The sequence below is a fragment of the Pogona vitticeps genome, chromosome 1, assembly GCF_051106095.1.
Source record: "Pogona vitticeps strain Pit_001003342236 chromosome 1, PviZW2.1, whole genome shotgun sequence".
Classification (NCBI taxonomy): domain Eukaryota; kingdom Metazoa; phylum Chordata; class Lepidosauria; order Squamata; family Agamidae; genus Pogona; species Pogona vitticeps.
The window spans coordinates 12,650,467-12,794,645 of record NC_135783.1 but is presented as its reverse complement, the minus strand read 5'-3'; the positions used below and the strand labels follow the sequence as shown (position 1 = coordinate 12,794,645).

Sequence of the window (144,179 nt, the reverse complement as noted above, 5' to 3'; positions counted from 1 at the left end):
GCAAGAGCTTTTGCACATCTTTGCACATCTCAGAACTTCTTTTGCCAAATATTTAGAGAGGTGGTTTTGTGCAAATTCCCCCATATCTTACACAAAATACAAGGATAGCCTGCTCAATTCAGTATATGTATAAATGCAAACAGAGAATCTGTTGCGGGGGCACAGAGAGGCCTGGGTACCTGTCTGCCTGGGAGGATGCTCATGCAAGCAGCCTTCTGATGGACAGGTAACTCGACTTCTCTATATCAAGGTAGCCACTTCCATGTTTACAAAATGCCTATTGTTCATTTAACAAACATGAGCGTTCCAGTTCATTTCATTTAGTTCTGTTCTATGTTTTTGCTGACTCTAAAAATGCTGGGGGGGGTCTTCTTTGTGTGTGTGTCTGTGTGTAGAAACAAAAAAAATCTTCCAGCAGTTCCACAGGATGTCTCCTTGTGTCAACACACCCTTTTCTGTTGGAAATGAGAAAATCTGATAGTATTGGTCTGACTCTGTATTCATAATACAGATGTATTATGATGTGCTTATGCTTAAGAAGGCCTATTTTTAGAGAGCCAAAAAAACCACCAAGGACTCACAGGAGAGAATATCAGCAGAGTGAAGAAACCCTGAGATTTACAGAAATGCAAAATAAACGTACTGAAAAATATGCAGCAGGAGGTATCCAATAAAGGACAGAGGAGCAAATAATTCTCTCCGTCAGGGGTGGAGAACCCCAAAAACCAGAAAGGGGTGGAATGAATTGTTCTAGAAAAAGGTTTGGTTGGCCAGTCAGAAACTTGAAGAAGAGCCCTGTACATTGTATTATATTTATCATTTATTACATTTACAGTAATGTGACATGATAGCATTTAGCTGTGGGTTCCATTTGCCTTGCTGCAGATTTGGCTACGAATATCCTCTTACTTCCTTGCCTTTTTTTGCTAAACACGATATACACGCAGAGCCCCTGGTTCATTTTATGCTCTCTGAGCCTTTTTCTTCGCTGGAAATTTGCTGAAGCTGAAAGTTTAGCCCGTTCTGTAAGGCTGAGCAGGTTCCGTCGCTGCATTTGCTTTGCTGCGGTTGGTGAAAAAGGAATCAATAACATGCCGCAGCCAGAAGCACTTACTTCCACTCAGGAATTTTCAGTGCAAAACTCTGCGGATTCATTATCCTGACAATCACATTCTAAAAGCCCAGATTTTTTGGGGGGGGGGCTGCTTTCCAAGCATTTAAGGCTTTGGCGTCTTGGGGGGTGTGTCTTGCGTTTTTATCTCTGCAGACATTGGTGTAGATTCTCTTTGACCTGGCTAATAGGCATTGACAGACCTGTTCTTGGTGAATCCATCTAATCTAGGGGCGAGGAGTGGTTGGCGCTCCAGATATACGTATTGGATTAGAGCGTCCATAATCTCTGACCACAGGCTATGCTGGCTGGGGCTTTTAAGATGTGGAGACCAAAATACCAGTCAAGTCTCAATTTTAAAACCCTCTAAACCAATGAGCTTCACCATAACTTATGTCAGTTTGGTTTTGGGGAGAATTCAAAGTGCTAGGTAAAGGTAAAGGTTCCCCTTGACATTTAGTCCAGTCGTGTCCGACTCTAGGGCACAGTGCTCATCCCCATTTCCAAGCCGTAGAGCCAGCATTTGTCCAAAGACAGTTTCCGTGGTCACGTGGCCAGCGTGGAGATGGCCACAAACCTCAGTTCAGAGGTTTGTGCCATTTCGTACACACAGTGCTGCGTGTTCCCTTCCTCCTGCATCCCTGGCCAATGACCTACCCAACACCCAACACATGCTTCTCTCCTCCGCCTCCCTTGTTGGTTGACCATCCAGTCCCCAGCAGGAGCACACAGGCCGCTCTGCCTCGCCTCCTTGTCTGAGTGAGCAATCAGCCATGGAGGCGAGGCAGGAAAGCTTGCGCTCCTGTCACAGACTGGTCAAACAGCCAAAAAGAAGGAAGAGAGGAGCGGGCGACAGCTAGTGAGTGGGTGATCCAGCCAAAGAGGCGGCGAAGGGAAAGTGTCGCACTTGTGGTGCCGTGCACACGAACCAGCATGAACCATTGAACCTGCCCATCTCTAATCTCTATACTTCCTGCTTTTAGCATTTAAATATTGTCTCATAATGATGTCAACCGCTTTGGGTCCTTTTTAAAGAGAAAGACAGAGTAAAAATATTTAAAATAAATTAAATAAAGTTTTGAAATATTTTGTATGAAGAATTTCTTTCTTAACCTTGCCACAAATGTACTGCCTCTTCCTTCATTTGTGGAATCCATATTCTAATATGGGAGTGATGGATTTTTCTCTTTACTTTCCCTACATAATATAAAATTTTATAAAACTCTTATCGTATTTCTCTTCACTCATTTCCCCCCTAAACGTAAATCAAATCATTTGACTTTTCCTCTTACATAATATTTTCTAATGCTTAGAATCTAACTTCCTGATTCTCATTTCTGGTTTCTGTGTAACGTTCATTGCTGAGGTTGAAATATCGTCCGAAAGGTATTTCACAACACACATAAGTTCCAACCTGGAACAACTCAGGCTATCAGCTTTTAAAATAGTTTATGTAGGCAATTACATGAAACAATGGAAATTATAGCAAGAATTAGACCGGCTTTCAGAAATAACTCAGCACAGACAAGCTGAGATGGGAAATTTTTTGACACTGCTATTTGGCAGAATTTTAAAAGATCTCTTCATTCAGTGGCTAAGAATACAAGTCATTTCCTCAGAAGCCAGAGAAAATTACTCCAGGTGTTAAAAGAAGAATGCCAGGCTTTGGTCTATTACTTAGATTATTACCTTGGGCAAGGTATTTTCACACCCAGCAATTTCAAAGATGTCTGGGCAGCTACAAAAAGAAGATAAGTCTTCATAAATCTGATTGACACCCCCAAACCATGTGTCAGAGTTGAGTGCTACAATGGATTTCATACTAGAAATCAGAACGTGGTACCCTCAAATCAGAGGTAACCTCTTCTCCTTCTGCAATAATAATAATATTTTTTTAAAAAAATCAAAGAAGCTTTCATGTCACTGAGAATAGGTAGCATTGAAAGTGCTATTTGCTGGTAAAACTGCTCTTTGAGAAGGTATAGCCCATGAGTCAGTAACATACAGAGGCAAAAAGTTGATTTTCAACTGGCGGGGTACATCAGTGAGTTAGGTATGGAGTTCAATTCTCAATCGTGCATCGCAGAAGAGACAAACAATGTGATCTTGGGCAAGTTACACAGTTTGCCTGCCCCCCCCCCAGAAGTAAGGAATGGTCAACCACTTGTAGATGCCCTCTACAAAGAAAACCTTGGAAAGGGTCAGAATAAGTCAGAACTGACAGCACAGTAGTAGGCATCCTTCAGTCTCAAGAGACTATGGTAACATGCTCTGAATAGAGGACTTGGAACAGCATATAGTGTGGCTGAGAAGGCCAATTCGAGAGTGATAATCCCTTCCACAATGAAGAAAAGTCCAATCTGTCCCCTGTGCAGCTCCCTGATTTTGGGACTGCCTCTTTGCCTCGGCCTGCTGGGCAAGGGTCTCTTCAAATTGGGAGAGGCCATGATGCACCACCTGCCTTCAGGCTGAACGCTCAGATGTCAGGATTTCCCACCTGTTGAGGCCCATTCCTAAAGCCTTCAGATCCCACTTGCAAATATCCTTGTATCGCAGCTGTGGTCTCCCTCTGGGGCAATTTCCCTGCACTAATTCTCCATACAGGAGATCTTTTGGAATCTGACCATCAACCATTCTCACAACATGCCCGAGCCAACATAGATGTTGCTGTTTCAGTAATGTATACATGCTAAAACTTCCAGCTCATTCAGTGGCTAAGAATACAAGTCATTTTCTCAGAAGCCATTGGTGGGGCAATGTGTAGCCTCCATAATTAAACTGTAAACCACCCAGAGCATGCTTGAAGCACTACAGGGCATTATATAAGCAGCACACTTTGTTTTTTGATTGCTTTGCTTTGCTTTCCATTTCCGTTCTGGCTTGCAAGCAACCATTTAGCTGTGTAGTTTCCTTTTTTAGTGACCTGCTTATTAACATTTTTATTGTACACTGGTAGTGCTGCCTTTTCTTCATAATAACTTCATGATGAAGAACACTGCACTAGATGGTCCTTTAGTTTTATTTCAACAGTCCTCTTCCAACATCTTCTATTTTGCAAAACATGAACAAAAAGCAGAAATAAACATTTTATAAAGGTAATCATTTAATTTAGCATTGTTTGCAACAGTTAAACCTTTATATTTTATGTATGGTTGCAACATTTTAAAATTATCATTCTACCCCTTTGATCGTTCATAAACAGGAATGTTCTTATTAATCTGGAACACATTCATACAAAAATGATCTACCTTAATTACTTACAGATAAAAGCCTCTGAAAATGAAAAGGCTGAAGTCTGATGCTTAGGAGCCGATGTGCATTTTACAAACTTCAACCAGGATGCTGCAGAAGTATTCTGTAAGAAGAGTTCCCCAAGAAAAATCTCATGAAAATTTAATCTATTTTTAAAAATTAAAAAAAAAGTAGAGACCAACTATATAAATATAAGAAACAATAAATATTCATAGGGCATGAAATTTTGATGACATGGCACCATAATAGCTTGAGAGGCAGACTGAACAAAGGTATAAATACATTTTAAGAAATGGAATAATTTGATTGCTGCAAATATAACTCGTGTTCATAAATATGTTTAAGTTTCTCTTCCTATTCCCCAACAATACGAACTCCCAGCTAGAAGAAAACGTTGAGAATGGCAAACTAAACCCTCAGCCTCCACGGTTGAGTGAAAGCCAATTAAAATTCAGCCGTGAAAATAAAATCCCATATCACAACATACGGGGAATATTAGCAAGCCAACACTTATGTACTGTATGAATTAACTTTTGGAGAAGGTGGCCTCTGAGGAGAGATTTCACAGAAGGCTTTCTCTACCGTTCCTGTTAACATTTTTTATTCTCTCCAGGAATTAATCAGTGTCAAAGTACTGGTATGGAAAAATGTTACGGTTAGTTGACCTTTGACCTTGCTGCCAATGGGGAGTTATTTTTCAAACCATATAGAAAAAAAGGGGGGGTTGGTTCGCAGTAAAATCAGACCTGGGGTGAATTCTGGGGGAAAGGGTGCTTGGAGGACCTCAAAACATGAGAACTGTAAAATTGCCTCCACATCCTATAGAGCAGGGGTTTCAAATATGCGGCCCGGGGGCCATTTGTGGAGGGTGCAAGAGGCGCTGTCTTGGGGGAGAGCCCATGAGCAAGGCGCGCTGCCAGCCCTTTTCCCCTCTGCTCAGTGGCGCCCAAGCCGCCACTGAGCAGAGCTCACTGCCAGCCCGTTCTCGAAGAGTGCCTCCAAGCCGTCAACAGCAGCTGCCACTGCCGCCGCCTCTTCCAGGGAAGCGGCTCTCTGGCGCTCTTTCTCTCTTTCCTTATTCATCTCTAGGAAGTGGGTTTCAGATGTACTTCGGCCCCTGTTGATGGTTGTGGGGCAGCCCCTAGTCCAACTGCATCAGCCTGGCTAGCCCCCTCTCCTTGACATGGCAGCTCCGGGTGGCGGCTGGGGAGAGTGCTGGGGAATGTTGTAGAGTCAATCCAATAAACTCTGTACGTTCTGTATGTGTGTATTAATCAGCAGCTTGTACTTTGTAGTTAGATTTTGGGTGGTATAAGAGTTATACATGGATTTTGAACTACAAGGGGGTCCAGTGAGCCTAAGTCACTAAGTGTTGTTAGAGGGAGAAGCGTGGATCCCAAGCACTAACAGCCTGGTGCTCTTAGGCCCCTTTCCAAAGCAAACACAAAACTAAAGTGGGCAGAAGGTCCTGCTATTGGTTGATTCCAGAAATCTTAGAAGATATACAGTGAACATGTTTTTGGAGGAAGTGTTTACCTCAAATACTAAAAGATCTTAATTTGTCACAACACATGATTTTCTTTATTTCAAAACTGAAGCTTTGTTGTTGAATTTCAAGGAAGGCACAGTGACAGGAGGAATCAAAGGAACGGTCGCCCACAAGGTAGCATCCTGGTACCATTGCTTTTTAACATTTACACCAATGTTCAACCAGCATTCCCATACTCCAAGAGATTCATCAATGCTGATGATCTTGCCTTAACAACCCAGGTGAAAAGCACTGAGGGCATCAAGCATCAGCTAACCTGTACATCCGAACATCATTTCTTATACTGTACTGTGTAAACAAGCAGCTGAAACCAAGCCTTTAAAAAAAAAATAACAGGTCTCTGCATACCACTTAAAGAACAGAGAAGCAGAGAGGAAGTTCTGAAGGCAAGACTTTGGAACATTACCCTACCCCAAAGTATTTGGGTGTAACTCTGGATCTAACACTGACCTACAAAATCCAGCTAATATGAAAAAAGAAACAAATGATGGCAGCCCAATGAGGAAGAGGCAAAGCTTGGAATACAAAGTTCTGCGACAAATTTGTGGATTTCTTATCAAAAAAAGAATCAAATGAAATGCTTACTCACCTGCAGCAACCAAATTCAATAGGTAAAGATTTTGCCCGTATGGAAAGGCTCCTGTTGTATGTTCTTGCCTTCTACTGTAGCTGCTACAGTTAGGAACCCATTGCAGAAAACAAGTTGCAATCCTATACAGCTTGCCCAAGGCCACCCAGGCTGGCTGTAGTCATAGGAGACACAGCGGAGAATCAAATTCCCAACTAAACCACTGAGCTATCCAGCAGTTACAGCAATAACCAATGAAAAGTTTTCTGCACAAATCTCAAGTTCTAAATATTAAACCAGAAGAAGCTAGACTAAACCTATGGGGAACAAAAAATAGCACACCTTGGTGAATGGATGGATGGATGGATGGATGGATGGATGGATGGATGGATGGATGGATGGATGGATGGATGGATGGATGGATGGATGGATGGATGGATGGATGGATGCCGAAGAGACTCTCCCATCAATGCAAGAGACTAGCTTGTCACTTAATGGACTTCAAAATGAAGTAGGGGGATCAAAGAATAACCAAGTAAAATAGAGCTACTTGGAAAACAGGACAAATTTTCTGTGACTGTGGAGAAATTCAGTCCATGCAACACTTATGGGTATGCAATTTATGCCCCACCACGTGTACCAAAGGAAATCTAGCAAATGGCCAAGATAGCACTCTTGAAGTAGCCTGCTTCTGGTCAAAAGCAGTCTAATCATATTAACATTTTAATGTGTTTTCAATGTTACTTATATTTTTAATGTGTGACACTCTGATACAAATAGAGATTTCCCCATATTCCATACCTACATTTCCATTTTAAATTTTAAAAACTCTGAAAAACCTAGTATTGGTACAAAACCTTAAAGGAAACAAACAAACAAAAATCTGACAATGTCAAACATTTGCTTCCTTTCCCCAAAGATCGCAGTCACTCAGATCTTCCTCAGCTCCTGGCAAATACAAGCTGTTCCCTCATTAATATGGCAAACAGATGGTAACAGGTCAGTAACAGATAATAAAGCCCTCCTCCTCTTTGCCATCTTTAACTTTCTTTCCGCCCTTTTGGGGCCTCATCAGAAGCCATGATGAAAGGATTTCACCAGTTAAGATATTTCTTCAGTTAATATTCTCTAGTTAACAAAACTCAAGTCACATTTCCTGCTGCCTCCTGTCACCGAGCAGTTCTCCTACATTTTAACTTTGGCTGACACACTGGGCTGTTTATTAGAATGAACCCATCATCATAAATGCACTCTGCACACTGAAACAACACACCCTGAATGCACCACCTCTTCCAGAAAAGGCTTCAGTTCAAGATGGTGAACAAATAAAACCAAATTGACACAGCGGGGTATTTTTCCCTCCGTTTCCTTTCTGTAACTTGCAGTAATCTTATTTGCAAAGCAGCTTAAGCAGAGGCAATGAGGGAAAGAGGCAACAGTCAAACATGAATGCTGTGGAGAAGTGAGGGAATCAATTAAAGTGTATTTGAATTTCATGTGTGGCTTTTTTTTCTATGTGTGTTTATAGAAAGCCAACCTTTTTACAATTAGTCTTGATTGCTATCTAATCATGAATGCAAATCATTCCTAGTTTTTTGTCTGGCATTTATTTGGAACTTTTATATAAAGGTTAAATGAGAAATAATTTGTAGAGTTAAAGGCACAGCAGCTGCTGTTTAGCTTCAGAACTTCAGGAACACAGAAAGAGATATTATCCCAACATGTTTCCATAGAAGTCCTCGGAGCTTCTGTTTCAAGGACAGAACATATCTAACATATATGAAGGGATGCTTCTGATTCACATGTGAGGCAATGATGTGTTTTTTCCCTCAATTTATACGTCATGTCTGGTTCTCTGCTTGTCTCACAGGGCAATTTATGTGTGGAATATTGGTTCTTCTATAAAGACCTGGTTTTGTACTGTTGAGCCTGGTAGTTATCATGTCATCTGAGGGAAATTCATGACCAAATTCTTGAGTGAGCTGTTGACCCATCCTGACCCAGATGCTAGTCCTGCCACCATCCACACAACCTTGTCTTGCACAGCGCAATGCATCTCTCTCTGTGTGTTCACATGCTGTTCTGCTCCATTTAGTCCCTGCTGAAAGCATTGTTTATTGTTAATATTGCTTTGTAGGGAGGGATGGGGTTTAGTGCTATAGTGCCTCCCGTGGATGTTAATGTGGGCTTTCAAAAAGCACTGAAACCAGTTGTAAATTTTGATTCGGACTGTTAAGTCTGTGTGAAGCTCTGTTAGGAGATCTCTTAGCCGAGTAAACAACCAGACAGTGCGCTTGTGTGAGCTTTTGTTCTATTTTCCAGAGCAATAAACCTACAAAGGTTACTAGGTTTATTTTGAAAGATATCTGAGAGAAAAGCTATCCTAAACTAGGTAGAAGCACATGTCTCAAGACCTGAACACATGGCTCAGAGAGGAGGGATTTCTCAAAAGAGAGATGTTAGCAACTTGAGGGTTAGAAAGAACTGACAGAAGGAGACAGGAAGTAGCCAATCTTGAACTCTTTAGGACAGTGAAAGATAGCTAAAGGAAGCAGTTTTCACAAAAAGAGAACTTGTGTTTTTTTAAGAGGAGGTTGGGCTTTTGCATAGTTCTTTGGCACCAAGAATAGGGACATGGTGGCGCTGCGGGCTAAACTGCAGAAGCCTGTGTGCTTCAGGGTCAGAAGACCAAGCAGTCGTATGATCGAATCCACGTGACGGAGTGAGCTCCCATTGCTTTGTCCCAGCTCCTCGCCAACCTAGCAGTTCGAAAGCATGTAAATGCGAGTAGATAAATAGTTACCACCTTGGTGGGAAGGTAAAATGGCGTTTCGTAGTCACTCTGGCCACGTGACAACAGAAACTGTCTTTGGACAAGCACTGGCTCTATGGCTTGAAAACGGGATGAGCACCACCACCTAGAGTCAGACACGACTGGACTAAAAATGTCAAGGGGAACCTTTACCTTTACCTTTTGGCACCAAGAAATCTCTGTCCGAAAGAGGCCACCAGTTCATTTGTAAACATGTCAGCATCAACCACCCATTTCCTCTCCTAACATGGAGACTGACTGCATATCAGGTCTCCCAGTAATTTTGCTGTTCAGGGAAACAAGAAGCAATTTCTGAATTGAAGACATGTCTCACTCAGCATTCATGCCCATTTGGAACAACTGGTAGGAGTCAACGCTATGCTAAAAAATAATATCCTGTGCGAAATTTGAATGTCCAATGTGAAATTTGCCTCTTTATTTTTAAGAGGATTGGTAAAATTGTGATCGTTGGTACTTTACGTTGTATTTATGATGAGAAGGTGGTTCAGCATTTCTCCCCAATTTATGCCTGCAGAAAGAAAGAGAATCTGTTTACTTTTCACATAAAAGTAGCAATGAAAATGAACACCATAGCTGAGTATTTCTCAGACTGCCTAGCAGCTTAAAGAAAGACATTGATGGCTATCTCATCTTTTCCAAGGCCTGGAAATGTTACTTTTCAGACTATAACACACAAAATGCCCATGCCAGCATTTCCGTGACGACTTTAACATCTGAAAAATAACTTTCCCAGTTTTTTGTCTTTTGATCTAACAATATGGCTCTAATTAAACCATCCTCTTTTTATGAAACCTACCTAATTTATAGCAAACGTAGGGAAGGACCTCTACAAAAAAAGAGAGAACTCTTTGAATGCATGAACAAGCATTCATACTTATAAAAAAATCTTTATCAGGCTATATATTACACTTTTAAAAATTACTGGGGTATAATAACATAATGAAAAAGCCCCAAACCACACTATATAAAATGGAATGGAGAAAATATTATGTTGATATAAGGATGTCAGGTCATGTGAACTCTAGAATAATATCAGAGTAGAATCAAATGCTATAGATTCAAAGAAGCAAAGACAGCTTTCCCCAGATTATTCAGGTGGGTCCCAAGCACTTACAGGCTGGTGCCCTTAGGTTCCTTTCCAAAGCAAACACAAAAGTAAAGTGGGCAGAAGGTCCTACTATTGGTTGATTCCAGAAATCTTAGAAGATATACTGTACAGTGAACATGTTTTTGGAGGAAGTGCTTACCTCAAATACTAAAAGATGTTAATTTGTCACAACACATGATTTTCTTTATGTGTCTTATGTTTTGTGATTAGTTGTTGGAAAATAAACTTGGGCAGAATTTGGAAGTCTGATTGCTAAGGCACACGTCTCTGAGTTAATCCTATTGTGGGAGGAGAAATATACTAATGAGTTAATTGTAGGGAATACCCTTTAATGCCCAATTTGGTCTATAGCAAAATATAAGTCCTTGAGAAAACCTATGAAGAAAACACACAAAGAACACATTCTCCTTGAATCCCCAGATGTTCTTGGATTACAACTTCCAGAAATCCTGGACACCACTGCTAGCGGTGAACACCTCTGGAAGTTTTAGTTCAAGAACATATGGGCACCCAAGGTTAAAAACTATAAGCTCTTAAATTGAATCTGGGAGCTGAGAGTATCCAGAGATGTAGAGAGAAATGGGATCATCAGCGTACAGCCAGCCCTCAGCTCTATCCTTCTGTTTCATTGATTATAGGAGAACCATGGACCATGAAATAATTTTTGTGGTCAGTGGTAAACTGCAAGCAAGGAAACAAGCTGTAAGCAAATACAGGAGAGGGCAAAAGTTGAATTGAATGGGGTTCCACCAATTCACATTAACTCAGGAGTGGGCAGAATAATATTAAACTTTAAAAATCAGTACATTTTAAAGAATGTATAAGATGTTTTATAGATGGCATATGACTCCACCAAATTTTCTAAAATGTACAAAAATACCTCCAGCAAATGTTGTTGTGTATAGTCGTTTAGTCATGTCCAACTCTTCGTGACCCCATGGACCAGAGCACGGCAGGCCCTCCTGTCTTCCACTGCCTCCCAGAGTTGGGTCAAATTCATGTTGGCCGCTTTGATGACACTGTCCAACCATCTCGTCCTCTGTTGTCCCCTTCTCCTCTTGCCCTCACACTTTCCCAACTTCAGGGGCTTTTCCAGGAAGTCTTCTCTTCTCATGAGATGGCCAAAGTCTTGGAGCCTCAGCTTCAGGATCCGTCCTTCCAGTGAGCACTCAGGGTTGATTTCCTGCAAAATGGATTGGTTTATTCTCCTTGCAGTCCAGGGGACTCTCAAGAGTCTCCTCCAGCACCACAATTCAAAAGCATCAATTCTTCGGCGGTCTACCTTCTTTATGGTCCAGCTCTCACTTCCATACATCGCTACAGGAAAAACCATAGCTTTGACTATGCGGACCTTTGTTGGCAAGGTGATGTCTCTGCTTTTTAAGATGCTGTCTAGGTTTGTCATCGCCTTCCTCCCAAGAAGCAGGCGTCTTTTAATTTCATGGCTGCTGTCATCATCCACAGTGATCATGGAGCCCAAGAAAGTAAAATCCGTCACTGCCTCCATATCTTCCCCTTCTATTTGCCAGCAGCTGGAGAAGGCAGGGCAGGGAAGCCAGGGCATTTCCTTTGCCTTTAAGTGGCTGACTGCCAGAGGAGGCAGGACTGGGAACTACCAAACACCTGTTCGTCTGAAGGATGAACCAGCATGAACCAATGAACTGGCAGTTCATGTACATTTCTAATGGTAACAATGCAGGATAGTTAACTTTATCATTTTCTTTGGAAGTTGTTCTAGAATCCCCTAGGTTCAAAACGTTTTTAAATGTGGATTGGCATAACCATTTTTTATTGCTATTGCACCTTTTGAGCCACGTTTTGAAACTGATTTGAACTTCTTTTTTACTTTTTGCAACATCTTTAATAAAACAATAAAAATCCTAGCTGTCTAGTTATTTTGGTACTCAATCCAGGTCTTCCCTCAGTCACCTACTGTATCCCTTTACATTCATGAGTACAGTATTTTTAGTTTCCCTACCTGGCAAGGTTGGTGTACAAGTTAAAAGAGTGCAACTTTGTGAGTTTTGGTATTTTCTAGACTCAAGCACTCAGGAATCAAAGTGTTGGGAAAGGACAGGGCAGGAGGATTTTTCCCAGCCATCCTTGGAAGTCACCCACTTCAAGAAAGTCAAGGTACTGTGGCTCAGTGGTTTGTATGGACCTCTCTGTCCCAGCCATTATCTTGACACAACCATGGTTGACCAAGTTGGTCAAGATACCAACAAAGATGATAAGAAGGGGGTGGGACAGAATATTAAAGGAAGCCTGCAGCTCGGTGAGAAATGAAGGTGTCATGCTTCAAGAGTGTGATTAGCTGCAGCAGTTAGACAAGAATGATGAAAGGAAATTGCTAGAGGCTTCAACAAATAGGCTTCAAAGTTATTACCAAATAAATGAGGTGGAAGGACCATTGCTTGAAGCAAAATGCCAGTGATGGCTGCCAAACTATAACGTAATAAATGTGTTTGTAATAGCCAAGCAGGGCCTGCTGCTCACAGGTTCAAAAGGCAAGTCAAGGCCTATTAATTCAGGGTTTTGCAGGTTCATGCCTTGAGGTTGGCGTACTGATGATGCTAAGTATGCAAGGTGAGCCATGGCTCTTTTAAAAACATGCATGAGTGAAAATGTACCAACCATCCAACAGACACTCAAGATTCAATTTCCAAAAGATCTGTTCTACCAGGAGATTACAACCGACAGACACCCACACATTGCACTCAATAGGGATATACATTTTTTTTACTTCTTGGATTATAAAGAACAACTGCCTGATGTACAAACACCTATATGTGGCTCACGTGGGAGAAGAGGCCTTAGCTTTGAGATTAAGCTAGGCCTAGCTCTACTAAAGCTTCCTGTTCCTGCCTTGGTGTCGGCTGGGAGCTTTCTTTCTGAACAGGCAACTGGGTGGACCTTGGCCTAGCTCAGTCCCAAAGCCTTCCCACTGAGGCATTCCCCCTACACCACAGGAGCCCCATTTCTGTGTGTGTAAGGTGTAAATCAGGTGGAACTCCCAGAATGGAAAATGTTATCATTTGTAATCCAAGAAATCCAAAAATCCCATCCCTACATCATATAACTGCATGTCAATTTTTCAGCTTTCATTACAAGCATGGGAGAGAGAAACCTTATCAACAATGCAGTGTGAAGGGGAGGGGAGAGGAGAGACGAAGGCCACTAATTAAACAGTTGCCAATTAATACATCAGTAACATCAGTATTGCAATTAAAATCAAATTTTGTGGCGCTATGAATAACTATGTTATAGTATAGTTATGTGTGTTATGTGCCTTCTAGTGAGTAATGACTTATAGCAGCCCTAATAGGGCCTTTAAGGTAAGTGAGATATTTAAAGGATGGTTTTACCAGTTCCAGGGTGGTGGCACTGCGGGCTAAACTGCAGAAGCCTGTGCTGCAGGGTCAGAAGACCAAGCAGTCGTAAGATCGAATCCACGCAACGGAGTGAGCGCCCATCGCTTGTCCCAGCTCCCGCCAACCTAGCGGTTCGAAAGCATGCAAATGCAAGTAGATAAATAGGGACCACCCCGGTGGGAAGGTAACAGCGTTCCGTGTCTAAGTCGCACTGGCCATGTGACCACGGAAGATTGTCTTCAGACAAAAACGCTGGCTCTATGGCTTGGAAACGGGGATGAGCACCGCCCCCTAGAGTCGAACACGACTGAACAAAAATTGTCACGGGGAACCTTTACCTTTTACCTTTTACCAGTTCCAAACCCCCAGTGAGTTTCCATAGCTGAGTAGGGATTTCAACCCTGTTCTCCAGAGTCCTAGTCTGTCACTCTATCTGTTACAACATACTGGGAATTATATAATTACAAAACTACATATCCAGTGTTGCAATGCAACTGGAGGGGAGATACATGCCTGTTGACAACTAACACTCCAACTAACATGAAAAGAGAAACAAACGATGGCAGCCCAAATAGGAAGAGGCAAAATTTGGAATACAAGACTCTGTGACAAATTTGTGGATTTTGCAAGGTTCTTATATATAAAAAAGAATCCAATGAAACTCTTACCCATCTGCAGCAACCAAATTCAATAGGTAAAGATTTTGCCCGTATGGAAAGGCTCCTGTTGTATGTTCTTGCCTTCTAGCTCCTACAGTTAGCAACCCATTGCAGAAAACAAGTTGCAGTCCTGTGCAGCTTGCCCAAGGCCACCCAGGCTGGCTGTACTCGTAAGAGACACAGCGGAGAATCAAACTCCCAACCTCTGGCTCTGCAGCCAGAGACATAAACCACTGAGCTATCCAGCAGTTATAAGGATAACAATGACCTGATTCTCTCCAAATAATGAGTAATGCAACTCTGACCTATTCACCAGAGGCACATGTGAGAAGAAGAAATATCTTTCAACAGAAGGCACATATGGAATCACATCACAGAGGAGTAAGAAAAAGGATTTATAGCATAGGATTAAGCTACATAAGGTGACCTGCTTTAGATGTTAAAGGCAAAAAGGGGGGAAATGAAACCCTGGCATAGCACTTCATTCATACATTTATTAGATCTCAACATTCCTTGCCAAAAAATGGGACTTAGGGAGAAAAACATAAAATGAATAAAACTAGTTGAAATTGAAAGCATGAAATAGCCTAATTAAAACATGAGACAACTTACTAAAATTATGATTTATTTTACAAAATATAAAATACTCCACAGGAGAGCACTTGCCTAGATTAAAAACCCATTTTACCTTTGGCAGCTGCACTGCCAAAGACTCACCTCAATGAAAACCTCTTCCTCTAGAGACAGAAGAACAATAAATGTGGGGCTGGTATGGTCTTGCTTGGAAGAGATTTCTCTTGTCTACTATAAGAATAGAAATCCTAACCTCAATAATGTTGAGGAAGAGGTACGACTCGTTTCATTTAAGTATGGGAAACGGTCCGTGTTTTGTTTTGTTGCTTCAGGAGCTGAAATCCTGTTGCTTAGCATAGTCAGTTGCACCAGAGTAGCCCCATTAAATCAACAAGAACTTGGTGAGTCAACTCCTCTGTAAGTTCCTTTGACTCGAATGGGCTGACTCTAGTTGTGACTTAGCTTAGCATAGTAAATCATACCTAGAGTAGGACCATTTGGATCAATGGAACCTAGAGAGGAGGTGACTCACCAAATGCCCACTAATTCAATGGGCCTGCTCTAGTGTGAGTTACTTCTCTAAGCAACCAGATTTCAGCCAGTGTAAGATATTAAATTCACATAGCCAGGGATACTTGACTTGTGCTGTCATGCAAAAATCTGTTATTGTTTTTTTTTTTCAATTCAGTTCAATCTTATGTGTTAGTTTCCAAGACGATGCACATATTTGAAAAAAAAAAGTGATGTTTTCTTTAAATAAGATACCTGATAGTTTATTAGATTTTAAATATCTGGAGCTGTACTTCCAAAAGTAACTTTTTCAGCTCAGCGCTTGCCCCACCTTTTGACAGGAGGCGAATGACTGCAGCTGTCTAATTTCTCCTTGAGCTTTCATTGTGCTGCAGTCGTAAAGCTCCATCTGTACCTCTTAGAGATCTCTGCCCTTTACTTTCCATGCCAGAAAAATGCTAAGCTGTAAACCAAAAAAAGTTAAGGATACCAATCTCTGATTGAGAAGCATTAATAAAAGGTACCTCTTAACACCGCAGTGAGTCTGCCTGAGCCTTTTTACGGTCATGCACGAGGGGTCACTACGTGGAAATGTTTCCAATGACCACGTGTCTAAAACTAGGCATGTGAACAGTGTTTCTCTGCATTGGCCATGTTGAACAACTCTCCAAACCTGATGGTCAAACTAGATTAGATATTAACTACAATACATGTGAGTAGTTTGGGATATGTAAATCAAAAGTAGATAGAGTTACAGCAGCTACTTTTTCCCCTAAACATTTGAATTCCACCCAATGGAGTCAATCGGAAAACAGAGTGTCAAGAGGGCACTAAGAATTAAGGATCCACATGCTCAAGAATTTGTCATCCATGTTGGGATCAAATCCACAAATCCACCCCACTTCTTGTTTTCTCCCCAGTCAATCTTTTCCAACAACCCAATTTAATGTGCAAGGACTAGGAATTTTTATAGGTGTTGATACTACAATTAAAAGAACTGGGAATCGGTTTTTCCACCGAGTGTAATGAGCGTGGTCTGATGGTGACTGACCTTGTGTCAGTCCCCTTGTCATGGTCAGACCATTACCTAATAAAATGTAACCTCACAATGGCGTTCTCCCCTCAGAAGGAGCATGGATGTATTTTGATGGTCCGCCCTCGAAGGTTACTGGATCCAATTGGTTTTCAGGATACCATGAGAGGGATTCCAGCAGAACTGTCTGGTGCTCCTGTCGAAGCTCTGGTCGATGGTTGGTTCTCCGCCGCTACTAGGGCTGTTGACACGATTGCACCCGAACGCCCTCTCAGGAGCAGAGCTCGGCCAGGACCCTGGTATAGTCAGGATCTACAAGCGATGAAGCGAATAAGGAGACGGCTAGAGTGCGCTTGGAGAAAGAAACCGACAGACTATAGTAAGATAGCTGTCAGGATCGCAACTAACCCTTACCTAGCCAAGGTAAAGGCTGCTAGAAGGTCTTACCTCGCTGACCGGATAAGCGAAGCTTCTAACCAGCAGGCGAAACTTTTCCGTATAGTTCGCGATCTATCCAGAATTGGTCAGGGTGAAGGGCCTCCCACTAGCATCTCACCTGACCAATTTGCAGCGTTTTTTAAATCCAAAGTGGAGGCCATCCGCCGTAACCTTTCTCCTTTTTTAAATACAATGGATCGAGCAGAGATGTCCAGCGCTCCGTCCTGCCCGGTTATTCTCGACTCCTTTCAGCCTGTAACACCAGATTTGGTAGGCAAGGCGCTTGATCGCTGTCGGGCCACCACCTCTTCTCTCGACCCTTGCCCGGCCTGGCTAATCAAAGCAGCCAGGCCGGTAACAACTGAATGGGCCACTGCAATAATTAATGGGTCTCTCCAGGAGGGCAAGGTCCCCCTCACCCTCAAGGAGACACTCATTAGGCCCATTAACCAAATTTGGCGACGGACGAAATTGGCAATTATAGGCCCGTCACCAATGTTTCCTTCCTCAGCAAAGTGGTTGAGAGGGTGGTGGCAGATCAGCTTCAGGCGCTCTTGGACGAAACCAATGCTCTGGACCCATTTCAGTCGGGCTTCAGGCTGCGCTATGGTACAGAGACGGCACTGGTCACACTGTTCGATGACCTGTTGAGGGAGGCCGATGGGGGCAACATGTCCTTGTTGGTCCTCCTCGACATCTCAGCTGCCTTTGATACCGTCGACCACGGTATCCTCCTGGGGAGGCTCTCCGAGTTGGGAGTCGGTGGCCTGGCACTTGCCTGGCTCCACTCCTTCCTGGAGGTCCGCCCCCAGAGAGTAAAGCTTGGGGAGAGGGTCTTGACCCCATGGAATCTCAATTGTGGGGTTCCACAGGGGTCGATCATCTCCCCAATGCTGTATAATATCTATATGAGGCCGCTGGGCGGGGTCATCAGGGGGTGTAGGGCATTGTGTCATCAGTACGCTGATGATACACAGCTCTACATCTCCTTTACACCAACTTCAGTGGATGCCGTCCGGTCCCTCCAGCGCTGCCTGGACACTGTACTGGAATGGATGCAGTCAAATGGATTGAGGCTGAACCTGGACAAGACGGAGGTCTTGAGGGTGGGCGGCCCTTCCGTCAGCGGCATAGGTGACTCCCTCTCCTTTGGAGGGACGACCCTTGCTGCAAAGAGTGAGGTCCGCAGCTTGGGAATACATCTGGACCCGGCGCTTACCATGGAAACCCAGGTGGCGTCCGTGGTCCGCTCCGCCTATTTCCATCTATGGCGGATTGCCCAGCTGCGACCATATCTTGATCGGGGGCCCTCACTACTCTAGTCCATGCGCTCGTAATCTCGAGATTAGACCATTGTAATGCACTCTACGTGGGGCTGCCTTTGAGGCTGACGCGGAAACTTCAGATGGTCCAGAATGCAGCAGCCAGGCTCCTTAGTGGGGTGAGAAAACACCAGCATATCTCCCCCACTCTGGCTGCTTTGCACTGGTTGCCCATCCGTTTCCGCATTGACTTCAAAGTGCTAATGATCACTTATAAAGCCCTAAACGGTTTGGGACCTCAATATTTGGCAGACTGTCTTCTCCCACCCAGATCTACCCGAATCACCCGACATAGCCAGCAGGGGCGGCTGAGGGGTCTGACGCCGAGAGAAGCCCGGAAGGAAAAAACAAGAAACCGGGCCTTCTCGGCGGTGGCTCCTTGGCTGTGGAATGCCCTCCCAACAGAAATTCAGCTGGCACCCTCGCTGGGTGTTTTTAAAAGCCAGTTATTCAAGAAGGCCTTCCCTCCAGTCAATTAAGCCTTTCTCTCTTTTTTTTTCTTTGCTATTCCATCTTGGTAATCCTCTCTTTAAATTAATTGTTTTAAATTCAAATTGTAGTTGTAATTTTATGATTTTATATATTTTATACTGTTTTGTTTTATTTTGTAAGCCGCCCCGAGTAGACATGGTCTAGAGGGGCGGGGTAAAAATCAAATAAATAAATAAATAAATAAATAAATAAATAAATAAATAAATAAATAAATAAATAAATAAATAAATAAATAAATAAAATCCTGGCATAACTGGGAATAACAGCCAAGATCAATTCCCATCTGTCTGCTTCTCATCCTAAAGATAAACAGAATGAGAGGGGTCTAAACTAGTGGTTCTTAACCGTTTTTACTTGGATGTTTTTGAACGGCAACTACCAGAAACCCCAGTCAGGACAGCTGGTGGTGAAGGCTTCTGGGAGTTGCAGTCCGAAACTCCTGAGTAACCCAAGGTTAAGAACCAGTGGTCTAAACGACCTTAGAAACACGATGGCTTTCCTTACACTAAGGCAGACTGTATTGTCTACAACAGAATACACAACAGTAGCCCTCTAGACATATTTTTCTTTTTTCTTGTAACTTCTATGACCCCTGATCAATAGGGAGGGTTATGGGAAATGCAGTCTCAAATATTTGGAGAGCCACAATTGCCCATCCTTTCATTACAGCGATGTGTTTTGGAAAATTCAGCAGTGCTTCTGCTGGACAGCTCCCAGTTAGCTCAGTGCTCCCAATCTCTCAATCCAAGTCCTGCATTACCTCACTTGGATAGATAGCCCTCTCTATTTCAGTCTTTAGCAGCAGAGGCTAAAAACAGCAATGCTTTCCTGCTATCCTCCAAACTAGTTCTACTTTGTTAGATCTAAAGCAAGGGTGACTGGTGGGATCTGTCATCTGGGAACAGAAAGCTCCACTCACAGAAGGTTACCGGCAGCCAGTTTCCATGTATTGTTCTCATCATGTTGTTGTTGTTTAGTCGTTTAGTCGTATCCGACTCTTCGTGACCCCATGGACCAGAGCACGCCAGGCCCTCCTGTCTTCCACTGCCTCCCAGAGTTGGGTCAAATTCATGCTGGTCGCTTCGATAACACTGTCCAACCATCTCGTCCTCTGTCGTCCCCTTCTCCTCTTGCCTTCACACTTTCCCAACATCAGGGTCGTTTCCAGGGAGTCTTTTCTTCTCATGAGACAGCCAAAGTATTGGAGCCTCAGCTTCAGGATCTGTCCTTCCAGTGAGCACTCGGGGTTGATTTCCTTTAGAATTGATAGGTTTGTTCTCCTTGCAGTCCAGGGGACTCTCAAGAGCCTCCTCCAGCACCACAATTTAAAAGCATCACTTATTTGGGGTTCAGCCTTCTTCATGGTCCAGCTGTCACTTCCATACATCACTACAAGAAAAACCATAGCTTTGATTATTCGGACTTTTGTTGGCAAGGTGATGTCTTTGCTTTTTAAGATTCTGTCTAGGTTTGTCATTGCTTTCCTCCCAAGAAGCAGGTGTCTTTTAATTTTGTGGCTGCTGTCACCATCTGCAGTGATCATGGAGCCCAAGAAAGTAAACTCTGTCACTACCTCCATATCTTCCCCTTCTGTTTGCCAGGAGGTGATGGGACCAGTGGCCATGATCTTAGTTTTTTGATGTTGAGCTTCAGACCATTTTTGCACTCTCCTCTTTCACCCTCATTACAAGGTTCCTTAATTCCTCCTCACTCTCTGCCATCAGAGTGGTATCATCTGCATATCTGAGGTTGTTGATATTTCTTCCGGCAATCTTAATTCCGGCTTGGGAGTCCTCCTGTCCGGCTTTTCGCATGATGTATTCTGCGTATAAGTTAAATAAGCAGGGGGACAATATACAGTGGTGCCTTGCTTCAAGAGGATAATCCAGTGAAATCGCTATAGAGTGAAATCCTCGTTAAGCGAAATAAAAAATCCCATTGAAACGCATTGAAAACCCATTCAATGTGTTCCAATGGGCTAAAAACTCACCGTCCAGTGAAGATCCTCCATAGGGACGGCCATTTTCGGTGCCTGTAAAGTGAGGAATCCGTCCAAAAACACAGCGAGGAGCCATTTTACACAGCGGGTGGCCATTTTGGAGCTGCCGATCAGCTGTTTTAAAACCGTCGTAATGTGAAGAATCGGTTCCCGAAGCAGGGAACTGATCATCACAAAGTGGATTTTTCCTGTTAAAACATAGTTTTGCTATCGCAAAAGCGATTGCAAAACAGTCATCGTATAGCAGTTTCATCATTTAAAGAGGTAATCGTTAAGCAAGGCACCACTGTACAGCCTTGCCGTACTCCTTTCCCAATTTTGAACCAATCAGTGTTTCCATATCCAGTTCTAATTGTTGCTTCCTGTCCCACATATAGGTTTCTCAGGAGATGGATAAGGTGGTCAGGCACTCCCATTTCTTTAAGGACTTGCCATAGTTTGCTGTGGTCCACACAGCGCATGTTAGTAATTTGGTCTCGAGTTCCTCTGCCCCTTCAAAAACCAGCTTGTACTGCTGAAGCCTCCCCTGTCAGATTTTGAGCATAACCTTGCTAGTGTGTGAGATGAGTGCAATTGTACGGTAGTTGGAGCATTCTTTGGCACTGCCCTTCTTTGGGATTGGGATGTAGACTGATCTTTTCCAGTCCTCTGGCCACTGTTGATTTTTCCAAACGTCCTGGCATATTGAATGTAGCACCTTAGCATCATCTTTTAAGATTATAAATAGTTCAACGCATTTGGCAGAATCCCTCAACCTAGAGTGAAAAGGACAAGGCAGGGTGGTCTAGTTCAGCAGCCCAGTTGCACGCACCAATCTCTCTCTCTCTCTCTCTCTCTCTCTCTCTCTCTCTTTCCTTCTTTCTTTCCATCCTGCCTTGCCTCCAATGAGCTTAAAAATTATGAATGTGGCTCTCTTCCCCACTTCAAGTATGGACTTGAACACAGCTCACACAAGTCCTTGTCTAACCACTATACCACACTATCTCCCTCTTTCTTTCCCCCCTCTACCCATCACATCAAACCATGTTACCAAATTATAGGACATCTTAGGCGATGTGCATCTATCTTTTCCTACATCTTTCTTGGAAATGAGACAGTTCTTTTCTCCTTTTTCCCCCTTTACTTTTTTTGTTCTTTTGGGAAAAAATGTTTTCTTTTTCTTCCTTTCTTTCTTCTTTTTGAGATGGGAGGGGGACACATGTAACCTTTGTGCATCATCTGAAAATTTCACAAAGCACAAAACCTGATGATGACTAAAGCCAATGAATTATTCATCGGGCTTAGTGAGAAAGAGAGAAAAAAAGAGATCAAATTTAATTACATTCCAAGGGGCAACTCCTATAGAATTAAAAACAGTCCAAAAATACTAATCAGTTCTAATGTTATCATTTTAAGCAACAGCATGCTGGGGACGTTTAAATGGCCATATGTACTCATGCCAGAATAGTAAATAAGAGAGAGTTCATGAGCCGAACAAAGGGACATAATTAAAAATATGCAGATGCTTCGGCAGCCTACCCTCTCTGCTCACAAGATGGCTTTGCAGTGAAATCCAATGAAAAGGGTGTTTGTTTTGTGGTCACGGGAGGGAATCCAAATAAAATCATCATCATCATCATAGCTAAAGGTGGCCATACACGGAAAAAGCAGGATGTCATGCCACTGGGATGCATTCTTGAGGGCGAAGGGCAGTCACCCCATCCAGACATTACATAAAACTGCCCAGTTTGGCTTCTGTTGTCTTCTTTTAACAACACAGTTATCTGAAATTATACCCAGTTTGGCTGCCTGTGGTTTTCTACCAACAAAGGAGCTTGAGAGAATTTTGCACAGAATTTGACAGCAGTATTTTCAAAATACAGAATCACTCTTTTCTACTTTGCTGCTTCCCGGCAAAGCCTGTATCTAGTCTGAAACCCAACCCCATAATAATAATATCACCTGATATCGTTATCTGAGATTCTGTGTCACTTTCCTTCTACAGACATGCAAATAATAGGACGTTAACACAGAGGTGAATCATTTCTGACAGTAGCTTCTTTGAGGCCTTGAAAGACCTTTTACACACTGGGGGAGGTCATAGGTTGGTCCCATGTTTGTGTTTACAAAGGTGTGTAAACCTAAAGTAGACATTAAGGAGCAGATTGCTCTATATGAACTTGCTGTTATTTTTTAAATACCGTATTTTAATGATGTAAGCTGCCTTGGGTAATTTTTTAAGGAGGAAAAAAAAGGTAAAAATAAAATAAAACAAAATTAAATAAAGCAACATAAAATAAATATTTTCAGATTGCTCATTCCTTGCACATATTTTCAAGCACAAAAAGGCTTTGTGCAAGCCAAGGATAAAAGATATCGTCCAGAATCCTATTGCTGATTTATGGTAGCGTTATGAGAAATTCCGTAACTCTTGGTGGCAGAGTGCCACTCATTAACAAGGTGCTGGTTGCTTTCCTACATGTGTGCCTGATACTGCAATTACTTGCTTGCCCGGGAATGCAACCAGCACCTTATTAATGAGCAGCTATTTGCCACCAAGGCCTATGGGGTTTTCCTTACCCAGACATAAATCAGCAATACGATTCTGACTACAGAGTTTAAGATTTAGATTACCAATATTACTTGCCATTCACCCAAGAGTAGATGACTCTTCATCCCTAAACAGTTGTGCATATATTGCACATGTATATGCCTTTCCTTAAAAATTAATTCAACACACACGCACACACACACACACACACACACACACACACACACACACACACACAGAGCAGGGTTGACCCTAGACATCTTACCATCTGTGATAAATGACAGGATCCTCTCCCCCACCTCTTTTCATGGACAGAATCCATGCCTTCTGCTGTATTTAGGTGTATGAGTCACTCTCAGACTTGGCTAATGCTGTTGTCATCCAAGGATTTTATCCATCCTATCCTCCATGTTTCCATCATTTCCACAAAAAATAAAATAAAAATGGTCTACCTCTGTTGCCCTATAGCCATAGATTGCCACAGAAGAATGTATGAATGATAGGCAGAGGAACTGAAATTTCACCAGGACTGAAATTTCACCTAGAAAGCCCTCCCCAACCCAATGCTCTTTGGATGCATTTGGACTACAATGCCTATCACTTTGTCCAATACCCATGGTTGCTGCGGGTACTTGGATCTGCACTCCCATGCATCTAGAAGCTGTGGGGTCTAGGTGCTGTGAAATCCATGGGGTGGTGAATCTGCTGTCTCAGTGTTAGTCTGAAAAGGCTACCTGGACTCCTATAGAGTTTGGACTCAGCCCCAGAGGATGTTCACCTCTGCTCTGATATGGGACCCATTCACTTCCAAGACTAAAGGGCCCTGTATTGGGGGAGGCTGGCATAGTCTAACTAACAACATTTCAGTGGAGTGGTTGATGGATGGATGGATGGATGGATGGATGGATGGATGGATGGATGGATGGATGGATGGATGGATGGATAAGCAGGAGCTACTGTCTGTTGCACCTGGGATCAACAGCAAGCAGCAATTAAGGAAGAGGGGCTATTCATGGCCACACTGGTAAAAGGTGGTAGGCATACGTATTCTTGGGGTGTTGACAACAGGAAGGGTGTTGTCCACAGCCCTTCTGCAGTTCTCCAGGTTGGGGAAGAATAAAATACAGCATTTCCCAGAGACTAACAATCTACTTATTCTGTGTATTCGTGAAGGCTTTCACGGCCGGGATCTAATGGTTCTTGTGGGTTTTTCGGGCTCTTTGGCCCTGTTCTGAAGGTTGTTCTTCCTAATGTTTCACCAGTCTGTGGCCGGCATCTTCAGACCAGAGAACAGAGTGCTGTCCTCTGAAGATGCCGGCCACAGAGACTGGCGAAACGTTGGGAAGAACAACCTTCAGAACATGGCCAAAGAGCCCGAAAAACCCACAACAACCAATCTACTTATTCATTTCCTAAACATTTGTTAAAGTTGAAAGGAAAATGGAATTTGGGGCATGTCAGAGGGGAAATAAATTTTAATATCAGAGGAGGTTAAGCTATCAGGGTGAAATTAGTTTTAACTACGTTTAACCACTTCTTTATGCTCCTGATCAGACTGTTAAGCTGTGGGTTTCTTTTCCTGTCCTCTTGCCAAAGGCTTCTGCATGGTTTCAATCTTCATTAGTAAGGGGAAAAAACCACAGAGTAGGACAAATGTTCTGCATGAGTTAATATGGAGTACCAGAGAGAGATTGCTACGTTGATAGATTGCATTAGGCCCATGCCTACTGAATTCGAAGAATTTCTTTGCATCTTTTCAAACTAAAGCTGGCTGGAAAGCTCAGTGGGTTAGATATCTGATTGTGGAGCTGCTAGAGTTTCCCTAAAAACATTGCATTCCATTTAAGGAATAAGATAATTGTCTATCTAGGGAAGCTGGTTGTTTTGCCTAAACATTTTATTTATTTATTTATTTATTTCATTTATACCCCGCCTATCTAGTCAATTGTGACCACTCTAGGCGGCTTACAACATGCAGTTAAAAAATAAACAAATAACAAACCACATCACAAATAATAATTTACATACATTAAAAGATAGAATAATTTTTTTTCCCAACGATGGCGAGAAACGGGATATATTATAACAAAAAGAAGGTATTAGGTAGAAAGGGGGAAGGCCTGCCTAAACATCCATGTTTTCAGTTGTTTCTTGAAAATACCCAGCGAGGGAGCTGCGTGAATGTCAGGAGGTAAGTTGTTCCAGAGGCGAGGAGCCATCGCCGAGAAGGCCCGGTTTCTTGTCTTTTCCTTCCGGGCCTCCCTCGGCGTCAGGCTCCTCAGCCTCACCTCCTGACTCGCTCGGGTGTCACGGGTAGAACTGGGTGGGAGTAAGCGTTCCGCCAAGTATCGAGGCCCTAAACCGTTTAGGGCTTTAAACATAAGCGTCAGAACTTTGAAGTCAACGCGGAACCAAATGGGCAGCCAAACAAGAGGGAGTCGCCCAAGCCGCCAACAGTGGGGGCACCCACCCTCAAGACCTCCGTCTTGTCCGGGTTCAGCCTCAGCCCGTTCTCTTGCATCCATTCCAGTACGGTCCCCAGGCAGCGCTGGAGGGACAGGACGGCATCACCTGCAGTTGGAGTAAAGGAGATGTAGAGCTGGGTGTCAACCGCATACTGATGACACGACGCTCCACATCCCCTGATGACCCCACCCAGCGGCCTCATGAAGATATTAAACAGCATTGGGGAGATAATCGACCCCTGTGGAACCCCACAATTGAGGCTCCACGGGGCCGAGACACTCTCCCCAAGCTGTACTCTCTGGGGACGGTCCTCCAAGAAGGAACGGAGCCAGGCAAGTGCCAGGCCACCAATTCCCAGCTCGGAGAGCCTCCCCACGAGGATACCGTGGTCGACGGTATCGAAGGCCTACATGCTAAGGACTACTGTAGAAGAAACATTTATTTTATTTATTTATTAAATTTATATCCTGCCCTTCTAGACAATGTCCCCCAATGTTCTGTACCAATATTGGTACAGAACAAATTTGAAGTTGTTGCTTTGAATTGCAGAGTTAGGCATCCTTCAGTCTCGGGAGACTACGGTATCGTGCTCTGTATCGAGGACCTGGAACAGCGTCTAGTGTGGCCAATTTGAGAGTGACAATCCCTTCACACTGAAGACAAGTACAATCTGTACCCCATCTAGCTCCCTGATTTTGCTGCTTTCAGGACTGCCTTTTTGCCTCAGCCTGCTGCACAAGGGTCTCTCCAAATTAGATTAGAAATCCTTCAGTCTCAAGAGACTATGGTAACATGCTCTGAATAGAGGACTTGGAACAGCATCTAGTATGGCTGAGAAGGCCAATTTGAAAGTGACAATCCCTTCCACACTGAAGACATATACAGTCTGTCCCCTGTCCAACTCCCTGATTTTGCTGGTTTCATGACTGCTTCTTTGCCTCGGTCTCTTCAAATTGGGAGAGGCCATGATGCACCACCTGCCTCCAGGCTGAATGTTCAGATGTCAGTGTTTCCCATCTGTTGAGGTCCACTTCCAAGGCCTTCAAATCCCGCTTGCAGATATCCTTATATCGCAGCTGTGGTCTCCCTCTGGGGCAATTTCCCTGCACTAATTCTCCATACAGGAGATCTTTAGGAATCTGACCATCAGCCGTTCTCACAACATGCCCAAACCAACATAGATGTTGCTGTTTCAGTAATGTATACATACTAAAAATTCCAGCTCGATCTAGGACTACTCTATTTGGAACTTTGTCCTGCCAGGTGATACCAAAAAATCCGTCGGAGACAACGCATTTCTAAACTAAATGGAGACACCTCTGTACTCCAGTAACCCCAAGCTCCTACAACTTGGTAGCTTGCTGTAGCTTGAGCAGGAAGTAAAAGAGCTAAAGGGACAGATGCAAGGAAGAAGAAGCTAGCTGAAGGTTAAGTGTGATCACAGTTGACTTGAGATTCTGCAAAAACTCAATGTAATGCCCAGATTCCAAGCTGTTGCCATGCAGACCTGAAACTAACTTGCAGGAAGAGCAGCAGTAGTAGTATCCAGGTGGCAAGAATTGGTGCAGTGCAGAGCTTATGGTGTTGGTCTTGAGTTTTAGACGCTCACATTCGACTCTCCACTGAAGTATGACATGCATTGGGAGACGCTGAGCCAGTTCTATTCTCTCAGTCGAACCTGCAACACAAGGGTGTGAGGGTGAAGGATAAGGGCAAGCTCCACATGATGCACCATGAGCTCATGAAAGGACAAGCAGGATCGAAATGCCACTAATAAAATGATGAATAAATTAGCCAGCTGGTCTAGCTGGAGTGAGAACATGTCAGCATGGGATCATTGCTTCATCCAATCGGCATTAGATTGTCCAATGTTTCGGTTTCAGGTTTGTTTGACCCAATGGTTAGAAAGGCTTTTGGCAGAATGAGAAAGTGACCTGGTGCTTAGGAAGGGCTTTGAATGTATCTGGAGTCCCTAAACCTGTTACATACAGAATGGTGGCAACTCAGAACTCAACAGAATTGGGATTTGTAGAGTTCTTGGAATACAAATCCTATAATTCCACATTCTGGGAGTCCACTTGATTTACAGACACTTAAATGTAGCTCACCTGGGAGAGGGGGAGCCTAAACTGGAAGGATTTAATGCTTAGCTTCTTGATCCTGCCCTAGTGCTAACTGGGAGCTTCCTTTCTGAACAAGAAACTAAGCAGCTAGGCCCAGTTAATCCTCAATGTCTTTAAGTTTAGTTGTACTATTACTTCTCTTGGTCTGGATACTATACTTCCGTTGATGCAACCTACTATTTCAATAGCTTCTTTCTCTACTACATCACATTGTTGACTCATGTTGACTTATGTGGTCCAACAAATATGAGTGCCAACACAGCTGTCTTCTGTTCTATACTTGAATATCCAAGTGCAGCCTTCCCCAACATGCTGCTGCCTTCCAGATAATGTGGGGTTCAGCTCCCATCAACCCCAACTAACATGACCAAGGGCAAAGGCCCATGGGAGCTGAAGTCCAAAACATCTGGCAGGCACCAGGCACCAAAACTAGGCTACAATGACCTAGTTTTGTTGTTTAGTCATTAAGTTGTGTCCGATTCTTCATGACTCCATGGATCAGAGCACGCCAGGCCCTCCTGTCTTCCACTGCCTCCCAGAGTTGGGTCAAATTCATGTTGGTAGCTTCAATGCCACTGTCCAACCATCTCATCCTCTATCATCCTCTTCTCCTCTTGCCTTCACACTTTCCCAACATCAGGGTCTTTTCCAGGGGGTCTTCTCTTCTCATGAGATGGCCAGAGTATTGGAGCCTCAGCTTCAGGATCTGTCCTTCCAATGAGCACTCAGGCTTGATTTCCATACTTCCTGAATAAAAAATTAAGTTTATTCTGACCCAAATTTGAAAAAGTTCCTTTTGGACTACAACTCCCACAATCCCTCAGATCACATGACCACTGGCCATGTTGGCTGAAGGATTCTGGGAACTGTAGTCACCCCCCAAAACCTGTTGACTTTGCGTGGACGATGATTGGATATAATCAATGGCCACCTTACCAAATGTATTTATTGCCACCTTGTGAGGTAATATGACAGTTATCTTTAAATATCTAAAGGGCTGCCATGTGGAAGATGGAGACTGTTTTATGTGGCTCTAAAGCAGTGGTTTACAACCTTCAGTAATTCAGGGGTCTTGGACTGCAACTCCCAGAAGCCTTCATCACCAGCTGTGCTGGCCAGGGTTTCTGGGTGTTGCAGTCCAAGAACACCAAGGTTGGAGCCCCTGCTCTGAAGAATAAAACTCAAAGTAATAGATTCAAATTTTAAGAAAAGAGATTCCATCTAACCGTTAAGAAAGAATTTTCAGTGTATTTGCGAAGGCTTTCATGGCCGGGATCTAATGGTTGTTGTGGGTTTTTCGGGCTCTTTGGCCATGTTCTGAAGGTTGTTCTTCCTAACGTTTCACCAGTCTCTGTTGCTGGCATCTTCAGAGGACAGAGTGCCTGTGAAGAACAACCTTCAGAACACGGCCAAAGAGCCCGAAAAACCCACAACAACCAAAGAATTTTATGATGGTATGAATTTTTGACAGTGAAATGGATTTCCTTGGAAGGGGGTGGACTCTCCTTCATCAGAGGTAGATTCCTTCACTGGCACGAGGTTCAAACAGAGGGCTCTTGGAATTATTTAACTCTCTACTGCTCCCTGATTCTGCTATGGAGCCACATGCCAGAGAGATACAGAAGGGTGATGTCTGCAGGAAGAGGAAGAATGAAAAGTCAAACCTGTGAATGTAAGCCTATTGATAAGGATGAAACAGAGCAAGACCGGACACTCCAGCGACCGCTGGCCTGTGCCCTCTACTGCTTCCTTTCGACACAAGGCTACTTATGCAAACGTACTTGCACACGTTTCCATTTCCAACAAAAAAGAACCCCTTGATTTTGCTGCTCACAGATTCCAGTTCCTAACGAACAGTCAGCATTTTCCTCTAACAGTGCCTATTTCCCCATTCTCTTTTAATGTTTCCTAATGGAACCGTTGACATTGCTTACATCATCCTTTTTAGCCATTCCTTTTAACCTGATTCTTCCAAGAAAGGGCAAATGCATGCTCTCAACCATGTTCATTCTTTACTGACTTATAAACGCATCCTGAATGCCTCATTTTATCAATGTCTTGGATTTTATCTATAATAATTTTTATGCAGACTTACAGAGTCCCCATAGGTGCTTAAAATCTGGTTTAAGGGTGGACAGCTTGTGTTGGTGAACATGTACGTTCTTCTTCCTTTAAATGGATCGCAATATAAAAACACACAAAAAAAACTTAGGATACATATTTCTTTTTGCACAGGCGTCAGGAAAGCATCTAGAATCATTCATACACATAGAAAACTATTGCTCACTGAATGCACTTAGTTAGAAGTTCCTTTCTCATTTCAAGGATAATCAATGAGATGCATTCTGTTTCAAGATGCTGTCATACAGCCGATGAAGGCAAGCTAGAGGGTGGGGGGAAAAGGTTTTCCTTAGCAATAGCATGTCAACTAGCTCCCTCTGTCGGTCTGCTAATGTATTTCCAGAATTTTCATTCATGATTTACAAGCATTTCTCTCTAAATTTATTTGAATTGCATTGATCTGTATCGCTCTAACTACAATCTTGAATGGCCTGAGTTGTGTGTTTATTAACTGAAGAGATGGGAAGAAGGTTTCCCTTCTTAATTCCCACGCTAGTAAGTTTAAAAGCAAAGCCAAGATGGTCACCCACTGGTAATAAATTTATCTTCTTGTCTGACAGTTCCTCCTTGCTATAAATTAGGAGCTAGTCAAGACGAAGGAAGGCAGCCGGCTGAATAAAAGCTGCCGAACTCAGAGACCTTGGGCTGGTTCCCACATACCTGTTTCCCACAAGATTGCAGTAAAAGCAAACAGTGGCTCAGATATGTGAAGAAGCCTTCCGAGATGTGATTTTTGTGCCCTATTATAATGCTTCAAGTGCAATGGTTTTCAATGGGCTCAACTGCAACTCATCATATAATCCAGGGCTACTTCTCTCCATAGGTTAGAAATAACACATTAAAAGTAATGGTGTGGCCTGAAATGTTTTACTTTGCAGGGGGGGGGTGAGAGCAGAGCAGCACCCCTATTTCCACATAACATAATCTCAATTACTGTCATCACTTTTTCTGTGCAGCACAATATCATTGTTACTTCGAGGGGAGTGTCAAAAACGGTTGAAGACAGTAAATTTGGCAGGCACACGGATCAAAGTCTTACTTGCTCATGTGATGCATTATAATCCTCTTTCATATTATAAAGATCATTTCTAATGTTGCATCTGTCCATATATATTAACATCTCCAATTTTATGCAAATCAGAGTTCTCCTTTGTTGCTTTTGTTGTTTTGCCTTATATAGCCCTCACAGTGCTAAAATACTCTCTGGTCAGTTTAGAACATAATTTATAGCAGGGAGGAACGGTCATAACTTAGCCCCAGCGAGCTGGGTACTCATTTTACTGACCTCAGAAGGATAGAAGGCTGAGCCGACTATCTGAATCTGTCTGGATCAAAACTCAGGTCACAAGCAAAGGCTCAGTTGCAATACTGCAGTTTAACCACTTTGCTACAGGGCTCTGTTTTGGAGCTACAGTGGTGCCTCGCCTGACGAGGTTAATTCATTCCGTTCAAATCACTGTTAAGCAAAATCCTCGTCAAGTGAAACGAAAAAGCTCATTGAAATGCATTGAAAACCGGTTCAATGTGTTCCAATGGGCTAAATACCTCATCGTAAAGCGAAGATCCTCCATAGGGCGGCCATTTTCCGGTGCCTGCATAGCAGGGAATCCGTCCTAAAGCACAGCGGGGAGCCATTTTTCACAGCAGGGAGCCATTTTAGAGCCGCTGATCAGCTGTTTTAAAAACGTCGTCTAGCGAAAAATCGGTTCCCGAAGCAGTGAACTGATCATCGTGAAGCAAATTTTCCTATTAGAACATCGTTTTGCAATCGCAAAAGCAATCACAAAAACCTCATCGTCAAGCAGTTTTGTCGTTTAACGAGGTAATCGTTAAGCGAGGCAAAACTGTATGTAAGTAGCCATAAACCTACTTCAGATGGTTTCTCAGACTTCTGGAGAAGGTTTCAAAGGGCTGTGAATAGAAGATAATTTCTCCCCCTTACCAGTTCCACTGGTGGAAGCTGTTCTATCAGCAGAGCAATCATGTACTCAGTGGCAAAACCTGCTCTCCTAGAAGTTCCCCTTTCAATAATTCACATAAATCAACCCGTTTGGTGTGAATTCTTGCAAGACTAGACCTTGAGGACCACCTGTCCCTACTGAACCTCCAAGAGAGGCACTGGAAGCAAGGGAGCAGATTGGAGTGAAGGAGAGACCTCACTGCCAGCCTAGTTCAACTTTTAACTCACTAGAAGATTTAGGACAGTTGTGAGGACAAATGATAGGTCAGGGAGACCACTCTTCAGGAAAGATGTAATAGCCTGAAGATGTCATTGCAGATATTTTTGAACAACCATGACACAGCATTACAAACTTTCTGTACTCACGTTCTAATAATTAAGCCACAGCCTGGAAAATGTTAGTGTTTTGGACTACGACTTTTGGTGGGATTTGGGGAGTTGTCGTCCAAGAAAGCAAGGTTCCCGACTCTAAAACAAGTTATGAATGCTTTGCTCTATTTTACATTCACTTCTCCTACCCTAACAGACCACACAGAGAAAGCCTGTGACATCAACAAATCGCTTTGAATGATTACAGCACCCTGTTGTAAGCAACAACGATTTCTTCCATGCTAATTATGTCCTTAATTTCCCGTCATTTCTCCCAACAAGCTCTCAATTATATTACCACGTCAATAGCTGTTGTCAGGTCATCCCGTTGCTACCCGTCTTCCTCCAGCAAGGAACCAATGCTGTGCTGTATTTCTTCCACTGGGACGCAGTATTTAATACAGGGAAGCCGAGAGGAGTGGAGACCTTTATTGACTCAAAATAAATAGCTAGTGAAGTTTATTCCCTGGCCAAATGCTGAACATCCCTCTATTGCATGAACACGGATTTAACCATTCTGTGCTCTGGCATCTGAAGTGGATTTATCATCAGTCGATAAGGGGCTCTGTTTCCACCATAAACTATAAAAACAAACATTTGCTGTGCCAGGAAATAATTTCTCAACATGTAAAAGGTTGGTGCTTTGAGGAAAAGGGAAGGTGACAGGGGAAAAATAAACTCTTACAAGGGTTGAAATGTCGGCAACACCCGTTTCCTTCTGCTTTCAGGGCCAAAAATCTCAGACAAGGTGGGGAGGTCCTTGTGAGAGTGGGCAGGCCGCGGTGACATCACAGAGGCAGGGCAGGGTTGAGAAAGAAGCCTGGATTGCTTTGGGAGTAGAAGATTGTTGAAAACAGACATGAATAGTATCCATGTACAAAGATCCAAAATCTTAGTAAAACCTGTATTTTACCTGGTAATAGAGAAAAAGGAGTGAAATAACACATTTCTGGTGGCTGGACAAGTGGGCAATGTACATCTGCCACCACTCTTCCCAAGACTTACATCTACATGGTCTTATCTATTGCACACATGACACACAAGAAGTTTTTCCAGGTTCTACACCATAGCTCCGGGTAGGTGGGACTCGTAAGCCTTGGAAGGCAGCCCATCTAGGAAAAGGAAAACTCTGATTTCAAATCTCCACTGCCTTGTGGCTATATCCACTGATGGAAAAGGCTTCAGGAGTAAACCTCGAGGCGAAATCCAGAGCCGGAGTCCCGGAGGCAGTTCGTGTCGTTCTGGCAACTCCTGCAACATCGCTAGAACCAGTTGCATTTATTTATTTATTTATTTGGACTTTGGACTTATACAGTATTTGGGTAACAGCCTGTCCTCCATATTATTTTACCCAGGCTTCATGCTCTGGAAAGGACACTCCAGCTTCGCATACAGCATCAACGTCCTCCATACAGAGCACATCACCAGAGTCTCTCGAGACTGAAGGATGCCTATGATGATGATACCATAGCTGGGGGAAAAAAAGGCAAGACTCATTGGGAAAAGCAAGTACATTACAAAAACTGAAGGCTGTAGGAAAGACAAAACATGGACTGACTTGAAGGAGGACACAACCTCTAGTTTGTCAGGCCTGATCAAAAGTGGACCTTCTAGAGGTCATTTGCTCACCATAAGTCAGAACCAACTGGAGAACACATAACAAAACACTGCTGTTCCAGCAGTGGAGGGCTCATTGTTGGCCAATGGGGAATATTTGTCTGCTGCCGCCAACAGGGCTTGTGTTAACAAGAAGACTCACAAGTTGAGATGCTGGTACTCCAGTCTCTGCCTTTTCTCCTCCTCCGCTGGTTTATTCCCTGCTTGTTCCCCAAGAGTCATCCTCTTACTCAGAGGCTCAAGGAAACTCCTAAGAACTTTGTCCTTAGAATGCAAATGCAAGTGAACTCTAGATTGTCTCTATGAAAATTAAAAGCTTCTGCCTTCCTTCCACTGTAACAACACAGAAGGAAGCAACCCTTTGAATCAACAGGAGGGGAAGGATTTACTCAGATGAAAGCCAAGCAGGCTAACTGGCTTTTCTTTGACCGACTGGTGCAGGGCTTGGGTATGGAAGGATTGACTCTGTACAGGTGTACTGTGAATACGGCATGCTCTGAGTGCTACATTCAGCTCATCATGCACAGGGTTTATGGCTCCCTATTCTTAGCTGCAATGTGGGAAATTTGTGAGATTCCAGATGCTCTGGACTACAATTTCTATCATCCCACCCACTGTGGCCAATGATAAGGGAATGCAGGATTTACAAGCCAGAATGTGCGACAGGTCAAACGTTCCTGTTCCTGCTGTACACACTTACTTGGGAATCTTGCGGAGCACAGTGGGGCTTCCTTGTGAGTAAACATGTATAAAAGGGCTTGGTTAATTTCAATTCACCAGTCTTGTTTCACAGCAGTCTTGCCAAATTTGGTGGCTTTCAGATATGGTGGACTACAATCCACATGGACTTTGTTGACTGGAGATGTACCTTATAAGGTTGCTGGGTAGGGAAACTGCTGATTTAAAGAGGAATTTTATTTATTCGATACAGGTTATGTCCCACACTGCCTCCAAAGTGTTCAGACTTGAGTAGAAAGTGCTCCCACCAAATATGTTTATCCTTTCAACGATCCTACAAATTTATGTAGGGTGAGACATTGGCCCAGACTGCCATCAGTGAACTAGTTGAGTAAAAAATGGGATCCATGTCTTCTTTGCTGTGATTCTCAAGCAAACTTCTGGTCCCAAGAGTGAATCCAACCCTCTGGGTGTCCCAACGTGGCCCTTCCCCCCATGACACCACCATGCAATTATTTCCCAGCTCCTGTATGGGTTTGTGCCATTCCAAAAAATAATAATAATAAAAGGCTTACTTACCAGCACTAAGAGTTTTAAGGTAACACTTTATTTTGGCCCCACTCACTACTGGACTTCCAGTGAAATCCCCCAAGAACATGTTTGAAATTGAACTTGGCCCTTGAAGTGAAGAAGGATCCCCCACTTTTTTGTTACACCATACTGTGGTGGCGGCGGCAGTGGTGTTGCTGTTGTTGGTACATGCTGTCAAGTCATTTCTAACTTATGACAATGCTGATAAGATGTTTGAGAAAGGGGAGATCTTGAAGGAACCCCCCCATGGGTTTCCAAGGCTGAGCAGATAATCGGACCCACATCCAAAACTATCTACTCCACCCCACTGGCCCTCACATGATGATGTTACACAGTCAGAAATGTGGAATATAAAATGCTAAATAAGTGTATTTTACATTTTGCCAAGAGGATACCTGTGCTTTCCCCATTTTCAGCAGTTAAAATCAAATCTATCTATATGAATTTGGGGGGAGGGGAGAGAGAGGTCATAATTTCAATAGCACAATAATACTAATACAGGAAAAGTCTGTCTAGACTCCCACCTTCTCATGGTTTTGACCTGAATAGCGTATCAAATATTTATGCGTGCTCCTGTTAGCATAAAACAGCTCTCAATGCAATTTCTCCCCAGAGTGAAATTGCATTGTAAAAGAAGAAGCTGCACTCTACATTCAGAAACCGGGGAGCCATTTGTGATTCAAATTCATCCTTCAACGCTGATGATCTGGAGGCTGGAAAGAAAGCAGGGCTAAGGGAAGATCAGGGGAAATCAATCGGCGGAGAAAGGATATGAGAAAAATTATTGGAAATGCATTTCCCCCCTCTCCTTTGGAGAAGCTTAGGCCCTTATGGCAGGGAGACTGGAGGTGTGATAAAAAGACTTAACACAGTAAAAACCTGAGTTCTTATCAACACCTGATGCAGAAATTCCCCTCATTGTTCTCATCATCACTCCACCAACCATTCCTGCCATAACCCATTGTCTGTGGAGGGAAGTACCACGTGCACAAACCAGCTGGTGCCAATTAGACCCACCCCCCTTAGAGCTATGCATTTTGGACAGGAAGGCTCCTTTGGAGGAGCTGAAACCCTCACGGGACGGGCACAAGGGCATCGTCTGTCATGCTGCGGCGCAACCCTCTCCCATTTTACCCAGCAACAACAGAAAGAAAGTGATTGGCCGGAAGGAGTCAGGAGAGCCAATCCAGAGGAGCCAGCAGGAGATATATAAAGAAGAGCTGAAGAGGGATGGATGGGGAGAGCGTTAAAATTATATCTGAGGAAAAGAGTTTGAGTTTTAGAGTGGGCTGTGTAAGATAAATACGTTGGATCAGGGACAGCTAGATCTGGCTTAGGAAAGTTGACGCTTACGATTCGTGTAACCTGAAGCTTAAGACTGTGCAGTTTAACCGTTGTAATATTTCAATAAAGATCTTATTTTTATCTTTCAATTTAAAAACCACTTGTGTTCTTATGGTTTGGGCTTAAGGCAAGCCTGGTGAAAGAAAAGGGCAGTAAAAAAAAAAGGGTGATTCCCCATGTTAGGGCTGGTCACACATGCCTTCTGCTCTGCCATCTGAAGTTGATACCTCTTCTCTGCTGAATGACAGAGCCGGTCTTGGCTATCTCAGGCTAGAGGTTTCACGGTCAAAATCCCAGCCCAGCGTTTACATATTTACCCATAATATTAAGGAAAACATGATGTGTTTAATTTGGGTATAAACCAAGCTGTGCCCTCTCTGGGTGTGGATGCAGATGTCAAGTCACACTTTTGTCCCATGGAAATCTGAGGGTAGAGATGGGCATGAACCTCAATTCAGAGTTTGGTGGTGTTCCCTTCCCGCACCTTCCAGGCTGGGTCCCCCTCAAATCACCAGCCCATGCACACTGCTCCTCCTCCTCTGTCTCTGGCAGGAGCTCGGGCTTGTCTGCCCCGCCTCCTTGGCTGATCGCCCATTCAGACAAGGAGGCAGGACAGGCAAACCCGTGCTCCTGCTGGGGACTGGCTGAACAGCCAAAGAGACGGAGGAGAGAAGCGCACTCTGAGTGGTGAGTGGGTCGTTGCCCAGGGAGGCGGGGAAAGAGAATGTGCGATTTTACCTAGAAATGCCTCCTTGCTTGAGACTACGGAATGGAAGCTGCTGTGGTAATGTCTTCCCTAATTCTGCCTGTGATGCTGAAATAAGATAACAACAGATAGAAAGAAAATGTCTTTATTTTGGAGTGATCCGCAATACTTCTTCCTATACATTAGTGTTGTTCATTTGAATTTTGGACTATTTTGAGAGAAAACAAAACATGTTGACAAGTTCATCTGCAAACATCCAAACGACATCACTGAAGGGAGGACTTCCTACAAGGAGCAATAATGTAGATACAGTATTTACAACTCCAGTATCTATAATGCAGGCTCAACAGTTTGGTCTTTTTGATGACGGGACACCACACGCCTTGACCATCTGGCGCCACTTCTATGTTCCTCTTCTTTACACATTTTCAGAGGCAGAAACAGAGAGCAAGCCATTTCCTTCATACTCTTCCCACAGGTTAAGCCAATGTTCAGAAATGGTGGATGTCCTTAACACGTCCGAATAAAGTAAGAAGTCCTGCAGGCAAGTGGGCAGTGGCAACTGACGGACAAAATGGTCCGTTCGTAAATGGCTGCTGGTCAAAAGTGAGCGGATCTCTAGGCGGCAAAGATGAGACAAGGAAGGAATACAGTCTGTCAAAAAAAAAAGATAGATAATTAATAAGGAGCACAATGGCTTTGACGGTTTCCTTGTTTGTTTGTTTGTTTTAAATATTTTCGCCCTGCCTTTCTCCTTCAAAGGACCCAAGGCAGCTTGCAACAGTTAAAAGATAATATTGAAAAAATAAACCAGCGAGTATACAAATATTATAAAAGAATTAAACAAGTATTGTATTAAAAACAGCCAATAAAATCAATACTAAAACATATCTCAAAATAACAGAGCACAACGATCCGTTTTAAAAACCCTCTCAGGCTGCCAGTGACTAAGGAAAAGTTTATGTGATGAGGAGAAAGGTCTTTGCCTGCAGAAGGACAGCAAAAATGGAGCCAGCCTAGCTTCCTGTGGCAGGGAGTTCCAGAGTGCACAAGTAGCAACAGAGAAGGGCCTAACCCCATGCCCCCACCAAGCACACCTGTAAAGGTTGTGGACCTGAGAGAAAGGCATTCGCTGATTATCTTAATTCCTGGGCAGGCTGACAGAGGGAGAAGTGGCTTTTTAGATAGCTTGGACCGAATCCGTTTAGGGCTTTATAGGTTAAAACCAGAACTTCTGCCTGACTAATCCCCATCACAGACCCAACACAGCAACTTCAATAAAAGACAGCAAAGGCTGCTTCACTCTTTCTACCGAAACACTACCAGCCACAGCCTCCAAGGCCTTCAACAGAAATTGTCCTTTAAGAAGTCGAGGATAGCTGGTCAAAAGTTCTCTCACGCCTCAGCTTCCTGCCATTCCCTCCCACCACAGGGAGAATGGCTTTCCAGATTTGTAACTGTTCCAAAGGTACAATTATACACTCACAACTTTTCCTCTGGTGGAAGACAGCATTCATTCTTTGTTTACTGATTCAAATCATTCCTGTGTTCGTCACTAGAAAGATGACGAACATTTAGAAAAGGAAGAGGCAACGTAGGAAGGCTCTTGGGGGTGTGTGCATTTTTCTACTACCAGAAGTTTAAAATAAAACCTGAAAAGTTTGCTAAGGTAAGGCACAAAGGGTGATCCAGTCACCATAGGTCTTCAAGTGGTCATGTGTGAATTCACACCAAGGAGATCCTGGTGCATGACACCGGTATCTTCAGAACTTTCTAGAACTTAAAACAGATCTCTAAATCCACACCCTCTCCATATTATGCGTGTTCTGCCCCACCTTCTATCCTCAGTTTGCCACTGAGAAAAAAAGAGCAACAGAGCGGCAGACTAAGGGAAAGATTGATGGGTTGTGTGAATTCAATAGGACCACTTGAAGAACTAGTTACTGGTAAGCAACGTCTCCTCCTTATTGGTGGCCTCTGTGATTCATACCAATGGGTGATTGACAAGCTTGCTTACTGGCTGGCGCAAAGGGTATGGATGTCTCCAATATGGCTGGGATTGTTTCCATTGACATTGAAAACAGAAACCCACTATTTTTGTTGTTTTTCTTTTCTTATGCAGGTTATCCATGACAATGTCCTTCTTCTTATTGAAAAGGCCCTCACCATCAAAACCTAAGTCTTCTATTCTGGATCTAGACTCCTTTGATAATCTGGCAGATTTCAAATATGCACAATGCCTGATGACTACAGCTGCCGATATGTTCTTAGTTGCGCTCTCACAGTTGCATGTCTTGCAGAACGCATGTGCTGTGAAGTCAACACAAGACGTTTCTCCTGAAATGTGAGGGCTAATCTCCTTTCATTGTCCACTACTGTTGAGAAGTGGTTCCAATTTATGCCATAAGAAATTACTGTATGCACCCACGGCTGCTTTGTAATTTGCTTCAGAGGGCTGCAGTGGACTAAATTAGTCTCCAAATAGTGCTCATTTTATATCCATCTCTATGGTTGGGTATGGCGTTATTATGACCATTTGTTTTTCTTTGGGATGCCTCCATGACAATAGAGTTGGGTTGGGAATACTTTAGGAAGAAAGTGGCCACTTTATCTTGAATTTTATAGAGCCCTTCTAGAGATAAGTGTTAACATGGATGGTTCGTTCCAAAACTGCTTAACAAGGTCCAATACAGAGGGTAACATGGCTATGTGGACTGTGTGTTGTTGTGTTTTTATTTATTTGATCATGTACAGGATGAGGTGGTGGACATGGTATCTTGCAAACTGAGGTTTTCCAATAGAAGTAGTTTATTTCAAGACGGTATCAATAGCTTGAAGGGAATTTCCCCACAGACAGAACTTTGATCTAGACTTCCAAAATTGAACCACTACCTTGGTAATTTTTTATACAGAATTGGTTGTTTTGCATTTGATGTCTCTCCCTTAAGCAATAAAGGCACTTAGAGTGTCCTTCAACGAGGAATGAACTGGAAGGTAAGAACAAGTAAGAACTTGGAAGGAGAGGGAAAAATCAGTCGAAGCTTCAACAAAATGAAAGGCTCTGTATACTCTAAGCCTAAGGTGTTACATCTCAGCAGTGGCTGAAGAGGCACTGCGGATGTAGGGGGAGCATGCACAGTAGGGAGAAGGTGTGGATTAATTGATCGGTTTTAAGCTCTAGAATGTTCCTAAGATGCCAATGCAGGAACAGAAAGAGAGGTTACTTACCTGTAACCATGGTTCTTCGAGTGGTACTCTGTGAATCCACACAAATGAGTTAAACTGCGCCTGCGCAGGACTCTTCAGAATATTCTGGAGCTTAAACAATTGACTAGTAGAACGTTTCCCCTGTGGTGTGCATGCTCTGCTTGCCCATGATACCTCAATTCTGAACGTCCGCCGCTGTCATAGCTCTGATAATTTGAAGGGGATTCCCTGGATGCTTCTGAAGGTGGATCTTGCTCGGAGACCGATGAAACTGAGGAACCTCTAGCAAATGACAGCAGTAATGAAGGCGAGTGAGGATAACTTGATATAGAGGCTGAAGCTTGGGGAATCAGGTGGATGAGCACTTCTAGAACACTGGTTCTTAACCTTTGTTACTCAGATGTTTTTGGACTGCAACTCCCAGAAGCCTTCACTATCAGCTCTGCTAGCTGGGGTTTCTGGGAGTTGCAGTTCAAAAACACCTGAGTAACAAAGGTTAAGAACCACTGTTCTAGAAGACACAGTCTGACAAGATGACTGAGCGTGGGATGCTCTCGGGTGGGATACCGAGGGTGATGGTATCAATGGAGCCTGAGAACTCTTCGCAGGACGGGATGCTTGTTGATCCTGCTACAGTAAATGGCGCTTAGTAGCAGGCTTCAATGTCATAGGGTTGAGCCGGAAATAGGCTCAATGCTGAGGCTGAAGCAGTGAAGGCGATGGAGATGATCCAGAAGGAGAGGCATAGACATATCGCACTCTCTTGGGCCTGACATAATTGCCGGTGTGATATATGGGATCAAAATCATCCCCATGATAGCAACGTCAACCACCATGCTGATCATCCTCTACATAAAGCGGATCTTCATACTCCATGAAAGTATGATGTCGACACAGACATGCAAGAACTATGACCTCCCAATGCTGAGGGAGCTGTCAGCCTGGAGAAATATGCCAATGTTTTGCGTTTACGAGGAGGGGATTGCTGTGGTGACACCTCCGCGTTCAACAGTTGAATCACTGTTGCCCACCCAATTGACATAGGGCCTGAATGGGTCGAGGCCGGGCTGGGGATTGCATCAGCCTCAGAAAGGCCATGACTTGGAGACAGGCTTTGAATCAATACCAAAGCCAGCATCTATGGCGGTGGTACAGAGCCGTCCCCTCCAGAAAGTGAGTCAGGATCAGGAAGCTCCCTGGATGATTCCTCAAGTAGCGGTGATGGCAGAGAAACTCAAACTGGAGGGAGTTCCTAAGGTTGAATAGATTTAGAAGACTGTTTAGCCTACTTATGCTTAACCACCTCCTTCTTTTTCTTGGGTCTTTTAACAGTAATTTCGATATCGATGTTGATATCAATGCCGACGACTTCTTCAACTTGTACGCCTTCAAAGAAGCTCTTGAAGAAGGGGTAGCAGGAGCCAGCGAGGCAGCGGGTTTGGGCTGGGGAGTGGGAGGAGCAGGAGTTACAGTAGGTTCCATGGCTGCCGGGCTCAAGGATGTTAACGATTTCTCCCAAAGATACAAGCAGAGCCGCTGTATGCAGAGCTTAAGGGCGGACTTGGTTAACTTTTTACACTCCAGACAGGAGTGGGTCTGGTGTCTTTCCCCCAAACAAAATAAACAGCAGCCACGACCATCCGTGAAGGGGATCTTATTGGCACATGATGTACAGCGTTTGAAAGGGCCTGACGAGGCTATAAAATTTGGCGGGAACAGGTGCAAGGAGGGAGAGGGGGAAAAGGGAAGAACTCACAGGAAACGTCAATGATTGCAATCTAGGATCAAAAACCGAGAAAGATAAGAGGCCAAAATTATTAAGAGAAAGTATTCGCGAAGACTTTCACGGCTGGGATCTAATGGTTGTTGTGGGCTTTTCGGGCTCTTTGGCCGTGTTCTGAAGGTTCTTCCTAATGTTTCACCAGTCTCTGTGGCCGGCATCTTCAGACGACAGCACTTTATTAAGACAAAGTCTGTAATCCAAATCGCAAATGGTAATCAGTCCAAAGGTCAGAAGAACCAGAAAGAAAAACGGTAGCCAATCCAAAATCCAAGAATCATAAATCGAGACAGTCCAAGTCAAAATACTTCAGAGATCAGAATTAAAAAACAGCTCTAGGCGTCGCGAAAGAGTCCGATTGCAGCGGCAGCAAAAAGGAACTGAAGTATCATGGGCAGGCGGAGCATGCGTACCACAGGGGAAACGTTCTATTAGTCAATTGTTTAAACTCTAGAATATTCCGAAGAGTTCTGCGCAGGTGCAGTTTAACCCATTTGTGTGCATTCACAGAGACCACGAAGAAGATGTGAATCACAGAGACCGCAAAGAAGAATCTGAATCAACACTCTTATTTCAACATTTTCAAGTTCACATTAGTGGCTCACAAGGATTCCAGTAAAGATGGAAAAAAACTGTATCAGACAACTGAAAGTGAAGTCAGTTAATCTTCTGTTAAAAAGTATAATTCAATTCCTTCCCCTCTCCAAGACTTTAAAAAGGCAAAATAATATTTTTTAAAAACTTAGTAGGTGAACTAATAAAGACCATGAAGAGGAATTAATTGCACAAATATTTCAGGCTGAGTTCTCCACACGTTTGCTAGCCTTGTACATATGGGAGAAGAGACATTTTCTGATCAAAGTCTAGCCTAACCTTTCTGCTGTTTTTCATAAAGATGGTATTTCATTCTCCTAAGTCTCTAGTTAGCAACTGATAATTGCATAGTGTATCTGCTCAGGCTGGTGGGTGGTCAGAAGTTTCACTATTGCTAGAGTAATTGGATGACCTTTATCTCCAGAGCAGAATCAAGCAGAGCCATCTGATCATTTATTAAAAGCCAACAGCACATTGATTTTAGAAACTCAAATGGAAAACCTGATGGTGTAAATGCTTCTGAGATCACAGTGCACCAGAGCCTGTTTTGAACTATACCTCCCAGGATTCCTGCAGAGAGCAGTGGGTTGGACTTGATGCCCTTATAGGCCCCTATCAACTCAATTATTCTATGATTCTCTGATGCCCACACTGTTTCAGATTTCTTTTTCCAAAACTGAAGACAACTTTGAACATGATGCTGCTGGACCCACACACAGCAGGCAAGAAAATGTCTGTTGGAGGGTAGATTTAATTATGTTTCTCTGCAATGCTTAAGATTCACAAGAGATTTGCAATTCTCAATGGTATTTGCACGGTATTGCAGCTTATTAAATTGATGTTTAGCTAAAGCTGTTCTATCATCAGTCTTACATTGACATCCTACATTTAAGTTTACCTAGTCTTCTCTGCAGCTTGGGAATGTGACCTACTGGGATCACAACTTCCTGTTCCTCCCGGAATCTCCCTGCGACGAAGTATGTTTTCTGAACTAACCCTTCCATGGAAGTTTTTAAAAACAGAAGTAATAATAATAATAACCTTTATTGTCAATGCACAACATGTGTGCAGTGAAATTGAATGAGCCTCCATTGGTACAACCACACAAAGCACAAAACACAGAATACATATACATTCAGAAACAGAATATATCTCCAACCTTAATCCCCAACCCCAGAAATACCGGGGCTAGGCACATGTTTCCACATACATACATACATACATACATACATACATACATACATACATACATACATACATACATACATACATACATACATACATACATACATACATACATACATACATACATACATACATACATACATACATGTACTTATTGCATGTACATATTGCATGTTATACTGGCACTGTGAGTCTGTTATATTAAGTCTAGTCATAGTGTTATGTGGCATTTAGAAGTCTGACAGTAATGGATAGAAGCTATTTTTCAGCCTATTTGTCTGGCAGGTTATGCTTCTATATCTCTTACCCGATGGTAAGTATGAAGAAAGGCTGTCCCAGGTGAGAGTCATCCCTAAGGATTTTACTCACTCTATTGTCGTCACAAGCTGAGACAACCGTGTAAGTCTTCCACGAATGCCTCTCTCCCACAATCACGTGGGAAAAGTATTCATAATACAAACACAGCTCACTACACCAGAGGAACAGACGCATTTAAACACTGAAAATTTGCCCTCCAGTTCACAGCTGTTTCTGTATTGCAGCCTATTAAAGAATATTTTTAACAGAAAATGACCACAGCAGGATTATAGGGGTGCCTCTCAAACAAGCCCCCCTATAGAGAACTCCGCAAATCCGTAACAGAACAGGAGATACAGTCGTGCCTCGCTTAACGATTGCACTGCATTACAACAAAGTTTTTGCGATCGCAATTGCGAATGGATTATCGTCGTTAAGCAAAGCACCACTGTACTTAGCCAATTAAACAAAAAATGTATCTAGAAAAATTAAACAAGGCATAGCATTTCTCCACCTTTGAAAGATATTTTGATCATGAATACTGGACTTTTGAAGCCATGAGGAAAGGAAGGAAAGAAGCCTTAAGGCAGTAAGGCAGGAACTCTTTTTTTTTTCTAATATCAAAGGCAATTGTTGCAAATAAAAATACTTTTGAAACTGTACAGTCTATTCCCCACTCATCCTCTATGAAAAACCAGTGTGGGGGGGGGGGCTTACTGGTATATCACCTCAAATTAGAGATGGGCCCAAACAACTAGTTCAGCTCGGGTTGTTTCCTGGCCAAAAGCTAATCTTTTTTATTTAGCGCCCAGCCTCATCCAACAGGCGCTCATTCAGAGGCAACGTCCTGAGGAGGCGGGGTGTGGTTCTGCTGCTGAGTGGGCACCCATTGGAGGGAGGGAAGCACCGAACCGCCAATCAGCTGTTCAGCCAGGAAACGAACCATGCTGAATCATTGAACCAAGGTTCGTGCCCACCTCTAATCACCTTCTCTTCCCCTTTCTTTCGTCTAAGATAAATGGGGCCCTGGCTTAGCCAAAATATAGGAGTCATTTTATTTGGGGGGGTCTGCCCCATTCCCTGGTTCTGGGAAGCACAATATTCAAAAGAAAACCTTGAAACACCTCCCAGCCCTAGTGGCTTGCTTTCTCTTTCCTTAACTGGGGATCCCTCCGGTACATGAACCAAGCAGGAAGATGATACACATTTTGAATTATTTCTAAAAAGGAACTAATCTTTTTTTACACCTCAATTTTTTTTGTTCATTTCTTAACTTCCCTGCGCATTTATAACAAGCACATTCAGCCTAATCCTTGTCAATCTGTACAAGGGATTCTTTACCACTGATGCGGCAAAGTAGAGGGAATAAATGAATTAGCTGGTGGTTCACTTACCAAAATTACTAAAGGGCACCCATGAGGAAGTTCCTTTGTGTTTGGAAAGGATCTGTTCTATGTCCCAAGGAAGTCTCTTCCAGTTAGTAAACTCCAGAAGGAAGTTAAGGGCCTCGTTCCTTTCAGAACACACCCTAGGATTGAACAAAATTCAGTTATCGTGCCAGCTGTAGGGTTGGGCATTTGCAAGAGAAGAGAGTTTACCCACCCAGCTGAGTGGCTCCCTGGTAACTCTAGGCCAGTGGTCCTCTGTCATCTAAATCATTGTTCTTAACTTGGGCGATACTGCCCCCCAGGGGGCGATTTCATTTTTCAAGGGGGCGATGGAATGAAAAGGAGCGACACGGAGCGAAGGAACAGAAAGGGGGCGATAGGGGACAATGGAGCAGCCACACCGCCTCCACCATTGAGAAAGTTATCATCAACCCCCCCCCCGCGCTGCCGGATCCAGAGCAACTGGTGCTGGCAGCGGATGTGGTGCGCCGACACCGCGGTGCCAACGCCATTGAGGAAGTTATCATCGCCCCCCCTCCCTGCAGCGGCGCCACACTGCCATTGTGGGGAGGGGGGCAATGATGACTTCCTCAATGGCTCAAGGGGGCATTTCTTACAAAAAGGTTAAGAACCACTGATCTGAATCGCCAGAGCTTGGAAATGTGTGCGTGGGGGGGGGGGTTCAACTACATATCACATAATCTCTGAATTGGCACAGCCACGGCCATGTTGGCTGGAAAATTCTAGGTCTGCAATCCAAACCAAATAAGCTTCCAATCTCTGCTATATATATCCTGCTATGAACAAACACTGGCATAGTCAGTAATTTTATTTATTTAAAATATTTATATGCCACCTTTCTCCTAAAGAATCCAAGGCAGCTTAGTTTTTAAAAGAAAAAACGCTAAAAGCCAAATAATAAGTTATTACCATATTAACAAATGACAAACATATCAAAACCTCATAAAAAGAATAATATTAAAAAACAAAAGCAAAACACAGAATAAAATTCTCGCTTTTAAACAAATCTCCCTTGTTAACCAGTTACAGTGGTGCCTCACTTAACAATTACCTCGTTAAACGACAAATCCGCTTGACAATGAGGTTTTTGCAATCGCTTTTGCTATCATAAAACGATGTTTTAATGGGCAAAATTTGCTTCCCGGAGATCGGTTCCCTGGTTTGGGAATCGTTTCTTCGCATTACGACGATCAAAACAGCTGATCGTCGGCTTTCAAAATGGCCACCCGCTGTGTAAAATGGCTCCCCGCTGTGCTTTAGGACGGATTTTTCGCTACATAGGCATCGGAAAATGGCCACCCTATGGAGGATCGTCGCTGGACGCTGAGGTATTTAGCCCATTGGAACGCATTGAGCGGTTTTCAATGCGTTTCAATAGGCTTTTTTATTTAGCTTCACGAGGATTTCGCTCTACAGCGATTTCGCTGGAACGGATTATCATCATCAACCAAGGCATCACTGTATTTAAAGAAAAGTCTGCTGGAAGAGAAAGGTGCTTGCTTGCAAAAAGATGGCAGAGATGGGACCAGCCTGGTTTTCCGTGGGAGGGAGTGGAAGACTCCACGAGCAGCAATAGAGAAGGTCCCTTCTCCTGCATTTCCACGAAATGTGGCTGTGTGGGTGGTGGGATCGAGAGAAAGGCCTCCCTGGAAGATCTTGGACCCAAGACAGTTAGGGCTTTATGAGTTAGAAACCAGCACTTTTCAGTTGTGCCTGGAAATAGATCAGCAGCCAGCAGAGTAGCTGTACTGGAGGTGTAATATGTTCCCTGTAACCATCCCGTTAGCAATCTGGCTGAGGCATTTTTGACTCACCGGAGTTTCCAAAAGGAAGCCCCAGACCTCTCAAAGAATGTGTGCAATGTAATTAATTTTCATTTGGTTTCACAACAGTTTTAATGCAAGTAGTACAAGTTCTTTTGGCACGTACACAAAGAGATATTAAGTACAGTGGTGCCTCATTTAACGACGATAATCCGTTCCAGGAAAATTGCTGTTAAGCGAAAACATCGTAAAGCGAAATTAAAAACCCAATTGAAACGCACTGAAAACCGTTCAATGCGTTCCAATGGGGTAAAAACTCACAGTTCAGTGAAGATCCTCCATACAGCGGCCATTTTCGCTGCCTGTATAGCAAGGAATGCGTCCCTAAGCACAGCGGGGAGCCATTTTAAGCACCCGGTGGCCATTTTGAAAACCCGACGATCAGCTGTTTTTGTTCGTTGTAAAGAGAAAATTGGTTCCCGAAGCAGGGAACCGATCATCGCTAAGCAAAATTCCCCCATTTAGACCATCATTTTGCGATCACAATTGCGATCACAAAAATATTGTCGTAAAACAGATTCATCGTAATGTAGGGCAATCGTTAATCAAGGCACCATTGTACTGTGTTCCTTCATATACTCAATGTCAACTAGTGCACATGGCAAGCCAGGAGATTGCACAGAACGATGCTGCTCTACTGGCATTCAACAGGCTTCTACCCAAACGCTTTATGCTAAAGACTTGATTGTGTATTGCTTTAATGCCCTACCATTAAGATCTGCTGGGGAGGCCTTCTTCTGTATCCCACCAGCGACACAGTCAAACTATAATAAATTAGACCCTGGAAACGTGGGCAAAGTGTCAAGTTTTGATTTGCCATTGAAAATGTCATCTAGGGTGCCACCTTGGAAAAGGGCCTTTTCCAAAGCAGCACCCTAGATGTGGAATGCCCTTTTCTTGGAGGACAAACAGATGACATTTTCAACAGCAAATCAAAACTTGATGCTTCACCCACATTTCCGGGGTCTAATGATCATAGTTTGATCATGTTCTTGATCTCTATTTGAGGGTGCTCATCATCCACTGTTAATCTGCTCTAATACACTTTAAAACCATTCCAATTGCCTTGGACCTGTTTCTAAATTGTTGGTTTATAATGTTTTAATTTGCTTATCAGTGTTCTGTTGCTTAAACCCTGCCCTAAAATCCCTGGATACAGCATGGAATATTAATATTTGGATAAACAAGTTAAAAAAAATTAACTGCTGGACTCTCGTGCCCAGCAAAAGCCATCACTCAATCGCAACACCTTCTCATTTCCCTGAACGAGATGAGAGTCGTTCTTTACTCTCCCATTTCTCGGAAGTTACTGAAACAGTGATTTTATTTAATCATTAAAAAAACCCCACTGAATCCTACAATCCTGTGATACAAATTACTCTCCTGCCATCCACTCCACTCCCAGCAAAACAAGGTACAACACTTTCTAAACAGTATGTTGAAGCCATACACTCTCACTTTAGAATAACTACAAATTATGGCTGTTAAGATATAATCACAAGGTAACTTAGTTATTACCTTGGTTACTGGAAAAATAACTCATGATTACATCAAGTAACTCATGATGTGTGACAGTTTACCTCCGGGATCTGATCTTAACAGCCTTGAACCATGCTTGGGACCAGTAAATTAAAATTTTCCTCATGCTCACAAACCCCCTCCTAAACTCTCTCCACCTCTCCCACTGCCACCCAGCCCCACAAAAGGGCATTAACACTCAGAAAGCAGGCTGCCAGTTGGGACCCCTCATTTGTTCAAATGCCATAATTAAAGGATTTATTTCATCTGACTTAAGGAAGCCGCTCATTGCTTCCAAGGCAAAATGTGCCAGGGACCGAAGTAGTTAAAAGAACAGTTTTTATGCCGCCTACATCTGGTGACCTTTAATGATATTTGGCTTCAAAATACAAGGCTTTTATTATTATTATTATTTTAACCGGCTTGTGAGCCTCGGCTATTCTGCAACAAGATGTTTTTTGCCCTTTCGAAGAAAAGGTATTCTGTGCGCCTTTCCCTTAAGGAGAGGTGTGTGCTTTCTTTTCCATGCTTAAAGCTTTGGCAGGGTGGCACCTTTGCTCTTTCACTTAACAAAATCAGACCTCCTGCCCTCGGGGACAAGGCAAAACGGCTGGACCTTGACACAAAAACACAATCTTGTAACAGAGGAGCACTAAGCATATCCTGCTGCCACTTTTGTCCCATTTTCCCTGTCTGCCAATAGCTGTTCATGTCTATTCTAAGTTGGCTTCTCTTTCAAAGACATAATACAGTGGTGCCTCTTTAACGATTGCTTCGCTTAACGAGGAAATCGCTTGACGATTAGGTTTTTGCGATCGCAAAACCATGGTTTAAATGGGAAAAATCCACTTCACAATGATCGGTTCCCTGCCTCAGGAACCGAATTTCACATTACGACGATTTAAAAACAGCTGATCGTCGGGTTTCAAAATGGCCGCTGGGTGTACAAAATGGCTCCCCGCTGTTTTTAGGAGCCATTTTTTGCTATATAGGCACCCGAAAATGTCCGCCCCTATGGAGGATCTTCGCTGGACGGTGAGTTTTCAGCCCACTGGAACACAATGAACGGGTTTCAATGCATTTCAATGGGCTTTTTTATCTCACTTTACGATGTTTTCGCTCTACAGCGATTTCGCTGGAACGAATTAACACCGTCAAGCGAGGCACCACTGTATTGTGAAAAGCATGATTAAAGGATTAGACACTATTCCACCCACACACCTTTCCTCTCTCCAACAGAAGCGCTCACCATGTGTCTTAATCACAACCAAGGCTGTGACTACACAGTGAGGGAAAGGCAATTTCACTAGCATTCATTCACTGGCAAGTCGCACCAGGAAATGCACATTTCCCCAGGTCTCTCCACTTTAACTGGACACACACAGGGAGGGAGAGAGAGCGAGAGAGAGGAAGCCTTGTTGACAGCTTGTTTGCAATACCCCAGCAGGTGGTGATATAAAAAAGAAACTGCTAACTGCTATCCAGGATTCCTAATCTTATTAGTTTTGCCATAAGCTGTTAAACATAGGGGTGTTGTCCTTAATTGTTCATGAAAAAAATGTTGAGTAATGCGCTGGTTTCTTGCTCTCTGCCCACAGAAACGGACAGGGGGGGAGCCAAGGGGGAAGACAGCGGCAGAGGTGGTACAACAGAGCAGCTAATCCCTCCCCCAGGCACAAACCAAAAACTTGCCCTCAACGGTTCAATTTTCCTGTTGGTTCGTGGTTTATGGTGAACCACAAACCATCACAAACCATCATTTTTTTCTGGTTCGTGCCCATAGAGATGCATGTGGATGCTTATCTATATGTACATATATGTGTGCTTGCTTACCATGACAGACGGAGAAGATTGACTGGATTGAATCCGGACAGCAAGAGAGAAGGCAGCCACTTTTGATACTCGCTTTCTACATTCATCGCATATTTTAAAAATTCTGCCAGGTGCTGCCTGGATGGGAGTTTGCAACCTTGCTTCAAGAGATACTGAAATAAAGAGAATGCTCTGTGGTGAAGGCAAAGGCCTAAATCGGTTTCTAGAGGGGTGATCCCATACTTCAGAAGAAGGCGAATTAATCCAGATCTATTTAAAAAAAAATAAGCAAATGATTAGCTACTTATGCTTTCATGTCAACATTGATTTCACACTGCAAGCTGGAGTACGAACGTTCCTACTGCACCTCTCAGGGTTAAACGAAAAGGATGCCCCAGCAGAATTCAGAACCATTGCCACATTACGACCCTTCTTTCTTCACTTTGGGAAGCAAGGAAGTGAGAGACTGATAAGACGAGAGGATATCCACAGCCATGGCAGGCAGTAGGTAGGAGACCATGAAAAAAGAGAATCGTGCTAATTAAGAATATACGCAACTCAATTACAAAATCATATCAAGTTCCCAAGAGAGAGAGACTGCTAATAAGGCCTTTTGAAAGCAAGAAAATTAGACTGGCTGTGTGTTTCACAGGCTTCTGCTTCAAGCAGGAGCAGTTCCCCAAGGAGATGCCAACAAAGTTCTTTAGCACCTGGCTTAGGACTTGGCACTGCAGGAGCTGAGGAACTGCTGGATAGTGTTTTAGGAACCTGGCTGCAGAGCAGAGGTTGGGAGTTCGATTCCCCCCTGTACCTCCCTGTAAAGGAGACAGGAATGTTCCACCCAGATTTTCAATGAACCACCCCCATCACCAATGGCCAAACTATGCCCATAATTAGCAACGGAATTCTTTAGGTGCTGAAAATGTGTAATGGACACAGGAGAATCATGTTTCTGGAACAATAACTTCACCTTCTAACGTTGGGCCAGCAAGAAGATACTGTTTGGCCCTGAGACAAATTACAAACAATTCAAGGGGCCGAATGATTATAGGAGAACTTGGTGTGGACCTAATGGAGTCTTTTGCTTTCAGCAAGAGTAGCCACAGAGGCCAAAAGAGCATTTTTTTAAAAAATTGCTATGGATCCTCAAGGATTTCACTCAATTTGCATTCTCGAGACAACCATCCCAATACACATCTCTTAGACTAATGTAATTTAGAATACAGATCCCAAATTTGTACATCTCTAAATTTCAGAGTTCATGGGGGCGCTCACTACCTTGGTGCATGCGCTCGTAATCTCAAGATTAGATCACTGTAACGCGCTCTACATGGGGCTGCCTTTGAGGCTGACACAGAAACTTCAGGTGGTGCAGAATGCGGCGGCCAGGCTCCTTACAGGAGTGAGAAAATATCAACACATCTCTCCAACGCTGGCCGCATTGCATTGGCTGCCCATCTGTTTCCGTGTCAACTTCAAAGTTTTAATGCTTACTTATAAGGCCCTAAACGGTTTAGGACCTCGATATTTGGCGGAACGCCTCCTCCCACCAAGGTCTACCCGGATCACCCGCGCGAGTCAGGAGGTGAGGCTGAGGAGCCTAACGCTGAGAGAGGCCCGGAAGGAGAAGACATGAAACCGGGCCTTCTCGGCGGTGGCTCCTCGCCTCTGGAACAATCTCCCTCCGGCGATTCAAGCGGCCTCCACGCTGGGCACCTTTAAAACCCAATTAAAAACATGGCTGTTTATTCAGGCCTTCCCTCCAGCCAACTCTTGATTTTTTTTTCTTACTTTCCCTTTTTATCTTTACTGCTGTTCTTGTTTGATTATTATGTATTTGTCTATGTTTTATTATTTGATTTTATATTTGGAAGCCGCCTAGAGTGGTCCGGTGGGCCAGATAGGCGGGGTATAAATTAAATAAATAAATAAATAAATAAATAAATAAATAAATAAATAAATAAATAAATAAATAAATAAATAAATAAATAAATAAATAAATAAACTTTTTTAAAAAGTGTTAAAAGGCATATAAAATGTATTATTTAGCAGGGAAAACAAATTGTGGGTTGTTGTTTACTTGAAAAGAAAATCACAGGATGCTAACGGAGCTAATCAAGAGTTTGTCACATGGGAAGATGAATAATGGCGTAGAAGGTTTGCTGGAGACAGCTTACCTACCACTACCAATTGTCCACTGGAATGGTAATTTCCAGCAGGGTGTAGCATTTGCACCTGGAACAAGCCTAACCTTAAAAGAACACTCTCCTTTTACTCAGTACTTTGCAAGTACAGCAACATGGGCTTTGTGATTCCTTAGAACTCACAACAGCTTGTTTAAATAGGACTTCTCTATGATAGCTAGTCAATGGCCTTCACCACTCCTCTGGATTTAGCCAAACCCTGCTGATCCAAGAGACCGGTCCTCGGTGATGATTTTTATAATTATTTTTTATTAAGAAAATATAGTTTCATAGAAACAGTTTGTTTTTGCTCAAGCATTAGCATAAAGGCATTTTCAAAGGATTACCATAGTTAAATGCAACAACTAATTCCCATTAAAATCATAAACACTAAAACTGGGCTAAGGTGGGCGAGCCCCACCTCCTTCTTTCTTACCTACATTCTTTTTTCCTTCAAGCTATGCAACACAAACCGTCAAGAACTTATCTCAGGCAAAAGTTCTCTTTCACAAAATGGTCTCTCTCCAACATAACCCATCTGCCATTTTTCTACATTCCTCGGACCTCCTTCTTCCTGATTGTAAACCAATTAACTCAAAGAGGCATAACTGTCTGATCCACCCCCAATTCTCATGGAGATGCAGGTGGTTTATCTCCATTCCAATTAGAAAAGAATTTGTTGGGTCTTCGGCCTCCTTGTCCTTTCATCCTTATCAGGTTTCATGCTGTACCAGCCTGGCTGTAAATTAAGAAAAACCACCTCTCTGTCTTTCTCACATTCCCATGTCTCCAACTCCTTTCACCTTTTAAAACTTAACGAACTCCATTTTCTTTCCTTCTCATTGACTACCAATCCCACTCTCCTTCAATATCATGACAGGGTGTGTCCATGGTTCGTTCTCAGATCATGCAGGACAACAAGGAAGCTACATAGGGCTGACTAACGTTCTACATTAACTGATGTGTATCATGGAACACCCCTCACAATCTGTTATGACAGATGTGGGTTTTACAACAAGTAGTTTAATAGGGAAAAGAATTCCCTATCAGTAGAAAATATGGAAAGCTCTGGATACAGCGTCATCACCATTCCACACTATTTGTCCATCCACCCTTGTATGTGAACACAGTGCCCTGGGCCCATAGCAGTATACATACCCCTTCGGGATAGCAAGAGACATGGGTGATTGGCAGTCAAAGACTGGACAAGGCTGGGCGTCTGGGCTGTAACCTTCCTTAAGCAAGAGCTCCAAGCAATCTTCATGATCCCCATAGATTGCTGAGTACACAGGGCTCACTTTTCCCTCCGCACTGCCAGAGGACCGGTCTGTAACTGGTATGAGCATTCGCAATATGCTGTGGATAGATGAAGCAGGTAAATACTCGGCGCGTGGAAAAGGGGGCTTCTGCATGCCACCATGAGAGGAGCAGGTCTATTCAACATGATCTTGAACTCTCTTTCAGATCAATTCGATGCACTGTGGGAGATACTAGAGCAAAGTATTCGCGAAGGCTTTCACCGCCAGGATCTAATGGTTGTTGTGGGTTTTTCGGGCTCTTTGGCCGTGTTCTGAAGGTTGTTCTTCCTAACGTTTCGCCAGTCTCTGTGGCTGGCATCTTCAGAGAACATCCTCTGAAGATGCCGGCCACAGAGAATGGCAAAACGTTAGGAAGAATAACCTTCAGAACACAGTCAAAGAGCCCGAAAAACCCACAACAACCATACTAGAGCAAACCTTGCCTCTGCAAAACTCAAAGCTGCAGATTATTTTCCTTTAACATACAGTGGTGCCCCGCATAGCGGCAATAATCCATTCCAGAAAAATCGTCGCTATCCGGATTCGTCGCTATGCGAAAAGAAAAAGCCCATAGGAATGTATTAAACCCCGTTTAATGCGTTCCTATGGGCTTAAAGCTCACCTTTAAGCGAAAATCCTCCATACGGCCACCATTTTCGCTGCCCAGTATGCGAGGAATCGGCGCGAAAACACAGCGGGCGGCCATTTTTTCGGCGGCCATTTGGGAACCACCAATCAGCTGTTTTTAAAACATTGCTATGCGAAAATCGGCAAGTGAAACAGCTTACCGATCATCGCAAAGCGATTTTTTACCATTAGAAACATTGTTATGCGATTGCAAAAAGGATCGCAAAAAATCCGTCGCTATGCGGATTCATCGTTAAACGAGGCGCTCATTAAGTGAGGCACTACTGTATTTGTATTCCGCTTTCCTGGACCTAGCCTTAAGACTGCCACCTACCCATTGTGGTATGGACCAACCTAACAAAGTACAGTACAACTGCGGTATTCATGGGAGATCGGTTTCAAGAAGTATTGAATGCTATACACTGCAGGGTCTCTGCCTCCCCCTTGTGGTCAGTTCTGGTAAATAGACTCTGGAAATATACATAAGATACACCGTATTTTTACGTGTATAAGAAAAGCTTACCACCAAAAGGTTGGCCACCAAGAGATGAATGGATCACACCAATAATGAGCACAATGGAGTATGGAGTAGTCGTGATATACACTGGTGGAGATACTACTTCTTTTAATGATACTAGACATCTTCAAGGTATTCAAAATATATCCTATCCTTCTTCCAGCTGGGAATTCAAGGTTGGCAGTGGGGTAAAAAAAAGAACAGGAGCAGCTTATTGCATAAACCTACTTGTGGTGTCCCATCTGTGCTGCAGCATGGATAGGCAATTGCCACTCCTCTTCATTACAGTACAGGTTTGGGTCTGCTCCGCTGGATAACAGCAGCTCCACACATCCGCCATTGCCTTCCTGTGCAGCGATGAAAAGGGGTGTGGCCCGGTCCTTGGCCTGGCAATTGACATTCGCTCCTGACAGAGAATTGTGACGCCACAGAGATTAGTCACCAAGCCAAAACCAAATCTTCTTGTCCTCCCATCCCCTCGCTAGAATGGGCAAGTGTGCGGTAAGTGGACACCCAGTTCAGTGGAGGAGAGTCCGATCAGGCCAGCCACCTGGGCTGGCAAGCTTCGTATTCATCTCCCCCAGGGGAACAAGTACAAAGCTCCCCTATCTAGTCAATTCTATTCATATCTAATGATACCCCACTGAATTCAGTGGGATCTCCTCTCATTTTCGGGCAGGGGACAGAGCCTCAACAGAGCATTTTGCTGTCAGATCTTTCCTACATTCTGCTAAAGTCCATTCTTGTGAATCTCGGCTTGGTTGAAAGATCACAATGTGGAATGAGGTGGCTCTTGCACATCTTCCAAGGAGCAGGAGATACAGCAGCTGCCTGTCCAGAACAGCTGCCGTGGACTTTTAACTACAGTAGTTACTCTGTCTTGTTTAGCTTTATAACATTTACTTCTCACATTTTAACGCTGTGACTGAACGTTTACGATTACACACCATCCTGGACAGCAAGCAAGCACATAAGAGGGCTGTACAATCATGCTGGGTGGATCTTTCCCTCAGCAACCCATGTTCTGTAGTCATAAGTTGAGAACATATTTGGATAGGATCTTGAGGATGGGGGAATCCTGAGCCGCCAGAAATCATTTGTGAGCATACACCAGTAAGCATCCAACGTGTTCATTGCTGAGGCTGTAAGGCAAAGGTCTTTATGGGAATTTATGAAGGAGTTGACTCATTAAATTCCCATTGATTCAGCAAGCCTACTCTAGTGCAACTCAATACAGGAATGAACAGAATTTTGGCCACTATGTCATACTTTAGTTTTTTTAAAAAATGCATCTGAAGAAATAGGCTGAAGTCTATGAAAACCTATGTCCAATAAAAATGGTTTATCCTTAAGAAGCAAAATGACTCTGTTATTTTAATTTCAAGGAAAACTACACAGCTACTCCCCTAAATACTATCTCAGGAATGAGATTTTTTCCCCCCTGCAGGAAAGAAATACAGAAGTCGGATTTATTCCAACCTACAATAACGCTAATAAGGCATCCCCATCAGTCTTTCTTTCCACAGAAAAGTATGTCAACAGTAACAACAAAACATACCAACAGTCTAGTGAAGGGTGGGCATTTAGTCACCCAGTTTGCTTTTCACACTGAGAACAATTTCAGATTTATCAGTGGACATGATGAACAGTCTTTCAGACAGACTTTTCATTTAGAAATAACAGTTACACTTCAGGATTTCGCTCTTATTCAACGATGGCCAGTACTGTTTGCTAAAGGTGAGGGCAACGAGACCAGAGGCCTGTTAAGCATGAGTAAAGTTTTTTTTCTTGCAAACTATTTACATTCCTGCTTCTATTTCTGAGTTGCAGGTTGCATGTGTTGTATGATGAGCGAGGATGAAAATACTTGCAAAGCAGAACTCTACCATTTCTCACAAGGCTCAAAGAACACTATGACTACGGACATGATGGAAGAAACAATTAAACAATCAGAAGGTAAAGAAATCATGTAGAATAAAGTCACACAGGGAGATGGCTAAGTAGTGGTGAAAGTCCCTTCGGAAACTACTTCCCCCCGTCAAAAAAAACCCAACCCTCAGGGCTGGCTGCGCTGGCTAAGGGATGCTTGGGAGTTGTAGTCTAGAAAGCTAGACGAAGGCACACCTCCCAGAACGGCACATGCACGGAGGAGGTTGCTCAGGATCTCAGCGCACAGATGGGAAACAATAGACAGAGGCTTCACAAATTTGGGAGGCTAAGCCATTTACCAGCACCTTGAGCTGGGCTTGGAAACCAGCAGGGAACCATGCAATCCCCAGCATTTGTGTTCACTGGGCTGCATCTAGAAAAATGGCTCAGCTGAATTCTGAACAAGGCAAAGCTTCTCAGTCATTTTCAAGGGCAGCCCGACACATTAAGCACTGTAGCAATCTAACCTAGAGGTCAACAGAGCACGGAGCACTGTGGCTCGGATCGAAGGTTATGCAACCTCCTCCTGCACCCTGTGTGTTTCGCTTGTACTTTTGACTGTGTTTTTTTAAGGAGGTGATTAAAGCCTCCACAAAAGCGGCACATCTTCTGCCTTTTAAACAGGCCACCCCCAGACCCACATCTGCTCAGAGAAGAGAGGTGAGGTCTCTTTTCAACCCTCTTTGTTTTAGCAATACAGTCAAGTGATAACCACTTTAAGCATTTTGAAGGCTTCTTTAAGAAAGCAGTGCTTTTCTTTTTCTTTATTTGTATCAGAGCATTTAAAATTACAGTCGTGCCCCGCTTAACTATTACCCCGCATTACAACGAATCCGCTTCACGACGATGTATTTGCAATCGCAACTGCAATCGCAAAACGATGCTTTAAATTGGGTTTTTTCGCTTTGTGAAGATTGGTTCCCTGCTTCGGGAACCGATTCTTCACATTACAACATCAAAACAGCTGATTATCGAGTTTTCAAAATGGCTGCCGGGTGCTCAAAATGGCTCCCCGCTGTACTTAGGGACGGATTCCTCGCTATACAGACTTCACTGAGTCTAGAATGTAGCAGCCAGACTTATTGCAGGGACGGGTAGATTTGATAATATATTCCCAGTTCTGGATTGCTTGCAGTGGATACCTGTTTGCTTCCAGGCTCAATTCAAGGTGCTGTTTCTGACCTATAAAACCCTTAATAGCTTGGGACCTTGATATATAAGGGAACAACTCTCCCTGAAGCAAACCACCTGTCCTCTTTGCTCCTCACAGGATTTGTCATTGAAAGCGCCAACAGCCAGCGAGGCCAGAAAACCCACAACTAGAAATAGAGCATTTTCTGCCCTACCAATCCTCTTATTATGGAACAAGCTGCTAGTGGCAGTTCACCAAGCACTCTCCGTCCTGACCTTCAGCAAGATGCTTAAAAAATATAAACTTTTCAGGACAGCCTTGAATGGCCTTACACTTGAAAACCCATGAACACTACTACAGCATTTGCCATGTTATTCTAGGTTTCAGGAGTTGCGATGTTAAACTGGGGTTTCAATTTAACTGTCTTCATTTTAGCTTTTGTATCGTTTTTACTTTCTCTGTCTAATGGTTGCTTATTATTATGTCTAGTTATGTTTGTTGTTGTCTACAATTTGATATCCTGGGTGATTGTACACTGCCCAGAGAGTACCTGTTCACTATGGATTGGTACAAAAATAGAATAAATAAATATTCCACCCTCTGCACCCCCATTTAAAGAAAATGTTGTACTGTAGTAGTACCAATCTCCTTCAAAGAGAATCCCAAAACAGATAGATGTGTTGCTCTGAGTCTATCTGTTTACACAGAAAAGAATATATTGTTATTGGGGGAAATCCATCTCTCCCCCCTCCCTCTCCCACCCTCGAGATTGCAGCTACAGTGGTGCCTCGCAAGACGATTTAAATCGTCATCTTGTGAAAAAAATTGTCTTGCGAGGTTCCCTATATGGGAACCTCGCAAGACAAAATTTATTCATCTTGTGAGGCATCAGTCTCGGGGAAAATGTCTTGCGAAGCACAGCCATAGAAAAAACTGTCTTGCAAAGCGCCATAGGGATCGTGAAAACCAATCGTTTTGCTGGTTTTTCGCCCTGCGAGGCAATTGTCTTGTGAGGCACTACTGTAAGTTCAGAAAGCACTTGCAGGCCTGGTGATAGATAACATTATCTCCCAAATTAATTGAGAAGTCCCAGCATTGTGACCCTGTGAACCCATACGCTGCTACAAAATTATCCTCAGTCAGGTGCTCCATCAGGATGCTTTCAAAGGGAAGCAAATGCACCAAGAAAACATTAGGTCTGCTGTCCTTTACCAAAGAAATTCGCCTAGAATCTGCCATTTCACAGAAACCGTTAAGAGTTACCGTATGATATAAGTATCCTTGAACACTCCAGTCTTCCGTACTGTGCAGCAACAAACAAAGGCGTGATCCCAAAGTCATCCACGGATTCTTTGTCAGCTCCTTGGTCAAGGAGTAATCTCAGTATCTCAGGATATCTCTGTTGAGAGAGCAAAAACTCAATAGGAAACAAAGCAAAAGAACTACAATTTAGTCTCTCAAGACCTCCACTTTAGCAGCCAGCTATTCTTTCTGGCTGACAGCATCAGTTCTCCTTCCTACTCTCAGCTCCTTCTAGCAAAAGCCAAAAAGAACTGAAGAGGGAAGGGTTGCGTACGTTTCATTTCCAGCAAAGCAGAGTCTTGTGTGTGTGCTTTTTTGATGTTTGTTTTTCTTTTTTTGACCAAACCAAGGCAGAAGAGCTAAGAAATTTTTTCCTCTTCCCTCATTTCTCTGCAATTCACAGTGAACCCATGCTTTCAGAAGCACCTGAGAGACTGGGAAGGATTAATGGATCCACCCGCTAGTACCTCAAAAGGAGGTGGAGCAACAGGGAGTCACTACCCAACGTTGACTTCCCAACTCCCATAAAAGGCAGTAGTCACTTGAAAGAACTGCTAAATTTTAAAATGGCAGCTGCTTCAGGATGAATAGAAAACAAAGCAAAACCTTCTGGTATCTTTAGGAACTATCAGATTTATTACAGTCTGCGCTTTTACAGATTACAGTCCAGATCTTCAGACACCATCTTCAAAAGATAAAATTCAGGAGTAGCAGTTTTTTAAAAGACAGAGTCTGAGGACCTGAAGACCTGGATCGCAGTCCATGAAAGTGCACATGAGAATAGAACCAAGGGGGGGAAAGAAAAACAAAACAAAGGACAAAATAGTCAAAGACCAAATGATTTCTTTCCATGCAAGGTTTTGTGGATCCAAATCCTCTTCCTTTCCTTTTAAAGGTGCTACAGTATTATGTCTCCTTTTGTTTTGAACACTGCCAAGTTAAAACCACATCCCGTTTCAAAAACTAGTCAAATCTGAGGACATAGATGTTGTAAAGGAAACTTTTTTGGAATACAACTTCTGGAATCCCAAGCCAGCATGGCCATCACTCATACCAGCTAGGAGATATGAGGTCCAAAGCTAATTTCCCTGTGCTCCATCTGCATGAAACTCTATATACTGCTGTATATACTGCTATATACATCGTCTATCCAATTTCTCCAATCAGTCTCTAGCACAACTCGTCTTCTTTCTGCAACCCAAGACAGACACACACCTGCCTCGGGACACACACCGCAAGATATTGGCGAAGCTGTATTCTTAAACATTAAGAACCTGCAGTAGGATCTCTGAGACATAGCTGCCATTTTGAGCAGCAATGCCTGGTTTAAATAACACTGACATCAGCCTAGATCGGCGACTGGTCTGCAAAACACCAGCTCCCACAAAAGGAGGAAAAACACGTAAGATTCCATGAGAAAACATGTCTGCTTCAACTATTATAACCAATGTCAGACTAGGACATTGTCTAGGATCCCAATTCAAGGGGTGGGATCAATTATTTGGACTTGACTTGCTACTTGGAACCCACCCACCGCACCTCTCTTTTTTCTAGGGGAAAAAGCTTGTTTTTAATAGGGACTCAAGACTTAGGACTTGGGACTCAAGACTCAGACTTGGGACTTGATACCAAAGACTTGGACTCAGGCCCAAAGACTTGGCCAACCTTCCTGGTCATTTCCAACCTTGAGTCCTCAGATGGTCTTGGACTACAACTCTCAGAAATCCTGGCCAGCCCAGCAAGTGGCGATGGCTTCTGGGAGTTGTAGTCCAACACCACTGGAGCCCCAAGGTTGGGAACCACTGTTTTAAAAGAAACCTGAGACAAATGGAGTTTAGTTAATTTTATATTCCATAGGCAAGCTTTTGGCAGGTTTCATACTGAACAATTCTTATGCCAGAATTTAAAGGAACATGATTCGAAGAAGAACCAGAACATAATTTAAAGAGATGCAGCAGGCTATAAAGCTAATATGTCCTGATCTTTAAAAAGTACAATGTACAAAGTGTTCCACTAGCACCAAAATGAATCTTCTAATAAAAAGGGCATTTTTTAGCATTTTGGCTGGGTGGATAATCTGGATCATGAGAAGACTGAGAGGATATCTAGTCATATGATGAGGATTTGCTAGCTCCTTCCTCCTTCCTTACTATAGCTGCCTGTATTTGAACCCAAGGGGTGATGCAATGGGGGAGGGATAGAGTGCATCTTGGAGAAATGTGTGTACAGTCATATCCAGAAGTCGTTGTTATGCTTCCATGAAACATCTTGGGGATTTCAGTGGGACTTACATTCCACAAATTCAACAAAGTTCTGTGGCACCTTAAAGACCACCAGATATATTGTAACATAGGCATTTAAAGACCAACATCTGTTTTATGTGTTTGCAATCTGTAAACAAGGATTATGTAACTGTTGTTCAAAAAAGGTCCCCACAAAGATGGGAGAACAGTACAGAACAACAGATCATGGCAACTGAAAAGACTTCAAGCACTGGAAACCCAAAGAGGAGAATAATATAGTTTCCATCAAGCAGTCTAATAGGCTGTTTTCATGTTTTGTTGTTTTTAATGTGTTGAGAACTATTTTAAGCTGTTTTGTCCACTACTTTTCATTTGATATCTGTTTGAATTTTTAATACTATAATAATTTATTGTTGGTTAGCTTTTAATATGATGTAAGCTCCTTGGGTCCCCCCTTTGAGGAAAAAGGCAGAGTACAGATATTTTAAATCAACCAATCAATAACAGATAGTACCTCCTTTACGACTATATTGCCTACAGGTGATTAATTGCACAATCCTAGCCACTGTAGGCTTGAAGGATAAGCCCACCTCAAGACCTCTGTCAGTATCATGATCCAGCAGATATTCCTGAGCTGTGGAGCTAATAAACTCAATTCATACAGGGAATCATAGGCATTAAAACTCTCCAGCTGGTATTTACCTTTTACATTTCAAAACCTCTGCCAACTGTTTGAGGGTTCCAACACCCTGGGCAAAACAATTACTTCAAGTAAATTTATATCCAATAACAGATTTATCTTCCATGTTATGTCTGATCATTTCTTAAACAGATGTAATCCTTTTCCTGCTTAAAATGTCCCCTGTTTAACATCCATGGCAACTCAATCGGAGTGTACATTTACATTTAGACTGACTCTTCAGCAACCGACTGTCGTAAATCAGAAAAAAAAGGAAATTCAAAGATTATACAGAGCTGTCAGTTGTAAAAGAGAGAAAGAGAGAATACTTTGTATGGAAATGAAATTATGGATTTATAGATTACCTGAAAAACTGCCTCATGCAAAGAATTCCATTCAGACCAACAATGTGACCCATTAATATTTGCTCCGTGTTGAAGGAGAAGCTTTACTACATCGATATGTCCATTCTCCACAGCTTCAAATAAACAGTTAAAAATCATCATCATATTCATTTCATTTTAATCGCCAGCATTATCAGAACAGTTTGTCTTCTACTATCAATATCAGAATAAATTCTCCAGTAGTATTTATACTTAACTATACTCAGTGGTTTAGAGATCTGGCTTTGGAGCCAATACTTGGGAGTTCAATTCCCCACTGTGCCTCCTGTGAAGCACAGCTAACCTGTGTCGCCTTGGGCAAAGCTGCACAGTCTCAGGGCGTCCCCAGAACAAAGAAAGGGTAAATCACCTCTGAGTATTCTCTACCTGGAAAACCCTGAAAAAGATCACTATTAGTCAGAATTGACATGAAGGCACATTTTTTATGTTATAGAACTTCAACTCTTGGACACTCCATCACAACTACTAATACCTATATAGTGGTGCCCAGCATGACAATAATCCGTTCCATGAAAATCACTGTTTAGCAAATTCATCGTCATGCGAAAACTATTTCCCCATTGGAATGCATTGAAACCTGTTTAATGTGTTCCAATGGGGAAAATACCTTGTCATTTTGCGAAAATTGCCCATAGGGCAACCATTTTGCGAGCGCCGATCAGCTGTTAAAATGGCTATCCTGCGAAGCATGGGTCCCAAAAACACAGGGAAGCCATTTTGTGGAGCCACTGATTAGCTGTAAAAATCGTCATCTTGCAAATTAACAGTCCGTGAAACACAGACCAAATCATCGTCAAGCGAAAATCGCCCATTGGAATGACTGTTTTGCGAATTGCTATAGAGATCGCAAAAAGTCATCGTTATGCAGATTCATCATTTAGCAGGGTCTTCGTCTAGCGGGGCACCACCGTATTTTAAAGAACATAAAAAACAGAGTAGATACATCAAATATTTCCAATCAGATTATGCAGTTTTAAAGGAGTAGGTACATCAAATATTTCCAACCAGATTATGCAGTTTTAAAGGAGAATAATATAGTTTCCATCAAGCATGTAAGAATGACAAAGGCACAAATACCTTTTCTCCACCAAATGGAGACCTATCCAAGAGTTGTTTAAAAAGAAAGCTGCTTATTAAAAATGGAGCTACACGCTGGATCCATTCACATGTATCAGGGGTATGCAGCATCTTATTATATGCAGGATTATCAGACATCTATCCTGCCCTTCCATCTGCTTCTCTGCTACAGTTCTGCAGTATCTCTGAAATATAGTTTCTTTAAGCTGTGGTTTGTTCATACAACAAGATCAAACTTTGATTTCAGTTTCTCATTTCTTCTAGCAAACGCCATTTCAGACAACCCATCGTTTCCAAAGTTCAGAGATAATGTGGAACGGTGGACAATGAGAAGTGGAAGCAGAATTTTCTTTACTGTTTTCCTCCTTGAGACTATGTGAGAGGATGGGAAGGAAGGCAGTGTAAACAAGTCAACATTTTGCACGAACGGCAGGTTTCCACTGCTTATTTATTTATTGATTGATTGATTTTTATCCCGCCTATCTGGACCAGCAGTCCAGATAGGCAGGATAAAATAAGCCCCTTAAATAAACTGAAATAAGCCCCTTAAATAAACTGAAATAAGCCCCTTATATAAACTCAAGACTACTTTATATTTTATGTTCTTAAAATATACATATGAGTGGTTTTGCTGGAGTGCCTTAAGAGGTCTAGATGAGTCATGCTCCATCTCCTCTATTCAACAGCAGTACAGTGAGAGGTATCTGACCCTGCAAGTTAATCATTCTTCAGGGAAGAACACATGAATTTATTTTATTCATATACTGCTCAATAAGTGAGTTGACACTACTCTGAGCAGTGTACAAACAAGCAATGAAGGTCTTAGGCCAGGTTCTACAAGCACTTCTCTACTGCCCTCAAGTTCTGTATCAGAAACAATCCAATTCCCTCGTTGGTAGTACAGCATCTACAAACTCACGGGCCATGGCATCTGTTTCTTAGGACAAGGATAAAATGTGCACCCAGGGAAGTCACAATATGTTTACAGGTTTTCTTTACTTCAACAGGTGCTTTTCATGCTATCACAAAATTAAAAAGATCTATTGTTTGTTTATCTTTCTTTATATCACTTCACCTTTTTCATCTCTAGCAACAAATGTAATAATTGTAGCACAATTTTCCCTTTGCGCTAAAGCAGCATTAGAAGCATCAGCATTTCACAAGTCCTTTCCTGCCATTCCAAGAAATGATGCTCGGAGAGCAGACCATATGGAAATGCTGTTGCATGCATTCATTATGAAATAATAATTATATATGAAATACTGTACGTTAAACTGGCCATTAATACTCAGTCACTTGCTCTTCTCTTGTCTCCCTTTCTTTTTCCAGATCGATATACAGCTAATTTATAATACAGTATATGTTTTATTTTAATGGTGCTAAATTTCTACAAAGAATTTTAAAAACAGAATAGTACCAGCAATACAGAGCTGTTAGACACTATGCATGTCCACTAGCAGATGAAGTAGGAGGATATGGAAGAAATTCTGAATTACAGCTTGAAAAGGTTAAAACTCCTAGAAAAAGGTAAAGGTAAAGGTTCTCCTTGACATTTAGTCCAGTCGTGCCTCACTCTAGGGGGTAGTTCTCATCCCCGTCTCCAAGCCGTAGAGCCAGTGTTTGTCCGTAGACAGTTTACGTGGTCACGTGGCCAGCGCGACTAGACACGGAACGACGTGGTGGCACCTATTTATCTACTCGCATTTACATGCTTTCGAACTGCTAGGTTGGCAGAAGAAAAATGTACATAGTCCTAAATGTGCCATTCTTTGTGCTCTTGGGATTTCTTGAATACAGTACTAAGCCTGAAAACCAGGAATAAACTGAAAACATATTAGCTGCAGGAAAGATTAAATTGGGATGAAGGTGAAAACACAAGAAGCAAATATCTTTAATGAATCAATCAAGTTATTTAAAATGAGTGTGAAAAGTAGAACCTCCACAACTGGCTAGTTACCAGAATGTAACAAGTCATATGACGATTTTAAAAATAAAATAAAATCAGGCAACAACCCAATTGCTGAATTTTGTTCCATGAAAATTAACTGAACTACAGTATACAGAATTAAACAGATAAATGAAGGTAATGTTTAATGTATACATTTGAATATTGTCTATGTATATTCTCCATGTATTTGTGGAGATAAGAAATATATTCAGTTGAACTTTTTTTAAATTGAAAAGTGCTGTATTAGAAGTGAGAGTTTTCATGATGTTGAAATGGTTTAATGGGACTGGATGCAAAACTTGGGTTACTGTGACTGGCATTCTGCTTTATGTTACATGTCTGTTTATATATACACCTGCATTTATTTCAATTACATTTCTAAAAATTTAAAAAATAACTATTGTGTTGCTAAACAGAAGTTTTCATTAGGCTGAAATCATTACATCTGGATTTGAAGCATTACATTTCTATCCCCTTGTGCCTTTGTTTTAATTGGCGTCTGGCTTGAATATATTTTCAGTGAAACCTTCAAAACAAAAAAATTGGGGGGGGGGGCATTTAAACCCAACAGAACTATCAACCTATTTACTGCACGAAAATGAACAGATCAGGGTGAATACGTTTTGCATATTTTTATAACTTTCAGAGGTCAGTTATTCCCCAAAATGCATATGAGGATTAAATACGGGCCCTTTAAAAGCACAGTCCCTAAGTGTATTTGCTCAGTTTTCAAATAAGAATGAAAGAGGAAAAATTAAACATGTACATCCAGCCTGAGCTTTTCCTTGTTTGATTACTCCCGTCTCACAGCACTACCAAGATTTCTATTCCCCATTACGCCAAGAATTTACCTTGACTGCTCCTAATTCTCTCAGTGGACTTGACTCTTCCACTGATCTATTAACTCCACAATTTCACAACCCAGATTCCCCACACACTAGGCGGTTACAGAGTCAAGAAACAGTTTGAAAACAGGAGATTTAATGAGGTCTGAGACCAAACAACAACAAAGCGCAGAATACCACAGAGATGTCAGAGAGAATTTCCAGAAGAAGCCTGAAGTTATTTTTCTCCTAGTTCAATCGAAAGCCTGTGGCTTTGTGCAGTTCTACACTGCGCCCTTTCCAAAGTTTGGCTCCGAACTGCAGCTTTGCAAAAGAGATTTTTTTCTTTCAGAGAGACATCTGAATGTTAATCTTTTGTGTCCTTGTTAAGGGGTCCCCACTGATGCCCTGGGTGGGTTACCTGCCCTCACCCAGCCAGCCCGGGAGAGTCCAAGAGAGTCCTTCGTCCCCAGGCCCGTGGGTGAGAGGGACAGCAGCTGCTTGTGGAGAAGCCGACAGGAGAGGGGGACCTGCAGAGGGAGGAGGAGGTGGCAGTGACCAAGATAAAGGAGCAGGAGTACTTGGAGGCTTCCTCGAGAGGATTGGAGGGAGTCGTAACCACCTTGGAGGGTTGTTAGTGTCCCCCCCCCATACACACACCTGCATTTGATGCAGAAACTTCAAATGGTGCCAGGCTTCTTAGTGGGATGAGAAAACATCAGCATATCTCTCCCACTCTGGCTGCCTTGCATTGGCTGCCCATTCGTTTCCGCATTGACTTCAAAGTGTTAATGATGGTGTACAAAGCCCGAAACGGTTTGGGATCTCGATACTTGGCAGATAGTCTCCTCCCACTTAGATCTACTCGAATCACTCGTTCCAGCTAGAATGGCTGGCTGAGGAGCCTAACGCTGGGGGAAGCCCGTAAAGAAAGAACAAGAAACCAGGCCTTCTCGGCAGTGGCTCCTCGGCTATGGAACAACCTTCCAACAGAAATCTGTCTGGCAACCTCGCTGGGTGTTTTTAAAAGCCATTTAAAAACTTGGCTCTTTAGGCAGGCCTTACCTCCAATCAATAACTGATCTCTATTCTTTGTCTTTTAAATTATTTCATCTTGGTAATGATTTATAATAAGTGTTAAAAGTTACGATGTTGAAATTGATTTTTAAGATGTTTGTTATATTATGATGTTTTTCTCATGTGTGTAAGCCGCCCCGAGTAGACTTTGGGGCGGGGTAAAAGTCAAATAAAGTAAAGTAAAGAATAAACCTGAGGAGATGTGCTGGAGGCTTGGGACCCCCACTTCTGCTCCCTGGGAAAGGTAGAAAGCGGGCGAGAGAATGAAGCCCAAGCACAGGTCCTTGAGCCCTGCCAGTTCGGTAGAGGAAAGGTCTGGAGTCAAAGGGACCCGATGTCAGGACCACCAGAGCCTTCAGTTCCACCTCTGTGACCTTTGCACCCAAGCCATCCAAAAGAAGCAGTGGCACCTTATCTAGCTCAGCTGTGGCACTGGTGTTGAAAGCGTCAGTGCATGAAACAGAGGAGGATTCAGGAGGAATAAAGGAGTGGATCCAGTATCCACCACCCTCCTCTACTGGCTGTCATTAAAAGGACTTTCATAGCAATCAAGAACAGTTGCCCAAGACAGCCATCTCCCCTTTGCCTCTTAAATAAGGCCAGCCTACTCTCAGTTTCTTGCCACCAGTTAAATAAGTACCAGTCAAATAGAGGAGAACAGTCTTGAATTTGATTTAAAAGCTGTTATGTTCCTTTTTTTAAAAAAGAGGAAACAAGGCAAACATAGAAATTCAGCTACCAGTTAGCCAGAATTAGATATGGGGGTATTCGTATACGAATACAAATATCCCCGCACAGGTGGTGTTAACGAGGGTTCAGCCCAATGGGGCCGGACAGTCCACTCACCGATCTGCAGCGGACGGCGCGATTCTACCCAATGGTTCCGCAGCACGCAATCCGCTCGCCACTCTTCGACCTTGCAGCGAGGCTTCTCGTCCCACCTCCTGCCAGAAGTGGCGAGTCGATATCGCGCTGCGGAGCCATTGGTAGAATCGCGTTGTCCGCATCCATGGAGGATCGGTGAGTGGACTGTCCGGCCCCATGGGGCTGGACCCTCATTAATGCCAGCTGTGTGTGGATATTCGTATTCAAATTAGGGTTACAAATACCCCCATCTCTAGCCAGAATCCTACAGGTGTTGCTTAATACCTGGGTAACTTGCTGCAGCTACTCGCAGCTAATTGGCAAGGTGCCAGGGGGAATCTCAATCAAATGCTTGGTCATGCGCCTGATTGTGCAGCTAGGATGTGCTCCGGCACCGCATCAAGTTATCCACAGCAACTTAAGAAAACTTCCACGAACACCAACAGGATTCTGATTATTATTTGTCAAGTATGCATAATATCAATTTAGACAATTCAGTTGGATCCTTCTTGATAACTTCTCCATACACAGGTGTTACAACATAAATAGCAGAAATATTTTATCCCTCAAGATATGAGCAGTTTACTCCTCACTATGGTAGGTTTGTTGTTTAAAATTGCAATAATAAATATGCCTTCAAGTCAGTTCCAATTAATGGCTATCCTCTCAGAGTTCTAATATAAAGCACTCAGAAGTCATTTACCATTCCTTCCTTCTGGAGACACTATGGGATCAGGCAGCTTGCCCGAGGTTGCACAAGTACCAGGGCTCATAAAACTGCTGGTTATCTCCAGGAAGGCAGAATGGGAATTCTCAACCCTGACCCATGAGGTTTGCATTCCAACCCACCATTCTACCACCTTCGCTATGGCTACACCCTTCCATAGAAGAAGCAGTAGTGAATTTTTTGCCAAGAAGTTCCATGCATATAAAAACCGGACATACCTATTTTATAAACTGTAAAACCGGGGAAGGATGATGCTAACCCCATCTCTGTTCCTTATCAGAACACAATCAAGTTTTAATCTGCAGGGAAATCCTTGTGTGTTTTAATGGGCATTTCAAACACACACACCCGTTTTTGTATTAATTGTTTAAAATATACAGCACTGAGTACATTTGAAAAGTATCATATTTCCTCAACAAAGTTCACCAGAAAGCCTTTTTATAGGCACATGTTTTTAAAATGCACATCTCTGCATTCTGAACTGTATGTATTTGTGTGTGCATTTCTTTTGAAATAAATTACAAAGGAAGATTCTGGAGGCAAATCTCACTCCAGTTTGTTTACATAAATGTGGAAAGTTCAGACTGAAGTGCCAACAAGATGAATTCTTCACACATCTGACTTGCCAAATACAGTGACCTAAAAGGAGAAAGTTACATCTGGTTTTAAGGATCCTGGCAGATCCCATGCTGTCCATCTCACAGAAGACATGAATGGTGGCATTCACTTACAAGGTCATAGATGTCTACAGTTAAGCTACTTTATCATGGTGTGTGCACTCAACTGGCATTTTTAAGCATTCTTCAAATACAGTCGGTACTTAAAGCTAGTTGATACCGCTGTTCATATTGATTTGCCAGCTGTACATTCTCATACATCAAAATGGTCCATAGCTGAAACACAAAGCTCGTATGCTTGAAAACTCGGTCTTAAGTTGGAAAATCTGTAGGTTGGATATGACCCTCTTACACAAGCAAGCCCAAATCTCCCTTCTACATAGGCTCTCTAGTGTTCTTGACTGACAAAAAAAACTGGTAGGAACTGAATCTTTTGGTGGTTTAGGCCAATAGAAAATCTGAATTAGGCCCTTGGCTCTTTTAGAAGAATGTTTTCATCGTTTAGAGCCATTAATTACTTGATCTTTAAGTCGCACTGGCCATGTGACCACGGAAGATTGTCTTCGGACAAAACGCTGGCTCTATGGCTGGGAAACGGGGATGAGCACCGCCCCCTAGAGTCGAAGGGGAACCTTTACCTTTACCTTTAGGTCTTCACCATAGGCCATCTAGATTTTACCTGAAAAAAGAACTATGAAGCAACAATAACTGCAGCTGAATTTGTCTCAGCACTGTCAAAGAGTAGACACAAGATGCTTTAACCCTCATGGACCAGCAGAAAAGAAAGATTTGCACTAAGTGAGTTGTGGGATATTTTTGACCCTAACGAGAATCCTGTGTGTTAAGGGTTAGCAACATGATCATGGTTATATTTCTCGTACTTCCTGACTTCCTTGCAAATCTGAACACTTGCTCTGAATGGGGCTAATCTAGCAATAACCAGCTTATTTTACCCATGCTTCCTGGTATCGTTGTTTGCTGAAAAACAGAATGAGACTTTTTAAAATCCCAATTAGACCATGATGGCTGAAGGCCTGCTGCACCATGCCATGGGTGCAATGACTTCAGCAGCAGCAATTCATGGCTGGCTGAAAGCCTCCTTTGGTGATGTCAGTTGCACATGACTTCATCGCCTTGTGTATGAATTGTGTGCGCCCCAAAGTGGCTTTTCATTAGATGCAATTTGCTTTATATCAATAGCATCTTGCTGCTATTGCTGCTTCTAGCATTCTTCTCAGTGGCACATGCAAAATGGAGCAACAGGTTTTTAGCCATCAAACGGGAGTAAACAAACAAACAAAAAGATCTCAACGAGAAAAAGAAAGCAATAGATTTTTAGGGAGATTTTGTGTCTCTGCTGTTTTCCATTTGCTAAAAAATAAACCAACCCTGGGTGGCAAGCCACTGAAACTTTGTTTACAACTCTTGAGATGACAGTGTCACAAAATGCCTGTACTGTAGATCATGTTCAGCGTGGTTTCTGCAACCCAACATGATCTCCTGTCCTGCTGAAGGAGGAAGTACTGCAATGACAGCTCCATTTCAATACATTTTTTCAGCTGGCATTTGGGATTATGCTAAGATTTGTGACCATTGCTGTCTTTCTGTCTTTGCATTTTACCTCCCAGCTCATGGCTGCTAAAATAAAGACGATGATCATAAATGATGGAAATAGAAAAGTTTGGAAGTACTGGAAATGTTTCTCTAATGTGCTGGCTAATTCTTATATTTTCAGCAGAGGCTGTACTCACCTAAAAATAATGGTGTTGTCTCATCGTTAGTGAGCTCATTAGGATCAGCACCAGATTTCAGGAGAACAGCAACACATTCCACGCTTCCACGGCTGGCAGACAGATGTAAAGGACAACTGCCCTCAAATGTCTTTGTTCTTATGTAGCTCTCAGAGGGTGCTGAACAGGAACATGGGAAAGATTAGCTTTGCAAAAGTTCTTTTAAAGATGGCATGATCTGTTCTGTAGTGAGCACAGGCTCAAAACAGATAAGTGTCATGAGTGCAGCCGAAGATCTGAAACCTGAAGGGTTAACTGTAACTGAGGAGAATGCTGAGCAATCAGAAATACAAACACCTGAATCACCTCCAGATTCTCCTCCCCCAGTAGACAGGCTGAGGGCCAGGCTGAGGGGAAGACTTATGACAAAAAGGTCAGAGGATTGCTTGAAGGCCGCCCGCAGAAACAGCCGATGAACTAGCCCTGAATTCTGACAGGATCAAAAGGCTTCCAGCAGTTCAAGGGCTGTTTTTACTATATAAACAGCTCTCAGATGGCTGAAAGTCCATGGAAGCAACAAGTCAGACCTCTGGCTTGCATCCACGCTCCTGACAACCTTGAACCTTGTTCTCTGGACCCTTGGCTTTGGACTCTGACCCTGGACTACGTGGTCTGAGTTGGCTTTGGTATTTGGATATCGGCTCTGCATTCCCTGAATTCCCGACATAGGACTGGCTTATCAGACTCTGCTGTTGTAACCCCCGGAAATGTGACAATAATACAGTGAGGTCACCATCAGACATTCAGCAGATACCTGTCATAGAGGCCGGTGTAGCCTAGCACAAGGTGGTTAAGCTTCTCAAGTTGCAAAAAATATGGTTTAGTTTTATGGGTGGTCAATTAAAGATGGGTTTCATTTGTACGTCTGAAGGCGGGAACTGTGTGCCAGTGGAAGGAAGGAAGCTGTAACAACAGGCAATACATTTCCCCCTCTAATGTGTGATTTGACACTCTGTTCATACGCTTGCGCAAGCTAACACGACCACCTTTTCCATAACTTCAGTTTTAGCAGTTTGGTTGTCCTGCCCTACAGGGATTTTGACCAGGTTTAGCGTGGGATGAAGGATTCAAGTATCTGATAATTTCACTATCTCAAGACGACTGAATATTGAGAAGCTGAGGAAATTTACATGAAAAAACGTTGTACTGGAAATAGAACAGGTTACCCCATAAAACAAAACCATGTTTCTGTCAACCAACCAAATGTGGGGCTTGTAGAGCAGCTGTGGAACTAAATTGCAAAAACAATGGAATGGGGAATGCACAACCACCACCCCCAGATATTCTTGAACTACAACCCCCATCAGCCCCAGCTAGCACAAGCACCAGGAGCTAAGTGATGGGAGCCATAGTGCAACAGTTACCATTTCTGTTTACCAGAAGACCTATCAATGTATGGGGTCTTTTGTTTGAAAAAAAATGTTTTTTTTTCTTTTCTTTTTATATTCTATAAATGTTAAATTGTTCTCTCCTTGGTAACCAACAAAGGCTAGCAAATTGTATTTGGCAACAGCTTTCATGGACTGTAGCCCACTATTTAGATGCGTTTTACTCAGTGCCACCTTGGGTAATAAGACCCATATACAAAAAAAAAGAAAGAAAGAAAGAAAGAAAGAAAGAAAGAAAGAAAGAAAGAAAAAAAGAAAGAAAGAAAGAAAGAAAGAAAGAAAGAAAGAAAGAAAGAAAGAAAGAAAGAAAGAAAGAAAGAAAGAAAGAAAGAAAGAAAGAAAGAAAGAAAGAAAAGAGAGAGAGAAGTAAGAACACAGTGCAATGTTGATTTTTTTTCTGGGACTATACTATGCTTCAAGGAAGCAAACATTTGGGATTATAAATCCCATAACATCCCAGCCAGAGCATCTAATGGTTAAGGGGCAGGAGATTTAAAGTCCTAAAAATCTGGAGATCGGCAGGCTGTCCACAATCGCTCTGTGTGACACTCGCCACAGAGTCATTACGATAAGAAACATTTCACGAAGAAAAGGAAAATGATTGTCTGACTCTGGCTCTTAGGAGCTTGACTTAAAATAAGCCTGTCATGCATTTTACTAACATTTTAACTACAAGGCTGAAGCTTAGCCTCAGAGCTCAGGCAGTTACCTTTTAAAGGCAATCAGTTATATAGTTCCATGGCGAGAAAAACGTAGTTATAATTTCTTTAAAAATTATTTCAGTTTTTGAAAAAAGAACTAAACTTGTTACGTTTTGTTTTTGTTTTTTCAAATATCTGTTGTTGTTGTTTCATTCACCACTGCAGGGCACAGAATGTCATGCTTCAGCCATAGGATATTCCACTTCCAATATTCATTGAGCTCTCAATTCCACTAATTACAAAAATAAGTAAAAAAAATTAACAGTTACAATGCTAAAGGAATGAAGTCATCCCCGATTAATTTACAATCATAATGTAATCCAATTATATCTTAGTTATAAAGGTAAAGGTTCCCCTTGACAATTTTTTTTTGTCCAGTCGTGTTCGACTCCAGGGGGCGGTGCTCATCCCCGTTTCCAAGCCATAGAGCCAGCATTCGTCCGAAGACAATCTTCCGTGGTCACATGGCAAGTGCGACTTAGACACGGAACGCTGTTACCTTCCCACCGAAGTGGTCCCTATTTATCTACTTGCATTTGCATGCTTTCGAACCGCTAGGTTGGCGGGAGCTGGGACAAGCGATGGGAGCTCGCTCCATCGCGTGGATTCGATCTTACGACTGCTTGGTCTTCTGACCCTGCAGCACAGGCCTCTGCGGTTTAACCCGCAGCGCCACCACGTCCCTTTTATCTTAATTTTAACTACTTAGTTCCACATTTACTTCGGTTTACAAGTAACCTGAAACCATGATTTAGTAGGATTTGAACTCCTTCTCTGCCTCCTCCTTCTCCACACATTTTAAGCCCTCTTTCCATAGTTCCTGATTTTGAGAAAGCCATGTCAGAGATAGGACTTCAACCAGGGACTTCCTTATTGGTGGCATAGTCTCTTAGTTCTCACACTAGCACTCTGCATAATGAACGGCTAAAGGACCTCTGCCAGTTTTTCCCTTCAGGAGCAGGGGATGTTATCCACTGCCTTTAAGGCTATACAGCAGACTCCCATATCTGTGGGGTACTGGCTCCAAGCCCCCATGTAGATCCTGAAAAACAGTGGGCATTTTAATAGCATACACACTATACATAGCATGGTCTCTTTCTCCCTCTAGTGGCCCATTCTGGTAATTTCATCATTAAAACATATTTAGGGGAGATTTTTCTTTTAATATTCTTAATATTTTCAGCAGATACTAAATGGATCAGCAGATACTGATCCCACGGATAACAGGATCCTCCATGCATCCAATGAAATAGACACCCATCCTCAAAAGTTTATGCCAGAACACATTTGCTACTTTTCGGAGTGGCACAAGTGTCTTTATTGTATATCCTGATTTTCCAAATTACAGTATTCTAAAAACCTGTACAGGTAAAGAGAGTGGACACCCCAGAAAGATAAATTCGTCTGCCTTATTGTCCGAGGCGCTTATCGTCAGAGCTGGACGTGAAACAGGAGCTGTAATTCAAACAAGCAACTTTTCCAAGCTCTGCTATTTCTATACAGGGCCCTATTTTTCCCTACCTGCACAAATTAAGACCTTCAGACATTCACTTGTATTGTGAAATGCTGCTTCATGGATTGCCATCCAACCCCGGTTGTCAGGGACATCGACGCTGTAGCCTTCTCTGATGAGCTTCTTCAAATCTTTGACGTTGCCTTCTCTAGCAGCGCGCCCAACCGTAGAACATCTATCGGAATAGGCTTCTGTAAAATCCATGCTAAGAGAACGAGCAAAAGAAAGAAAGAAAGGGAGGGAGGGAGAAAAGGGAAGAAAATAACCCTTAAAAGTCATTGCAGAGCCAACAACACACATTATCTCAACAACTGAATTATAAATCCATGAAGTCCAATTTATCTGACGGGAAGCCTCTATTATAAAATAATTCAAAAGAAGCATTCACAGATATGTGTAATGAAGAAATTGCTTTGTATCTCATTGACATCTGAAGTTTTTACTTCAAAACTGCTTTGATGTTTAAAAAACTGTCAATGACTGGCCATGCCCTAGCCTAGATGAAAAAGATGCAAAATTCTACAAATTATCCTCACCCGGTCCAAGGCTCAAAAGTCTCACAAATTGAAACGTTTGAAGGCTTAACAGCCTGGTACAGCAATATCTACTCAAAAGCAAGTGTAGAGTAATTTCAGTGGGATCAACTTCCTGATAATAAGGCTGCAATTCCGTCATCACTTGCCTAAAGAAGAGCCTCATTAAACACAATGGACAAATATCCATGCATAGGCTTATACCTTTCAGATAGTATGCAGCAATACTGTATTCCTAAATTTCACAGAGAACTGTAGGCATTTTATTTATCAAATACAGCTCAAAAATATTGACAAGAAATATTTCTGTCTGTTTCCTATATCTGGTCCTCACCGACCAGATAGGCGGGGTATAAATTAAATTTTAAAAAAATGATTAATAATAATTGACTGCTGTCAGGTCAATTATGACTAATGGAGACCCTTTTCTCACAATACGAAGCAAGTCTGCATTGCGCTTGGAAGGTTTCTACAAGGGGGTGCTGATAAGTATTGAGGCTTTCCCAGAAAAAAATTGAGCTAGGAAGCTGTAACTGCCACACTATTCTACATATTCCCCCAGGAAGTCAATGCACTTGCAACATCTGCCCGGCAGCTTCTTAAGTCCCTGAAAATAAAATTCTTCCAACTGCTGGTGTAACCACTCATTTGCAGCATTAGTTGCCTCCAGAACACTCCCAAATCCTTGTCCCTTTAGGCATTTTTTTCAGTTTGGGGAACAGACAATAGTCAGAAGGAGCCAGGTCGGGAGAATAGGGTGGATGGGGCATCCCTCAAAAGCCTAAGGAGGTCAGTTTTACCATTGTTCCACCTGCAGTGTGTGACGAGGCGTTGTCATGCAACAGGACGACACCTTTGGAGAGCTTTCCTCAACGTTTTTCCTTGATGTTTTGCCTCAACTTCATCAATAAAGCACAGTAATATTCTGCATTCATGGATGAACCCCATTGGGAGTAGTCCACCAGCAGAACTCCCTTCTTATCCCAAAACACTGTTGCCATTTGCTTCTGCACCAACCTTTGCACTCGGAACTTCTTTGATCTGAGGGAACCCCTGTGCCTCCCTTCCTTAGACTGTTCCTTTGTCTCAGGATCATAACAGTAGACCCATGTCTCAACACCAGTTACCAGTTTGTCCAGGAAATCTGACTCATTTCTTGCAAAATGTTCCAAAACAGCCACCGATGACTCCACACATTTCCTCTTTTGTTCGGCTGTCAAAAGTTTTGGGATTCACTTTGCTGACAGCTTTCTCATTTCCAAGTCGTTGTGGATAATGGCACCAACTCTCTCACGGGATATTTCCAGATATATAGCAATACTTTTGGCTGATATTCAGCGGTAATCCATGATCATGTCATGGATGGATGGCTTTCACATTTGCAGGCACAGAGGCAGAAACAAGCCTTCCACTGGGTTTCTCACTTTCAACAATGAAATGGCCAGTTTTAAAATTGACAACCCAACGTTTAACTGTTGCATAGGAAGGGCCACTATCACCCATAGTTTGTGACATTTCATCATGGATCTGCTTCGCACCTTTCCCTTGGAGAAACAGGAACTTGGCTATGGTCCTATGCTCTTCCACACTGAACTTTTCTGGCGGTGCTGCCATGTTCAATTTGGAGCCGAAAATGAAAGATAAGTTAAAATCACAGGTAGCTGATTTTTGCCCCATTGAATATAATGTGGACCCTTGACTTACGGACAGCTCGAATTACAGACTTTTTGAGTTACAGACTTCTCTGGCTGCAAAATTTAGGTTCAATTTTAAAACACAATAAGTTAAATATTGAAAGATAAGTTAAACAACATGTGATTTAAAATACAATTAAAGAGATGGGTCTTTAGCTTTTTTCGGAAGGATAATAGGGAATGGACCATCCTGATCTCCCGAGGGAGAGTGTTCCATAGCCTGGGAGCTGCCACCGAGAAGGCCCTCCTTCGTGTCCCCATCAGCTGTGCTTGTGCTGGCAATGGGACCGAGAGGAGGGCCTCCTCTGCTGATCTTAATTGCTGATTACAGGCACATATAGGGAGATACAGTCCTTCAGGTGGCCTGGATCCAAGCTGTAAAGGGCTTTATAGGTAATGACCAGCACTCTGAATTGGGCTCGGAAACGGACTGGTAGCCAGTGCAGTTCTTCTAACAGGTGCGTTCTAGGCTCCCTGCAACTGGCCCCAGTCCATAGTCTGGCTGCAAAGTTTTGCACCAGCTGAAGTTTCCAAACCATCTCCAAAGGCAGCCCCACATAAGAGTTCATTGCCATCAATACACAGATGACATACAATTCTATCTCTCCTTTTCATCATCAGCAATGGAAGCTGGGCAGACCCTGAAGCAGTACTGGACCTTGGTTAGGGACCGGATGAGGTCTAATAGACAGGCAGACATTAATTCCAAACAAGATGGAGGTCATGTTGTTGGGAGGGGGGTCTGCCTGAATTGGAGATATTCTGCCTGGGTGTGATGGGGTCACACTCCCCGAAAAGACAAGGTCCACAAATCGGGGGTGTTTCTGGACCTAGTATAGAGAAGCAAATATCTGCAAGCTTCAACAGGGACAAAACGCAGACCATATCTCCCTGATCCTGGCTAGCCTGCATTGGCCAGGCTCCCTTCCTTCTGACCTTTAGGAAAGGAGAGGCTTCTAGTAAGATCCTTCCCTCTGGTATTTTGCAAACACACAAGTTTGTAATTTGAATTCTGTCTGAGGTTGCCTCTGGAACACCCCCCCCCCTTCTCTTTTTACTAACTGGGTGTTTGTGCTTGGTAGGTGGGTTATTATTTCCTTTACAGCTGTTAGCTGCCCATCTAGGGCTCTGCCACTAGAAGAGTGGGACTGAAATGCAATGAAACGAAACAAACCTTTCGGGAAGACCACCAAAAGAGTGCAGTAAAAGAGGCATACAGTACAATGAAAAACTAAATATTTAGCATCTGAGAGAGAAGTGATCCAACTCAAGTGATTACAACCTGGACTCCTGCACTGAGCCGGGGTTGGGGGGTTGGGGTTGGACTGGATGGCCTCAGGGGCCCCTTCCAACTCAATGCTTCTTTGATTCCCCAAGAGTCTGGAGGAGGGTCGACGCGCTCCAGAACCCGCCAGGTTCTGCTCCAGCAAGACGTTGAGAGGGAAGTAGAAAGCAGCTGTTGGGTGCCGGAGTTGGTGCCCCAGAACAGCGGTCCCCAACCTTGGGCCTCCAAATGTTTTTGGACTACAAGTCCCAGAAGCCTTCACCACCACCTCTGCTGGCCAGGATTTCTGGGAGTTGAAGTCTAAGCACATCTGGAGGCCGAAGGTTGGGCACCACTGCCCTAGAAGGAGGGGCAGCCAACGGCCGGCTGCTCCGAACTGTCATTCCCCCCCCCCAGCGGCGCAGAAGGACCCGTGTGCGTGTGAACCCGCAAACGGCCACAAGGATGAATGGCCAAATTCAAAGGGATCTCTCAGCACAGGGAGCTTGGGGACTCAAAGGTCACTTTTCCCTCAACCCAACGGTTCGAAGATCTGAACCAACTGGAGAGCATCACAGAGAACGACGTGGCTTCAGAGCCGGATTCAAGGAGATCGCCTCCCCTCAAAGCCGGCGACCACCTCGCAGCAGAACCGCAAAAGAATTCACCTCAGCCCCAATAATAAAAGCCTCCTTCCAAGCCCAACCTCCCCTTCTCGCCCGGCACCGCAAGGCACGCTGGGAGTGGTAGTTCGCCCTCGTGATTGGGCGAGGGGCCCGGCACGACCCGCCCGTTTCTCCTCGGGGGGGAGGAGGAAGAGGAGGAGGGCGCGCCGACGTGGAAGCAGGAGCCCCGTGGGGAGAGGCTCCGGCCGCTCTCCCCCCCCGCCTCTGCCCCCGCGCTCGCCGGGCACTACAAGCCCCAGCGTGCCTTGCGGGGCGCCGGCCGCAGACGCATGGAGAACTCCAGCACCAGCAGCACCACCACCGGCAGCGGCACCAGCGGCAGTCGCCGCCGCCCCCGGGGGGAGGGCGCTCCCTGCCTCCTCCCTACTCCCGGGAGAACCGAGCAGAGCGTGCCGGGCGCGAGAACCATGTGGGTGTTCGGCTACGGCTCCCTCATCTGGAAAGTGGATTTCCCTTACGAGGACAAGATGGTCGGCTACATCACGGGCTACAGCCGGAGGTTCTGGCAAGGCAGCACCGATCACCGCGGCGTGCCGGGCAAGGTGAGCCGCGGAAAGGCGAGATCGCGGGGGGGGGGGAGGGGAAAGGTGGGGCAGGTAGGTGGGCAGGTGCGCATCGCCGGGGCCGGAGGAGCAGGTCCCGCCGATCTCATCACTTTCTGGGAGAGAAAGGAAGGGATTCACCCCGGGGGCTGAAATCGGGATCTGTTTGGTGTAGTGTAGGAGGCGAAGGATGATGGGGGGGGGGGAAGACAGGAGATTCCTGCCTGGCTTGCAAAAGTTGCACGGTCCAGGGTCTGTTGGGGGGCTCCTTAGCAGGTGTCACCCGATGGATTCCCCCCCCCCGACTCTTGCGCGTACACACAACCGCGTGTGCAGCGCTACAGGACAAGCAGAGGGTGCCTCCTCTGTTTGTCTCGCATCTAAAGAGCCAACCCCCCCCGGGGATCCAGGCGTGTTTGCACCACCACCCCCCACCCGGGTGGGCCGACCGTCCTTCTCCCTTGCCCTCGTTCTCCTTGCCACCATTCCTTTCCTTGTCTGGACACACGCGGGTTTCACAGTAAACCGCTGGCAAGGAATCAGTGCAAAAAGAAAGAAAGAAATCTGCATGCAAGATGACCAACCATCTGTCTGGGTCGACCGGTTAAAAATCCTACACTGGCGAAACGGAACCTGCCATGGATTTAACATGAAGTGGGATCAGAGGGAAGGGAGATCGGTTCAGACGTTGAGAGAGACGCGTGCCTCGCCGGTGCACACGCAAACAAGAAGCAAAGCGGGCTTAACGACCAAGCCGTATCCTGTCTTACCTTAATATCAGGGCAGACTGTTTTTGAATGGAATGATCATTATTGGATTTTTGCTGTTTAAAAGTTCCTAAGAAGACATCCATAGTTGGGCAAGTTTCCCTAACGAAACAGTTTTTAAAATGTGGGATGATTGAAGATGGACGGTTTTTCCCCCTGTTTAAGACAGGCACAAAGAGAGTGGAGTTACTCATCCCCAAAAATTGCTGTTATGCAAATCCTGTAAAGGCCTCCTCAGTCCCTTTTACAGTAACATCTTGCCTTTAACATAAATGGGAAGGGAGGAAGTGTCCTTTTTTTCCCCCCTGCCTTTTTCTTCATAATTTCTTACAATATATTTGCCCTTTTTGCTGTCGCAACACCTTCCATTGTATCCCAGGATATTTTCTGGATGGCAATTTTAGACTGACTATTCTAGTGGGCATCACTTTACTTTCACTGATCTTGGTCTTGTTACTGTGGTCCTCATTCACCGATCTAGGCTTTCATTTTTAGGGTGAGCCTGCCCAAGGCATAGTTCCCATTTCAGATATCTTTACATATTTGTCAACCCAATCCTACACACATTTACACATAAGCAAGCCACACTGAATAGAGTGGCATATTTTATGATAAATACAGTATATTTAAGATGAAAGTGTCAATCCCTATACACTCACATAGCTACAAAAAAGTCCAAATAAACTTAAATAGAATTTGTTTCTCAGTTCGGCATCAACAACTACACATGTTAAAGGGATACTGTGGAAATTTCTCTGAAATGCCCACTTCCTTGTATATAGTGTGGGTATTGGGAGTTTGTATACATACTTGGAAAAAGCACACCGTAAGATGCAAGAGTGCAAGTCACAACTTTTGTGACATAAGTCACAGTGTTTAAATGCACACACACTATGTATCAGCAGTAATGACCTAAGCAGGTACAGTACATGCCCTTGTGTGTGTGCTGGAGTTTGTTAGAGATCAAGTAAACAATACTGTATTGAGACGTTTGCCCCAAAGGTGATCTTTCAACCCTCGTTCTACCGCTTGCCCATTCTTCTGCCTGAACCAACAATACTTTTGCTTCCATTTCAGTTAAAGCGGCCTCAACCCACTGATTTGGGGAAATCTGCTGTGATAGACATTTTTGATTAACTGGGCATTACCCAGAGAGGCCAACACTTACTTAAATTAATCACCTGCCCAAGTATCAATATTGCAACTCATTGTACTCTTATGCCAAGAAAATCTGCACACTCCCTCCCGGGGCACAGAATATAAATATAAGCCTGTACTGCTGCAAAATCAGTTTCACTGAATAATCCCAACTTCTAACACTGAGATATATGTAATTTCCAGATACATTCTCTACACACCACACATAACTGTTTTACAAACTTCTAGCACATCCAGTTCTTCCTGATTTTATTTTCTAAATGCAGCTCAATCTCTCTGGCTTTTTCCTAGAGCAGGGAAGCCCACTTACTTTGGAGTAAACATCTGAGAACGTGCACATAGGCTTACAGTACAAGCTGACTTTTCCTGCATTTTCTCCATGATACCATACTTATTACAGATTTGTGATACTTGCTCTTCTACTTCCCAATAATTCCTTACATTACATTTGCCTTCTCTCACTACTACAGCACAGAGTGCTCTCAGCTATGTCCGAAATATCCTTTAAAAAAAAAAACACTAGTTAATGTGCCTTGGATTTATTGCCTGAATGTAAGTTACTTTAATAATGAATTATGTGCCATTAAGTCAATTCTGACTTATGGCAACCATTCCAAAGGTTTTCTAGGTATCAAATACTAATAAGTGGTTTACCAGTCACTCCTTTTGGTGGCATTTTAGGACTGTGTAGCTTGCTCAAAACCGGACAAGCTGTCCCTTCTTCCAGGAGGCACAATGAGGGTTAAATAGCTAAACCTGGTTCTCCAGCCTGACATCCCACTCTAATGAGCTCTCCATCCAGTTTCGATTTCTTCATTTTCACTTATATTGGTCTTATTTTCCACTGTTCTGCCCGTTCATGCATTTTTGTAGGGAAACTTGTGAATCGCTTTGCATAGGATGTTTGGGATTTGACCACTGTGAATAACAGTGCAACCCAGGCTAACTCACTTCTCATGATTTATGAATACATTTATGAGAAAAGCACTTATAAGTTGTAACACCCATTGTTCTTTGCATTCTATGTACAAAGGAGGTAAATAATCATGTTTACCGTTAAGTAAATATGCTCTAGCCATAACAACATTTGTACAGTATCTACAAAAAAGGATCAAGCAACAGGTGCCCATTCTAACTAGTGTCTATATGACAGTCATAGTATGCTATTAAGAGTAATTTGTAACTCAAGATTTAAGCCACAGAGCACTCATGGGGCTCCTTTCAAATTACTTTAATCTGATTCAAAATAAACCTTTAGGATTCTATGCAAGGATGTTATTGTATGGAAGAGAGAACTGGACCATAAAGAAAGCTGACCGGCGAAGAATTGATGCCTTTGAATTGTGGTGCTGGAGGAGACTCTTGAGAGTCACCCCTGGACTGCAAGGAGAACAAACCTATCCGTTCTAAAGGAAATCAACCCTGAGTGCTCACTGGAAGGACAGATCCTGAAACTGAGGCTGCAGTACTTTGGCTATCTCATGAGAAGAGAAGATTTCTTGGAAAAGACCCTGATGTTGGGAAAGGGTGAAGGCAAGAGGAGAAGGGGACGACAGAGGACGAGAGGGTTGGACAGTGTCTGCGAAGCAACCAACATGAATTTGGCCCAACTCCAGGAGGCAGTGGAAGACAGGAGGGCCTGGCGTGCTCTGGTCCATGGGGTCACAAAGAGTCGGACACGACTAAACAACAACAACAAAATCCCTTTACAGCAGATCATTCCCTTATACCTAATTTTTTTTACCAGTTCAAGGGAGTTTTAAGGAGCTTTTGGGGAGTTCTGTCCCTCCTGTGCAAGGAATAGTCAGGAAGCTAAGAGTCCAAGGTTATAATCCTAAAGGGCTTTGCATAAAATTTGTGTAAATTGCTGTGGTTATTTGTAGCTAAGGGACAACACACTGAGGGTACATTTCAGTCAGATGTCTGGTCATGCGAATTACTAAACAATCTATATCTGCCTCAGCATCTCATTAATTAACCACAATTAGCCATGGCAGCTACACAAACCTTAAATGAACACTGATAGGATTCTTGCCTAAATCTTTTTCAAGTTACAGCCATATTTTATGAATGTAGTTTAAATCAAGGACAAGAGGAGATGAGTTCACATCCTTCTAGAATATGGTTGAGTTAGTGCTTCTCCACAATTAGTGCATCAAGAATTTCACTGTGCCTGCAACAGGTTAAGAATAAACCTACAGATTAAGTTCTAAAGCCCTTATTTCAGAAAAACTACGTTTTTAAACTGCCTTAATGAAAATAACAGATTTTACAGTACTTTGAAACCTAACGCCCCTGTCACTATACAAGGACTATGTAGAGCTTATATAATCCTAAATAGCATTTGTTGCGTCAAGGAAACAATGGAGTTCAGAAACGTCCAGCAATCTAGGAGAATAGCATTGACAGGGCAGGGCTATGTTATTTACAGTTGCATATGCGGCAAATTATTCAGTCATCAGAAAAACTTAGCTGACTGTCAACATACATGAAGCAACACTTGGAAATAATTGGCATTCTTCTGTGAATGAAAAATATATAATACTATTATTCGTTAAAGCTTGCACCGTTCACAGCAAGAGTCATGTATGCTGAATTCACACCTCCAAACCAAAGTCTTTAAAACAGATTTCCAGAATTCATAGGGAGGCTTGTGCACATCACATTTCAACATGAAAGAGGAGTAGCCCTAAATCAACAGGAACTGTGTAAATTTTATAGATTTATGCGTTTTTATTTCATTCTGGAATAGCAAGGAGGCAACAAAAGATTAAATTTTGCAACCCAGCTCAAACGTGTACCAAGGTAGCAAATGGATTATGCAACAGCATAGGGAAACATATTAACTGACGGAAACACATAATAGATGACTTAATGACAGTTCTAAAGTGTTCTGAACTAAAAGCTGGGGGGGGACAACTGACTACATTAATTAAACACTGAGCCAAATGTCAACAGCATTTAGTGCACAGAACAAGCATACATGAAGGGGACGTGGTAGCGCTGTGGGCTAAACCGCAGAAGCCTGTGCTGCAGGGTCAGAAGATCAAGCAGTCGTAAGATCGAATCCACATGACGGAGTGACCGCCCGTTACTTGTCCCAGCTCCAGCCAACCTAGCAGTTCGAAAGCATGCAAATGCGAGTAGACTGATAGGGACCACCTCGGTGGGAAGGTAACAGCGTTCCGTGTCTAAGTCGCACTGGCCATGTGACCACGGAAGATTGTCTTCGGACAAAACGCTGCCTCTATGGCTTTGAAACGGGGATGAGCACTGCCCCCTAGAGTCGAACACGACTGGACAAAAATTGTCAAGGGGAACCTTTACCTTTACAAGCATACATGAGTATTCTTCAGTAGTCCAGAGAGACTAATTAACTGTAAAGCAGATCTGTCTCATCCCCGTTTTGTTGATGGGCTCTGAGAGACAGAAGTACTGTACACAGTACCTTAGATTCCTTATGGAGTTACAGACAAAGATGATAGAGGCTCACACCCTTGGCTGCCACGCTACATGACTTAAGCCAGTTAGGTAAAGCCACTTCTGAGGACTACTGTGTTTCTGTGGGTGAGTGGGAAGGTGGAAAGAATTCACAGGTATCAGGAATGTACATGTGTTCATCACCAATAGATGTAGTCATTTTAAATTACGAATCCTCTTTCTGCTCAAGAACATGATGGTCAAAGTGGCATGTAGTAAGACAATAAGCATGTTAAAGTAAAACAAGGGAACAAATAGCTTGCAAACAACTTATACTAAACTGAAACAAAAAACAGTTCCTGAGAACTACATGACGGACTTAAAAAATATTGCTCTGAAAATACATGATAATCAAGAAGACTCCACCACCCCTTTCTTGTAGTTTACAGGTGCTTAACATTTTGGATAAACTATTTAATAAGCAAGCAGAAAGTATAAGAAGCACTAGCCAAACGTTCTACAACATAAATGCAAAAAAGCCACATTTCACACCTTCTGAGACCTCATCGCAATAATATGGAGGAAGTCAAATAAACCTCTTCATGGATTGCTGCCTTGTTGTGGCGAAGGGGCTTGAGTAATTCAGAGAAGCTATGGGCTATGGCGTGCAGGGACACCCAAGATGGACAGGACATAGTGGAGAGTTCCGACTAAACACAATCCACCTGAGTAGGAATCGGCAAGCCGCTCCAGCATCTTTGTCAAGAAAACCCCAGGAACAGAAACAAAAGGCTAAATGACATGGAAGATGGGCCCCTCAGGTCAGAAGGCATCCAACATAGCTAATGCTTCCATAGCTAAAACATCTTCTGTAACACATTTTAAAGCAGCACACTCTTAAAGCACCATTAGAAGTGAGCATTTGTCAGATTATTGGTGCATTAAATCCACTACTATAAACTCTGGATTTGGGTCCTTTTAAGGAAAAAGGCAGGTTAAAAACATTTAAAATTGATAAATATTTAAATGAGAAATCAACTCTGACTGGCAGCAGCTCTCCAGGATTCCAGACAGGGGTCTTTCCAAGCCCTCCACAAAGATGCTGAGAATCTTAAGCTGGAACTGTTCAGCAACCAGTACTTCCTAGAGGCCTGCTATCAAACTATTGAAAAGACCTAACCTTGCTTAGTTTCTGAAATCCAATGAAATCAGCATGCTCAAGTGACACAGTGGTCTCTTTATACATTTCATTATATGGAAGAGTTCAACAGGAATACAGTGGTTCCTCGCTCTATGATTGCCCCGCATTACGACGAATCCACTTTATGACAATCTTTTTGCAATCGCAATTGCAATCGCAAAACCATGGTCTAAATGGGGGAATTTCGCTTTGCGATGATCGGTTCCCTGCTTCGGGAATCGATTCTTCGCAAAATGATGATTTTTCAACAGCTGATCGGCGGTTTCAAAATGGCCATCGGGTAAATAAAATGGCTCCCCGCTGTGTTTAGGGACGGATTCCTCACAAGATAGCCACTGAAAATGGCCGCCCTATGGAGGATCTTCGCTGGACAGTGAGTTTTAAGCCCATTGGAACGCATTGAAAGGTTTTCAGTGCATTTCAATGGGGTTTTTATTTTCGCTTTATGATGTTTTCGCTTAATGGCGATTTTCCTGGAACGGATTATCGCCGTTAAGCGAGGCACCACTGTATGTACAAAAGGCAAGGAACCACACAGCCTCCACCAAATGTATGACAGGGAACATTCTTCTTACTGAAGTTCCTCAAGCTTGGAGCTCCAACAGTGCAGGGCTCTCAAACCATGTGAAGGAGCTAGCTCTGCCTTCAGAATTTTTATCAATCCACAAAGTCAGGGGGGAGCAAGAAAGGAGCTAATAGCTATGCAACAAGTGGAAAGATATTTCAGAGTGTTGCAAATGTTGCATTTTCTATCAGCGTATAACCAATATACAGTATTTGCAAAAATAAAGCTTTATCATCTAGGAAACAGGGTGGCCCACCAGAAAAACATACTTTGTTTTTCAGTTTAATGGAGTCAGTTATACATAAGAGCATGTAATAACTTAATGTTCAATTAGAACTTCTTAAATACATTACAGCCTAACAAATTGGTTGCACAACACTAATGTTAAAAGCACAGTAATGTTAAAAGCACACTAATGTTATTAGCTGAAAATGGAAGATGAAAAAAGTTGGTGGGATAATAGAATGCCAAAACTGTCAAGGGAGCTAAATTGTTTCTTTCTTTTTCAAACTGATTTTTTTGCCTAAAAATTGAAATGCAAAAAAGGAAACTATTGTGCTTCCTGTTTCACCTCCAAATATAAACAGAGGGAAAATAGAGATCCTGATAAACCTATTTCTTTTTGGCACACATAGGAAATAATTTAATTCATGAACTTCCCCATATGGACCTCTACCATCCAAATTCACAGGCGTTTCTGAAGGTTAATGAGATGAATAAGGAGAAAGAAAGAAAAATCTGATATAACCATGCTATGTTTATATTTACATTGTCCAGAGAGGAAACAGAAAACTTGCAGTAAGTTAGCTGTTAGTATACATACTGGTTTTATTTTGTTCATGCAGTCCTTATGGAAGTGAAGAACTAAGCCCATTGATTTTTCATGAAATCAGAAATGGGAGTTTGATTTCATGCTCTTCCTGAAAACAACAGAACTCCATAAACTGCACAGCTCTGAGAAGCTAGAAATTGCTTATTTGGTTAACTGTGGACAATAACCTACATCAGGCTTGTCCAATCTGCGGCCCGAGGGCCGTGTGCGGCCCAGGTCAGATCATAGTGCGGCCCAGTGCAATTTTTTATTTTTAAAGGAATTCCAAAGTTTCAAGTTACACTGCCGGGGCTTGCGGCCAGAATGTGGCCGGGGCATGTCACAACAGTAGAGGGGGAGAGAGAGAAGGAAGGAAGGAGTGGGAGGGGGGCTGCGTTACTGCATTGTGCTGTCCCCGTCAATAGGTGGACCCCCTCCCGGACCCATAAAGCCACCAGAGTCAAAGCTAGCAGCCTCTGCTGTCTGAGATCGCAGCTGCCGGTAAGCATGCTTGGAGAGGGGCTGCAGAGGACGGCTAGGGCTGCCCCCCCCCATGCAGCCCAAACCAAATGTATGTGCGGCCCAAACCAAATTTTCATCTTCTAATGTGGCCCAGGGAAGGTGAAAGGTTGGACACCCCTGACCTACATCATGCTAAAGAAATACCGTGCAACCCAAATTATAAGGCCAATTAACAAAACAGTTTAACTAGTGTTTAAGATAGTTCACTGAAGCCAACGGTACTAAACAGACTTAAGTACAATATCTGTGAAGAGTCTCAGTCATCCAGGTGAGGTTATGTGGAAGTTGAGTCATGGCAACTGGACTTCTTATTAGGTTGAAATGTTTCAATACTCATCCAAGTAGCTTCTTCAGTCTGAGGAGAGTTGGTAGGAGACCCCTGATATATCCTCCACGTTGGTTTCACTTCCCTCTGGTCTGAAAAGGGTCTTTAGATGGACTTAAGATGAATCTTTATAGTTACCTGAGAATAAGTACCTTTGAACAAAAATGAGGCACATGTAGGCTTGCAATGTTAACTAGTTTCTTGACATGGCAAGATCACTCAGGTCCGTGTTTTCTAACAGGCACTCAGGGTGGCAGTACGAGTGTGGAATGAGTATGTGAAATGGTTATTTTTAAAAATTCAAAAAGAAGAAAAGTCACATCTTGGCTTGCCAGTGTGAATGCCCATTACAGAGGGGGCAAGAAGACTCTAAGGGCAAAGACTGGTGAAAATGTTACAGCTGTAGGGGGTGTCTAAATTGTTCAGAGAATAAATTAGCATGGGTATCTCAAAGGTCCGAACTTCCTGCAAGCCACTCTTGCTACTGATCTTCCCAAGACTGCAGACAAAATAGCCACTTTTCTCCTTTAAAATGCAAATAGCAGAAGCAGCCTTCATAGAGACTACCGGTTCTGCAGTAAGGACGCAGCCATGAGGCAAAGTTCCGACTTTCCCAAATGCCAGACCGCCTTCAGTATCGAGAGACTATGATAACGTGCTCTGTATGGAGGTCTTGGAGCAGCGTCTAGTGTGGCTGGGAAGGCCAATTCGAGAGTGACAATCCCTTCCATACTGAAGACAAATACAGTCTATCCCCTGTCCAGCGCCCTGATTTTGCTGCTCCCAGGACTGCCTCTTTGCCTTGGCCTGCTGAACAAGGGTCTCTTCAAATTGGGAGAGGCCATGATGCACCGCCTGCCTCCAGGCTGAACGTTCAGATGTCAAGGTTTCCCATCTGTTGAGGTCTGTTCCTAAGGCCTTCAGATCCCGCTTGCAGATATCCTTTTATCGCAGCTGTGGTCTCCCTCTGGGGCGATTTCCCTGCACTAATTCTCCATACAGAAGATCTTTTGGAATCCGACCATCAGCCATTCTCAAAACATGCCCAAGCCAACGTAGATGACCAGGTATACCTTTTTCCCCATAAAACAATAGATACATTCTCAACAAAGCTATACAAACATAAAAGTGCATTTGTGTTAACAAATCATCAGAACAGTTCATGCCACTAACATTGGTTTGTGCTTTTAAGAAATGGCTGTCGGATTAGGCACATCATCGTCATTCTTACCTAGGTGACTGCTTCTTATTTTGGAAATATGCGCTTCTAGTATATGACGTTTAATCTACTTTGAAACAGCTCTGAATAGTACAGGCAGTTCTCCCTGCCCCAAATGATGCAGGTAACAACCTGCAAGGTAGGTGAGATGAGAGGTTTGGCGGTTCATTCCAGTTCATTTACAATACAAGCAGGTGTTTGTTAGTTCTCTGTCCCACCTTCACCAGCTGATGCCCACTTAGAGGCACCATCCTGGCTTCCCTGCCCCTCCTCCTCCAGGCGCTGCCTCTGATTGGGTGCCCACCAGAGGAGATTGGGCAGCAAACCGCCAACTCCCTGCTTGCATGGTGAATGAACCAACAGAAACCACTGAACCAGCAGTTCGTGCCCAACTGAGTTCAATAGATTTCACAGTCTGATCTTGTCAGTCTTAGTCAAGCAATCCAGTCCTTATTGCTGTACTGGCTGTCCATGCTCAGAAGGTTCAGGCAGCAGTCCATAATGGAGGAGGCAAAGGAAGCATGAAGTCTCGCATAAACATTAGTACGTTGTCATTTTGATAACAAATTAATGAATTCATTCATTAAATTGCATCTCCAGTAGTCTTAAGGCACATATTTTTTTTCACCAGTATTATATAACTTTTTTAAGGAAAAGAACAAGGGACTGGCTGTGGGCCAGAGCAGTTTATTAGTCCAATTGTGAAATTGGGGTGAATTTTTAAACATGGATTCAGAATCTCCAACTCTATTCTTTTCAAATGTAATTTCCTAACAGAAAACAAAACAATTTAGAATCATATACAAATATAGCTCAGTGCTTTAACAACCTGGCTGCAGAGCCAAAGGTTAGGAGTTTGATTCTCCACGGTGTGTCCTTGAGTAAAGATCCATAGGGTCCCTTCCAGCCCTGCAATTCTAAAATGGTGATGAAGATGATGATGATGATGATGATGATAATGATGATTAAGGCCACACTTCCAAATGGACTGTATGTGTTTGATGATTTTGTGATCTCCAAATTTTAAAAACTAAACTACTTTTGCTACTGATTGAACAGTGAAATGCCTTACTGAAATAGTTATATTTCTTTTAATTTTAGCCTGGAAGAGTTGTGACACTTATTGAAGATCCTGAGGTATAGTAGTTGTGTTTTTATATATTACTTATAGTACACATGCTGGCCTGGCAAACCAAAAGCATATTTTCATTATAGTATGATGCTTTATTTTCTTGATTTTGAAAAAAAAAAAAAAAAGCCAGGAACTTAAAACTGTAACCCTGCACACACATACCTTGGAATAAATCTTAATGCACAGTTCTCGATAAATATTTATAGGATTAGCTATTAGAAAAACTGTCAATTTTTTTATCCGAAGAAACTAAACTGAGACCTGAAAGGCATGTTGTAATTAGAGATGGGCACAAACTTTGATTCAGAGGTCCAGCCCAATTCTTCACTGCACTTGCACAGGTATTGTGCGGGCACAGCACCCTTCTGTCTCCCCTGCATGCTCACCCATTCCTCAGGCAATGTGCATATCCCTCCCCACCATGACTACCCACTCAAGTTTAGCAGCATGTTCTTCCCTCTTTCCCCTTCTCCGTCAGCCACCCACTCGAACAAGGAGAGGGGGCAGAGATTCCTGCAGCGCTGCCTTTGAGTGGGCGGCCAACAGAGGAGGCGGAAGACGGAAGAGCACACTGCAAAAGGTGAGTGGGTAGTCGTACTGGGGAGGCCGGGTGGGAAGCACCCATCTCCCATGGAATGGGCAAGAGTGCAGGGGAGAGGGAAGGGCACCATGCCTGCCCAACACCTGTACAAGCACTGCAACAAATTCAGCCAGACCTCTGAACTGAGGTTTGTACTCATCTCGACCTGTAATCCATTTCTTGGAGCCTAGGATGTTGCAAGCAAATAGATATTTCTTCAAGGGTTACTGAAGCAATTTCTTCAGAAGAAATATCTTAAAGTTTAAGGGGGTAGCAACATTCTCGAAGTCCAGCGCTCCCCCCCACCAAGAGCTGCTGTATGATACAGCACCCAAAAAGGAAACTGGAACTGAACTGAAATCTGGCTTTCTACTTGTGCCTTTTTTATATGAGCTATCATATAAGCTATGAGTTATCAGATGTGTAACATTTAATGCAAACTATTTCATTGGCAGAGGCGGGACCTTGGAGGACATAAAATTGGGCATGAGCCTCATCTGCCCAATCCTGATGTAACCAGTCTTATATGGCAGCATACAATACCATTTGAGCCATTTGTCTAAGAAACTAGTTTATTTGCAACTTCTTCACTCTGATCTTAGTAAGCTGGAAGGGAGTAGGACTGTGCACTTTTGAGGTGTCCTTTCATCTTTGTTTCCCGTATAGCTTTCTCACTCTTCTTTCTAATTTTTATCCAAGCCCATGCTGTAGCTTCAATAAAATGGCCTAAATAATTTTCTTAGGGAAAGTAAAAGCTATTGAAAACAGCCTAACAGCCTCCGGCTTCATATGCCAAAGAGAAAAAAATGTTTTGTCCATTCCCCACGCCTCACAAACTGTGTTACAATCAGAAGATGTCATAATGGAAATAATGTTTTCAACCAGTAATGCTCTTTCCTGCATGGCAAGGACAGGAGGCCAAAAAACACTTTTGTCTGTTCCTGGAATGGGCTAGGTTTAGGGCCAAGAAGCAGAGGCTTACCAAAGTGTAAGGTAAACCAGGCGCAAGTAGTCCAGAGCCAAAGTCCAAAGGAGTCCAAGTTCAAACCAGTAAAATAGTCATTCCAGCAAACAGGGAGAGTTCAACATAAAAAGAAACCTGCAACAAGGCAGATAGGATCGAGAACCCAAAGAAATGCTATTTTCCATTAAACATTGCCCCAATCTGGAGTCTATATAGCCAGACTGACTGAGCCCCACCCTTTTCTGAACTGCAGGTATTTCAGCAGCTGGTCAGAGAACTTAGCTGCACTGTTTGAACCACTGGTGTCTCTCAGAAAAGAGATGTCCTACTCCCAAGGAAGCCCCTTCTCCAGAGGAGACCTTCCTTGAAACCAAGCTCTTTTACTTACATTCTCTCTCTGGACTTCTATTTTCAGCCTGTTGGATTTTATCTGGGATGGGTCCAGCCACCTCCCACTCATTTTCAGCACCATCTCCATTTGGGGTTCTAGACCTCTCAGGGGTCCACCACTATCTAGAATGGTGGCCTCCTGAATATCAGACGGTCCAAGGCCCCAAGGAATTGTCAATCACTGACAGATATTGGTTTTGGGAAGCCCTGATTCTGGACAAGATGTCAGGTGATGGCATACCAGTTTTTTAAGCCTTTTTCCAAATCCACACTTTCCAAAATATGGAGAGAGAGTGATCAAAATGATGGGGCGGGGGGGGGGGGGGCGGCGGAACCTTGGCCTGTAAAAGTTAATATAATTGCCAGCTTCTTGTAAAGAGTGTTAAATATATTTTCCTCCCACCTGTTCACCTCTAGAGATGCTTTCCTGTCCTGGTGAGACTTGTCTCCTAGCCACGTCTGTGATCCCTTTCAGAGCCTGGCTGTGGAGATTTTTTTTAAGTAGACAAAATGCTCTGCTTTTCCTCATCTACTTATAGCAGGTATAATTTTCTGCACAGCGGGAAATTGGAGGAGTCAGAGCTACAAGATTCAGTGGCCTGTTGGGAAGTAGATGCTTTAGAAAACACAGTCCCTTCTTAGCCCTCTGCAAGCTGCAGTCAGCCATCCTAGCCATTCATAAAATTTAAAATGTTGCGTTAGTTTGATCTTTGTCTTCTCTGGACTTTATCCATGTTCAATGTAAACCGTGATATCAACCGATATTTATACTAGAAGTCTTTAGACTACAGCTGTGTCTTTGGACTACAGTTTCCAGAATTCCCCAGACAGCACAGTAATAAACCTCCACATTTCTATTTTATATGTCCTCGTAAGTTAATCAGAATGTAACATGGCTCAAAAAATAGAACATCAGCTTCCCATTTCATCACGGAAAACTACTTGAAACAGGGATGGTTTCCCTCTAATGCCAACACTGAATTGAAATCGATGTAGTAGCAGCCATAGACTTCAATCTTTTGTAGCTGACAAGGCCAGCAAAATGCAATACAGTGTCTGTCATTGTGACTTTTCTGTACCTTTCTGGTAAGTTTTTTCCACAGTGCTCTGCAGTTGGGCCTCATTATGCTAACAGACAGATTCCTCTATAAGCAAAGAATGGTTCAGCTTGTGTTGAATCCTCTCTCTCCCTCCTATATTTGAACTGTAAAAACAGAAACTCTAAAAATGCAGGCAGCATCTCTCAAAATCTATACTTTGTCACAATCTTCCATTATTAATATACAATGAACAGGAGAGAAAAAATCAAGAGGAGAAACTGCTAAACTGCAATGTTCTTGCCTTAGGATTCGTTTTAAATACCACTAAATTGACAAAAGCTTACTTCTTTCAACACTTTTTACAGTACTTGCAGTTACATGCTGCTGTATTAGCTTAAGCCAGGGTGATAAACAGGAAATGTCTGACAAACAAGAAAAGGGGATTTTCTAATAAAGGAACAAGAAATTTGATTTTTTTATGCACCACATAAGCCTTCAGAGGATCAACAGCGGCTGATAATCTGTTGCATAGCTACATCTGCATAACTCAACATTAAGCAAGAGGTAGATGTAATAATGCCAAAGCAGAGGTGCTATTCACGGAGCACTTCCACAGGTATATTGCATAATTCGTAACAACAGGAACTGCATGCCCAAATATGCAGTTGATGTGCAGTCCTTGTTGGCTGGGCATAACACCCAGCAAAGTTGCAACTGCATGAACTTGACCTTATGTGGCGATGCTCAGGATTCCAGTGTTACCTTTAAATACAGTCTTGTTTTAGACTATAATGAGAAGCTACAACAGAAGCAGGGGTTCTCACATGTACTTCCTAGGCAATGCAAGTTGGGTAGGGTGAAATATCGGCAGGGGAGAATCAACTGGAAGAAACTTTTCTCTAATAACCTTAACTTTTTCCTAATAACCTTAACTTTTCTCTAATAACCAATCCTCCTCCTGGTTGTCTTCCTTCCAACAGGACAATGAGACTGCAAATCAGCAAGGCTGCTCCCTGCCTGCCTGCAGGCACACCTCGTTGGCATTGCCCAGAAAATAAGAATTTCAGAACAGAAATCCCATCTGATTTCTTGTCAGTTCTTTTATTAAAGAGAAATTGTGTGTTATGGATGTATTGTTGATGTAAAGGTAGAGGCAGGCTGAATGTAGAATCTAAAACGTGCAAATGTAACACATCACTGAACCAAAGTATATTTTACCATTTTGATTGTGTTCCTTAACAGGGCTGTGTATGGGGTGTTGCATACAAACTGCCAATAGGACAAGAAGGTGAAGTAAAAGCATACCTTGATTTTCGAGAGAAAGGTGGCTACAGGACTACAGCTGTCATTTTCTATCCCAAAGAGCCCTCAGTGGAACCATTCGATGTGCTGTTATATATTGGAACGTGTGAAAATCCCAACTACCTCGGACCCGCACCTCTGGAAGAAATTGCTGAGCAGATTGTGAATGCTGTTGGTCCCAGCGGAAGAAACACAGAATACCTTTTTGAACTCTGCAATTCTCTCAGGGATCTTGTACCAGAAGATGTAGATGAACATGTTTTTACGTTAGAGAAAATAGTAAAGAAACTCTTGGAACAACAACCGACGAATATTAATTCCCTATACAAATCAATGTGATACCAGACACTTTTCATCTACAGAGTAACTTTCATTGATGATAAACGTATACTTTAGAGAAATTCTATCTGGACTTCAAATATCAGTTTTCATGTTTCATTAATGGCACTACTGTTAGTAATCAGCAAAACAATGTTTATAGTTATATCTACAGGTATCTACAGGGGTTTAAGGGAGCTTTGAATTTTGGTAAAATTTTAAAGAATGCTTTTGTTCGTGTCTCAAATACGAAGAATTATTTTAGGCCCCATTTTAAGTTTGAAAGAAAACTTTACTGGTTTTAAGTTATTTAGGGTTTTTCTTTTCCTAATTTATTTTTGCTTTTGTTTTGTTTTTGAAAACATGTAGTTTTAGACTACATCCTGCACTCAGGAAGACTATGGATGTAATTCTATGCATTTACCCCTGATCAAGGTGGGTCTAGCTCCCAGTGATAAACATGTATAGGACTGAATGTTTATGTCAGTTTAGACCTGAATCACACAAGCTCAAGAAAAAGGCCAGTGGAACTTGAGCACTATAGTCCTAATGGAGAAATTCTGTGTATACTTACTAAAGAGCAAGTTCCATAGACGTAAGATTAACTGAATTTAAGGTAAACATCCATATGATTTCACTGTGAATAGCAGTTATTCCTATGCAAGGACTGAGTCATTTATAAAGCTACATTACAAATGTTTTCAGAAGCTGCTTGTTTTAGGACTTGTGTATCATTTAGTTCAACACGATGGAAAATGTGGCCAGAATCCTACTAGTGATTTATACTTGTATAAGGGAAATCACTGAAACTGTGGCAACAAATTGCCACTCACTCACAGGTGCTAGTTTCTTTTCTGAAAAAAATGTCCAAGAACACAACTAGGGGCTTATTAATGACCTTGATTTTCCTTATGAAAGCATAAATCACTACTACAATCCTGGCCAGTAGTTTTCTCTAAGAACTATATACCCTTTTAGAAGATAAGGAAATGCTTCAGAAAGGAAATGACACTTTGTTTTTAAGCTCTTCAGAAGCAACAAATGGCTCATGCCAAAGATATCAAAATACATTCTAAAACAATTAAAATGAAAGGTATGACTTAGATCTGTGGTAGCAAGAATATTCTGAAACTCCCATCCTTAATCACTAGACATTTTCCAGAAATATTTTCTATTTGAGAACCTAGTCTTCAAACTTTATTACTATCAAAACAGAATTTTAATCACCACCCACATCATTGCTAATACGGCAATTTTGCTGCTCTTTCTTCCCGACTAATGTACAGACACTATAGTGTCCAAGACCCCATCATGTACAAATCTGGCCTGCTTCAGATCTCAGTCACAGTTAGGACTGGAACAGACTATAGTCTTGCATATAACTCTTTTTTCCCTCTGTGGCAGGATTTCCTGTGTTTTCCTTCGTTATTGACTTTACTAATGGGCAAACTCCCCTTAAGTCACCTCGGTTTTGCTTTGTTCATACGATTTCCCTTTTAAACACTCACAGAGGAGTTCAGATAAAAGATTAGAATTACCTATCACTTTCCTCTGGCAAGGATCATCCTTTTGTGCCATGGAATATAGGGGCTGTCCTTTCCCCTGTCTCCCAGAATGAATGGGGAGGCAGAGGAAACTACAAATCCCATGCTTCCTGTCTTCTCAAAAGTAATTTTTCCAGAAAAAGAGATGGAGGCAGCTGGGAAAGCAGTACAGTGGTGCCTCGCCTGGCAATGTTAATTCGTTCCAGCAAAATCACTGTAGAGCGAAAACATCATCAAAAGAAAATTTAAAAACCCATTGAAACGCATTGAAAACCGTTCAGTGCATTCCAATGGGCTGAATACCTGCTCGTTCAGCGAAGATCCTCCATATGGCAGCCATTTTTGGTGCCTGTAAAGCAAGGAATCCGTCCTAGAAAACAGTGGGGGGCCATTTTCTTCAGCCAGCGGCCATTTTGAAACCCGACGATCAGCTGTTTGCTGATCGTGGTAAAGTGAAAATCGGTTCCTGAAGCAGGGACCCGATCATCATTAAAAGAAAAAACCCATTTAAACCATCGTTTTGCGACTGCAAAAACCTAATCATATAGCGATTTCCTCGTTAAGTGAGCCAATCGTTAAGTGAGGCACCACTGTAAATCCTATAATTAGCTGCATCTGAATCTCAAAGACATCTCAATCTCACTTGGTTTATGTAAAGCTTTTTGACAGAAATTCACATTCACAACCCCCACACTTGGCTTCTATCGTTAATGAACATTTAAACCACATTTTCTTCTACCAGGATTTGTTATTACGGAGCTGGGCAATAGCTCCCTTTGATGTAATAGAGTTGGGCACGAACCTTCCCCCACCTCCCCAGCCAATTACCCACTCACCAGTCCTCTCCTTCCCTTCAGCATTGTGACCAGATCCCGGCAGGTAGCATAGGTTTGCCTGTCTGAATGGGCAATTAGCCAAGGAAGGTGGGGCAGGGAAGCCCATGCTCCTGCCAGAGACTGGTGGAACAGCCAAGGAGGAATACCCGCCAGCTGGTGAGTAGGGAATCCAGCTGAGGCAGCAGGGGAAGGGAACACAAGGCACCTGTGGTGCCATGCGTATGAACAGGCACGAACCTCCAAACTGAGGTTCGTGCCCATCTCTGTGTTAATAGGACACTATGCTTAGAGTTACAAGGTGAAGGAAGAAAAGAAGGGCAGACATCACAGTCCATTCCAGTTTCAGTGTTAGAGGCGGCCCACTGAACCAGTGGAACTTATATAGGACTATGCCAGAACCAGTGTCATTATTGTGTCAAATCCCCATTGAATCAATGGGCCTACTCTAGTTGTGACTTACTAGATTTCAGCCCATGTTAGCAATTGTTTAACCATTTTGGTTCTCCTTTACTGACTTTTTTCTCAACAACTCTCACCACTGAGAATAATTTTCTAGGATGTAAATGAATGGTCTCATTATTGCAGCTGAAGAATCAAAAGGAGTTTCCGTCCCAACTGTGAATATCTTTGCTTCTCATAATTTTAAGTTAATTTAGGACTTCAACAAAAGCATGTCTTTGTCCTTCGAAATATAAAGGAAGTTCTCTTCAGAATATCAAGCACCGTCCCATTCTCATAAAGCAAAAATGGCTCTTGAATTGTGTCCAGTGTTTACACTACAATCTGTATGACTCTGCATCAGTAACAACAATTATTTATGTTTTTGTGTCTACAAAACATATTGCTTTCTTCCTTTTCTTTTTCTTCAGTTATCTGTGTGTTCTATTCTGCCTTCTCTCCGTTGTAGAAGATGCCTATTTTAAACACTCACAAAATGTTTGTGTGAGGTTTTTGTGTTTTTTTTTTGAGGGGGAAGAATAAGGCGGCCTTAATTAGAAGTTACTCAAGATACCAGGACTCCACAAAAATATTTCATTTAAAAATCATTTACAGGCTAGGTAAGGAGAATATTAGAAAAATACTTTATTTACAATAGAAACAATGATGCAAAAGGTTGCTATAGATTGACCCTTACTAAGGGTACAATGCCCCACCATTAAAATAAAAAAAATTATCATAGATTTTTATGAGTAGGATTTTGCCTTAACTAAGTTTCACTATCTAGGATCCAAAAAGCTGTGAAACTAGCAGTGTTTCTATAAGGGAGCTGGGGAGTTGTGTTTCTCAAATAAGAACACTCATACTGTATGACAAGCTACTACTGTCGCTGCAGAAAGGATTTTTTGGAGTTTGGTCATGACTGTACATGCTCCTGAATATCTGTTGCTTCGGAACAACAGTGTGAGGACTTTTCCTTTAATATCCTACTTTGGGATTTCCCATCAACACTTGGTTGGCCACAATGCAGGACTAGGCTATGTCTCTAATCTCCCTTAGCATGAATACTGTTTTACTCGTAATATCTAGTAACTATGTCCATGCCCTCAGGCTTACATCTGAAAGAGCACATCACGAAAGGAAAATAAAGATGGGATAGGAAAAGAAAAAGGAAACAAGCAAAGTGAGATACTTATTTTCAAAGTTACACAGGAGTTCCTCTAACAATCTGCCACAAGGAGAGCAAGGAGTCCAGACCAAATACCAACTAATCTCTCTTACAACCTAGGGGTTGTGACACCCCCCCAAGTGGGTTGCAATGTGTTTTCTGGGGGGGGGGGCTGTCATGGGTCACCTTATATGTATTGTAGCCCTTGTTGAATAATTTCTCCCTTGACCTCTCGGAATGGGATATTAAAGTTCATATGTACCGTACTTTTCCGTGTAGACGACCCCCCCGATGTATAAGATGACCCCCTAATTTTTACCCTTGCTGGAGGTGGAGGAGCAGTCAATGGGCAGCCACGAATGGTGGCTGAGCCCAGCTGCTCCTCCGCTTCCTGCTGCCTCCTTCCGCGTATAAAATGACCCTCAAATTTTCCTCTAATTATTTTAGGAAAAAGTCTCATTTTATACACGGAAAAATACGGTATGTATATGTATGAGAAACAGGACCTTTGGGGAAGAAAGAAGCCTTGAGTTCCCGAGAAGGGATTGCTTGACCCTATTAAAATGCCTTTTTATGCAAATCGGACAGTGGATTGCTGCTTACTTGGCTATTATAAAAGGAGGATCATTACTCAAAAAAAAAACAACAACAACACTGGGAACCAATGTATTGGAGCAAATGGGGTGGGCCTTCCTCCCATGCATCTTTCTACTGCAGACGGATGAAAGGATTGCCACCAAGAGTTCAAACCTCCATTTGGCCATGGAAACTGACTGAAGGGGGAGAGCAGTACTGGTAAAACCACTCTTTAAATATCTCACTTACCTTGAAAGCACCATTAGGGTTGCTACAAGCTACAGTAGTACAGACTTGATGACACATGACCCACATAAACAAGGCATGGAGCGGCTTACAGAAGGTAGCAATCCCTTGCCTAAAATCACTCAGCAAAAGCTCTGCCTCGTTTCACACAGAGAATGACAGTTTTACACCTAAGCCAGTATACACCACATCCACCTGTATGATAGAAGACCAGATGTTACCTGCCCCCAATTCTCTTGATGTTACCCACTGCTGGGCAAAATTTATACAACACATTTGTTATCTGTGCCATGGTGTTTCTGACATACAAAAGAAAAGATATCACTACGTATTAGTAACACTTCTCCCTCTTCTTTTCTCCTATTTGCTGTTGTGCTGTTTACAGGGCTAGTCTTACTACCAGGCAGCTGTCTCAGCTGAACTGGGGTGTCATGAAAGTCCATCCAATTCATAATTTTAAACTTTATTTTATTTTCTTCCTCTCTGCTCTGGGATGGGAGAGATGCTTTACTGGCTCAGGTACTGAAATTACTCTAATATCCTAGGCTTTAGCATTAGAGGAATACTTCCAGGGTTGATTCCCTCCTCTGCCTCAGGCTGCAAAATATCTCGGGTTAGGCCTGGTTATAACATCTTGCGAACTACAAAATGAGGGATTTATTTAAATATTAAAGCAATTATGGGTCACAAAACACACCGTGTTTCCCCGAAAATAAGACAGGGTCTCATATTAATTTTTGCTCAAAAAAAACAATATGGCTTATTTTCAGGGAATCTTTTATATTTTTTTTCAAGTACAACCATCTACATTTATTCAAATACTGTCATGCTGCACAAGGGGGGAGGGCGGGGGTTTCCCTTAACTGGGGCTTATTCTTGGGGTAGGGCTTATCTTACCAGCATCCTGAAAAAATCATACTAGGGCTTATTTTCAGGTTAGGTCTTATCTGGGGCAAAACATTACGTGACATATACACAAAGAACATTATTCTGTACAGCACGACGCCCGCGCTCTGCTGGATCGGTATCCGCGGATTCACTTTATCTGCTGCCTGAACGTATAATAGAGACACCTACGTACTGGATACGTATTTTCGCGGTGTATTTACCAGAACTAACCACCAGAGGGAGCTACAGACAGGGCTACGTTTTGCGCCCGCTAATTCAGGCCTTTCCGGCGTCAGATTCCTCGCGGATACCGCGGTCCTACTGTCTGAGCGTTATTCTTTTTTGTAATTAAGAAGCAAATGACGTTAGGCTGCCCCAGGAGCACTGAATCGCTCACGGGCCCCCTCCTTCCTCCCTTTTCCCAAGTGAGGGCGTCGAAATCGTCCTCAAAAGGCGAATTATAAGATTCCCGCCCTTCCCCTCCCCCCCCCCGCTCGGCTCTGCCGCCTCAGAACGAGCCATCCTGCCCCAAACTACTGCGCATGCTCCCAACAAGGCGCCTGCGCACTAGCGGCAGGCAGCCACAAGCCCTGACTTTCCTCAGGCGTACATTATCGAGAGGCGACTCCGGGGAGCGGGGGGGGGAGTGAATTTTTTTTCCTAGAAGTCCGCTTCAGGCGGGCGGCTCTTCCCCTCGGGTCTCCCGCTCTTACCTCGCCAGGCAACGCGCCGGTGGGCCTCCTGGACATGGATCCGAGGGAAAGACGAAATGAGAACCGCTTCTACTTCGAACCGGAGGGGCAGCGAGCGGGGTCTAACCGGGGGCTAGAGCGGCGCGTAGGTCTCACCTCCGGTTTTAAATAGGAACGCTATTGGCCGTTAGCGACGGCTCGCGACGGAGCTTTGCCGCTCTAGGACGTGAATCGTCTATGACAAAGGCCCTATTTATAGGTACTATTCGTGGTCAAGCCGCTTCTTAATTCAAAATTAATGAATCGCTTGCCCGAGACTCCTATCATTAACAGTCCTACTCAGCTATTGAGAATTAAAGCTTAGCACGTGAGAAGAATCGCGTTTAAGTGAAAAACGGAAGTAGGGTCTATATAACTCTATTCTTTCTAGCTCTATGGGGCCACCGATGCGGTGAGTTCCCGGATGGAGGAACCTCTGCTGTCCTCCAAGTTCTCAAGAACTACCCCACCCATCATTCCTGCGTTAGCCCTGCGGACAGAGACTGCTGGGCATGGTAGTTCGACGGTGAAACGGCTTTTTCCCCACCGCCTGATTTGAAATTAGAGCGCACCAGTCATTCCTTCAGCTGCCCCACTCAAACTGATCCTGGCGAGGAGAAAGGAGGCGTCACGCCTGGAGCCGGGCTGGGAAAACTACAATTCCCATACGCCTATAATCATAATCATAATAATTTATTGTCATTGTAAGGATATACACAGTATACCCATACAACGAAATTCACAATACAACGAAATTCGCTGTGCTGACAGGGACGCCTGGGAACTGAAGCCCAAGTGGATCCTGAGCTCAAAGACCCCGCAGTCCTGATCTGTCAGTAAAAATGATATCTTTATTTAGACCACACACACAAAAACCAGGCTTCCATGAATACAATTCACTTCCTTAGGCTTAGAGGAGAAAAATTATGAAAGCCCCCCCCCCCCCAGAGGGTCATGGTAGGGATGACCCGTCAGGCAGGTTGCTCGAGAGAGGCTTTCAACCAGTTCGGGGAAGGCTCTCATTCATTCATTCATTCATTCAAGACAAGCCACTATACTCTCGGGCGCCTTCCAGGAAATAACAGGCATACACCGCGCAACCATTTAAAAAGTTGGACCCTATCAAAACAAAAACCCCGGCATAAACTCAACACGGCGACAGCGTTACAAAGGGGACGAGGTTTGTAAAGGCCTGGGCAAACCGGGAGTCCTTCAGGGCCCCGCTCCTGCTTGATGATTCTGTCCAGGCCGACTTTTCGAGGGCGGCGAGCAAGGACGGCGTCGCCTCCTCTTCCGTTTGTCTTTCTGGACCGACCCCAGGGGCTCCCTTTTATTTCCACAGATACCCAAGACGACCTGCAAACCCACCCACCCCCCAATCCTTCGTGACTCCCCCCCCCAGCCTTGGGGGTCCCGACCCCCCCAGGATGGGAAACCCTGCTCTAGAGCCCCCTGGTGGTGGTGGTGGTGGTCGCTTTCCTTCCCGCCCTCCCTGAGCACGTGGGTGTGTTTTTGCCAGCGGCCAGGAAGTGACGTCACACTTCCCTCCGGAAGCAGACGTGGCCGGCTCCTCGGGTTGGGGCGGCGCTGGACAGTTCCGGGGCGGGGGCCCGGCTGGGCTTCCAGAGCGCCATGAAGCGTCGCAAGCCCCGGCGGCCGAGCGGGGTGGCGGCGGCGGCGGCCTTTCCGCTGCTCCTCCTGCTGCTGCTCTGGGGTCTCTTGGAAGCCGGGGCGGCCGGCGGGGGCGGCGGGCGGTCGCTCGCCCAGTTCAGCGACGACGTCCCTTTCCGAATCAACTGGCCGGGCAGCGAGTTTAGCCTGGTAGGTGGCCGGGAGGGGGGGGGCGAGGCGAGGGGTCGGGACCGGCCGGGGAAGGAGGAGGAGGAGGAGGAGAGGCCGGTGTGGGGCAGGAGGGCTTCTTGGCCCTTTGGGAGCCGTTTCGACAGTGTGGCCACCCGCCCCTGACCTTACTTACCCCAGAGGGAGAAAGAGAGAGCCCCCAAATGCCAGAGATGGTGTAGGTCAGTGTCCGTTGCGATGCACTTCGAGAGCGATTTCTAATCACACAGAGAGGTGGGGATGGAGCAGGTCTTTTCAGAAGCTTGTTGTTGTTAAGTCGTTAAGTTGTGTCCGACTCTTCGTGACCCCATGGACTAGAGCACGCCAGGCCCTCCTATCTTCCACCGCCTCCCGGAGTTGGGTCTAAGTCATACTGGTAACTTTAATGACACTGTCCAACCATGTCATCCTCTGTCGTCCCCTTCTCCTCTTGCCTTCACACTTTCCCAACATCAGGGTCTTTTCCAGGGAGTCTTCGCTTCTCATGAGATGGCCAAAGTATTGGAGCCTCAGCTTCAGGATCTGTCGTTCCAGTGAGCACTCGGGATGGATTTCCTTCAGAATGGAGAGGTTTGTTCTCCTTGCAGTCCAGGGGACTCTCAAGAGTCTCCTCCAGCACCACAATTCAAAGGCATCAATTCTTGGGCAGTCAGCCTTTATGGTCCAGCTCTCACTTCCATACATCACGACAGGAAAAACCATAGCTTTGACTATTCAGATTTTTGTCGGCAAGGTGATGTCTCTGCTTTTTAAGATGGTATCGAGGTTTGTCATTGCTTTCCTCCCAAGAAACAGGCGTCTTTTAATTTCGTGGCTGCTGTCTCCATCTGCAATGATCATGGAGCTCAAGAAAGTAAAATCTGTCACTGCCTCCATATCTTCTCCTTCTATTTCTCAGGAGGTGATGGGACAAGTGGCCATGATCTTAGTTTTTTTGATGTTCAGCTTCAGACCGTTTTTTGCACTCTCGTCTTTCACCCTCATGACGAGGTTCCTTAATTCCTTCTCACTTTCTGCCATCAGAGTGGTATCATCTGCATATCGGAGGTTGTTGATATTTCTTCTGGCAATCTTAATTCTGGCTTGGGATTCCTCCATTCCGGCCTTTCGCATGATGTATTCTGCATACAATTCCTCCCACTGGACAAAACCACACCGAATCCCTTTGTGTTACACCACTGAGGTGACAAGAGTTCAGGGAGATGGTCCAAATCACTCTACCTCAAGGTCTTCAATAAGTGTTACAACTCTTCCAGGCTAAAATTAAAAGAACACACAATCATCCAACACATACAGACCATTTGGAAGAATATGACCTTAATAATAATAAGTGGAAAGATATTGTGCACATGGACGTTTCTGGGTCTTCATATTTCTTGGACAGTATCATCGAAGCAACGAACATGAATTTGACACAACTCCGGGAGGCAGTGGATAATAGGAGGGCCTGGCGTGCTCTGGTCCATGGGGTCACGAAACATCGGGCACGACTAAACGAAACAATATTTCTAGGAACAATTACATCCAATAGGATCTGGAGATTCTGCTTAAATCTAGATTTAGAAAGCTTTGTGTGCCGTGTCTGCTGTGTGTTTCTTCTGCTTCAAACCCAGTCACTGTTATGTCACAATCTTGATTTTTTTTAGTACATTGAAATAATTAGGATCACTCTTATCTTGTGGCTTTCAATGTGGGTGTAGTAAAGAGTATGGGCCTTAGACTAAATGAATCCTGTAGTAAATTCTAGGCACTAAGAAGGAGGAGAGAAGGGGTTTACAAATGTACTTACACAGAAGACATCTTCATCTCCCAAAGAAACAGATTTTTGCTTAGGATATTGGAAAGTAAGGTGATGTGGAATGTGATGAGGTGTCCATGGAACCTTTGACTTTCCTTCCAGCATTTTAAGATAAAACTAGGTGAGAATTTTTCATAAAAACAGTTTGGGGGGAATTCAGTTTCTGATCCAGAAGACATTTTTCTTATTCCTGATTATTTTCAACCTATTTTGCACTTGGTATTATAAGAAATATAAAGAAGTAAATTTCTCCCCCTCATTTGGACACAGGTGTGGCTATCTTTGTGTACAATTATAGGATTGTGTTTATTCCCCTTAACAGACAGGGCCCTATTGTTGTTTCTGTAAGGTTTGTGTAACTTGCTATGGCTAATTAATAAGGTACTGAGGTGTGTCAGAGTTGTGTGCCTAGTCATTTGTCACATTACACAATCAAGATGCATCTTTTCATCTTGCCAAGGTACCTATAATTAGCAGCAACTAGTCCAACTATGATACAAACACCAGTAGGATTCTGGCCAAGGTGCTTATTCAGGCTTCTTGATGCTAAAGGTGATGCTGTTATGTGTTACTGAATCAGGCTTTCAGATGAGCACAAAATTTTAAGAATCCACAGAAAAGCTACCCATGTGGTACCTGCAAGTGGCCAGGTGGTGTGACATAGGGTAGGCTGTACATTAGTTCTGATAACCTGCGTGCTGGAGACAGTTTTTTGTTGTTCCTAAAAATGACTAGTTAAATTCTAAGGCTGTACAAACTGAGAATCAATCCTGTCTCTGTGGCGTGCAAATGTCTTTCCAGCAAACAATGTTTCCCTGTCTGGGGAGGAAATATGGTAAACCATAGGTAGTATATTCTGAGTGCAAGAGGTGGGCTACAGAAAGAAATGTTGGTTAGGGTGATGAAAATGCAAATCATATCCTAAGAGAAAATTACTTCCAAATACATTTTTGAGGCTAAACAGTATTTTTCAATTCACTAGTAATTGTTATTAGTATTGTTTGAAAACAATACAAAAGAAAAAGAGGAAGACAAAAACATGTCGCTTCTTAAAGCCTAACCATTATATTTTAATGTAGGCTTTGGTGAAAACAGGTCCACTCTGTCAGACGTTAAAAGACGGAATGAAATGTAGGAGAAATATCAGTTTCACATTAGTGTTCATTGGTTACATGCAGCAATTAGGCCTGTGTTTCTTTTACAGTCCTGTTGTAAAAAATACTTCAGGATGACAGAAGGCTGTTTTCTCTTCCTGAATTATTTTTTACAGCAGGAGTATAAAAGAAACATTCTGTCTCTTAATGTCTGACAAAAGTGGATGTGTCCACCAAAGCTTACATTAAAGTATAATGGTTGGTCTTAAAGTGCCATATGTTTTTGTCTTTTATTGTTTTGTTTGTTTCTATGCTTGCGTAGGCTAATACAGCTCCCTCTTCTAAAACTAGTACTGTATGGTTTGGTCACCCTCTTGTTGCTGATACAAAACATTCTTTTGTAATGTCAACTTACCTGTTCTTAATGTTGGAAAAACATTTCTGTTTCCTTAGAGCAAAGAATTAGAAAGATCCAGGGTAAAGCTAGTGGAAAGATGTTTTGGTGTCCTTGTTGATTCTGGCTTCTTACCATGCTCAGGAATTGCAGCAGTGTGTGTATAAAAACAAGGCAGTAGAGAGAACAAGTTGATGGTGGGAGAAAACCAGCAGAGTGGAAACTTTGCTGGGAAGAGAAACCAACCTTGGCATTTCCAGGTAGATAGCGTGTAAAGCAGCTTGCTTTGCTATGGCCTTAACACCCTCCAGCCATGCCAACATACATGTCTGAATGTATGAGCTGATGAGTTGAGTGAAATGGGTGCAGTCATTTGAGCAGGTACACCATCCTCACCAGCCAGAATGCGTGAAGTTTGCATCTGCACAAGGAACAGGTTTAACAACTTAAAAAAATACATTTCCAGCAATGCATTGTCAGAGCTTTTTTGCTCTTATTTAGGAACACTGTCTAGTTTTCAGTATATGTTCACATCCAAGGTATTTCCATTCTTTGCTCATTTTTCTTTTCTTTTTTTAGCCGACTGCTGGGGTTTTGTACAAAGAAGATCATTACATCATCATGACAACAGCAGATAAGGAAAAGTACAAATGCATTCTTCCATTATTAACTGGTGGAGATGAGGCAAGTTGTGTGTTCCTTTTGATTTAGACTCGAAATTTTAAAGTAATAAGTTCACAGCAACAGCTTGCTGTAGCACGTGAACTGCCTTTTTGTAATTAGAGCTTATAAAAATGTTAACATCACCAAAACTGCAGTCTTTTTAAAAATGTAGCTGCAGGTGGTGCCATAAGGAGAAGAGGTACATGACAGTGGGAATGACGTCCAGTGGCAATGTCAAGTTTTATAATTTTGGGGGGACAATTTTGACAATCTGAACGTTGAACATATCCTTTTGGAAGTAAGGTCAGAGCCAAGAGATCCTTGGGCAGTTTAGTCATAGTGCTAAACCAAAAACATACGGCAAAGGTATTGCAGTAGAAATATGAAATCTATCTTAAATTTGGGGTGTCCTGTACTGAATGATGTCCTTGCACTAGCAAAAAATCCATTATGGTAATGATTATCCATTGTTGCAGTTATAGTACTGCATTTTTGTTGTTGTTTCAGAAAACTTACACTCTTGGAGGAGGTTGAACTGTTCATGTAACTGTGTAAGCCAGCAAACTTCCACTTGCAGTAATTCTGATTCTGCTAGAGTTGTGTTGGATTTAGACTGGTGTCTTTTTCCAATATCTTTTTTCAGTATTTTATCATGGATAGCTGAGTTTTTAATACTTTTTATTGACATGTTTATATTAAATGTTTTCAAGTTTATTTTGTGTATATTAGCATACAAAACATTATTTTTATCTACCTTGTAAAATAAATGAGGCTAGGTCAGAGAGTGCTGCTGCTTAAACAAAATTTTATAAATGAAAAGAGCTTGGTATATACACACATGCACATGGTTTTGTATGTAGCACATGTTGGGCAGAGAGAGAAGGGATTGTCCAGATACAAATAGTAAGAATACTATATCTGAAAGAACTCCCTAAATCCATGGAAAGGGCTTTTGCCAGTCCAATATAATTTTCTACAGTACAAAATCTCCACAATTTCAGAAGGATGTTGTTTTTGAGAGATGAAGATGAGTCCTACAGCTTGGGCAAGGGATGTAGTATGACTTTTGATACCAATTGCTAGAAACCATGAACTAGAGGGTGCCTTTTTCCTTATGTTGTACTTGTAAGCTTCTTATTGGGGGGTATTCATATACATGAAGGGACGTGGTGGCGCTGCGGGCTAAACCGCAGAAGCCTCTGTGCTGCAGGGTCAGAAGACCAGCAGTTGTAAGATCGAATCCATGCAACGGAGGGAGCTCCCGTCGCTTGTCCCAGCTCCTGCCAACCTAGCAGTTCAAAAGCATATAAATGTGAGTAGATAAATAGGTACTACCTCAGTGGGAAGGTCACGGCGTTCCGTGTCTAGTCGTGCTGGCCACGTGACCACGGAAACTGTCTATTGACAAATGCTGGCTCTACGGCTTGGAAACGGGGATGAGCACCACGCCCTACAGTCGGACACGACTGGACTAAATGTCAAGGGGAACCTTTACCTTTTACTATTCATATATGAATACAAAGCTAAGAATTTACAGGAAACGTATTCTCTCAGTTCATCTTACTTTGTTTTTTAGTAAGGAGATTTGTTGGAAACCTATTAAAGTAAAGCGATGCACATTGTAAGCAGGGCTGGTCTGAGTCATTTTGCCATGAGAGGCAACCCAGCCAATAACATCCCCACATTATCCCAACCAGATGCGTAGCACTCAAATTATTTGATACATAGGGTAAAACATCCCATAAGTATATCTCCGTGTTCCCAGCAGCAAAGATCTGGTAACACCAAATCAATTTGCTCCCCTTTTCTGACCCATTGAAAATCTGTTGCCTGTGATGAGCACCTCACTCTGCTTCATGAAAGGAAGGGCTAGCCTTGTTTGTAAAGTAGGGAAGTATACTGGTGTTTCTCCACAGCAGAATTAACATTGGATTCTTCTTGTTTCAGGAGGAGGAAAAGGATTACCAAGGACCCAGCCCTACAGAATTGCTGGAACCCCTGTTTAAACAAAGCAGCTGTTCTTACAGAGTACGTCCACTTTGGTTTCAGACAGAAGGGCCCAGATCCCAATGTCTACATCAGTAACTGAGACAAAAAGGTGTTAAATGGATAAATGATATACAAGTGTGTATTTATGTCTTGTGAACTTTCTCTGCATTTTTGTTTCCATCTGTTTTGAATTTTTGGCTTCCTACCAGTCCTTATTCTCCAGTTGTTCTCATTAGACTCACTTTGTCAAAGACCTCCAAAGATCTTTTAGTCCCACAGATTCCTTCCCATGTTCGTCCTCTTTAAGAGGCTCTGAAATCGAAAAGCCATGGCTGAAAATGCAGCTGGTATCAAGGTTCAGCAACATACAGAAAGAGTTGCTGTTTTGTTAGCATTTTCCAGTGGGTATCCTGTTCACAGTCCTGGCGAATGCCACCTAAAGTCCTCCTATGCAACACATCAATATTCACATAGCAGAGGATGATGGAATAGAGAGCAGTGGCGGCAGCAGCACCCTTTGGTCCTTGAACCACTTCCCACCTCCATAACACAGCCACTTCTCACCCAACTATTCAAATAATGTCTGTCTTCTGAGCTCCTTGGGGCCAATATGTTGTGGTAGGGATGACAATGGCATTTTTTTTACTGAACACTGAACACCTTGGCTTTGCAAGCCTTCAGAGCAAGGCATTATCTCCGGACCTGCCATGGTATGGAAGTAAACAGAAGGCTAGTTGAAAAACCTCCCTTGTGCTTGCAATAGTTGGACAAACCCGGAATTGTCTATTGTCCTAACATGATTTTTCAATAGTTGTCTTTGACAGTAACCCAATACAGATACATAACCCTGAGTAGACTTTGTCTAGAGGGGCGGGGTATAAATTTAATAAAAGTAAAGTGAAGTAAGCCAGACTCCTTTAAAGATCATGCAGCCTAAAGAGGCCATTGTGCAAACTGGCCATCTGTCATAGTCCCCCTGTGTCCTCTAGTTAGGGGGTAAAATGTCGGATGGATGGTGAGCAAGACAGCCAAAACTCTTGTCCAATTGCCCCTTTGGGCCGTTTTCTTAAGCAGGATTTAAGCCCTAGTGGTCTCAGTCACTGTTAAAATAAGGGAACAGGGACCTTCTGTTTCATATACAGGTTTTGAGGTCCCAAATATAAGCAAAACATTTACTTCCCTCATTTGTAATAAATAATTGATTCCCAAGATTGTAATTTAACTTTGGCTGCAACTTTGCTGTTTTTAAAAAAAATCTTCTCTTGACCATCGTGTGCTATGTTCATTAACACAACGTCTTTTTAGATTGAGTCATACTGGACTTACGAAGTCTGCCACGGCAAGCATGTTCGCCAATATCACGAAGAGAAGGAGACGGGTCAGGTATGCGTTGCATTTATTCCTCAAGGGTAAAATAAGGAACCAACTACAAAACCTACTGTAAGAGCCATAGGGGGGGGAAACCCCTTGCCCATAGAACTGTGATCATTGTAACTATTTGCATATTTAATTGCTTTTAATGGTTTTTATTTTCACGTTTGATTTTATTTAATCTTAAAGGTTAATATCATTGAATTTATCTTAATATCATTGAATTTAGTCTTTATTTATTTCTATCAGTGTTTTTATGATGTGAGCTGTAAGCCTCCTTGAGCTAGTAGTGGAAAGATGTGGTAGAAATGTAATAAACAATAATGATGATGATGTTTTTGTCCTGAAGTTCATTTGGTCTCTTCTGGTCTCCTGAGACAAAACAAAAACAGATACTTTCGAGCAGAAATGGAGGTCATGAAAGATAATGGAGATTTCTTTCTTATTGTTTGTAGAAGATAAATATTCAAGAATACTATCTTGGAAATATGCTACGAAAAAGCATATTGTTAGATCCAGGTTGGTCATTTTGTCTTCTATTTTGTATTTATAAAGTATCGGGTAGCAGCCCTGGTTTTATTAGTGTGGCCATTTAAATATTCCAGCTGTGATTCCCACTGAAAACATTTCCTTTGGAAGAAAAATTTGAACTGTGTTGAAGACCTTTATTTTATCGCATGTTGCCAATACAGAACTTGATGCTTGATTTCTTCCAGAAAGCCCGTTACTAAATGATAGCTTAAGGGATATTTTCATTATACAGAAGCAAACGGCAGCTTCAAAAACAGTATTGGTAACTTTACAAGCTCTTGGCGTGTTTTCCTTTTAGCAAATGACAGTCTTTCAGAGAGACTTTTCATACAAGCACCAAATGTATATAGAGCTCTCAGACTGCTGGGGTGAAGACGGTTTTATGTACCTGTCCACCAGACACCAGCCTGCTTTGAAGTCTTCTTTGCATCCGGTCATTAAGCACTTGATCTATTGAATTTTTATTTACTGAGTTTCTTAAGAGACCTCACAGATAAAAGCCCTCTTCAGTTGATCTTCCCAAACCTATGAATAGCATTGTCGTTCCGCTGGCAATGCATGCATGCACTGCCTTCCCTACCAGGAAATTAGTCAGGACTTTGTTTGGTATGCATATCTGAAGAGGCAAATGATTAAAGCAATGGCTGGTTTGCAAAGGTTTGTAGAACTTGCTGTAGCTTATTGTGGCTAATTGACATGGTGTCAGAGAGCATCTCAACTGCAGAGTCAGCAGCATGACCAGGCACACCACCAAGGTGCACCCCCAGCATTTTGTAAATTAGTTGCAGTTAGTCGTGAAAGATGTTACACAAATGCTGATAGGATTTTGGCTGATAGAATACATTTAAAACAGCAGCTTTAAACAGTTAAAGAGTCGTTACAAAATAACTTTCACTGAAAAAGCAGAATGAAGCACCTGAGTGTTTCTGTATATTTGTGTGATGAGTAGTTCTTCCTAAGCTTATGTATTGTGCAACATGGGATCCCCTGGTACATTTGTGCTCCTGCTCAGTGAGTTGCAAGGAAGCCTAGCAGGATGAATACAGCCCAGGAAAGGACGATGCCTACAGCCCCATCTAACCCCGTTACAGATAAAAGTTAACTAATCTTTTTTATCTAAAGTAATTATATAGCTTAGCATTTGTGCCCAAATCCAAATGAATATTTACACCTGAGTAAATGTGATGGTAAAACTTGGAATGGTAAATAGCTGTTCAACAATGAATCCCTGATAAAGTTCCTAATTTTTATGCAACTGTGTGCTACCAGGAATTCAGTCAAGGACTAATTATTTAGCAGCAATTTGCTACTGTGAGTTACACCATTGCCATTACAGAGATACAAGTATTCAGTTGGATTGTGGACATTTTGTCAGATTTTTCACTTTATGCTGATTTTATACTGAGAGTGCAGTGTTGATGGATAATCTTTATTTCTGAAGATTTATCTGTTTGCTATACAGAAGTCACTGTAGAGATATTGGCAGCCCATACTTCATTTTTATCCCTCGTAATATTTTCCAGAGCATGAAGAGAAGGAAAGTGAAAAGGATAGTGGGAAAGAGGTAAGTGGGAAGTAAGAAGACATACCATATTTTGTAATTCACATCCGTCTCTTGATTATTAAAACTCATCTTTCCTTTCCGAGTTAGATGCAGAATTGTGTTTATTGATGCAGTTGTATTTTAAGGAAGAGACTGATAACTTTTTTCTAGTGCTTTGTGTCACTAAGATAGAACATTATTCAGATGTATTAGCTTTTCTGCAAGGTAATTTTCCTTTGGAGTTACAGTAGAATGAACCCCATCAAACAGAAGGTAATGACTTTGAATGAACAAATAGGGGCTTTTAATAAGGCTTATGCTTGCCTAGAAGCGAAGATGAATTGGTTCCCAAACTAATTCTATTTTCTTTCTTTTTTAATTTTACTATTTTGGTAGATCCCTACCAAAAATATAGAAGGGCAGATGACCCCGTATTATGCTATGGAAATGGGAAACGGCACCCCATGTAGCTTGAGACAAAACCTGCCCCGATCGAGTTCAGTGATGTACGTTTGCCATCCCGAAGCAAAACACGAAATCCTTTCCGTGACTGAAGTCACTACGTGTGAATACGAAGTCGTCATTTTGACTCCTCTGTTATGCAGCCATCCTAAATACCGGTAAGGCATTTTAGCATCAACTAACTTCACAAAAACAGCTTGGGAACTCTAATTTTTTTAACATTCCTACCTCTGGTCAAAGGCCACAGCCTGGGGATTGCCTTCTAGTATTCTGTACACATCCTATTTTCTGAAAAGCTCCCTCTCGCCAGCTCTTCCCATAAAACTTCCACATTGGAGCTTAAGCTGCTTCAAAGAAAAGTTCAAGGGTGAAATGTGCCATTGCTGTGTCAGTGTCTCTCCTTTCATCTGCAATGCCTGAAATCATCTCTGTGCTCTGATGTTTTCATATAGTTATCTGCTGTTTTTCCTACCTGTGCTGACTGATGTGGAGATAGTCAAACCACTGTCTCTCCCAGCTTTAGCTGTGATATTGTGTATGATGATCAAAGACTGGAAAGGTGGTCATGCTGGGAGAAGCATTCTAGAAGTTATTAAAAATATATATATTTTAAAAAATCACTTTTCTCAAGCAGTGGCGGAATAACAAAAGCATTATACAGTGGTGCCTCACTTTACGATTGTCCCGTTTAACGATGAAACTGCATTACGATGAACTTTTTGCGATCGCAAAACGATGTTTCTTATGGGGGAATTTCGCTTTGCGATGATCGGTTCCCTGCTTCGGGAACTGATTCTTCGCAAAACGACGATTTTCCAACAGCTAATCGGCGGTTTCAAAATGGCCACCAGGTAAACAAAATGCCCCCCCACTGTTTTCTGGGAGGGATTCCTCACTGCACAGGCACCGAAAATAGCCGGCGTATGGAGGATCTTCGCTGGACTGTGAGTTTACAGCCCTTTGGCACGCATTAAACGGGTTTTAATGCGTTTCAATTTTCTTTTCGCATTACAACATTTTCGTTCTACAGCGATTTTGCTGGAACGAATTAATGTCGTAATGCGAGGCACCACTGTATCATTATTTGATTTTGTTTGCAAAGCATATTTTCGTTCTACAGCGATTTTGCTGGAACGAATTAATGTCGTAATGCGAGGCACCACTGTATCATTATTTGATTTTGTTTGCAAAGCATATTTTCGTTCTACAGCGATTTTGCTGGAACGAATTAACGTTGTAATGCGAGGCACCACTGTATCATTATTTGATTTTGTTTGCAAAGGATATTCAACAGTGGCTGAATAATGGAAAGCAGTATATCAATGTTTGATGTTGTTTGCAAAGGTTTAGAGCTTCCCCTGTGAATGACATATTCTGCCAGTCGTTGCCAGGATCCCCACTTAAACCCCAGAACCTGCTACAGCTGGAGCAGCAACAGGAAATGCTGAAGATGCCTTTCAGGAGAGCCAAGGAGGTAGGAACCCATTTATGCCACGTTGATGACCTGTGTCTGAAATACGCACTCGTAACAATAAACTGCAGCAACTGTTATGATTTTTGCTGTTGTTGCTGCTGCTATATACAGTGATGCATCGCATTACAACGTTAATTCCTTCTAGCGAAATCGCTGTAGAACAAAAACATAATGCGAAAATAAAAAGCCCATTGAAATGCATTAAAACCCGTTTAATGCATTCCAGTGGGCTGGAAACTCACCGTCCAGTGAAGTTCCTCCATAGGGCAGCCATTTTCGGTGCCTGTGCAGCGAGGAATCCGTCCCAGAAAACAGCGGGGAGCCATTTTATTTACCCGGCGGCCATTTTGAAACTGCCGATCAGCTGGAGGAAAATCATCGTTTTGCGAAAAATCGGTTCCCAAGGCAGGGAACCGATCATCACAAAGCGAAAAACCCCATTCAGACCATCGTTCTGCAATCGCAAAAAGATTGTCGTAATGCAGTATCATCATAATGCAGGGCAATCGTAAAGCGAGGCACCACTGTATAAGGCAAAATTTGTGGTATCAGTTGCAGCTCAAGACCCCCAAGAAGATAGGAAGCTACATTATACCAATTCCGATTGTTGGTCCGTCTAGCTCAATACTGTCTACTCTTGACTTTCAGGACTTTTTTCCAGCCTGGTCTGTAGATGCTAAGTTGGAACATGGAGCCTTCAAAATACAGGCTGATTGGTGCCCATTTCTGCCGTCTCTTTGACTGCAAAGAGCTTCCCCCCCCCCCCAAAAAAAAAGCACTGGAAATAATTGGCAAAGCAGTTCTGCAGAGCTGCAAGTAACATAATGAGTTACTTTTCCAAAGTTTTCATGAGTATTCATTGGCTTACTGGGCAACCGTTGTAATAACTAACAGGAATTTGTTTGTTTTTAAAAGTTACTTTTCAAACCCTGGGTTTAATATACTTGCAGTTAATAAATGTCAGCCACATCTAAACTTGAGCATATTTTAAATTTCAGGAAGAAATTAATTCAGCAAAAGAAGACAAATTTTCGTCTTTCCACAAGCCAGTTGCCGTTGGAAACCCGCAACTGTTAACAGTTGGAACAACACACATTTCCAAACTGACAGATGATCAGCTCATAAAAGAGTTCCTTAGTGGATCTTACTGCTTCCATGGGGTGAGAAACGCATATGAAATAATAGACTCTGCTTCCTACTTAGGTTTATGTGTGCCTCATACCAGTACTATCTCTTGCTCTTGCATCAAATCCAGTTTGATTCAGAAGAGAACTCCTGTGTGCCAAAGCTATATTATTTTAATTAGTGCACATTATTCATAGAAAAACAGCAAGACTTTAGAAAATAACACCAGCTAGAATCCCAGGAGGTTTCCTATGGCATGTTTCACCTCCCTGAAGACAGTTTTTTTTCTTCCTACAGTCCTCTTTCAAATCTTCCTGCCCCCAAAACACATAACCACAAACAATATCCAGTGCATGTGTGTCAGTCAAGAGTCAGTCAGGAGTGAGTCAGTGAGTTAATCAGAGTCAGAGGCAGAAGAGATAGAGATTGAGTTAGAGACTGGTTGAGATAAATAGATAGAGAAGGCGGAAATTATATGGTGAGAATATTATGTACATCTGAAGAACCTGTAATTATTAAATTGACTTCACTTTAATAAATAAGTTTTGTATGCATTCACCATACAAGTGCCTGATCAAATGTCATTTGTTTGCATTCACCATACAAGTGTCTGATCAAACGTCACAATTGTGACGTTTACCTCTTTGAGGCAGCTATGTTTTGTGCCCTCACAAAGGCTCCATTCGTGTTTTCCTTTCACTGCCACCAGTGGATTACCTTAGTCCACAAAATAATGACATTTGATCAGATACTTGTATTGTGAATACAAACAAAACTTATGTGTAGTGTGTTTCCTCTAAACTTTCAAACACGCGCGTGCATGTCTGCACATACAATTTATTATTTTATTTATTTATTTAATTTATATCCCGCCTATCTAGTCATGGTGGACTACTCTAGGCGGCCAAAACATTCAGACCAAGGTTCCCGCTTAGCTGCATGGCTGCGTCGCCCTCCCCCCACACACACACACACACACAGAGTGAATGTTTCCAGCCCCTTTGGTTCTGGCCATGGCAAACCCCCACACGGGGGGGGGGCAAAGTTGCAGGGTGGAGCCATGCGGACGCCTAACTTTCCCTCTGAAAATAAGGGGGGCGGGATGTTGATTCAGGCTGCTGTTTCAACTCGTGAACAAAAATAAACATTGAGGACAAAACAGTCAGAGGGAATGCCTGTACTCTGGGGAAGGGCTCTTTTCCAACTGCTCTCATGCATCATCATACAGCATGCTTTTGAGCTCAGAGGCAATATGGCAAGGGAGGGGTGTTTTGAAAATGAAACTCTGTATGTGTGTCTGGATTTTTTTAAAAAAAATTAAGGGGACAGTTCAAAATAAATAGAAGTTCCTGGAAGCAAAATCACTGCTTCTAGATCATAGACTTTCAGCACCGGAGGAGTTTATAAGCAACAATATTGCAGTTGCTTATGGGCCCCCTTATCAGGAGAAAGGCAGCCTATAAATAAATAAAACAAATAAATAAATAAATAAAAATAGTTAACTGCCTATGACAAAACAAGAAATTGGTAATCCAAAAAATGTTTTAGACAAAATAAGCCATACAAATGGATGTAGGCTGAGGGGAATCAGGCAAACATGAGATAATATGCATCGTGTCTAGTTGACGGGCCAGACTTGAGATTTGTTTGGCGGTGGTGGCCGGCTGTGTTTAGATGGTCCCTTGTCAGACCAGGACCTGAAAAGGTGGGTCTTAACACGAAGGAGTTCTCTCTCTCGATAGAAAAGTGCCACACTAAGCAAAAGGCTAGGTTAGCCGCTTGCTCTCTAAATGGTTGCTTTCTATATATATTGTTTTCATTTCGTTTGTTGAGAAGAACATTCCTTCATGTGAGCTTCTGACTGAACTCTTAAATGATACAGACCACAAAGGCACACACTAATTTGCCACCTCTTATGACAGCGAGACCCTAAAAATCCCTTCGGGTGAACAAAGAAAGTTACAGTGGCTTCACATAACCCCAGAAGTCCCTCCTTTGATCTCCCTTTTTTAATCTCAGAGCCACCATGTGTCATGGAGGACGTCTTTTTTCTTTTGACACAAGAGTTGTGGGCGTGTAGTTGTGCTCTCTGTTTACTTTCACTTCAGTAAGACAGAAATGTCTTGGTGTGCTAGGTATTTCCTTTTCTTCTAGGGCGTTGGCTGGTGGAGGTATGAATTCTGCTACGGCAAGTATGTGCATCAGTATCACAAGGTATGTAGAAACGACCGTCGGCGGGTTCTGCCACTCGAGGGCCCCCAACGTTGTGCTTTTCCTTAGCAATTTGAAAGGGCGTTTGCCAAGTCTGTAGCCTAACCACGGATGCCCTCATGCGGCTGGCCCTGATGGACATCTCCTTTGAGGCTAAACCAGACATAGGAATCTCTCTTACGTCTGCAACTTTGTCCGGCCCAATGAGCTTAGTATTTTCTTCAGCAAGGGTTGGGAAGCCTTTTTTGCCTGTTGATAAAAATGTCCCATGAGTAATCGGCTGGGAATTGCACATCACTCTGGGTGATGGAGGCAGGGCTGAAATAGGAAAAGGAGAGTCTATTTCTCTTTTTTTTCCCACCTCTTTTTTTTTCTCTCCCTTTTCCCACCCACTAGGCTTCATTTCCACTTACATGGGATGTCTTTTCCTCTCCCTTCCGGCCATCTGCCCTTTCTGGCTCCTTGCTCCTCACAAGAGAGAGGAACGGATTGCCTTCCAGAGTGTTCTTCCGTACTTCTTCTGTTGTGCTACACTTTCCTTTCCCCTGCTTCTGTTTTTCCTTCTGTCCCTCTGGATTCCCTCATCTGGCTCAGCGCAGGACTCCAGACATAAATCTTCTCCTGAGCTTTCCTTTGATCCCAGGCTTTTTTTCCCCCTCAGCCTTCCTTTGCCAGCTATTGTTTTTCAATCACACAAATAAGCTACGGTTCCAAACTATCTCCCTGGTATGGTCAAACTGTCCTTAGGTTCTGTGATTTGGATCAAGGAAGTGTTCTATGAAACGTGCCGGTGCGTCCTGGCGCCGCAGGTCAGAAAGGGCCAAAACAGCATCTAGCGTTATTTTGCACAACACAAAGATGTCGTCGCCAGGCTGCGATAGCCCTAGGCTAGCTAAACTTCCTGTTTAAACTCTGCCTCATCATATAAATCAATGTGGTGGGTGGAATACTTTGGGCACAATCCAGTGGGCAAATTTGTGGCATAAGCGACCACTGGAGTGAACAGCAGCTGCCTAAGAGGTGTGGATTTTTGTGTAACATCTCATCTTTCAACCTCTGAGACATCAGGAAGAGGTCTTCTGCTAGATTATGTCTTTTCTGATCTCCTTGTGCATACAAGGAGGGAAGTGTAGGATGATTTCCCTTTTTTCATAGAAGATACAGGGTCATTTTGCCCACACAGAGGGACCGTAATGTGACTTCTCGACTTGTCATGTGCTGTCCATGGTTGTGTATAGTCATATGCTCTGCTTGATCTTGTGAGCACATTCCAGATTTGCCAGATCATGTGTCAGCAACATGGAAAACGATTTTTAGTGTTTTTCAAACTGTGGGATTGGGTAATTTACAGAAAGTATTCTTTCTATGTGGGGGCCCTCTCTGGAGCGAGACAAATACCTGCTATTATATTTACTGCACTGGGAATTTTATTTAAAAGTAGTATAAATATAACAGTGATCAATCATCCAAGAACATGAATGAAGTGTCACGACAGAAGAAGCCTTGATTAAATTAAGGGGAATTTTAAAAATATTTTTTTTTAGGATAAGGAAAATGGTAAAACGACAATAGTGGTGGGTACGTGGAATAAGGAGGAACATCTTGAATGGGCTCAGAAGAATGTGGCTAGAGCTTATCACCTCAAAGACGACGGCATGCAAACAGTCAAGTATGTAAGAGTTGCTTTTCAAATACAGTGCTAGAGAGGGGGCTAATCATTTAGTTTTAGCACTTGTGTTAATGGATAGCTCAGTGGTTTAGGCATCTGGTTGAGAGTTCGATTCCCCGCTGAGCCTCTGTGGCAGGGGCTGGACTTGATCTGTTGGGTTTGCTTCCAGCTCTACAGTTCTAAGATTCGTAATATGAGCTTATAGTAAGTTGTTTTTTAATCCACCAATGCGCCTAGTGGGAGCTCAAAATGTCCCATTGTATTCCTACTCCAGGCTTTTAAAAGTGCTGAGTTTCACTCCATGGGCCCTTTGATCTGCCTCCCTTATTACAAAAACTTCCCTTCCTGTGATGTTTCTTCCTGTAGGCAACTAGACAAAGTTGTGCTAAAGATTGCTTAAGCCTTGGTTTCGGAACTGCCAGTTTCATGGAGGCTTTGCAGAGGCCTGTATGTTCTGCCAGGTGCTGACATTTGGGCTTAGCTATGCGAGTAAACTCACCGTGGCATAGGGGGTGAGTGTCACATCTGTTGATCTCACTGTTATATATTTTGGGTTGTTTCACCTGCTTTACAAAGTTGCTGTGAGAATGAAATATTGGGGAGAATCAATGTAGTCTCTCCCTTGGGGGCGGAAAAGGAGGGACGTAAGTTATTAAGAGAAACAGCAATTCTTTCAGACACTGACTTTCTAGGTCTCTGGAGGGCCCTCGGAAGGCTGCTTTTTCCCCCTTGCGTTGCTCATAAGGGCAGTGAGGCAGTTGATCAGCAGCTGTCGCTCCTCTTTCCCACCATTAATGCCCAGTGACTTCATCTTTTCCCAAAATGAAACTGAGCAGTTGGAGATACCTGCTTTTTCCCCCCTCACTGTTCACATGCTAACTCATTTGCACACTCTTAGGGCAGTGTGAGCAGGTGAGAAAGAGGACAAGTAGCAGACGGGGGCTTTGTCTCTAGAGCAATGATTCCCAAACTTGTGTGCCCAGGTGTTCCTGGACTAAAACTCCCAGAAGCCTTCAACAATAGCTGTGTTGGCCAGGATTTCTGGGAGTTGTAGTCCAAGAACATCTGGAAACGCAAGGTAGGGAACCACTGGCCAAGAGCAAATGAAATCATACCTTTTGTTTGAGCCAGTCCACTTAGCTTGCATAACCATGAAAATCAATTGAGAAAGTTAGGTTTGTCAAGATTAATTAAATGAAAAAAAAGTAAGCATGTTATACCTAAGTAGAAAGCTGAAAGCTGGCAGCGGGCGCAGAGACGCTTTTGGCTTCCCGGGCTTCCAAAGCTGCACCCGCTGCCCTCTGCCTCCTGTCCCCACGGGGATGGGAGGCAGAGGACAGTGGGGACAGAGGGCAGTGGGTGCAGCTTTGGAAGCCCGTTTTTCCCCCCTTTGGCTGAAAAAAATTAAATGGTTTTCAATGCATTCCTATGGGAAATGGACCCTCGACCTACAGACTTTTCGAACTGCGGCCACAGTTCCAATACAGATTAATTCCATAAGTTGAGGGTCCACTGTATATGGCAAGCTTTGAAGTCCAGTTAAGATGGTGCCAAATTTGAGGGCTCAGGAAAGAAGCAAAAAAAAAAAGTTCAAAAGTTTGCAAGACGGAGTGGCCCATGAGGATGTAGACAGACTGATATGCAAAATGGAAATAACAGATTCAGTGCAGAAGAGGGGAAGACATCAGCTCACAGCTGTCCCCTCTCCGCATAGGCGAAAGCCCAGTTGTAACTCTTACGGACCCTTGTGGCATACTGGTTTATACTGCAGTACTGCAGCCAAAACTCTGCTCATAACCCAGGGTCAATCCCAGGTAGCCAGGTTGAGGCTGACTCAGCCTTCCGAGGTCAGTAAATTTGGTACCCAGCTTGCTGGGGAGGGGCAATGTGTAGCCTGCATAATTAAATTGTAAACCATCCAGAGAGTGCTTGAAGTGCTATGAGGCTGTATGTAACCAACTTGCTTCGCTTTTGCTTTATAGATCTGTCCATTTCCTCCAGCAAAATACCCACCAGGCTCCAAAATTGGGTTAAGAGTAGAAATGCAAAAGCAACATAGCAACTTTTGTCAACGGAACTATGGATTAAATGTAGACCATGTGGTAGATAGAAAAAAGCAAATTAAAGCCAAATTGGCAGTTGTACTTAGTGGCTGGAAGCAGATGGAAAGTTCATGGAAGTGTAGTGTCATGGGAAAACGTCATCTTGGGAAGGTATTTTCAATATAAAATAAAAGATAACCCTGCAATCCCAAATGAGTTACCAAGGGTTAACATGTCACAGTGTATACAGATGAGTGCATCTTTGGGCCTGCCAAATGGATTTATGCATTACTGCAGAAATGCCCTTTTCTGGGTTTATGAATAGTGCAGAAGTGTGATAAAACTATCCACTCTCCCACAGGCCAGTGTGTTTTTCCGCAGTTCTACGTGTATGTCACCATGGTGAATTCCTGCTTGATAAGCAGTTACCTGTGTACACACCATATGTTACAGGGAACTGGCAAAAAGCATGCCAGTCATCCACATTGAGCCCTGCTTTTAATTCCTGGAACTCATCTGGGTCTTGTGTATCTCACCAAAACTAAGACCCACAACAAGTACCACTATAAACGATACAGAAGATGCAATACATCCATCATGCCTTTTCACCCATCCTTTATGTAAGAACAAGCTTGAGCTTGCATGTAACTGGTAGACATCCTGTACTTATTTATCATGTTTATTGTGCCTGGTTTTTATTCTTATTTTCCTATTTATCCATCCTGTATTTTCTGAGGCTTTTAGAAATACAAGTCTTAATGGCTATGAGGCACGGTCAGCCAACAGACTAATACATTTTGTGGCCACTGAAATTATGGGTCTTGTGAATTGTAAATACAGTATGGCATTGTATTTCTAGAGAAATTAAGATGAATGGTATTATGAAGTAAACCAAGTTTACTCTAGTATCAGCATCCATGTGGTTCATATGGAATTATTTTCCATTCCACCAAAATCTTGGAAACTCTATGAGCCATGTCTAGGTCCCAAACCAGGACAGATCCAAGCGTAGAACATTGCCCAAGTCTTTGCATACTTCTAGATATACTTAATCGAGAATGTTCTACATAAAATCCAGCACTAGTTGTGATTTTGTTTGTGAAATTTGCAATAGTTCTGTAACTTACGGAGGCAAGAAGCTGCAATTCTTGTTCTTTAAGAAATCTGTACTTTTCTTGACAGAATGGTGTCTCACTACTATGGAAATGGGGATGTTTGCGATTTAACTGACAAAGCTCGACAGGTGACCGTGAAACTGAAGTGAGTCCCATCCTTCAAAAATAATTCAGTTCCATACTGGTTTATTTAGATTTTCTATTTTAATTAAAAAATACTTCTAATATGTTTCCTTTTGTGCTTTTAAAGAATAACATGACCTTGGCCAAAATCCTGTTGAGTTCTTACGCCGGCATAATGCAAGTGGTATAAATCTCATTGGCTAAAGGCTGCAAGTTAAGAAGTTAGAGCAAGCATTAGCTGTTGCTCACTGAGTGTGTACAGTAACACAATAACAAATGCCTGTGCCAACTTCTTAGCTTGTCAACAAGAATCACAAAATAAAAAAGAAAGGACATTGCAGTCCCTTAAAGACCAACTGCTGTATTTTAATGTAAGCGTGTCTGGAACATTTCCACTTCATCAGACGTAAGAGTCAGAACACAGAGACTACATAGTAAACATTTGTGCAAGGCTCTAAAATAATGGGACAGTAATGTTTGGCTGCATTTCACCCCTGGATTTAAGAGCCCTGTTTGGTGTTCAGTTCTTTCGAAGCTTGGTTCTGTTTAAAAGGGAAAAAAAACCTACGATAGAAGGAAACAAAAGTAGAAACCTGTTGGGGCAGTTGACCAATGAGATTCACACCTGTTGCGTTATACCAGCGGGTGTAGTTGATACTTATACTTATTAATAACTGAGCACAAGGCAGGTAGCTCCTTTAGGTCCCTCTGAAGACGTGCATGCCCTGTACAAGGGCATTGACCCAATTTTCTGGCATCTTCTGTCTGGTGACTTAAGTGTTTATCTTTACTCTGCCTCTCCTGAAGAAACAAACTTTAGTTTGTATCTGCTGCCCTCATTCTGTGGTGTAGCAGTCTCAGTACTTAAGATATCCTTCATGTGATGAAGACCACAGAGGCATGTTTTAGCAGTGGTTGGGGGCTAAATATTGGCTTATGGAGTGTACAAAGAGCAATCCCACAAAATGTTGCAGAAAGTACTGCAACATTCATGCCAGTAATGCTGCTTAAAATATTGGGGCTGAAAGTTAGCTGATTAAACAAGAAGCATTATTATATCTAGTGTGGGGCACTCACTAACGTCTTTCTTTATTTTAAGATGCAAAGAATCTGATTCTCCCCATGCGGTCACTGTTTATATGCTGGAGCCTCATTCCTGCCAGTATATTCTTGGGGTACGTACTTGTGAACTCGGTCCAAACCATGCCAGCTTCTAGAAGTAAAGCTGCTCATTTAAATAATCAGAGAAAGGATGTTCAGTTTTCAGTCACTGACATTTTATTGAATACTAAAGGCTTGTGTGTTTTTTCCCAGTAGACTACAGAGCAGCTTTCTAGACATATGAGAGGACCCTCTAAGGGACGAGCTTAGATCTGAACGATATCTACTTTCCAAGCACTGTGTTTATAGAATTAAGGGTGATGGGAAAATAGATCAAGATTAATGTAAGAGCTCCTTTAACCCATCTGGAATTCTTCAAGGGAAAATGTTCAGAAGCTGCAGTGAAGTAGCCTCTAAGCCACTTTGCATTTTAAAATCTGCAGGCACCAGCTAAGAGACTGTTCTTTCAAATAGTTTATTCTCTCTTCTGTGATATTAAGATGTAGGATGGAACATTAAAGCTCAAACATGTCCCACGCAAGGTTTAAAACTGAACTTCATTGTAGTTATAGCACTAATGAAAAATCTGTTGCCGGGAGTAATTTCTTCTCAGAAACACTCAATTTTGCCTATGCTGTGATGCAAACGGAAGGTAACCTTTGGTTTTAAGGTGCAAATTCTTTTTCCCCAGTAGAAGTTATTTTCCATTAAAATAAAAGTCTTTAAATACAAAGAATATGGGACACAACCCAGTTGAAAGCTAAGCGTTTAGCGGTCCTTGATTTACATGTAAGGGAAATGAACTACTGAGTGAGACTTCGGAGTGCTTGAATTTTTGACTGGGTTGCACTTGTCTCTCTATTTTGTTTTATGAAAGATGATAGCCCTCACTCCCTTGCAAAAAATCTAAAAATCCAAACTCCCTCACAATTCAGGCAACAAGAAGGAAAAAGACTAGTATCCAGTGCTATTTTTATGAAATTTTAAAATGCTGATGGTTAACAATGAACATACTAAGAGTTTTGGAAGTCTCTTCCACTGTACTGTCCAGATAGTGTATAGTGAGAAATGCGGTGTATCCAGACTTAAGATCTTGCAAGGTTCTTGGGGGCCAGGTGAGTGCCTTCCCAGTGGGATCTCTTCATGACAGGGGGAGGCCCAGAATGTCAGTGTCTCTCACAAGATTGAATAGCAGCTTTTCACTTTCATGCAGGAGAACGTCAAGAGGGGTGCAGTGACCGTTGTGTCACCAGTCCTCAGGAATGAGCCCTTATTTTGTCTGTATACAGTGGTGCCTCCCTTAATGATGTTAATTCGTTCCAGCGAAATCGCTGTAGAGCGAAAAGGTCGTAAAGCGAAATAAAAAGCCCATTAAAACACATTGAAAACCCTTCGATGCGTCCCAGTGGTCTGAAAACTCACCGTCCAGCGAAGATCCTCCATAAGGGCAGCCATTTTCGCTGCTGGTAAAGCGAGGAATCCGTCCAAAAACACAGCGGGGAGCCATTTTAAGCAGCCGGTGGCCATTTTGAAACCCGACGATCAGCTGTTTGCTGATCATCGTTAAACGGAAAAAAAGCATTTAAAACATTGGTTTGCGATCGCAAAAACCTAATCATACAGCGATTTTGTCATAGAGTGGGGCAATCGTTAAGCGAGGCACGACTGTACATGCCATTCTGTATTCTGTTTCATGACAGGATGCTGGAAGCTTCCTTTTATCATGGCAGGCTTGTGTTACTATGGCAAGGCCAAAATGCATCCAGGTGATGCTCTCTACTGCGGAATTCAAATGTCAGATGACCTACTGCAGGGATATAGAAGGGCTCAGCTGCAGCAAACAGTGGTTGCGTGAAAAGATAACACGCAGCTGTAACAATACATTAAAGTAACAGATTTAAGTAGACCACAACAAATAGCTTGAAACCAGATTTACTCAAATTGGACCCATTAAAATCAGCAGAACTGAAATTAGCCATGACTTGCACATTCCATTGTTTTCAGTGTGTCAGTTTTAACTTTGATCCAGCTCACTGTATACGTACTTTAGATTTCCTCAGAATTGTTCTGTAATAAAGTAGCTCCGCTGTGGCTACACAGCTCAATAAGTTGGGTATCGGGATATAGAGCCAGAGATTGGAAGTTCAGATCCTCACTGCATCCCAGGGAACCGTCAGCCTGTGTCGCCTTGGGCAAACTGCACAGTCCTCAGAAGGAAAGAAATGGTAAAACCACTTCTGAGTTCTCTGTGTCTAGAAAACCCTGCAACCGGGTTAGCATAAGTCAAAAGCAACTTGATAGGATGTGATTATTATTAATACAGCAGATGGCTGGACGTTAGCCTGCCCTTAGTCCAAATCGTAATGAGATTACATGGACTGGATAAACAAATTAACTACTCGTCTTTCTTCTTTGATCCTAACAATATTAGCATTTTAATGTTCGCTGAAATTTTAATAGCCATGCAGACATGGCCAGTGGTACTGCTGCCTGCCATACACTCCAGCTGGGTTTATGCTTCTAATCACCATTGTGGCTGCACATTCGAGACAGCTTACCTCCTAATACATTTCAATACTTCTTTCCCATTCAGGTGGAATCACCCGTTATATGTAAAATTTTGGATACAGCGGATGAATACGGACTGCTTTCAGTGCCCAGTTAGTAGTGCAGAGAATTGATTAAAAGTCCAGAGCCACGAAAGCTGAAGGAAGAAAGAACGCTTGGACTCATGCACATGAATTAACAGGGAAGAGAAAGGCTGAGCCAGAAAGACCTCACCAGCAGCTCCATCCGGGAAAGCAACTTGGCTATCGGGAACCACTCTGTGAATATTATATGTATATAAAAGCCTATTGATAAACTTTTAAAAATTAAAAACATCTGTAATGTAAAACGGAGTCTGTTTTCTAAGGTGTCGTGATGTCGGCTTGAATGGACTAATTCACATCCTACTTATAAAGAAAAAGTATTGTTTCCTTGCCTTCAGGGGGATGAGGAGGATCATCTTCTACCCTAAATGTTCGGGTAATAAAAGTAAATGATTGGGGTTTTTCCTAGTTAAGCAAATTGTGCTTAAGCAAATATTATTATTCTGAGTCTTGCTCTTAACATCCTGACCACCACAGAGCAGTTTATCTGGTTTGGTTCAGATGTTTAATATACTACAAAAAAAGCCTTTTCTCAATGGAAGAGAGTCGACTCTGCAGCCTCGCCTGACACATCTGAAGTAACACATGGACTGCTTCAGAAGGAAGGTGAATGGAGACAGAGCCAAAAAAAAGAGATTTTTCTTATTAGATTCACACACAAACTGAACACGTCCTGGCTTTCAGCTTGAACCAGGAATTGCACGGTCTCAGCAAAGGACCTTCATAGACATGGATCCGTCATGGAAAGGTATGAAGAATGTCAAGACAGAGTGATGATGAAGAATGGCAGCGTGGGAGCTGAGTACCTCCTAGCTCCAGGAAAAAGGAGCCACAGTGAGTGAGTAGCCTTCACCGTGGCTTAGCATGTAGAAGTGTCTGTGTATGGTCCTGCTTTTGCCTTCAAGGGGGTCAGATTCGTTGCCCTTCTGCAGCCAAGCAGTTTATTACACCGGTGGTGGAAGTCATAAGCATTGGCTCCTGATGCTATGTAGTGGAGAAAGCTGTGCTTTAAGACACACACCCCACCCATTACAGCCTTGCATTAAATGGTAGGAAATACAGGATTACTTGCTTTTCACTTGTGTTCTCTGTTTGCCATTCTTGGTGCCAGTTGGGCAGCCTGTGAAGTGGCACAGCTAGTGTTTATTTACTCATTTAACTGGCGACAGGGCTCTTGACTGAAAACAGGATCATCTTGTGCTTTCACCACCCAGTACATATGCCTGTAACTACCCACATTTAAAGGGAGGAATGAGATTGATGCTAGGATCCAGTATTCGAGGCCCAGGCTGATGCCCACCAGAGACGTTACTTTAACTGCTTCCTTGGATTGTATAAGCAGGCGCACAATCCCTCTTTTGATGGAGAGCTCTGTGACAGGAGGATGAGGAGTCTTCTAGAGCAGCCATTCCCAAAAAAGATATTTTCCAGCCATAGCCATAAACACAAAGAAATAGAGACCAAATCAGGATCATAAAGGTCACACGGTGAACCTTATAAGGTGGTGTGTGGGGAATTCTTTCCCATCTGTGGCCCCCTCTCAATGTGCCAGAACCCACCCACCCCCCGCGAGAACGGCTGTTCTAGAGGCACATCACCAAGGAGTAGCAAAGCAACCTAATATATATGCAGAAAGTTCTGGTGTATGTGTTGGGGGGGGAGAGTTTTAAAAGGCCTGCTGCAGAAAGGAGCTAGACAGGATTAGGTAGATGGTCTTAACTACTGGCCGCCTTTGGGGGAAAGGAAAAAAAAACCTAGGAGTGGGGGAGACAGGATGAGATGCTTTGGAACTGAAATGAAAAGCTATTTGCTCATTCTCGGGAAGATCAAGATTTTAATAAGGAACTGTACTTGCTGAAGACATACTGTTGTCAGTAGACACTAAAGCTTTCGCGAGTTGTATTTTGAATCCTAACTACTAACCCTAGTGGTAGGAACGGATTAACTGGCTTTGCATTCGTTCCTATGGGAACGAATGCTTCGACTTACAAACCGCCCCTCGACCTAAGAACCAAAAACAGCCGGAACAGATTAATTGGTTTTCAGTGCATTCCAATGGGAAATTTTGATTTCGACTTATGAACTTTTCGACTTACAAACGTTCTTTCAGAACGGATTAAGTTCGTAAATCGAGGGTTGACTGTACTGTGCTTAAAAGGTTCTGTGTCCCAGGGCTGGATGAAAACCAGCTTTGAGTGCTCTCTGACATTAAATAAGGTACCTCTTCAAGCTAGAAGTGTTGCCTCAGCATACATTTCAATCTCATTTCAATTTGAGAGATAAACAGTTCAGAGAACCCTGAAGTTTAAAGGCTATAAAAATTGGTCTGGGCATCACATGGTCCTTGGTTTCACCAGTATAAAGCCACCTTATAAGCTTAAGCATGTAAATTTAATTACCCACATTGGCTTACTCTCAACTTTAATTGAGAAAACATCATACACTTTTCATGTATGCATGTATGTATACACACACAAATATCTACAGTGGTGCCTCGCTTAATGGCGATAATCCGTTCCAGGAAAATCACTGTTAAGCGAAAACATCGTAAAGCGAAATTAAAAAGCCCATTGAAACGCAGTGAAAACCACTCAATGTGTTCCAATGGGGTAAAAACTCATCGTCCAGCGAAGATCCTCCATACGGCGGCCATTTTTGCTGCCTGTATAGCGAGGAATCTGTCCCTAAGCACAGCGGGGAACCATTTTAAGCACCCAGTGGCCATTTTGAAAACCCAACGATTAGCTGTTTTTGATCATCGTAAAGCGAAAATCGGTCCGGAAGCAGGGAACCGATCATCACTAAGCGAAATTCCCCCATTTAGACCATGGTTTTCCAATAGCAATTGCGATCGCAAAAAGATCGTCGTAAAGCGGATTCATCGTAATGCGGAGCAAAAGTTAAGCGAGGCACCACTATATATAATGGGAGTGTACTAGATGCAGGTGAGCCTTCCCTTGCATACATACAGGACAGTGGATAAACATCCAAGCCGGGCTTGTTCCTGTCACTCTGCAAAGTTACTGGTCGACATTTTTATTGAAGGACTGTCTTCTGCATCCATTAGCTATTTGCCACCACTACCATTGTGTACCCAACACATCTGTCCCAAATATTAAAATAGCCTTTCCTTTCTGTTTAACCAAAAACAGACCTTTTGAGTACTACTCCGAAAATCTAGGCGCAGTCATGTAGTAGACTGAAATTCTTACCTAATTGGGCTAGGAAGAGTAGCTGCATTTCACATGCACGCTGTTGGCGACTAGACTGAACTGTCCACTGAAGCCCTCGGCCTCCAGCCAGCTGCAGTCTGTGCCATTACCAGAAAAGCAAATCTTAGCCAACGGAACACTCAGCATCTCTTTAGGTGTCTGGTTTTTTTCCTCTGTGAATATCACTTTTTTCCAACAATGTGCATGATTTAACAATTTAATGGTGATGCTATTATGGAAGAACTCAAGCTTTTCTGCTGCAAAGGGTTGGAATTTTATAGGGTTAGTCACTGCACAGACTGTTAGAAGCATACAATAAGCACCACTTTAGTTTCCAAGAAACTCACAAATTTCCTGCTGCCTGCAGAGTATTGCGCAGCTAATCAAGTTTCCAACAGAAACTTCTCTACGTTCATGTTATCCAGGCATCTCTTGTTTTCAGCTGCAGCAGAAAGCCTGAGTCACTCACTTGGAGAGATTAACAAAGATTGTTAAGAGGATCTTACCCCCAAAATAACAGGATTTCATCTTGAATTCCTATGGGAGGAAAGGAAGAGGTCCTGTCATGGGGTTTCTCTGGGAATGAGGAAAGAATCTACCTGCCACTGTTTTGCTCACGGAAGATGCCTTCATCCTGTTTTAAGGGATTCTGCCTTTCCCCTCATTCAGCAGGGTCCTCAAATCTTGGTGTGGTATTTGAGGGCAGCTAGAGAAGAAGCAGACAAGGATGTCTGAGTGAGAAGGATCTTGGAATTGTTGGAGATCAAAAGCTAAATATGATACAATGTGGCTGCAAAGAAGGCAAGTGCTATATTAAGATGCATTAATAGAAGTACAGTCTCCAAATCCTCAGACATACTCGTTCCCCTCTATTCAGCACTGGTTATAGGCCTCATCTAGAGTACTGTGTTCAGTTCTGGACATTGCAGTTCAAGAAGGATGCCAACAAACGAGAAAGTTCAGAGAAGGGCAACAAGGACGATCAGAGGACTGGAAACAAAGTTCTATGAGGAAAGACTGAAAGAACTCGGCATGTTTAGCCTTGAGAAAAGACTAAGGGGAGGATATCATAGCACTTTTGAAATACAGTGGTGCCTCGCATAGCGAGGTTAATCCGTTCCGGATTAACCTTCGCTATAGCGAAACATCGCTAAACGGAATTTAAAAAGCCATAGAAACGCATTGAACTTTGTTCAGTGCGTTCCTATGGCTTTAAAACTCACCGTTAAGCGATGTTCTTCCATAGCGCCACCATTTTCGCGCCCTCGGTAAGCGAGGGCAGGGCGCGAAAATGCGGTGCGGACCTTCCAGCGGCCATTTTGGAACCGCCGATCAGCTGTTCTCCCCCGCTTCGTTATGCGATATTCGCTAAGCGAATCGCTTAGTGAATATCGCAAAGCGAAAAAACGCCATAGGGGCCATCGCTGAGCGAATGCTCCAGCAATGGCCCAGAGCCCCTCGTTAAGCGATTTCATCGCTCAGCAAGGCGCTCGTTAAGCGAGGCACCACTGTACTTTAAAGGTAGTCATACAAAGGAGGGTTAAGATCTGCTCATCATCTCAAGAGTGCAGAACGTGTAATAACAGGCTCAACCGACAGGAAGCCAGGTTTAGGCTGAATATTAGGGGAAATGTCCTAAATGTAAGAGCAGTACAACAATGGAACCAATTACCTCAGGAGGCAGTGAGCGCTCCAATGCTGGAGGAGGAATCCAAGAGAAAATTAGACAACCCTCTGCCAGATCTGCTTTGATTTGGATTCCTACATTGAGCAGGGGGTTGGACTCAATGGCTTTATAGGCCCCTTCCAATTAAATCATTGTATGATTCTAACAGTCTTGTTTCATAAGAACCAACTGCATAGTAGCTGCAACTACTAAAATCTGACACTTGTAATAGCCATGTTCTGCGGCCAAAAGTCATATGATGCATTTTTGTAATGTTGGCAAATCTTAATTGAATCACGTCCTGTTAGCTGTAGCATTTTTAAGCTGCTTTATCACAGCTGATACACAAGGCAACAGCAGAGGTGCAAACAACAACTTGCTTGCTAACACACATACACACTCAAAATGGGGACTAGGTAAAAGTCAGAATGGAATGGGACAGAAAGAGAACTTCTTGATAAAAATTGGTGCCAAAAACAGTGGGATGCAATAGACAAACATCAGAACAACATTTTAGACCTCAAACCTAATTAATATGAGTATCACTCTTTTATTAAATCTTTACTGCAAAAAAAACCAAACCAACAACAACATACGGGGTGGATGAGGCTCATTTGCAATAAACAGGAAGGGTTACGTGGTGAAAATTAACTTTTTTTCTACCATCTGATTTGTGAAGAACCAAAGTCTGCCAAAGACATTTTTAAGGCAAATCACAAAATGGCACCCCATTCTATCCAACATTCTCAGTAAAAATTCTTGCTTAATTGGCAATCAGAAAGGGTACACTAGACCACTGGTTCTTAACCTTGGGTTACTCAGGAGTTTTGGAGTGCAACTCCCAGACGCCTTCACCACCAGCTTTGCTGACTGGGGTTTCTGGGAGTTGCAGTTCAAAAGCATCTGAGTAAAAAAGATTAAGAACCACTGCACTAGACATACATAAGGGTAGTAGGCAAATCTCATCATGTAGGGGAAACAGCTGACACAATTGTCCTAACAGCTGAGCCGGCTCCTGTTGAGTTGATTACGTTGATATTTTTATCAGGGGGAAAACGAGTCAGTAAAGAGCACAATCTGGGTCTACCAGTTACATCTTTTTAAAGCTTCTCCACCCACGGGGAATTACTGCTATAAAAACCAGAATGGGAACTACAGCCGGAAATTACAGATTCACATTCTTTTGTAAAAAGAGGTTTTTGCATGTCGCAATCTGGAGCACCACTTCCTGCCTATCTTCACATGATACAGAAGGAAGCACCTAAGAAAGACCAAGCTGTGTCCATAGCAACAGTTCCAAAGACAGACTCCAGATCCACAGCAGAGTGAGTTAAAAAGTAAGTATGCAGTATTTAAAAAAAAATGGTGTGGGGTGGATAAGATGTGTGGAGCAAGTAATGAGACCACAGTTGAAAGTGGTTGGAACAAAATACTTCTGTGTGACCAAACGTTTTGTGCTTGTTCTGATATTTCTCTAGCAAGTTTTCGGCTTCTAGTACCCATGCTGCAGTTTCTTAAACTTCCATAATATCTATACAGTGGTGCCTCACTAGACGATGATAATCCGTTCCACTTAAATTGCTGTTAGTAAAATTATTGTCTAGCAAAAAGCATTTTCCCCATTGGAATGCATTGAAACCTGTTTAATGCGTTCCAATGGGGAAGAATCGTCGTTGTCTAGCGAAGATCAGCCATAGGAAAGCCACTTTGCGAACCGCCGATCAGCTGTTTAAATAGCTGTCTTGCGAAGCTTAGGTCCCGAAAACACCGTTTTGTGAGCGCGGAGAGAGCTGTCAAAATTGTTGTCTAGCGAAAATTGGTTTGTGAAGCAGGGACCAAACACTGTCCAGCGAAATTCCCCCATAGGAATCACTGTTTTGCAAATCGCTATAGCAATTGCAAAAAGTCAATGTCTATCTAGCGGGGGGAAAACTGTCATGCGGGGTAACTGTCAAGCGAGGCATCACTGTGTCTACACCAGGCAGTTTTCTGCACTATGAGCTGTGGCAATGTTGTGCATTCCCTGACTGAGGGCACAGTTACATGTTTTTTTAAAAAAAACAACTATGCCTCTTGGACAAAAGATATGGTTGTACTGGAAGGTCTCCCACCTAACAGCATCCTGCAGACATTCAGCAAGCTTAGAAAGCTATCAAAAAGAAAAACCTACTTGAAATGGAGCCCATAGGAAGGCTCTTCTGGACCCAGCTGATGGATGTGCTGAGAACTACCGAGGAGCCAGTGCTGTTGATGGAAGAAAATGACTTGTAGGGGGAAACAGATGAAGAGCATGTGGAATTGAAACTGCATGAATCTTGAACAAGAATGTTTTTTTTGGGGGGGGTGCTGTTTACTGAGAACTTGGGTATGGACTGATTAAAACAACTTGATTGAATACGGTCAGGTAAGAGGCAAACATGTGAGAATATTCTTATCTACTATGTAGAGCTGTAACCAATGGCCAGAGGAAAACTTGCTAGTTTCAGTAAATTTTGTATTCTATCTAGAACAAGGATTCTCAACATTTCAGATGTTTTGGACGACAGCTCTTGGAATTCCTAACCCTTTGCTGCACTGGTTGGGTTCACAGAAGCCAAAGGTTGAGATAAGGTGGTCAGTGAATCAGTGTTGCAACCATGCCAGTTTGAGTCACTACTTTTTGTTGTTTATGTATGCGATAATTTTGTTAATTTGTACATTAATATTAAATATTCATTTAAAAATGGTATGGCCATTGTTTGTGGGATGAGCTTAAGACATAGGCTGAAATAAGTTTAAGGACTCTCTGATCCTGCAATTGTTCAATCTCCAGTCTTGGGAAAGCTGCATAGTCCCAGAACATCACCAGAAGGAGGATCTGTTAAATTACCTCTGACTATTTTATACTAAGAAGACTCAGGAAATATTGAAGTCAAAATCAACCTGACAGGACATAATAGTAAGGTAAAGGTAAAGGTTCCCCTTGACATTTAGTCCAGTCGTGTCCGATTCTAAGGCGCAGTGCTCATCCCCGTTTCCAAGCCGTAGAGCCAGCGTTTGTCCGGAGACAGTTTCCGTGGTCACATGGCCAGTGCGACTAGACACGGGATGCCGTTACCTTCCCACCGTGGTGGTACCTATTTATCTACTCACATTTACATGCTTTTGAACAGCTAAGTTGGCAGGAACTGGGACAAGCGACGGGAGCTCACTCCATTGTGTGGATTCGATCTTACAACGGATGGTCTTCAGACCTTGCAGCACAGAGGCTTCTGTGGTTTAACCTGCAGTGCCACCACATCCCTGGTAATAATTAGTAAGCTTTTAAAAGGTTTATTTTATCTGCTGCTTTTTGTGGTGTGTGCGTGTGCGTGTGCGTGTGCGTGTGTGTTTAATGGTCTATTTCAGAGGTTCTTGACCTTTTATTTACCACAGACCCCCTTTAAATACCATTTGTTGCCATGGACCGCCAAGACTTAACTCAAGATTTAAAACCCCAAAGTGCATCAAATATGCATTTAAAGTTCCTCATGATGTGTCTCGTCGACAGATATTCCTTGCCATAACGGCGACACTTTTTAAGATGGCTGGAGTAAGCTTCATTTTGCTTTGAACAGGATGTACCCTCATTAACAGCATCAGTTCTTTTACATTTCAAATTCAGCCAACAATCCATTCTGAGGCTTAGCCAAAACGTATTGTTACAAAATTCACGGCAATAATATTGAAAAGTCACTTTACCTGAAAATAACCAAATGGTTTTATTAACAGAAACTGTAGAAGAAACATGATCACTAAGTCCATCCAAACACTCGCTCGCACTGACACTGACCAGCTCCGACTCTCTTCCCACAGCTTCTGACTGTCCGCACAGTAGCAAGAAGTGTCACGTGCTGTTTCTCAGCTACTCAGCATCATTCACTTGCATGTTCTCACCGTGTGCAGAAATACCAAACAATTATTTGCTATCAAACAGTTATTTTCATAACCAGTTTTTACTTTTGTTTGTTTTTAATGGAGGTGGTAGATTAGAAAAGGCACGTTTTACACAAACAAGCAAGGGAAATTAAGATTTTGTTCTATGTTGTTCGTTCTTTCTTCCTTCCTTCCTTTCTATTTTAACTGCAAAAGATCATAACATTTCTTCAAGCTTTTGCAAACCCCCTGTAAGGACATTGCAGGCCCCTGGGGGAGGGGGTCTGCGGACCACAGCTTAAGAATTTATGGTCTATTTTGTATTTTACTACAAGTCATTGCTTCTGAAAAAGTGAGTGAAGGACATAAGTAACTCTTTGGGAAATAACAGTATCATGTTAAAAACTAAATGAATGAAAATGTTCACTGATTCACATTTTAACTGCCACATCAATATTAATACATAGGTAAAGGTAAAGGTTCCCCTTGACAATTTTTTTGTCCAGTCGTGTTTGACTCTAGGGGGCGGTGCTCATCCCCGTTTCCAAGCCATAGAGCCAGCGTTTGTCCAAAGACAATCTTCCGTGGTCACATGGCCAGTGTGACTTAGACACGGAACGCTGTTACCTTCCCACCGAGGTGGTCCCTATTTATCTACTCGCATTTGCATGCTTTCGAACAGCTAGGCTGGTGGGAGCTGGGACAAGCGACGGGAGCTCACTCCGTCGCGTGGATTCGATCTTATGACTGCTTGGTCTTCTGACCCTGCAGCACAGAGGCTTCTGCGGTTTAGCCCACAGCGCCACCACCTCCTATTAATACATAGAGTATGATTAAATAAGAGCATTCACCATGATGAGTCCCGTATTGGGATACTGGGGTATTAAGATTTTTGTCCCCCTTCTCGCTATGACGGCTGGATAATTCATTGAGTTAGGTATATGATTGATTCTCCACTGTGCCTCATGGGAAAAGAGCCATCGTATATACTCTTAGGCAAACTGCACAGTCCCAAGATGCCCCCAGAAAAAAAAGGAATGATAAGCCAGTTCTGAGCACTCATTACCTAGAAAACCCTGGAAAGAGTCATAATTAGTCAGAACTGATTTGAAAGCACACTATTATTAATATTATTTAACTTCTATCTACATCAAGCAAATCCCCATGCTATCTTAATGAAACCATCACATTTAGAATCACATACACACACAATAGGAAGGGTTGTCTGAAACATCACAGAATAATTGATCTCTTTTGTTGACAGGATAATACATCAATACTATCAGAGACCGGAAGGGAATGTTTTATTAATATTGTAGTATCCCTTTACAATCCAGAAAACATATAAGAAATAAAAACAAAACAAAAAAATGAAAGAAGCCAGAGGGTCAAAAAGCACTGTACTACCTCACCTGAATTTTTTGAGCTATTTCTAAGTTAGAAAATTATGAAGGCAAAACGTATTAGCAAAAATGTTTTTTTTTCTCTCTCATACTTTGTGAGAATTACTTGTTACGTTCCATTTTGTTTCTGCTAATTTCAGTTTGTCTACTAATAACTAACCAAAATTAAATGTTTATGTGTATCTAAAACATTATCTTGTGAACACCAATGCTTGCACAATAAAGATGATCTGCATTTACATGACAGATATTGGGCGGGGGGGGACGTAATTATGTGACAAGGAGTGCCAAATCATGCAAAGAACTTTCTGTGTTATTCACAGAAAGGGAAGAAGACCCTTAATACAAAAAACAGATCCTTGAAATCTCCGCAGGTACTTTGGAAAAATACTTTTTTTGCTTTTGTGGTTAGCAAAATGTTATATTACAAGCGTGTGCCACCACGTCCTGCAGTGAGAACGATACAGAACCCCAATCAATGTAGTTACTGGGAGTTACCATTTCAGCAGAGAGTGGATGCTGAAGGCTCAGCATTATGCTGAAGGCCCTAGCATTATGAGGAAGAAGGCTGCAGGCCAAACTCTCTTTACCAGCATGCCTGTTTGGTACGATTAATTGAATTATTGTTACTTGTCTTACGTAGAGATGGGGGTATTATATCCCTGCGCAGCTGGACTTCACGAGGGGCCGGCCTCTCCACTCACGTGCCCGGTGGTGGCGGTGGCGGCAGCAGCAGCCTCGATCATCTTTCCAATCGCTCCCAGATCTCCGTAGCTGCCTTGACATTTTGTTAAAAAACAAACTATCACATTTAACATTAGATCACCTTATCCCTGAACTGATATATTAGTATAGTGCTATATCACTTCAGTAAGGATTTTTTTTTAAATGGAGGTAAAAAATTATATGAAATAAAAACAACTCCAACAAACTGCAGCAGATCACTATACTTCCATGGTATGTGTCTGTCTCTGTATGTGTGGACTTTGGGAAAACTGTCCATTTTCCCTAACACTGTGCAACATCTTTAAAAATCCCACTGGATTTACAATGAATCAAAGAAGGAGAGCTGGAGATCAGCAGAGGGATTGATCATAGAAAGAGAGGCTGTGGCACAGATCGAACCACATCAGATTGAGGGGCCAGTGCGGACACTGGCACTGAAAAATTCCACAAACTGAACCATTCCAATAAGCTTACTACTGTAATTGCAGCCACCAATAGACATATATTACTGTCTAAATAGGGATAAAAACATTTTGGAAACAGCAACTTTTTTGTAAAACAGTCACCTCACTTCAGCTGACTAGCACTGCTGGCTCATATCTCACAGCAGCCATAGATGATGGCAACTGACTTACTCTCAGCCTGCTGAATTACAAGGTGGGAATAATAATTCTGAGTAAATTTAGAAGATTATTGTGAGGGATACTGATAAAATGGCTGAAATCCAAACCCAGAGAATCAGTGGTGGTTTGGTGAATGAGTATTCCTACAACTGATTCAATGGGTCTACTCTACATGTGACTTGATTTCAGCCAATATGTGATAAATATTTCTCTTTCATACCACTCATGACTTACAGTATTTTCACACCAATACAATTTATAATCATGTCTATTTATACAAAAATATTGTGGACTGGTAACTTTGAAGGACCTGTTTACAAAACTATGATAGAAAGGAGGTCCTTTCTATCTTACATGAGCTCATTTTAACTTCCTTACATTCTGTAGTTCTGCGAAAATACTGTATTTACATGGAGGAAAAAACCTCTTCTCATGTATTTGTTTAAATTTAGAAAGGGGCTGATAGTATTTGTCAACTGTAGCAGGAGTTCTGATGTACTTGGGCCCATATGGTTCTACTTTGACATGGGCTTCCTCAATTCTGCCCTAATACTGTTTCTGCTTGTTTGTCTATTTAACTATATTTAAATTATGGAACTCGGGGTGAATGCAAGGGATTCTAACAGTCACCCATCCAACCACTGGCAAGACCAATTTTATATATATATAATTCAGAGTAAAGATCTTTTAACAGCAACTACTTTTAATGCTAGAAATGTGTACTGCATAAACAGGCAAAAACAAAACAAAAATTAAACAACACTGCATAACACTGTTTACTGCATAAACGTTAAAATATCTGGTTTGGGTCTAAAGTAAGTGCACAACTTACGATGTGTAGTTAGCAGTTGCTTTGGCCAAAAGATGGATTTAATCTCGTGTGCCGCCATTCAGGGACAAAAAAGTACTTCTGGGGTGTAACATTCAATACAATAACCAGGAAACTTTAAAAGGGAGGGGGAAAAAGAGAGCAGTGAACTAGCAGAACGTGTGGTCACCAACCTGCAATACAAGAATCAGAAGTGGGACTCTGGAAGGCAATAGAAAAATTTGGAAACCTGACTATGAGCTGTCTACTCAGGGCACTGAATGCAAAATGACCTCAAAGGGTGGAGGTGTCTGAATTCTGCTGTACATGCAAGAATGGCCCTACCTGATACTTTGAGCTACTCGTGGCATGCGGGCCAAACCAACAAACGAACAAGCAAAGGTTGGCCACCACTGTGGTAGAACATTAGACCGTCCTCAGCTCCTACCAACTAGACGGAGGGAACCGAGATCTGCTTAGCAGAAGTACTGTCGTAATGCCGCACGACGTCATTCGTCGTGTGGTAATGCATGGCGACGTAAGACTTGGCAAAGCCAAAGGGAGAGTTTGTGGCCTGCAAGCTGTTGGGTGTGCTCACTTCCTGGGAAGGGCAGCTGTTGTAGATGCTATAGTAAGGTTCAATACGAGTGTTCATGGGCGTGGAACTACTCTGGCCTCCGTAATGTTGGTGGCCGGCAGACCCTTTAGGGCTCAGCACGCTTTCTTTCGAGTGACTAGGCCCGCAAGCTTGGTCCACAAATTTTTTCTGAGGCTTCGGAGACAGCATGTAAGCGGAGTTGGTTTCATGATGGGACGACTTGTTCCGGTTGGCCTCCAGGCTGCCTTTGCCGACAGCTCGAAGCCTAGTTTTCTGCTTGCAGCAGAAAAAAACAAGGGCCAAGTACTGGAAGCACCAAAGGACCCTCCTCCTCAACCCGGCGCTGTTCCGTGAGTATATGAAAGGGTTTAATCCGGACTTGAAAAAAATGAGTGTAAATCCACAGAGTTCAAACTGGTAAAGGATAAAGCCACTGTTTCTGGACAGAACATCCTGCACCAAAGAGATGCTCAAAGGGAGACAACAAACTAAAACAGAAAGCACAATGACAACACACGTCACCACAGCTTTGGAGTCCTTGGCTGTGGATAAATTAACGGTGGACACCAGCTGGAACCTGCTGACTGCTGGTGCAGACGGCAGTTGGCTGAGGTTCTTGGTGTACGCATGGGTTTGGATCTGCTGGAGTTTGTTGTAATTTTGGTTTCTGTAAAGAGCCGGCATGGAGCCCTGTACCCCATCGGAGCATCCATTGGCCAGTGGCCCTATAAAAGGCTGAGGCCTGGAGGCGTCAACCGTGATGACAGGAGGGCATTTCCGCACCTGGGCATTTTTCCTCAAAGCTTGGGCTATCATGATGTAAGAGACTGAAACCACTGCCACACAACATATGAAGTCAATGACATACAAGTAAGGGATGATCTTCCCTTCTCTATTGACCAGGCTGGAGATGGGTAGGCAGAGACGAGATTTATGGGTCCTCATAGTGGCCAGCGTGGCTAGAGTGAAGCTAGTGGCCCACATCAGTAGAGTCAGCAAGAGAGTACAAGGGAAAGAGGCAGTCCGATTGGGCTGCTTCCCTAACACCATGCGCAGCCGGTGGAGGGCGATCACGGCCACCGTCTTGAGGGACATGATGATGAAGCCAGAGCTGGTGAGGTGGAAGGTGAAGCAAAAGGCATCAGGGATACCAGCAGCAGAATCCAAGAAGAGAGCAAAAGTGAACATGGGGGCCGTCACCCCACAAATGAAGAGGTCACAGAAGGACAGGTTGAGGATCATGAAGTCAAAGTTGGTCCTGAACTTCCGGAAAGCTGGGTCAAAAAAGGACAAGAAGACAATGAGGTTGCCGTAGGAACCCAAGCAGAATATAATGGCCAATAAGAAGGTACAGGTAACCAGAGTGGCTGTATGGATTATCTCCTGGAGATCCCCTTGCAAGGAAAAAGTGTCGTTGCTGCTCCAAGAGTGTGGAGGCCACTGCACTGAGGAATTAGAGGGATCCGTCCACTTCTCCTCAGCCCAGTCCGTCAGGTTCATCCTCACAGGAAGTAAGGCTCTGTCGTTCTGGCGCCTCAGAACCCAGCACTTCACATCAGGAGCTTGAGTTCCATGGTGGACGAAGCCTGTGTGTACAAACCACCCACAAAACCCAAAAGTAAGTTAACAAGCCACGTGTAATAGATGGGGAAGGCCATTTCTCCATGAGTGCAAAACAACCCTTGAATGCACAGGAGATACCTTAGCAAGAAATACTGATACTGTATCCTTACTGAAAACCATCTCTCCTAACTTTGAACCCATAGAAAACACCAGGGAAAAGGGGATTATTGACTCAATACACTGAGAAATATTTCACAGACCTCCCCACTGTAAAAATGACTTTGATTTTTAACCATTTCTCCGGGAAAGAGAAACCATCAATCAACATTAAAGCACACACTTTTTCTGTAGAAGGCTTTTGGGTTCAGTTCCCAGAATCTCTAACACAGTGACTCCCAAACCTTTGATCCCCAGATCTTCTTGAATAACAACTCCCAGAAGCCTTGGCCACTAGCTGTTCTGGCCAGCACTGCTGGCAGTTGTAATCCAAGAACATCTGTGGACCCAAGGTTGAGAACCACTGCTCTGACAGGTGGTATCAAAAAGCAGGTTTACATCTTCTATGCATTACTTAGAAGGAACTCAGTATTTTCATGATACTATTTCCAAAGGAGGGAAGGCATTATGAAGCGGCAGGGAGAGGGGATGAAACCTTCAAAGTCTGTCTCCCAACTCATCCATCTATGAGTTAATCAACTCTTTTTTTGGACTGCAGAGAAAAATCCGAACGCTATCAGGTGGCAACTTTTTGTTGGGGGTCAAAGAAGATAAACTTTGGGTCCTTTTGGGGAGAAGGGTGGGAAATTCATTAAACAAACAAGCAATTAAATCCGTATGCCCCGCCTGCTCCTCTCTTCTCCTTGCAAAGAGCGAGATCAAAACAAGTAGGTGCTTCCAGCAGAGTAAGCAATCTGGCACTGCCCCTCTCCCGTCCCCCGCCCCCGTGCCCCGGCGGTTTGGGACTACAACTCCCATACTCCCTGACCACAAATAATCGCGGGGAGATTACTAGGTTGGCTGCCTCTTGTCTGGAAGGCACCTGGTCGGCCGGCCCTGCTTTCCACCGAGCTACAATGCCGGTCCTAGCTATTAAAAACCCTCAAATGCCCGGGCCTAGTCATTCAGCGATGCTCCAGCCCTTGCCCAGCCCGGCAGGGCTGACGCGCGCCTTAGGCCAGCGGGAGATGCGAAGGCCCTCTCTCCCCGTCTCTCTCCCTCTCCATCCGTCCCCCCCCCCCAGGCCAGAGCGCGCTCCCCACCCCATCCCCAGAGGGGCCGTGGCCAAGCTCCGCCGTTGACCCCACTCAGCCTCTCCTTACCAAGCGCCGGCTCCGGAGACGCCGCCGCCCGCCGCTGTTGCTGGCCGCGCGTCCCATTGGCGCGCCCGGACCGAGAGACGCCGGCGGGTTGGGGAGCTTCGCGGCGGAGGCTGGAAGTCTTCGCCGCCGGGGTTCCCGCGCGGGTGCCCGAAGAGGAGGAGCGGAGCCGCCAGCGGGGCGCGCCTTCGCCCGAGCAAGAGGGCCAGGGAAGGAGGACGCGCGGGCGCTCCCGCCGCCGCCTCGGCCACCCTGCGCCACCACGACGCGCGGACCCAAAGGGAGCTCGAGCCGCGCCTGACCCCCCACCACCACCTCCCACCGTCAACCCCCCCACCCCACCTTCTTGCCGTTCTTCGGTCTCGTCAGCTCGCACGGACCGAGCTAGAGAAACCCGCAACCCCCCCCCTCCCCGCCGCCGCCTCGGCGACTTGGAAAGAGGGTGAAGGGAGCCGTGCGCACCGCGCCGCCAAGAGACGCACCCGCTCCTGCCCACCCCAGACTCGTCACCAGCACTTCGGGCCCCT

The 144,179-nt window shown here is 43.1% G+C and overlaps 4 protein-coding genes across 8 annotated transcripts; 2 read left to right on the top strand and 2 right to left on the bottom strand.

The window, feature by feature from the left end:
• Positions 1-37,452: 37,452 nt before the first annotated feature.
• On the bottom strand, positions 37,453-102,786 carry ASB3 (ankyrin repeat and SOCS box containing 3). 4 transcript variants are annotated; one of them, XM_020809922.3, is made up of 10 exons: positions 102,631-102,786; positions 75,797-75,993; positions 72,148-72,306; positions 63,224-63,336; positions 59,898-60,033; positions 55,802-55,979; positions 54,290-54,487; positions 50,970-51,218; positions 45,781-45,914; positions 37,453-37,977 (listed from the first exon to the last, which is right to left on the bottom strand). In XM_020809922.3, exons 2-10 carry the CDS (start codon positions 75,990-75,992, stop codon positions 37,742-37,744), a joined length of 1,599 nt encoding a protein of 532 aa, XP_020665581.3. In that variant the 5' UTR covers position 75,993; positions 102,631-102,786; the 3' UTR covers positions 37,453-37,741. The 4 variants fall into 4 exon arrangements, with proteins under 4 accessions (XP_020665581.3, XP_072843564.2, XP_078238602.1 ...); XM_072987463.2 differs by lacking the exon at positions 102,631-102,786 and adding an exon at positions 79,843-79,927; XM_078382476.1 differs by lacking the exon at positions 102,631-102,786 and adding an exon at positions 77,339-77,610.
• Positions 80,105-98,009, top strand: CHAC2 (ChaC glutathione specific gamma-glutamylcyclotransferase 2). Of its 2 annotated transcripts, XM_020809925.3 has the most exons (3): positions 80,105-80,507; positions 91,597-91,632; positions 95,844-98,009. In XM_020809925.3, the coding sequence occupies exons 1-3, from the start codon at positions 80,235-80,237 to the stop codon at positions 96,240-96,242; spliced, it is 708 nt and encodes a 235-aa protein (XP_020665584.2). In that variant the 5' UTR covers positions 80,105-80,234; the 3' UTR covers positions 96,243-98,009. The 2 variants fall into 2 exon arrangements, with proteins under 2 accessions (XP_020665584.2, XP_078238622.1); XM_078382496.1 differs by lacking the exons at positions 80,105-80,507; positions 91,597-91,632 and adding an exon at positions 91,948-92,207.
• Positions 102,787-104,225: 1,439 nt separating the features above from the next.
• On the top strand, positions 104,226-128,088 carry ERLEC1 (endoplasmic reticulum lectin 1). Its single transcript, XM_072987442.2, has 14 exons — positions 104,226-104,469; positions 108,353-108,457; positions 110,384-110,464; positions 111,731-111,808; positions 112,252-112,315; positions 113,851-113,891; positions 114,267-114,490; positions 115,677-115,806; positions 116,805-116,966; positions 119,086-119,145; positions 120,687-120,811; positions 124,036-124,113; positions 125,191-125,266; positions 127,786-128,088. Exons 1-14 carry the CDS (start codon positions 104,281-104,283, stop codon positions 127,855-127,857), a joined length of 1,485 nt encoding a protein of 494 aa, XP_072843543.2. The 5' UTR covers positions 104,226-104,280; the 3' UTR covers positions 127,858-128,088.
• Positions 128,089-139,718: 11,630 nt separating this feature from the next.
• On the bottom strand, positions 139,719-143,783 carry GPR75 (G protein-coupled receptor 75). The gene is made up of 2 exons (XM_072987563.2): positions 143,656-143,783; positions 139,719-142,359 (listed from the first exon to the last, which is right to left on the bottom strand). The coding sequence occupies exon 2, from the start codon at positions 142,271-142,273 to the stop codon at positions 140,627-140,629; it is 1,647 nt and encodes a 548-aa protein (XP_072843664.1). The 5' UTR covers positions 142,274-142,359; positions 143,656-143,783; the 3' UTR covers positions 139,719-140,626.
• Between the last annotated feature and the right edge of the window lie 396 nt (positions 143,784-144,179).

Excerpts from the sequence above, each read along its gene's own strand:
- ERLEC1 (XM_072987442.2), top strand. The coding sequence starts at position 104,281 with ATGAAGCGTCGCAAGCCCCGGCGGCCGAGCGGGGTGGCGGCGGCGGCG. Across the intron at positions 112,316-113,850 it reads AAGCATATTGTTAGATCCAG|AGCATGAAGAGAAGGAAAGT; the intron begins GTTGGTCATTTT and ends AATATTTTCCAG. Across the intron at positions 125,267-127,785 it reads CCTGCCAGTATATTCTTGGG|GTGGAATCACCCGTTATATG; the intron begins GTACGTACTTGT and ends TTTCCCATTCAG.
- ASB3 (XM_020809922.3), bottom strand. The coding sequence starts at position 75,992 with ATGGATTTTACAGAAGCCTATTCCGATAGATGTTCTACGGTTGGGCGC. Across the intron at positions 72,307-75,796 it reads GAAGGTCTTAATTTGTGCAG|CACCCTCTGAGAGCTACATA; the intron begins GTAGGGAAAAAT and ends GTTCCTGTTCAG. Across the intron at positions 60,034-63,223 it reads TGCATGAGGCAGTTTTTCAG|AGATATCCTGAGATACTGAG; the intron begins GTAATCTATAAA and ends CTCTCTCAACAG.
- GPR75 (XM_072987563.2), bottom strand. The coding sequence starts at position 142,273 with ATGAACCTGACGGACTGGGCTGAGGAGAAGTGGACGGATCCCTCTAAT.
- CHAC2 (XM_020809925.3), top strand. The coding sequence starts at position 80,235 with ATGGAGAACTCCAGCACCAGCAGCACCACCACCGGCAGCGGCACCAGC. Across the intron at positions 80,508-91,596 it reads ACCGCGGCGTGCCGGGCAAG|CCTGGAAGAGTTGTGACACT; the intron begins GTGAGCCGCGGA and ends TTTTAATTTTAG. Across the intron at positions 91,633-95,843 it reads CACTTATTGAAGATCCTGAG|GGCTGTGTATGGGGTGTTGC; the intron begins GTATAGTAGTTG and ends GTTCCTTAACAG.